The sequence below is a fragment of the Neovison vison genome, chromosome 13 (genome assembly GCF_020171115.1).
Source record: "Neovison vison isolate M4711 chromosome 13, ASM_NN_V1, whole genome shotgun sequence".
Taxonomy (NCBI): domain Eukaryota; kingdom Metazoa; phylum Chordata; class Mammalia; order Carnivora; family Mustelidae; genus Neogale; species Neogale vison.
In genome coordinates, this window is record NC_058103.1 from 9791727 (window position 1) to 9934892 (window position 143166).

The 143166-nt window shown below is 46.2% G+C and overlaps 1 protein-coding gene across 2 annotated transcripts; it reads left to right on the top strand.

Moving 5' to 3' along the window:
* The first annotated feature begins 12220 nt into the window (after positions 1 to 12220).
* DICER1 (dicer 1, ribonuclease III) lies at positions 12221 to 85024 on the top strand. Of its 2 annotated transcripts, XM_044231365.1 has the most exons (29): positions 12221 to 12435; positions 33978 to 34041; positions 35135 to 35234; positions 39009 to 39196; positions 40051 to 40213; positions 41431 to 41561; positions 42478 to 42612; positions 43057 to 43217; positions 45047 to 45215; positions 46908 to 47380; positions 53401 to 53533; positions 54994 to 55236; positions 55812 to 55966; positions 58570 to 58702; positions 59452 to 59527; positions 60350 to 60489; positions 62570 to 62749; positions 62994 to 63207; positions 63406 to 63559; positions 64473 to 64655; positions 65156 to 65261; positions 65654 to 65829; positions 66775 to 67558; positions 71244 to 71399; positions 74464 to 75352; positions 76991 to 77259; positions 79838 to 80000; positions 80087 to 80162; positions 80513 to 85024. In XM_044231365.1, the coding sequence occupies exons 4-29, from the start codon at positions 39083 to 39085 to the stop codon at positions 80676 to 80678; spliced, it is 5742 nt and encodes a 1913-aa protein (XP_044087300.1). In that variant the 5' UTR covers positions 12221 to 12435; positions 33978 to 34041; positions 35135 to 35234; positions 39009 to 39082; the 3' UTR covers positions 80679 to 85024. The 2 variants fall into 2 exon arrangements, with proteins under 2 accessions (XP_044087300.1, XP_044087301.1); XM_044231366.1 differs by lacking the exons at positions 33978 to 34041; positions 35135 to 35234.
* Positions 85025 to 143166: the final 58142 nt, after the last annotated feature.

Consider the following 143166-nt stretch of genomic DNA (forward strand, 5'->3'; position numbering starts at 1 on the left):
TGGTGGAGGCTGGGTTATGCGGGAGCTTGAGCGCATAAGCATGGATGAGGGCAACGGAAGAATCTGAGCGGTGGAATGAACCAATCTGAGAGAGTCATATCTAATAGCCTCTCTTTTTCCTTTGAATTATTAGGTAAAGGAGAAGGTCATAAGTGGACAGGAGCAAGCAAGGACGGTGGCTCCCACCAGTGTTCAGCTTGGGGTGATACTCCGGCTGTCAGTTTGAGACACCCCGAGAGCCCGGTGAGGGCAGAAGCACTGTGGAGTGTTATGGGCTGTTTTGGGTTCCCACAAAATTCACATGTTGAAGCCTTCATTGCCAACCTCAGAATGTGACTGTCTGTGGAGAAAAAGCCTTTAAAAAGGTGATTCGGGTAGAAAGAGATCATGTGGGTGGGTCCTAATCCAGCATGTCCTTATAAGAAGAGGAAAGGCAGAGGCACAGAAAGCCATCAGGGATGTGAGTGTGAAGAGGGAAGACCATGTGAAGACACAGGGCGAGGACGGGGTCTACAGACCGAGGAGGGAGGCCTCGAAAGAAACCAGCCCTGCTACCACCTTGATCTCAGGCCTCCAGCTTCCAGACTCTGAGAAAATTAATTTCTGTTGCCCTCCACCACCACCCCCACCCCGCCAGTCTGTGGAGTTTAATTCTGACAAACTAGCAGAGCTAATCCAGTCAGTGTGCCCAAGCCCTCCAGATGCTGGTTGTTGGTAGGGAGTGTCCTAGTCTGTTCAGGCTGTTATAACAAAATTCCACAAATCGGTATTAGTAGCTGCAATTTATTTCTCCAAGGTCTGCAGGCTGGAAGCCCAAAAGCAGGTGTCAGCATGGCCAGCTTCTGGGGAAAGCTGTCTTCCAGGTTGTAGACCACGGACTCTATTGCAGTGTCCTTACATGGTGGGAGGGGCGAGCAGCTCTCTGGGGTTCCTTTTACAAGGGCATGAGTCGCATGCACAGGAGCTCCACCCTCATGACCTAATCACCTCCCAGAGGCCCCACCTCCTATACCATCACCTTGGGATTTAGGGTTTCAACATCTGGATTTGGGGGCCCCAAATCCTCAGACCATAGCAGGGGGTGACTCCGTACAGTTACCTTTTTTTGACTGGCTTGGCTCATATGCCTGGGAAAGCTGAACCCCTGCTAATTTGGGTTTGTCCAGGAAAACAAACAGGTAGGTGAATGGTTGTAGGGAGAAGGAATAGACAATATACCCACCGAAAATCAATGTTGAAGTCTACAGCTCTGTTTAACTAAGCTTATCATTAAAAAAATATCTGGGTATACCTGATTTTATCATTCTAAGCTATTTTAAAAATCGCTTTTTGCAAGTACTAATGCCTTGTGAATGTGGTTAACCGAGTAATAATTCAATACAAATTAAGAGTATACTATATACTTTTCCCAAATGATGAAGACCTAATGCCAAGATATGGGAAACTTGTCCAGTGGGGGAGGGGAAGCCAGTCAAATACAGAGACGTGGATAGGGTAACCACATGGCTTTAATCTTTCTGTTGTTTTGTTTTCCCTTGTCAGAGTGACAAGATACTGGAACTCTGTAAGGGAGCTATTCGGGGCACTGGGAAAAGCAGCAAGTAGTTTTGGGTAACTTGCCCTGGTAAAATACGGAATAGTCTGACGGTTGGGGTTCTTTCCTTCTAAATTAAACAAGCCTCAGGGATTCAGTACTGAGGTGAGGGCAAAAGACCTGACTGAGCAAAAGTCATCCCGAAAAAGGAGATGCTAAGAAATACTGACTTCATTTTATGCGAGTGGAAAGAGAAGACTGATACAATGAGGATCTGGGACAGTGGAAAAGGGATATGGAGAGGCCTGACTGATGGAGTTTTTTCTTTTCATTTCTTTTTTTAACAAAAAAATTTTTTAAAAGATTTTATTTATTTATTTGACAGACAGAGATCACAAGTAGGCAGAGAGGCAGGCAGAGAGAGAGGGGGAAGCAGGCTCCCTGCTGAGCAGAGAGCCCAATATGGGGCTCGATTCCAGGACCCTAAGATCATGACCTGAGCCAAAGGCAGAGGCTTTAACCCACTGAGCCACCCAGGCGCCCCAAGACTGCTAATCTCAATCCCAGTTGATAAGCCCCTTTGTTCAGATCACAAAGCTCCAATGCCCAGCAGTGCTCTGTCCAAATGGTACCTTCTACTTTCCAGAAAATAGGCTCTTGGTGAGCTTGAAACCATAACTATAAAAGAGAGTGAAATGCACACATTTTTCCCTTTCAGATATCTCTAATTCAGGTCCATCTCTCTGCCCCAGGACGATCCTGGTCAAAACCATCACATCTTTTACCCTGTTGCAAACGAACACTCCCATTTTGTTCTTCATTTCTACACTGGCTGGAGTTAACTTTAAACGATATAGATCTTACCACTTTGGCTTAAAAACCTTTCTATGGCTTCTCCATCTTTGAGATGAAGCAGTAAATCCTTAACAAGATACCCACGTTCCTCTGTATTCTGGAGCCATTTTCTTGTCTTTCCTCGTCTCTTGCTTTATGTGTGGGTCAAAACTGGACTTCTTTCCGTTTCTGGAATGAGCCATATCTCCTTGCCTCTGGGTTCTGGCATCCTGTTCCTTCTACCTGGAAATCCCCCTACACTTTACCTGGCTGCTTGTATTTCAGGTCTCCGCTTATAAATAGATTTCTTACTTAGGAAGAATGTCCTTGACCCCCTGAACTAAGTTATGCTCCCCTATTGTCTGGTCTCCTACCCAAAGGCATGGGCCATTAAAGCGATCATTGATATTATTATTGATATTATTTGATCTTCTCCCCTGTTGGAGTGTAAGTTCCATGAGAATAGGAACCATGTCTACCTTTTTTCAATTCTGTAGCTCTTGCACTGAAATAGTGTCTCCTATAAAGGAAGTGCTCAATGAATATTTCGTGAATAAATGTTTTTAATAAAGTAAGAAAAAAATATTGCAACAGCTGATACTCAGAATTCCTCTTTGGAAAGGAACTCTCTTCCCAGAACAATAGTCTGAGGAAACTGAAGAGGGTCGATGAGCCATTGCTAGTTCTGAATGTGCACAAGCACTAAAACCTGTTTGAGGAAGAGGCTGCCTCTCACTATTTGAATTAAAGAGCTGAACTTACTGTTTGCGTGGAGACACGGAGAGCTGCATGTGGCACCAGCTTTCCGGTCAGAGCAAACTGCTGATCTTCAACAGGCCTTGGGAAGTGTGGGGTTCAGAGATGGGGGGACTTTCAGAACCCAGAGTGTCTAGGGATTGATGGATCATTAGCTCTGGAGATGTGGTTATGGGACCGAAGCTCGCTGACTTGCAGAAAGTAGGGCTGTCTCTGGCCAGTTTTCGGCAGCACATGTGCTCAGGAGGAGCAGATCTGATTTAGACGGTCTCTGGGAGTCACGTGCGGTGCTCGAGAAAACGATCGGTTATTCTGAGAGGGTGGAGGGGGAGAGGTTTTATTCTCAGACCCCAAGAGATGAACAGAAATGCCACCAAAGAGGAGACAGGGAAAGAGGTGAGCAAGGTGAAGACACTAGGGAACTCTGCAGCGAGGTTCAGAAGTCATTTTGAGGATGACTGTGTCTTCTGTTGGGCAGAAGCTGATTTCACAGAAAAGAGGCAAAGCCTCTTCCTTTGCCCCGTCCTCCTCCCTGCCAGCCTCCTCACACCTCGGCATTTTGGGTCATTATACTTGAGGAGTGTGAACGAGCCTGCGGGGGAAAAGGAGGCAAGGCTGGGTTCCATGTCGGTGGTACAAGGCAAAGGTGGTGTGTGCATTAGTTGCCCAGAGTCTCGGGTGACCACGAAGAGGTAAGTGAGATCCACCGCGGAGTCGTGGAGTAGAGTGGAGTGAAGTCGTGGAAGGGAGTCTACCCCACTGTGGAGTAGATTCTGGTTTAAAGTTAGGTTTGTTGAGGTCTAATTTGAATTCATTAAAATTAAATGAATAATTCAATGAGTTTTGTCAAGTATAAATAGTGGATTATTCCTACCACGATTAGGAGAGAGGACATTTCCCTCTCCCCCAAAAGTTCTCTAATACCTTTATACAACCAATCCCTTCCCTTCATCCTTTGCCCCTAGCAACGACCAATCTGATTTCTTTCCCTATATTGTAGTTTTGTCTTTTCCAGAATATTATGTAAATGGAATCCCCTATAGCATGTCACTTTTCCAGTCTGGCTCCTTTCACTTGGTGAAATACTTTTGAGATTCAACAGTGTTGGCGCTTATATCAATATTTCATTCCTTTTTTATTGTCGGGTAGTTTTCCATTGTATGGACGTACCACAGTTTGTTTCCCCATTCACGGAGTGATGACAATTGGGTTGTTTCCAGTTTTGGGTGATTGTGAAGAGACTTGCTATAAACATTCATATAAAGGTCTTTGTGTGGACATTTGTTTGCATTTGTAAAGGTAAATATCTAGGATTGAGATTGCTAGGGTTATAAGGAAAGTATATATTTAACTTAACAAGAAACAGCCAAAGTATTTTCCAGTGTGGTAATTTGTATTGTATCAGCAATGCATGAGAGTTCTATTATTCTATACCTGGGTTGGCATTCTATAAGCTCAATCTTTGTGGCCAGTCTAGAAGGTATGCACTGTAGTTTTAATTTGCATTTTTTAAAATAACTAATGATATCAAGGAAAATTTTTCATGTTTATTTGTGCTCTGTATATGTTCACTGGTAAGGTATCTGTTCAAATCTTTTACTCATATTTAAAAATTGGGTTGTGTTGGGGTGCCTGGGTGGCACAGTCAGTTAAATGTCCCGACTCTGGATTTCAGTTCAGGTCATGATCTCTTGAGATGGAGCCCCACATTGAACTCCACAATCAGAGTGGAGTCTGCTTGAATTGCTTGCTCCCTCTCCCTCTGCCACTACCCCCACTCTCAAATTAATAAAATCTTTTAAAAAATTGGCTTGTGTTTTTATACTGAGTTGTAAGTTCTTTATAAATTCTGGATACAGGTGATTTATCAGATATATATTTTGAAAATATTGTCTACCAGTCTGTGCTTCTAATTTTCTTAGCAGTGGTTTTTTTTTTTTTTCAAAGAGCAGAAATTTTTAATTTGGTGAAGTCAAAATTTAGTTTATCAATTAAAAAAAATTTCTGGTTCATACTCTTTGTTCCTATCAAAGACACACTTGCCTAACCCAAGCTTACAAAGATTTTCTCCTATAGTTTTTCGAGAAGTCTTACATTTGTAGGTTTTACATTTGGGCTTATGATCCATTTTGAGTTAACTGTATGAATACAGGGTATGATTTGAGGTTCTTCTCCTCCTTCTCTTTCTTCTGCACATTAGTATCTAATTGTTCCAACACCACTGTCGAAAAGACTATCCTTTCTAGATCCTTGCTATCTTTGGCAGAAAATCAATTGACCATATATGTATAAATAGATTTTTTTATATTGAATAGATTTTTTAAAATATTTTGATATTTGATTATTTTCCATTGATCTGTGTTTGTCCTTACATTGGTACCATACCATCTGGATAATTGTAACTTTATAGTAAATCTCAAAGTTAAGTACTTGTATCTTCCAACTTGTCAACTTGTAAGTTTCTACCAAAAAATTCTGCTGGGATTTTGATTGGAATTGCATAGAATCTATAGGTCAATTTGTGGAGAACTGACCTCTTTAGGATACTCAGTCATTGTTCCATGAACATAGTATATCTCTTGATTTACTCAGGTCTTCTTTACTTTCTCTCATCAGTATTTTCTAGTTTTCAATGTAAAATTCTTATCTATATTTTGTTAACTTTATTCCCAAATATTTCATGTCTTTTGATGCCATTATATTTTAAAATTCCAATCGCTAATTGTTTATTATTTATTTATAGAAGTATAAATGATTTTTAACCTGTATCCAGTGATCTTGGTAAACTCATATATTAGTTGCAGTAGGCCTTTTGCAGATTCTTTAAAATTTTCTACAGTGTTCCTTCTTTTTCTTGTTTTTAAGTTCACTTTTTATTTGAAAATAATTCCAAAATGAAAGTTACAAGAAAATATGATTGTTAATTTTATGTCTCAACTTACTGGCCTAAGGGATGCCCAGATAACTGGTAAAAGAATATTTCTGGCTATGCCTGTGAGGATGTTTCTGGAAGAGACTAATATTTGATTCAGTAGATTGAGCAAAAAATTCGCCACACTCACCCTGTGGATGGACATTATCCAGTCCACTGGGGGCCTGAGGGAACAAGAAGGCAAAGGAACTATAAATTCTCTCTCCTTTCTTGAGTTGGCATATCCACTTTCTGCCCTGGGACACCAGAGCTCTGGTTCTCAGGCCTTTGGACTCTGGGAGTTACACCAGTGGCCCCCGGTCAGGCCTTTGCACTTAAAAACTGAATTACAACCCCAGCATTCCTCGTTCTGCAGATGGAAGATAGAAGAGGGTGAGCTAATTCCTATGAAAAAATCTCCTCTTGGGGTACCTAGGTTGTCTCAGTGGGTTGAGTGTCTGGCTCTTGGTTTTGGCTCAGGTCATGATCTCAAGGTTGTGGGATCAAGCCCTGGATCAAGCTCCTCACTCACTGGGGAGTCTGCTTGGGGATTCCCCCTCCTCCCACCCCGCCAAGCACATGCACATGTGCACACACACACACTCTCTCTCCAATAAATGAGTAAATAAATAAACAGATAAATAAATCTCCTCTTACAATTCTCTCCTATACCCACTGGTTCTGTTTCCCTGGAGAACACTGACTAATACAAAAGTACAAAGACCTCCCATATGACCTTCACCCTAAAACTTCATTCACTTTTCAGCAGTTATACCAACGATATCTTTTAGGGTAAAAAGATCCAAACCATGCCAGGATTACATATTGCATTTATGTTTCTTTCATTCTGAAATTGTTCTTTAGTTCTTCTTTGACCTTCATAATCTTAAAAATTTTCCAGATTATAGGCCAGTAATTTTGTAGGCTGTCCCTCAACTCGGATTTTTCTGATGCTTTCTCATAAGGTTCAAGACACCCATTTTTGGGTGAAAGATTACAGAAGTGATGCTGTATCTCCTGATGTTAATTTATTGCCTTGCTGGCAGTAAGACCGATGAGAGACAAATTTCTATGGCTCTGGAAGCTCATTTCCTTCCCTCTTTTGGTAGCAGAGCTAAGAGCTTGTTAAGCTGGACCAAGCAGGCTAGTGGAGAGACAAGACCTTGGGCCAGGGGAGTGTTCCTGGGGAGCAAGGCCATGACCAGGGCCTTCTGAGCAAACCTTGGTCCTTGGTATGCTTGCTCCCTAGCACCCATCTGGGATTTTCCTTGATATATTTCTTACTATCTGGAGAAACTAGGAATTTTCCAGCCCCAACTAGGCTAGCATATAAGCATGTAATGCCGTGTGGGGAAGGCCCACATTCTGTCTTGGACTATGGCTCTGTTTGTTTTATCCCTGGCCGCTGGCTGAAGCAGGCTTCATCCTGTAGGAACCTTTGACATGGTACACACGTAATAGCCTTTGGCTCAGGTCATGATCCAGAGGCCCTGGGATGGAGCCCCGAATTGGGCTCCTTGCTCAGCAGGGAGCCTGCTTCTCCTTCTGCCTGCAGCTCCCTGATTGTGTGTGCACACACACACTCTCTCTCTCTCACAAATAAATAAATAAAATCGTTTTCTTTAAAAGTATGTATATGTATATATACTTTCCAGCTCTTTCCACTGAAAGAGCTTTGGAGTAGCAGCAAACATCCGGGAGAACACCTCACACCCAGATCTAAATAACATTTTCCACTGAAAGGAACCAGGGCTCCTTGAAGAAAGATCTGATTTCAGGGTCAGGACAGAGAAAGTATAAGATGAGCCTGGAACTCCTTATTAGGCCAGAAAATAGGAAAATGCCCAAAGAGTGAAGGAGGCGTTTTGAAAGGACGAAGAAGTCAGCATGAAGGGGCTCATGCTGGCCAAATCTGGGAAATTGGAACATCAAAATAAATGATGATAGTAAGAGATTATGTCCCATGGAGTAAAGTAGAATCCATGAGTCCATGCTGATGTATTTGTTGTGTTTTTTTAAATGAGTAAATAAATGAGGGGAAGAGACAGGTCATCCTTATACTAGAATGTAACTAATAAGCTTAGAAGGAATAATGGAATTAGAAAATTACCATTTAGGGAATGCAAACTGAGGAAGCTACTCTGGAAAACAGTATGGAGTTTCTTCAGAAAGGTAAAAAGAGAACTACCCTACAATCCAACAATTACACTATTAGGTATTTATCCAAAGGATACAAAAATACAAATTTAAAGGGGTATAGGTACCCCGAATGTGGATAGCAACACTATCAACAATAGCCAAACTATGGAAAGAGCCCAAATGTCCATCAACTGATAAATGGATAAAGAAGATGTGTTGTGTGCTTATATGTGTATATGTATATATACAGTGGAAAATTACTCAACCATCAAAAAAATGAAATTTTGACATTCACAATGACATGGCTAGAGCCAGAGTGTATTATGCTGAGTAAAATAAGTCAGTCAGAGAAAAACAAATACCATAGGATTTCACTCTTGGGTGGAATTTAAGAAATAAAACAGATGAACATATGGAAGGGGACAAAAAGGGAAAAATCATAATAAACTCCTTAAGAAAGAGTACAAACAGGGTTGATGGTGGGAGGTGGGCAGGGGATGGGCATTAAGGAGGGCATTGGTTGTGATGAGCATTGGGTGTTGTATGTAAGTGATGAACCACTGAATTCTACTCCTGAAACCAATATCGCATTGTAGGTTAACTAACTAGAATCTGAATAAAAATTTGGAAAAAAAATCACCATTTGCCAATCATCAGAGAAGAACAATCCGTGTTTGCCCTGATTATTTCCACAATTTGTTTTATTTTTTTTTTCTTTATAGAACAAGCCAGGATATAAATACACCAACGGAGCCACCCAGGCATCCCATATATATGCTTTTATGTATACACCAGAAACCTTATGTTCACATCAAAACCTCCAATTCCAATCTGACTACTCAAGCCTTCTCGCTTGTCCCCTTTCTATATTTGTAACCCCGTTCTCCAATAGTGAGAAATCTGGCTTCCATTATCCTTAATATAGTTTTTAATTTGTGTAGTTCCCTTGTGTATATATTCAGCCACCTGACTTTGCAGGACTGCACCCCACCTTCCCTTCTGGGCTCTGACCTCCACCCTTGGCTGACTTTCTAGATGAATAGGGGAATGACTATATTCTCCTGTGTTGCTGGAAAAGCAGAGAGAACCAGTTAGTAGAGAAAGATACACAGATAAGCAAATATAGAGAAAAAAAAAAAAACCTAGAAGAAGGACACAGAGAATACCTTTGAGTTTCTGAAAGCTTTCAGCTCCTGGGTCTAGGTCTTTGCTGTAGCTCTATTCCTGCTCCCAGCTTTGTGAGAGGTCCTACAACCAATGATAAAATTCTTCCCTTTTGGTTAGGCTATTTCAGGGTGGTTTCTGTTACTTGCAAACAGAGAGTCTTAAACAAAGGTGTATTTATATCCTGGCTTGTTCTATAAAGAAAAAAAAATAAAACAAATTGTGGAAATAATCAGGGCAAAGGGAAAATAGAAATTAGCCCACAGAAAATGCATACCACATGGTACTGTACTGTTGCTTAACATGGGCTGAAATATTAGCTCTAAGATTTCTAGTGATCCAAACAAAGTGTGAAACTCTATCCCTTGTAAGAGTTTAGGTCTCCGGATTTAAAAACAAACCAGCAACTGGAGCATGGATAGTTGGATCACCGGAACGAAATGCAGAGCGTAGAAGTGAACTCTTTAGCAAATGGCCAATAAATGGCCAACTGTGTAGCCATCTGGAAAAAAAATTTTTTGGATCCATCCCTCATCCCATATACTGAATCAGTTCCAAATGGTTCCATGTTTAATTGCAAAAGACTGGGACTCTAAATGTCCACCAATAGAGAATTGGTTAAGAAACTTAACAGCACATCCCAGCAATAAATGTTATGGGGATTGAAAAAAAAAATAGCAAGGAGCTCTGTATGTATTGCTATAAAATATTTTCTGGATATAGGATGTAAAAAAAACAAGGTATAGTAGGTACGTGTTGCATGTTACCATTTTTGTTAATGAGGAAGTCTTGGCTTATATCTGCACAAAAAAATTCTGCAGAAGAGTAAGAAACACTGGTTACCTATTGGGGGAACAGGTGTGAGAGAGAGATTCTTTGTGCTATGTACTTTTTTTTTTTTTGCTATGTACATTTTTATTCTGTTTGATGGATGAACCATATGTTTGTACCATCTTTTTTTTTTAAGATTTTATTTATTTATTTGACAGACAGAGATCACACGTAGGCAGAGAGGCAGGTAGAGAGAGAGGGGAAGCAGGCTCCCTGCTGAGCAGAGAGCCCAATGAGGGGCTCGATCCCAGGACACTGGGACCATGACCCGAGCCAAAGGCAGAGGCTTTATTCTGCTGAACCATCCAGACGCCCCTTGTGCCACCTATTTTTAAAATTAAAAAAAAAAATTGGTGAAAATCAGACAAATCTGCCTAGGTAGTCTTGACAGATTGAAAAGGCAGCAGGAGGGACTAGAAATTTGACCTGCCCACAGATTCTCACTGCTAGTGGACGGCTGCCTATCTTCACCCTGAGAAGCCATCCTTCTCACAAAGGATTATCTCCGAAAAAGCTGTAATGTGTGTTCCTGGGGGAGGTCTGTTGCCCACAGTACTGAACATATAAGAAACGCTTTTATGGAGGTCTCTGCCCAAAGCGTTCTACTTCCTAATGTTGCCCATGAACATTCTACGTTCAAGTGAAACTTCAAGCGAATTTAAGGTAGACAGATGATCAAAATTGGAGCACGGTAGTGACTCACAGCCCACCAATCCCAAGGCTAGACTACCTGGGATTCTAATCTCAGTTGTTCACTTTTTAGCTGCTTATAGGCTGGAGGCATGTCAGTTTCTTCAGCTGTTAAAACCGGGGCAGTTAGAACGCCCACCTCAGAGGGTCCGTATTAATATCACGGGCCTGTGAGCCCTAGAGCAGCCTGTCCAACCGCAGTAGAATGTGGGCCACACAAGACATTAAAATTAAAAGTCTTCCAGCACTCACATTCGAAAAAGAAAAAGAAGCAAAAGAAATTGTTTATCCCAACATATAAAAATATTACCACTTCAGTTTGCAATCCATAAATGCTCAGTGTCTTGTCTTACATTTTTTTTTTTTAAGAACGCATACATCTGGGTTCCAACCAGCACATCTCAATGGGGACTAGCCAATTTTTAAGCGCTCAACAGCGGCATGGGGCTGGTGGCTGCTGCAGGGAACCGTGTCTCGGGCACGTAGTAGGCGCTAAGGGCTACCGAAGATCCGGAGCAGGGTGTCTGTCACCGTACCTCCTCTGGAGTACACCGGTCTTTCACCGGCAGTGCTCTGCCAGGGATGCCTACATTTTGGGATAAATTCATAGGATTCTCTTTAAGCCAATCACTACTTGACCTCCACCCATACTTTAATTCACAGCCACGAGGTTTGGCAGAGGGTTGCGACCTATGCAAATGAGCAATTTACATAAGCGGGGCTGCCGTCTCCATCCCATTATCCGGTTATCCCAGTTCCGGGGCGGGGGTGGGGGTGGGGTCTGTTGTCTCCCCAAATGTGGAGGGCCGTGCACCACCACCGCGGGGGAGAAGCAGGCGAGTGGGGAGGCCCTTTAAAAAGGGGGAGGCGGTGGTAAGAGGAGCGCTGAGCCTCCGGAGAACAATTCCGGCCGTGGGGAAGAGCCACGTTTTGGGGGCGGTGGGCGCCAGAGCGGCAACAATGGAGGCGGACGAATTCTGAGAGCGGGGGGATACTGCCAAGCCGGGCGAGCGTCCGCAGTCTCGGCGCGCGGGCCCGGGAGCGCCGGGCCACCGGCAGCGGATCGCCCCGGCCCACTCCCGGCGCTGGGCCGCAAACGCCGCCTGGCTTCCGCCTCCCGCGCCCGCTGTCTCCCGGCTCCTGAATGGCTGCGGAGCCAGGATTAACCTTTCACCGCCGCACTCCGTCCAATCACAGGCTCGCTCTCATGCCGGCGCGGGGCGAGCAGTGCGAGCGGAGCGTGGGGGCGCGGAGGGGGCGGCGCGGGCGCCGGTGGGATTCTCCAAGCGGCGGTGCGCCGTTGCCGCGGGCCGTGCGCGGGCTGCGGGCGAGCCGGGCTCTGCGCAGTCTCCGCAGGCGCCGGCGGGAGGGGTCGAGGCGGAGGCGCGGCGCGGCGCAGGCGGCTCCAGGCCCAGGTGAATGGAGTAACCTGACAGCGGGGACGAGGCGACGGCGAGCGGGAGGAAATGGCGGCGGCGGCGGCGGCGCCAGGCGGCACCGGGAGGCCTGGGCTGTGACGCGCGCGCCGGAGCGGGGTCCGATGGTTCTCGAAGGCCCGCGGCGCCCCGTGCTGCAGGTGAGGCGGGCTCCCGCGGAGCCGCTTTGTGTGCGGGGCGGGGAGCGGCTCCGCCCGGCCCCCGCGCCGAGGCCCGCGTGGGCGCCCGGGCCCGGACCCGCCGGGGAGGGGAGCCGGCGCGGCCAGATGGCGCCGCCTCGCCTGGTCCCCGGTGGCGCGGCCTGCGTGCCGGGCTGCCCCCGCGCCGGGCTCCGCGCTGCCCCGACCCCGGCGCCCCTCCGGCGTCGGCGCCTCGGGGGGACTCGGTGTGGTGGCGCTGGCGGCGGCCGGGGCCGCGGGCGCGTCCGCAGCGGGCATGGAGCCGGGCCTGCCGCCCGCCGGGCTGGAGGAGAGCGGGCTTTGACAGGTCCGGTTAGGCACGCGGGAGCGGTGCGGGCCCCGCGGCGGCGTCCCGGGAGCATCCTCGGGTCCGGCGGCGGCGGTGGGGCCCCCGGCGCGAGGCCCCCTCGGAGGGCAGGAAGGCCGGCTGTCGGGGCTGGCAGGGAAGCGCGAGCCTTCGGGTCCCGCCCGGGGAGGATTGTTCGTGTTTACTGGCAGGTGACCAGCTCTGGGTCCCCCGGGGCGGGTGGCCGAGGCCATCTTTTCGCCCCTCCCCTCCGGTGTTTTTGTTGCCGGAACGCCGGAACCCTGCAGAGGAGCCTTTCTAGAGGGTTTTTAATCTTCGGGAAGTGAGTGTATGTTTTAGGTTAGCACACCAGATTTATGTGGATTGTCTAGAAAAGCCGAGCTGCCCCGAAGGCTTTTCCCGCAGCCGAGCTTAACAAAACCACGTAATGTGTCTCTAATAGCATGGAGATTTGTAAAAACAGAGATGAGTGGGGAGTCCCGTGCTTTTGTGAAGGAAGTCATTCTTTCCGCCACACGTTACCGAACCCTATGAAAAGTCTAAGCATTCTTAGAATTATCACACTTAAGAAGCACTCGTCTTATTAAAGAGTAATTACTTTGAAGTCTGTGCTGCTTGGAGGCGCTTCTGGCTTTGAATTTTCTCAATCGTTACAATGCCGATTTTCAACTGTCTTCCGTTGCTTGTTTTTCAAGTTGCAGCACGCTCAGTGAATGGAAAAGGGCAGGAGTGGGGACTTAAGTAACTTGGAAAATATATATTTTAAAATGTGCTTTCAGAAACCGGTTCGCTCCGTTGAACATGTATTGTTGTAAACGTTAAATTTCCCAAACAAGAGCACATCTTAACCAAGAGCTCCAGAACTTTATATTAGAAGGTAGATGGTGGTACAGGATTCTGAACGAGACTGCTAGGGAATAGTGATTTTAGCCCTATTAATATTTTGGGGATTATTATTAGGATCTAGGCTCTGGAATAATCAGTTTATTTGGCATAGTGTTGTCTTCAGAGCCAGCTACTGCCTGTGAAACGTTTATTCTATGGAGTGTATGACACGCGCGTGCGCGCACACACACATACATGCATATACTTGTAGAATTTTATTTTAGACCATGTCAAACTTACTCTGTTTACAGATTAGAAATACTATAAAGACTGTCTTTAAAATGGTCACTGTGTACATTTAAATAGTGACATGGGTTAATGGATGTATTCATGGCCTCAACATGCAGTTCTAAGAAAAGATGTATTAGTTTAATTTGGGGAGAAAAGATCTTCTTTTCCTGCCGCGATTTTCGGTTTATGCTGTCATCTTGTCGTTGAAGGTTAAGACCGTCTACTGTATCTTGCCTGTGGCTCTTGTATGAGTCGTACAGCGAGGTTTGGCCATTGCTAAGTTTTCTTGTCTTGGTTGTAGAAGACATTGTCTTTCGATGGGGCTCGTGATTCTTATTTGATAGCGATTTTGTGGTGTTTCATAGCTGGTAGCTCTTTTGGCGTAGTGCTGCCTTCTAGGAAGAATGACTGTTACGGCATTGAGATGATTTACTCCCTGCCACTGTCTGGCAGGTGAGAGATGCTGGCTTCATTTGAGAAAGCAGGTGTTTCACAGAGGTTTTCTCACTTGTGACCTTAACATCCTGTGGTCATTCCTTGTGGCAAAGGAAAGAAGGGACACATTCATTAATGAAAAGTGCCCCCTTATTATGTACCAAGATGTTTCAGTTGCTTTTATATACATTCTCATTTAATCCTCACTGTGATCCTGAGGTGAACTCAGTATTGTCCTTATTTTACATGGAAGGAAACGAAGACTCAGGTTATTGACCTGAGTTAGGAACCTGAAAGTGGCAATCAGGATTCGGTCATGGTTTGATTTCAGGGGACTCTGTGTGGATCCTTTGCATTGCATTGAACTGCATTGTTGTGCCAAGTGGATTTTAGGAGGAAAACCTGCATAAATGCAGGTGAGTCCTTAGTATTTGTTGAAAGAAAGAAACTCTCTAAATATTCGGGGGACCTTTGATTATCTGATTAATAATTTAGATTTTTTCCCCCTTTCTTGTGGTAAAGTATGCAGCACAAAATTTACCATTTTAACCGTTCTTAAGCGTGCAGTTCAGTGGCATTAAGTATGTGCATGTTGTTTTGTGACTGTCATCGCCATCCATCCATCTTCAAAACTTTCCCTTCATCTTCAGGGGGAGCTCTGTCCCCGTTAAACACGAACTCCCCATTCTACCCATCTCTCAGACCTGGGCACCCTCATTCTTCTGTCTCTGTGGATCTGACTGCTCTAGGAACCTCGTTATCACTGGAGTCATACAGTATTTGTCCTTTCGTGACTGGCTTATTTCACCTACCATAGTCCTCAGGGATCATTCATGTTGTAGCATACGTCAGCACTTCCTTCTTTTTTAAGCCCAAATAATATTCAACACACACACACACACACACACACACACATATTTTGTTTACCTGTTTTGATGTGGATGGACACTTGGGTTCCTTCTGCCCTTAGGCTTCGTGAATAACGCCGCTCTGAACATAAATGTACAGGTCTCTGAGCCCCCGCTTTTACTTCTTTTGGGTATAAACTCGGAAGAGGTCAGACTGTTTCTCGGTCATCAAAACACACAAAAAATTCAGAATTTATTGCACTGTGAGTTTTCTGAGGGTTGTTCCAGGCAGTGATACTATCCTGTAAGTAACTCCTCTGTGTCAATAAAAGACTTTATCTCCTTGATGCCCAGGATTTGCTCATTTTTATGATCTTGCTTCCTTCCGCTGCCCAGTGGATGTTCAAGTAACTGAGGTCGTTCTGTTGCTTCATCTGGGGCTCCTTTGCGCTCCGGTGGGTGCTAGAGGAGGAGACTGGGAAGGCACATGTTTAACTTGCTTAAATACTAAGTTGAAGCCAAGTGGTTTATCTTGTTCACCTTGTGCTCAGCTTTTTGGACACTCAGGAGTTTCCTTCATTCAGGAAACCCCAGGGGACGGATATGTATTAAACTAGTTCGTATTCACAGGTTTCCTTGTAATATTTTTTCTGTTGTTATGCACTTAGGACTTGCCAAAGTAAACCAGGATCTTAGGGGGTACCCTTGTCTCTTTGGGAGTCTACCTGCTTAGCCTGTGAGGTGGATCTTTTAGTCCTTATCTTCTGATTCTTTGATGTTCACCAAATCTTTTGCATGACCCAGGGTGGTTTTTAGTTGCAACTAATTTCTGTGAAAGTGATTCTAGTATTAGCACAGCGATGTAGAGACAACTCTGTGTTACTTTATAATTTGTCTACTTGAGAAAGGATTTGAGATTGTCTTACAATGACAGGTTTGAGAAGACTGAAGGGGACGGCGGAGGTTGAGGCGTAGAGTATGGAAGTTGCTAGAGGGAATTAGAAGAGAGGCTTACGGCAAGGATGGCTCAGCCTCTGTGTGTAACTAAAGGGTTTTTTTTTTCTTTTTAAAATTTTTGTTAGAGCAAAAGAGGAAACAAGACTAATTATAGTTGGCAGTGATTAATGAGAGGAAGTATACCAAGAGAAGCAGACTTTTCTCTTGTACGAAGAGCACTCGATTGGATTCTTGCATAAAACGATATTAACAATATATGGAGAAAATGTTTTACATTTTACAAATGATAGGGAAGCATTTTTCGCATGCCATTTTAGAGACAGTGGATACAAGCATCAGGCATAATAGAAAAGCTTTAGTAATACAGGTGTGGTAATTTGATTCCATAGAGCTAGTTAATTTATCTTTAGGCTGATGTCCTTGAAAGATCAATTGTCTCATTCAGGCTTTTGACAGTTGCTGAGTAAGAATCCATTCGCAAATGAACTCTTTTCTGCGCAGCACAGGCGGTCAGGATTCTCTGGGCCTGTCTTTAGGAATGTGTGTTGGTCGCCTTTCTTGTGGGGTGGTATAGACTCCGTGAATGAATACAGAGAGAGAAGCGGTCGAGAAGCCCAGCTGATGAAATTTAAATTTTCAGTCCTGTAAAAAGGCCTTTGTTAAAATAAGCCCGAGTACAAAGTAACTTTCCTGTTTATCTGGAATTGTCAATGAATTGTTGGTACTCTTTTAAAATACAAAGTTGCTTTACATTTTAAATAAGTGACTGAGAAGGTGTCACAAGAAAACACTGTCGGGGAGGATGTCGGCGGGACTGGTACTAGAAAGAAGACGTAAAGTAATGACACGTTGGTCCTCGTGTTTTCATTTTTGAGGTTCTTGGTGATATTCAGTGTCTTGGCTGTACAAGGGTTTATGAGAGTAAGGATGGAATAGTGCCGGGCATAGCAGAAGGTGCTCAGATTTGTGGAATGAATAGATTAGTTTATATTTAATTTTTTGAAATTTTAGAAGCTATTCAAATAATATTGCATGTATATTAAGGCTTTTAAAAATATCATCACCCTTCTGATTTTGGACCAGTCATGCTGTCTGGTTCTTGATTCTCCTCCATTTGTGAGGTCCCTATAACTAGGTGCATAGAAACATTGTGGACTGAGAGAAGCGTTAAGAATTTCATAGAAGAAGGGTGCTGGGCGCCTGGGGGGCTCAGTTGGTTAAGCGTATGCCTTCCGCTCAGGTCATGATCCCAGGGTTCTGGGTTTGAGCCCCGCATCGGGCTCCCTGCTTGGTGGAGAGTCTGTTCCCTCTCCTTCTCTCTCTATCCCTCTCCCCGCTAATGCTCGCTGTCTCTCTCAAGTAAATAAGTAAAATCTTTAAATAAAAAGAAAAGTGCTATAAAAATTGAAAGTTCTTCTGGTATAGAAAGCTTTCTCAGTGTTGAAGCAACCTCAGTCTGGTAGTTGTCGTGGTAGTTCTGTTTCAGCTGACAATTCAGTGTATACAATAAAGCAGTGATTTAAAAAACAGGTTTGGAAAGTCTTCTGGGAATTAGAAAATGTCAGCAAACCAGTTCAGAATTTTAAATATAATTTAAAATTATATTTACTACATTATTTAAAAATAATGTATTTATAGAATTCGAATAAGGAAAGCAGGATCTCAATTTAAAAATTGATCTTTTGAAATGTTAGAAAGGTTCTCTAAGAAGTTAGATCAGTAACATACTTGAAGGGGAAAGAAAGGCAGTAGACTTGTCTGATACTTTGAGATTCCAGAATTTTTGTCTTCCTACTGGTAACAGCCCAGGAAGGCAAAATTAACATGATGATCCCAACGGTTTGAAGGGCCTCGCCTTCTCTTACACAGCCTCCTGCACAGCTGTCGCTCGGGAGGAGCTCTGATCAGTGGTATTTTAAGCTTTTTCCACCTTGCAAAATTAAATATTAATATTTTATCAGAGCTTTGTAGAGCAAATGTCTGATGTGAGAGAGACCAGGGTTCAGATGCTGAGTCCCCCATGTGTAACAACCTTCCTGAGTTTCTGCTTCCTCGTTGGTAAACTGGTCACAAGACTAGCTGTTTGAGGTTGTGAGGGAAAAAAAATGAGTTTCTTAAACTCCCATCCCACTTCTGGCACATAATTACTCTTTGAAAACATTTAGCAGATATTGTTTTTCCTTTATCTGCATTGAGAAAATCTTACTTACGTTCCTAATGTGGTTATGTTATGATTCCCCCCCCCCCCCGCCAAAGTTATCGCTGTAGGGATGGATGTCCAATACATTTATAATGGAAGGTGAAAGGGAGGACGGCTGGAGAGCAGTTATTCCATAGGCAAAGTTCTATACTGAAAATGGTCTACATTGTGTCTGATGGTTCAGCTGTCTCATTGGGTCTCTGCAGTAGTGATGTCATGTGTAATAATGCCTTAATATTGCTAGCTCTCACTAAATAACCATTATTCTTCTCTTAGGCATCAATAAATACATCGTCCTTTATCTATATTTCAAACCAATATGAACTTTCTGTGTATCTGTCTCCCGTCCTTGGTGTGGGCCAGTGGTTCTTACTCTTTGCAGACTGCTGATTTGATGAAAGATGTGAATCTTATTCCCAGAAAAATATACATGCTCATAATTTTACATTAAATTATCGGAGGTGCAGGGACCTTTCCTGAATCCTATCTGTAGATGCTTGATTAGGCTACGTCTACGCATATAAAGAGAAATAATAGGCTAACTGAGCAATAGTGACACTGTTCTGGGTGACAGAGGGACAAGTTCCTCCTGAGTGCTGGGATGGAATGCATAGTGCCAAGGACTGTGTGGTTAAGAAACCTCTGCTCTAGATGGGCTTTACTTCTAAATAACTAGCTGCAGGATAAGGGCAGGCCACCTTGGCCTTTCCAGACTTAGCTTTAATTTTCTCTCTAGTAATATTGAGAATATTTACAGGTCCCTAAATATCTTGGAGTCAGTTGTCTTTGAAGCATCCATATCGTTCTCAGACCTCTCTGTTTCAAGCTGAGATTCTTTACTAAACATGAGGCATGAAATAGAGAGGCTGCATTTTTTTGCCCATTGAGGTTTGTGCACAGTGACCGTGAGAAAGGGAACCATGACCTTGTGAGCTCTTCTGAGCAGGGGGAACATAAGATGAAAACCCCTGGAAAATCGTCTTGAAAAGTAGAGAGAGCCAGTTTTGCCTTGAACAGAGGGCAGATCAGAGACTGTGGAGTCTTTTTTCATTTTCTGTCTCTTCCTAGTGCAGCTTGGTAAATGCCTGTTAGGGAAAATCCAACAAACTGTTTAAAGACTTCTGTCTGATCAGTATGGTGACAAGCAGGTAACCCATCAAGAGGCCTCTGGTCCTGTGATTGAGGGGAAAAGTGTCTAATAGACACCCTGCTAATTTAATTTTAAAGGCTTTTCTTTTGTACATAAGACTGTACTGAGATTACTTAACTTTTCTCAGTCTTGTATAGCTAAGTATTAAAGAGGAGAAATCCCTGACTTCTGAATCTTTATATGTACTTCCTGCATCTAATAAACTGTTTATTAATCTTAGACGAAACGTAATTTTGGGTGTTTTAAGGAAAAGGCAAAATTTTGTTGATAAAAATATGGGAATAAGTAATAAACCAACCTAAAATTAGGCATTTGAATGTCGTTTGTAAATTGAACAGGAATTCAGGCCAGCTGTAATTTCTTGTCTAAATGCAATTAGTAGCTTCAAAGGAATCATTCTTTTTGGCTTTTCCAATATACGGCCTTTAGTTTCCAGCCCTTCTTCAATTAATTATGTGAAATAAGGTATTGCCAAATAGCACTGTCCTTTTGGGATGTGTTTGTAGAAAATCTCCACGGACATATAATGCGGTTCTGAAGGAGGATATTGGTTTTACTCAGTTAATGTAAACACGTGGCTTTTGTATTGCTAAACATTGGGAGAATTCTGGGAAGTTGTTTGTTTTTTGTTTTTTAAACCTGAGTTCGGTCTGTACTTTGGCCGAGAATAGGGAAACAAATAATTTTCTTAAAGCCTTTTTAAAGCATGTGCACCTGTGCATGCACACATATGTGCATGCGTGCACACACAATCCCTATGTACATGTATGACATCTGTATTCACTGTGTATCTGTGGCAGATGCTCAGGTAAAATGCTTATTTGTGTCGTCTGAGTTGAGTGAAGACAAAATTACACAGTACGTTGTAGTTTCTGAAATATTATCTAGTTTATTTCACTGTGTCACTCCCTCTATGATTGTAATATCTTTGAAGGTAGTACTTTCTGTTTCACTAAAGAAGTCGGTATGTAGTATTTGTAGCCGGTAGTGCATCACGTTTAGTCATCAGCTGAATGGAATAGAGATACTAGAAAAAATGGTGAGGTGTATAGTCAGATACTGTGTATTTATTGAGCATCTATGCTTTTAGACTAGAAAGGCCAAGGGAAATGTCCGTGGGCAGGGCTGATTTGGGTTGCCACAGGCTTTAAAATTAAAGGAATATTTACTTATGTGTGTGTACAGATTGAGCTAAAATTAAAATATTAGTTTGCTTCTGTTAATGTTAAATTGCATTTACTCTTTTTCACCCCTGTCGTGAGATCAAAAGGAACATATCTATCTAGAAGGAGCTTATTTTGACAGGCAAATCAGTGTAAATAGATTTAGTGTAAATACCCTAGAGGGTAATTGTGTATTACGGAAATAAGTTTGGAGTCAGAATTTAAGTAGAATTCCATCTCTCCCATTTATTGGGGAATATGGCCCTGGGTAAGTGTTTTCAAATCCCTGTAAAATGGAAATGACCCTTGTTTCAGGGTTGTTTTTTTTTTTTTTTTTTTTAAAGATTTTATTTATTTATTTGACAGAGATCACAAGTAGGCAGAGAGGCAGGCAGAGAGAGAGAGAGGAGGAAGCAGGCCCCCTGCAGAGCAGAGAGCCCGATGCGGGACTCGATCCCAGGACCCTGAGATCATGACCTGAGCCGAAGGCAGCGGCTTAACCCACTGAGCCACCCAGGCGCCCTCAGGGTTGTTTTGAGGATGAAATGAGATTATAGAATTTGAGGGCTCAGTAAAGGTAAACCTTCTCCCTGCCGTCTCACATGTGCACCATGGCAAATGAGGAAGTTTTACATATTGTATTAAGGATTGCTTACTTATCTTTCAAAATAAACTTTAAGTGGCATCAGTTTCAACTGATAAACCGGAAAGTACATAAATCACAAGGATACACAAAGTGTTTCCAGGCAATTATGGCCCCCCCCAACCCCTGGCCAAAAACACCATACCGACTTTTCCTTATTTATTTATTTTTTTAAAGATTTTATCTATTTATTTGATAGGCAGAGATCACAAGTAGGCAGAGAGGCAGGCAGAGAGCAAGGAGGAAGCAGGCTCCCTGCTGAGCAGAGAGCCCGATGTTGGGCTCCATCCCAGGACCCTGGGATCGTGACCTGAGCCGAAGGCAGAGGCTTTAACCCACTGAGCCACCCAGGTGCTCCCGACTTTTTCTTATTTTTAACTCTGTGTAGTGGAAGTTGTATGGTTTTGTGTTGGGTTTCTTCCCTGAACATCTTAGGTGGGTCAGGTTCATTCCGTTGCATCATCTGGGGGTCCGTAGAGTTCTGTTGCATGAATATGTCAGTCTTCCCTTGTCTGCTGCATTGTGGGTGGACATACACCTTGCTTTTGGTTTGGGCTGTTATGGATATTGCAGTTCTTGTGCATGTTTTCTGGTGAATATATGTGTATTTCTGTCACGTGTGCACATAGAATGGAGTATCCGTTATCGGGTATGTGCATGTCCAGAGCATACACGTCCCCTTGACCGTTCTCCCAGCTGTGTAGGAAAGCTCTCGCAGCTCCACATTGTTCTCACACTTGTATCCTCTTAATTTTGGCCATTTTGATGGGTGTGGTAGTGACTCTTTATGGTTTAATTTGCATCTTCTAACTGCATTTGAAGAGTACTCACTGTTGGATATCCTGTGTGGTGAAGTCCTCTGTCCACTGTTCATTTACTTGTTTGTTCCATATCGATCTGTAGAAATTGTTCACGTATCTTCTACCCTGGCTTGCCTTTCCACTTTCGTAATCAGGTCATGTAACCAACAGACATTTTAAATTTTAATCTAGTCCAGTTTGTCCATTCTTTTCCCCTTTATGATGAGTGCTTTTAATGTCTCCTCTAAGAAATTTTGCTCATTTGAAGGACATGGAGGTATTATCTTGTTTCCTTTTTTTTTTTTTTCTTAAAGACTATTTATTTGAGAGAGAGAGAGAATGGGAGAGAGAGGGAGAGAGCATGCATGTGTGCGTGCACATGTGCAGGGGGAGGGGCGGTGGGAGAAGCAGGCTCCTGTCTCTGGGGGGAGCCTGAGGTGGGGATGCAGGGCTAGATCCTGGGACTCTGGGATCATGACCTGAGCCAGAGGCAGATGCTTAACCCTGAGCCACCCAGGCACACTTCTTAGTTTTAGTTTACACCTTTAGAACTGCAGTCCAACTGGCATTGTCTTTTGTGTATGACTTGAGGAATGAGTCAACACTTGCTTTTTCCATCTGGATACATAGTTAACCTTGTTACTTGAAAAGATCATCTTTTTCTGTACCACAGTGCAGTATTGTTTTTGTCACTAATTAAATAACCTTATATGTGTGGGTCTGTTTCCATAGTGTGTTCTGTTGCATTGTCTTTACTTGTGTCATTACCCACCCTGTCTTAAGTATTGATGCTTTATACTGAGTATTGGTGAAAGTCAGTTGACTTTTGCATGTTAAACCATCCTTGCATTGCAGTGATAAAGCAAAATGGGTGTTAATGCATTCTCCTTTTTACATGTTCTTGGATTATTTGCATATTTTGATTAGTACTTTTGCATTTCTAGTTTGAGAGATAGGTCTATAATTTTCCTTTACTGTAGTGTCCTTGTTGGGTTTTGGTGTTAAGTTTATGCTGGTCTCCTGGAAAGAGGTGGAAAGTATTCCCTCTCATTTCAGTCTTACTGAAGGGTTTAAGATTGTAGTTCTTCCTTTAAATGTTTAGAAGAATTCACTCTAGTGAAGCCATCTGGGCTTGGGAGTTTTTAATAATCTGTTTTCTTTAAAAGTTATAGGCCTTTTCAAATGTTCTTTTTCTTCAGATGTTAATTTTGGTAGGTTATATTTTTCAAAGAATTTGCCCACTTCTAAAATACTATCTTGAGTGGCTACTAAGAAAGAAATAATTGATACTAAAAATAGAAATAACCAGGTAAAACTTGGCTCCATTTGGAAAACTGCAACTTTTTTTTAGACATTGTTAACTGATTTAATATGAAGAATATTCTTCATTGTGGTTTGTGGGAGAATTAACAGTGGTTAATGCTGCTTGAATTAGGTTTTTTGTTCTAGTGTGATTTACATGGTCAAAGTTAGTTCCCTGAAAACAAATTATATTCAAAGGCTTTTGCTATGTGAAATCTGTAATTAGATTTGGAGCTTTTTTTTTAATTAGAGAGAAGGGGGGAGGGGCACCGGCGGGGGAGAGAGAGAATCTTAAGCAGGCTCTGTACACAGTACAGAGCCCCACATGGGGCTCAGTCTCACAACCCTGAGAAAATGACGTGAGCTAAAATCAAGAGTTGGACACTTAACTGACTGAGCCACCCAGGTGCCCCTTGGAGCCAAATTTTTAACTTTGCTCCATTTGGATTAATTTTGGATTTATTGTTTTCTAAAGACTTGCATTCATTTTGGATTAGACTAGTGAATTATAATTTAACATGTTCTTTGGTTGTGCCTTATAGGATTGTTTCTAAGGGATAATAAACATAAAAAAGTGATTAAAGTACGAAATAATAGTATCTTAATAATTCTTTCAGTGGGGGGCTATCAGTATTCAATTAATCTCTGTTTAAGTTTTGCTTATTATTGGTGAGAATTGTCAGCATGTATTCATTTATTAAAAAAATCCCGCTTGTGCCTGGCACCCCAGTTGGTTCTGGATGTACAGATTTATTGTCTTTTCACTGAAACTGTTGACTTTCTGAAAAAGTGGCTCTGAGACCTACAGGTTGAGGGGCACTTAGCTAGGGGATAGCATGTGCAAAGGCTCTGGGGTAGGAAGGCTTTGGTGGAGGTGCTGAGAGGTCCGCACGGCTGTCAGGAGGTGGCAGAGTTACACAATCCCAGTTAGAGATAGATGCAGGGCCATATGTAGTACGGATTTTGGATTCTAGCCTGAGTGCTGGGGGAGTCCAGTGAAGGTTTTGAGCCATCTTGCTGTACTGGTTTGACTCATGTTTTCCTCAAACCTAGTTGCGCACTGCTTTGAGCTCTGTTAGTATTCTTCTTCTGTTCTTAATCACTTTCTTTTTTTTTTCTGCGACTCGTGCTTGTTGGTAATCCTGGGCAAGAGCTTGGGTCTGGCAAATGACAAATATTTTCTTCTGCCTTTGGCGTTCATATTGTGTATCACATTGTCCCTTGTCATTCTGACAGTTTACTTACGATGTCGGTCCCTTACGTGTGCCAGACTTTACCCATGCAGTAAGGTGTAAGCAGATGTGGAAGATTCTGAAACCTATTGTGTGTCTTAGGCTTTGCTCGTGTTCAGACAGCGTGGGATGTTAACAGCACCCCGGCTTTGCAAGGTATGGTGGCTGCCAGTTTGGGCCTTTGGTCTACTATGGATTCTTTTTTCTTTCTCTCTCTCTTTTTTTAAAGGGCTATAAATACTCTGGGAGATATGACCCTCCAGTTGTAGTTGTTCCTGCTCCTTTCCCATCCTTTGTAATTCCCGCATGTGTCAGTGATGTCTCACACTCTTCACTGTGCTTCCAGGGCAGTGTTCTCCAGCGCGCACCCCGCCCCCCCGCCTCCAGTACACGAAGTTCTCTTCTCACAGCCGACAGCAGACCTGTCTTTTTAGTGATCTGCAGATTTGACTTAACTAATGAACTCCATGTGTATGTTGTGGGATTGTGTAGGGGAAGAAGAGGAGCCAGAGGCCACCATCTTTGCGGGTCCTATGGTAGAAATGGGGCTTACGTGGAAAGGCAGACAAGGTCATTTGCCCAAGATCTTGTACTCACCGAAGGATTCTGTCACCGCTCTGACTTTGGAGCCCACTTCTTTTTCTTCTCTCATCTGGATTCTTTCTGTAATGTGTGTGTCCGGGGTTTAATTGTGACATAATTGAGCGAAACAAGGGTGGTTACCTTAGGAGGCTGTGTTTATTCTGACGTTGCTTCTCTTTTTTGAAACCTCTTTCTAATTCCTGTAATGGATGTATTTTTGGAAATTATATTTAGCAGTAGTGAATCTTCATCTTTCTTATTAGATTAGTTTAGTTTTGGGAACAGCCCCAAGTTCCCTTGATAGCTAAGTGTGGATCTGTTTCCAAGTGGAAATATGCAATTGGCCCCCAAGGATAGAGAATTGTAGCTGGAAATGGGGTGACCAACCCTTCTGGTTCCTCCAGGGTCGGGATAAGTCAGTGGACAGTACCTGGCACAGGGGACTCTCAGTGTGCAGACGGGCAGTTCCGGCATAATTCAGGGTTATAACCGGGAAAAGGAATGTCTTCTCACGGAGAGAGGAAACTTCGGGAGCCTCTTGTCTTGTCTTGCACTGTTCCTGCCTCTGGGCCTCGTATAGAGATTTGTTCTCGGCTGAGATGAACTAGGGGAGAGCCCTTTTTGGGTGCTGAGAATAGAGAAGCAGGGACCCCAGTCTCGCTTGAATTCCCCAGGATGAGAGTCGGAGCATCGTGGAGCTGTGTGTTAAGGTCCTTTAGGATGTGGCCCTGCCTTGTCTTAACCTTTTGCACCGTTTTGCCACATTCATGTGGGAACGGTGCCTTGGCACACTGCTTGTAATTTCTGCAGCTTGACTCGCCTGTGTCCTTTTGTCCTTCTCCACATGCCCTCACCCCCGTGGTGTCCTGTTACTGTCTCCTCACCCCTGTGATGCCCTGTTACCGTCTCCTCCTTGATGGGGCTGGTACTGCTGGTTCTTCAGAACTGACCTCCAGTCCGGTCCTCACCTTCTCCAGAAGACAAGTTTGTAGTATGTATGTCTTGCTCATTAAGTATTTGTTGAATGAATGAATGATTTTAAGGGGCAGAACTTAAAGCTCTTTTAAATAGGGAAAATCACCTTAAGTGTTACTCTTTAGACTACCCAGAAATACAGTTGGACAATTTCCGTTTTTCTGTGTTCTGATAGTCAAACGTATGTTATCAGTTTGTAGTAGAGTTTTATTTTTAATATTGTTTTAAAATATTTTCAAGCTTATGAGTTGTAAGAATAGTATGAAGAATTCCTATATCGATAGCTACATTTACCAATAGTTATTATTTTCCATACTTGGGTGTGTTCTCCCCCCCCCCCACACCCTGCATATAGTTGTTATTTTTCTGAACTTTTTTAGAATAAGTAGCAGGCATTATGCTCTTCACTACTGAATATTTTCAAGGTCTGTTTTCTAAGAACAAGAGCATTCTCTTACATGATCACAATATAGTTATTGAATTCAGAGAATTTAGCATTCATTGATGATAGTTCAATTGCCCCAGTGTCCCTGTAGGGGGAGGGAAAAAGGTTTTCCTCTCTGCTCTTCGTGGGTGGAGCCTGTGAATTAAAATCAATAACGGACAGATGAACAAGAGAAAAGATTTATCTTGTGTGCACCCTGGAGATTCACCCAAAGGAGTGGAAGCCCAAGGAAGTGGCTGGACTGGAGAGCTTCTGTACCATTTTACTAAAGGGCCATGTATTGTGGACAACTGAAAAGGCAAAGAAATGGGGGAGTTTGGGCTTTTAGAGGGTGGTAGGTTGTGGGAAGGTGAATAGATGACAGAAGACAGTAGGGGTTAGTAACGAGGTTTGTGCAGGTGCAAGTCAGGGGTGTCTTTAGTGGTAATTGTCATCTCCTCCTGCTGGTACTGGAGTGGGGACGAGGGACACTCACAAAAGCAACACTTGTGTCCTGCTTTTAGGCACAAAGGGAAAGGGCAGAGAATTTTTCCTGTATCTGCTATTTCTCTGTAGCCTTCAGCTCAGAATAACCCTTACGGCAGGGCGGCGTGTTTGCAGGCGGCCTGTTCTGCTCCCCCTTCAGCCCGGTCACGGCCTTCGCAGCGGCGTTCCTTCTCCGATACAGGGTTCAGTCCAGCAATGTGCATTGTGTGTAGTGGTCCTGTGTGTTCACTCTCTTAATCTGGAATCGCTGGGCAGCTTTCAGCTTTTATGACGGCTGACATTTTTGAGGAGCGCAAGCCAGTTGTTTTGTAAAATGCATCTCAGATTTGGTTTTGATGCTATCCCATGATTAGATTCCGGGTTCTCACTTGCGGCAAGAAAACTGCATAAATGATACTTCCTTCTCAGTTCATCACACTTAGGAGGTACATGTCAGGCTGTCCCAGTACTGATGAGGTCACTTTGGTGGAGGGTGGTGTCTGTCAGGTTTCCCCAGTGTGACTAGATCCGTTTTCGTGAGGATTTGCAGGGAATCTGTGCAGAGGGACTTTGAAGTGATGTAAATGTTCTTTTGTAAACTTCACCCAGTAGCCTTAGTGCCCATTAATGACTCTTGCCTCAGTTACTAACATGATGGTTAAAAATGGTGATTTGTCTATTGGTTCTCCTACATTTCTTAGTTGACATTGAATAGAATTTTTATCTGGATTTTAAACCTAATAAAACACTGTTTCTAAAATGAGTCTTTGGGTTTTCCCAGTTATATTGTTAACTTTGGAACCGTGCATTGTTGCTGAAACGTTTTCACGGTTTGTATCAGATCAGACTGCATTAATGCGGAAGACCATGTTGCAGCCTTTGGGAGTTCTGGGAGGGATGAGACTGGATGGGTGGGTATAGCCGGGCCGCTGTCAGAATTATCCTGCATCTCCGGGCCGCTGTCAGAATTATCCTGCATCTGACGCCTCTCTAGCTTGGCTGGCTTCGGATGAGCTCTGAACTTTTCTTTGTTGGAGAAGGGGGCGGTGATGGGGGTCTTAAACTTGTTAAAATAATTTGGGTTTTTTCAAGTCCTTTAAAAGTAAGAAATACCGAAATTGAATTTTGTATTTGACCTACAAAAAGTAAACATATGACTTGAAGGGTAGATCAGTAAGGTTTATACTGAATGTAGAATTAAATATCCGTATTTTTGGGTCTTTCCAGCTCTCCTTCAATTCTGTGTAAGTCAAATATGAGAGGTTTCCTTTGAAAAATCTTACAGTTTCCGGGGAAATAGAAGTAGTAATAGTATCTAATGTGGGACAGAAGATAAAGAAGAGTCCTGATCTGGGTGGTACAGATGGCCCCTGTGTGCTGCATGAGAGGGGAACCAAATAATAGAGGTTTTTAGGTTCTCGGGGGAAGGGAGGCCCTCGAGGCGGGGGCCCAGAAACAGAGGCTCATTTGAAGGTTGGGATATAGTTGTCACAGCTCTCTAGGGAAAGCAGATAACGTGAGTGGCTGGGGGTCTTGCACATAGCTGTAGTGTGGCGCTTTACAAACCCTTGCCTGGAACTTTTAAGGTGTTTGCTTTCCAGACTCCTCGTGTTCAGCAGTCTCTCAGACTCATTTTGTCTCAGGACTAACCTCTCTTTGGTATTAAAATATACATGCATTATATTGTGTTAGAACAGCCTAATGTAGAAAATTATGGCCTCTTTTCCTTCATGGATGTTCTTACAGGGCATATAAAAGATAGGCTAGAAGGTGGTCATGAATTGAGTACATTCTAGCATAGCAGTGTTTTTATTGAGTAAAGCACAGAAACGTGGAATCAAACACTAACCTTAACTGACCTTGAAAGTCGGTCGTTTATTAAGCGTTTGCCTCTCTTGAAACAAAACTGAAGGGTAAATGCCACTGTAGGTAACTCGAGGGGGAGGGATGATTCTGGCTGCCATTTTGGTATGTTGGAATGTTGTCTTTTTAGGAAGTATTCCAAGTACGTGGGCCATTGGCTGGCAGCCTAGAGATACTTTTTATACAGGGATTTTGATGGGTGATACTTGTTAAAATGCTGTTTGACCTGTATTCAGTTTCAGTTTTGGATAAATCTAATTTTAGGCATAATGACATTGAAGTATAAACATAATATGTTTGTTACAGATTTACAGAAACCCAGAAATTTATCTGGTTTGCAGAGTAGTACAAGAAAAGAAGGCTAATGAATTTGTGGTTTAAGTCATAGAAACTGGGGTAAGTTTTAACTACATCTGATGGCTTAAGGGAGTTTAAAAAATGCTTTTTTTTTTAAATTTGTTGTTTTCTTTGTTGTTTCGTTTGTTTTTAACCTAAAGCGAAATCATTGCTCTTTAGATGGATTTATTTAAGTCATGTCTACACCCAACATGGGGCTCAGACTCACAACCCTGAGATCAAGAGTTGCATGCCCCGTTGGCGGAGCTGGCCAGGTGCCCCCAGAATCATTTCTATCTAAACTATTGTCATCCTACAAGTTATCCTCAGTATGAAAGTTTGTTTTCCAGTTCTAAATGTAATAAATTGTTCAAATTGTAGGAAATTTTAGAATGCAGAAGAGTTTTAAGAAGAAAGGAATCGCTCATGGCAGTAATCCAGTCCCATCCTGAATTTCGGGCTGAATCTTCTCTCCATTCCTCCTTTTTTTAACTTGACTTAGTCATGGTCTTCTTGTAAATAAAAATGCTCTACTTTTTTTTTTTTTCCCCATTGTATGCCATACCGTAACCATTTTTGTTCAGTATAAGCTGCCATCATTTTTAATGGCTCAGTTGAATTGTATCATGTAAAATGAACCACAGTCCACCACACCGTCCCCTCATTTGGTATTAGACATGGGGCATTTTTTGCTATTTATAGATGGTAATGATGAGGAGAGCATTTCTGTATAAAGGTTTATGTGTGTGTGTGTGTGTGTGTGTGTGTATTAATATTTCAAGATAGATTAGTATGCAAGGATTGTAAATTAATAATGACAGATATAACAGTCAGGGAGCAAGAATTCCTGTCCTCTTCAAGGTCCTTGTAACTGGGCTGAGGCTCAAACTGGCTGAAAGAGATTAACAGGAGAAAATCAAATGTAATAGTGTAAGTACAGGGAAACCATGCGGACATGGACATTCCAAAGATGGGAGGGCATAGCGAGAGGTCTGTGGGTCATCCGGAACTAAGGGGAAAGGCAGAGAGTCTGGACCGCAGAGGAAAGGAAAGCACTTCACGGGGCCATGAGGAGAAGAGCAGATGTTTGGTGATTAGATGTTTGCTCTGCCTTACAGATGGGTCACTGAAATAAAATTGATCTATGCTAATAGCTCTTATTCCGGGAAAGACCCTTGATTTAGATTCTTTTATGTGCTTAATGGAAGGGCAGAAGTTTCTTTTGAGCCCACAGGGTCTCCTTGCCTTCAGCTCAAAAGAATCTCCGTGCCAAAGTGGCCCATCTCGGGGGCGGCCTATCCTTGGCCCCTACCTAACAAATAACAGTAAAAATGGAAGTATTTCTCTTGTACTGTGTATTTCATTTTCTGAAGATGCCGGTGCTTATATTCTTGAAATTATTATCCCTTTTCTTTTCTCTCTGGTCTTTCGATCCGGTTTTTCCACCTTAGTCTTTTCATAATCTATATTTACCAAATGGTAGTAGAGAAATCCTTGAAATACTTATTTTATATACCATGGGCATTTGGGTTATTTCCTTTCTTTTGGGGTATTTTTATATTCTCAGACTTTATCCATTTGATGATGATTTCTTTCACATCATGTAGCATTTCATTGTGTGAGAAATGGCTAAGTGAAGTAATGTTTTCAGTGATGTTTGTGGAGCCAGACAGAAGTAGGTATAGTATGCTTTTTTTTTTTAAGATTTTACTTATTTATTTGACAGACAGAGATCACAAGTAGGCAGCAGAGAGGCAGGCCTAGAGAGAGGGGGATGCTGAGCAGAGAGCCCTATGTGGGGCTCTATCCCAGGACCCTGGGATCATGACCCAAGCCGAAGGCAGAGGCTTTAACCCACTGAGCCACCCAGGCGCCCCTTGGTTTTTGCTTTTAAAGAGAACTAGTGGACACAAAGCTATTTAATTTTATTTCACACTGTTTACCGAATTTTGTGACTTAAATGTTTGATTTTCATTCTACTGTAAATTCATGATGACTAGGTAGCTCGTGGTTTGTGGTTTTCGGGTTCATCTGGTTAAAAATACTGTATAAAGTTTTGTATACTTTAAATGTATATGATAATGTGTTTCCTATGCCAAATCTTAGGATTAATAAAGTCTTAGGAATTGCCTGAAAACAAAGGTTTTGGATAGAGGTGGGAGTGTAGTTTTGTAAATACTACCATATATTGAGAGTTTTCTGTGTTGGGAGAACTTCTTTCTACCAAGCTTAACATACGTGATCTTACTGAGTTCTCTTGATAGCCCGGGGTTATTTAACAGGCAAGGAGACCTCCTTAGAGGTAGCTTGATAAGCCCTTGTCTTGACATTGGACCCTTTGCCTGTTTTTAGATGATTTTTAAATGAAAGATACTTAAAAAAAAAAAAAAAAAAAGGTTTGCTTTCCAGATCCCCGGTGGTCTTGCTCTGTGCCCCTTATCCATGGCGGGCCTCTCTGAGGGGTGACTGAGAAAGTACTAAGGGATGAGGACATCACCTTGGCTTCTGAAGGTAAAAACAGCTGAGATTCCTCCTGCTCCAACTTTAATTTAGAGAAGAGGCTGGTGGGAGTGATTTTAAACAACTTGGATCCTTTCTGTGTGCAGGTTCCTTCTTAATGTAGTTAAGTGTTTGCACACTTAGCTCCATCTTCCTTTTAAAAGCTTGTCTTCCTCCTGTAGCTGGGCAGCATATTCTAAGATTTCTCCAGTATTCAAATTCCAAGAAATGGAAATTTGTTATTTGGCATGGATTTTATTTGAGGATATAGTTTATGTCCTTTTATTTTATTTTATTATTATTTTTTAAGACCAGTCTTGAGGAAATAGAATTAAAAACAGAATATCCTCCCTGCCCCAGAAAACCTATCCACAGAGGTAGAGGGTATTGCTGGTAAGCGTGAAACCAGAGTGTGATATGCATCACAAGCTGTCCCCTGAGGAGACTCGGAAGATAGACAGAAACCTACTCTTTTGTATAGCTAATTGGTTAGACACTTGACACCCATGTTTTTCAAGGCAGAATTGCTCATTTCCTTGCATCTTTATGACCGGGGTGGGGGGGAGTCAAGTGACAAATTAGGCCCCTCTCTTCCCAGGAAACTGGGAGGTCAGGCATTGTCTTTCTCTATGATTCTGTTTCAGGCATGGCTTTCAGGTCCTTAGGGAGATGTTCCTGAGATGTGACACTGGCAAGAGGCTATTTAGCCTTTAAAAAGATTCACTTACATTTGGAGAAGATTGAGAAATTGTGAACAAAAGGAAGAGGGAAGGAGGCTTTTCCCTTTATTATTGCCCGGGAGAATCAAGCCTCTTATTTTTAATTTGCCTTTATGCCAGTAATTGTATTAACCTGTTTGCATGTATCGCCGAGGATTCCCTTAGTGATTTTAGGGTTGGTTGGTTAAAATAATGCCCTAGATTTCCATAGCATATTTGTTACTAGGACCTCTAAAGGCTTTTCAAACATTTCTTTTATTTGTTAGCTTACAGAAGTACTTTAGACGCTGTTTTAATGTCACGGTGTTACTGTTGTGTGTGTGTTTGTGTGTTTTGTCTTTTGCTCATGACGCGGGACTTTATAGTAGTCCTGCTTGGGCTTCATGGGAGTAGGACGGAAATCGTGGACGGTGATACGTGTAAAGTTAACAGTATCAGCATCTGTGACACGTAGTAATAAAAAGACTAAGTTGGGAGTTTTGTTGCCAGTTTTGGAAATGTGTACCAAGAAGCTCTAGATGCTTTTAGACGTAAGATAAGCAGGGTTAAGCTGTCTGTTGTTACAAGCCTTTGTCTGAAGGGCTACAGCTGCATACCGGATTTAGATGCTAATGTGGGTGAAGTCTGCTGGTTTGTGCTAAAACTCGGCTGAGTGGGATGTGGCGCGTCTTTTTCAGTTATCTGAAAGGGGCTTATCAGACAGGAGTTTGCATGTCTGTAATCGAAGTTACGGTCATCAGTTAAAATGAAAGAACTTGGCCTATTGATTCTGTATTCATGAACACATGAAATAAGTTGTCCTTGTACTTGGTGTGTTAACTCCCTGATGTATCTCTGTACAGAGTAGTCTCGGGAAATAATTCGGATAACTCAGCAGTAATTTTGTAATAGTGGAATTGCATTGATGTTTAAAGGAATATCAGTGTTCTTATTTTAGTTAGGGTGTTTCTAGAAAAGACGGGAACATGGATTGGAACAGTGTAGAGCGGGACACATCAGGCCTTGTGTTGGTGTCTTGAGTTTGCATCTGCCTAGGTGGCAGCGTAGGGTGGAATTAAGCCTCCAAGTAGGGAGGGAGCTTCAGAAATGCAGACTGACACCGGGAGAGGGAAGGTCTCCTCGCGTGGAACATGGTACTGACTTACATAGTGTTCAGGGACTTCGAAAGCCAGATTTTACTGGGGAAAATGTCACGTACTTTCAGGGATTCTCCCGTATAGCTCACCGGATTGTGCTAACAACTTAACAAACGTTTTCATTTGTATTAGAACATAATAAATACTAATTTTAAAGGCAGCTCTTTGAGACATGTACTATTTTCTTGACGCTTTTGGTAGAAAAATGAGTTATCGGGAATCCTATTCTGATAAGTTAAATGTGAAAATTTTGTCAAATAGGAATATTCTTAAAGTTGGTTTTTAAAAATGAGTTGTGTGTTCTAAAATACTCTCTCTGATTGCTTTTAGGTTACCTAGGGTATGAATTAATACAGACTTGGAAACTGAAAGAACTTAGAATCAGCATTTTGAGGTAAATATGTACATATTAAAATAGTGCTAAGGTTTCCCCATTCTGCTTTGTTAACCTTCTAGCAAATCAAACTTGTCTCTGAAGTGAGAAAGTGTAACCAGAGCATGTCCTTGTCCTCACGCGGTCTGGACGAGACGGAGATGCGTGTGATGGCTGCTCCCCCGGAGCTGCTGGTAGCGAAGCCGTCCAGGGTGTTGAGCACAAGCCTGAGCGGGGGTCCCAGCTGACCGGATCAGCACCTGGTGACTCAGTTCAGGTTTCTGGCTCAGGGCTTCACGCTCCCCTTCTCTCTGAACTGTAGTCTCGGAGGAGAACCACACTACATTTGTATGCATTTATAACAGTAGTGTTGAGCTCTGTTCTGCATTCTTTTATTCGCGAATGCATTCTGTAAAAGAGGCCATGGTATGGGTTTAACCGTGGCATTTTTTTTTTTAAAGATTTTATTTTATTTATTTGAGAGAGAGAGAGACAGTGAGAGAGAGAATGAGCGAGGAGAAGGTCAGAGAGCGAAGCAGACTCCCCATGGAGCTGGGAGCCTGATGTGGGACTCGATCCCGGGACTCCAGGATCACGCCCTGAGCCGGAGGCAGTCGTTTAACCAACTGCGCCACCCAAGCGTCCCTAACCGTGGCATTTTTAATTCCATCTTGAGACACTGAAATCACTGACCAGTTGCGTCCGTGTATCGAGTGATTGGGATTTCTCTGCCGAGTGCCTCTCCTGGTGATCTTTATTTCTTTCGTGTGTGTAAATTTAGGAAATAACACATGCTTGTCTTCTTTTTTTCCCCCATTGTCCTGGCACTATCTTTAGATTTCCCTGTATCCATTTGGAAATCTTTTCTTGGACTTGCCTCCAGCTTTTTCTCTCCCCCCCGATCTCTGGGAGTTAGGCGTGCGCTTGTCATAGCGCGTCCTCTCGTTCTGTGTTCAGAGAGCAACAACCCAGATGTCTTTTGTGTAAAATTTAATACAAAATAGTGGTCTTTTATTTAACTCCTCATGCCAATAGGGCTTTCTTATAAGATGTGTTTGTATTCTTGTTTAAGTGCAGGAATCTTACATTTGGCTATTTTTGCATTTATTTTTAGAGCAGAAGCTTGGGCATGCTGTGATTTTCCAATATCCGCTATCACAATGTCAAAGTGCAGTTCAGACAACAGCAACACAGAGCTCGCAAACATTAACACGGTAAATCTGTGACTTATCATATGCGGAGGACGAAGAGTGTTTATTCATGTGTTTTACTCCATTATTTCTGAGTGAATAATAGATGGAAATTACAAAACAGCCTCATGGATTTCATGAATGTAGGTTGGCCAGAAAGTTAAGATCTGTGATTGAAAACCAGTTGGGAGGAGTTGTCTATTGGCTCCGTGAAAGCTGCTCACCCGATAGTGAGTTCATCTGCGAGACTGCAGACTTCTGCTGACCAGCGGGGATTCAGAACTTCTCATTAAGACCGAGTTAAGGAAAAAAAAATCTATTTAAACATGTCAGAGAAAATAAAAATTGGCAAAATTGTAGATTTTTCTGTTTCCACATTATTGGATAACCTTTTCAATTTTTTCATCATGGATTTGTGTTTTCTAGGAATAGGAATAGGAAGTGTATCTCTGGGGCCAGCCACTATATATGAAATGAATGAGGATTAACTTAGCGGTTATGACATGATGGAGAAGTTCATTGAGGGTTCAGTCGCCATCCTCCACTGCCTTGCAGGTCCTCTCCGGCCCATCTCCTCACCCCGCCTCCACCCCGCCCTCCAATTGGGGAGGGCATGGATTTCCAAAACATAGAGAACTGGCTTTTGAACTGTGACCAGTCCACAGTTGTTGGGTGACACTCATGAATCTCTCGTTGAGTTCATCAGATACTTACGTAAATGCACGCACGTCGCGTTGTAGCAGGAGATTGAGGAGCTGCAGACAATGAGACGTGCATCTTGCTCTTAGGTAGCACATGCGCTGGAGAAGGATAAAGCATGTATGTGTGTGTCTCTCTGTGCATATATGTGCAAGATGACAAAATTTGAAAGGCGGACAGAAGCTCTTGGAAGCTTTTTTTTTTCCCCCCAAGATCTTATTTATTTGAGAGAGAGAATGAGCAGGAGGAGAGGCAGAGGGAGAAGCAGGCTCCCCTGCTGAGCAGGGAGCCAGACATGGGGCTCGATCCCGGGACCCTGAGATCATGGCCTGAGCTGAAGGCGGCCGCTCAGTTGACCCAGCCCCCTGCCCTGCCCTCTGATTGGAAGGTTTTTATGACACTTTTTATCCTGCATAGTTGCCCTGCTTGTTTGCCATGTTCTGGGTTTGGTTGGATACAGTATGACCCAAGTCATCCCCATGAGACCTACAGCTCCTGTACGCAAGGAAATCCCAGTCCAGCCGGTCATTTTTGTTTATTGACTTTTTAAAAGTCTTTATTTGGAAATAACTTCAAATGTACAGGCCAAGTTACAAGAGTAAGCATAGGACAAAGAACATGTGCTCTGCCCCATTCGCTTTGCACACCTCTGTGTGTGTGTGTGTGGTTTCTTTTTCTGACCCATCTGAGAATGAGCAGCATCCATCTCATGGCTCTTTACCCCAAGATGCTTTGGGGTGTATTTCTTAGGAATAAGGATACTTTCTTAACAGCCATAGCGCAGTTACCGGCTTCGCTGACCTGAACAGTTCCGTGAGGGGCTCTGTGATGCCCTTGATGGCATTGTCCTGTAGTACAGGACCAGTCGGAGATCGCTCGCTACATTTAGCTGTTGTGCCTCTTTGTAGTCTTCTTTAATTTGGACGACTTCTGTAGTTTTTCTTTATGTTTTATTCCTTTTTGAAGTCTATAGATTCTCTTTTAAAAAATGGACTATTTTTTTAAATAGTCTTTTTTAGACTGCCTCTCTGGAGCAATTAGTTGTTATTATTACTGCCGCTACCCCTGTGAGATGAAGTGGTGACAGCGGTGACAGTGGCTGGAGGAGGGGTGCTGCGGGTTCCTGGCTGTATGTGGTGTTGGAGGTGGAGGAAGAGGGATTTGGGGATTTGCATTGCTGCCTTCTTCCTATTTTATTCTCGCCAGCTGCGGGGACGTAGCCTTATTCCTGACACCTTTTACCATGTTTTAGATGGTCTTGGATTAGCATTTGGCTTGGACGAAAAGTGAGCTGGTCAGGCTTGAGCATGAATCATTCCAGACAGTGGGCAGCCTGTCGCAACGAAGATGCCGAGAGGTATCACCGGGCTGGAGGTCAGGTGGGAAGCGCCCGCTGTGTTGGCTGTGGGCCTCCAGAATGACCTGCTGTGTCTCCGGGGGGTAGGTGTGGTGGGTCTGACTTCGGGCTCTGTGCAGCCATGTGGAGTAAAAAGCTTGACTGATGAACCTGATAAACCTCATTGCTCCTTAATACCCACTTGGGTGTGTCTGTCCTCACCAGCCGCGTAGTAATTGAGATTGGTTTGAACAACGATGAGCTGGCGGGCGCCACCAGTGGGCCTGAGGAGTTGAGCAAAGTGAACGCCAAGTGTGGGGTAAAAACATGGCTGTTGGGCTTCGGTTGAGTAGACAAAGAGCACGTTGTGTCTGCGGGAGAATGGTAGCTGTCAGCGTGGACTCCAGAATGCTTGGCTTGCCGTCTCCCTCTGAGAAGGGTGACGAGGAAGGTTGTGCTGTCTGGTCCAGTGGCACCTGCCTCACGGAGGTCCTGGGCCGCCGCAGCCCTGGGCCCCCTGCCGCTGGCTTAGCATGGCGCTGCCGTTAGCTGGATGCTGAGTTGTCAGCTGAGCTGATCCCTGGAGTCGGACGTGGTATCGTGCCTGTGCCTAAAAGAGACTACACTTGAGACTCCTTGTTGAATCAGATGGGACAGCTTCGGTCACTCTGCTTTGTCACGGTTGTGCATTTCATGTGTCAGGAGAGTCAGAGGTTCATGTCAAGGAACAGAGTGGGCTTCTTTCCTTCCGGTTTCGCAGAGTGGTAGCAATGAGCGCTCCGAAGCAGGATGAGGGTGAAAACTTCCTTGAGGGGCAAGTAAATTCTGCTGGCAGTCAGAAGCTGATAGACTTTCATGGTGAGGTTTGAGACCTTAACCCTCTATCTGCAGGTTAGGAGAGACCCCTATTTAGTCTGTCATTTTACAGAATCAAATTTCTCGTTGGGAAAGCGTGCGTCAAACACAGAAAAGTGCTTACGTACCATGAAAAACTTACAGAATGGTGCATTGGCTTTAATTTATCTAGGACGTGTGTAATTTTAAAGGTACGTATTTAAATATTTGGTCAGTTGTGCCATTGTGATAGGCTGTCAATCGAGAAAAAGACCTTGTATGTTTATGGGCTATTGATAAAATGATAAAACATTGGCAGGCTTTTGAATCTTTCTTATGTGCAGGCACAGTGCGCAGTGATAAGCGCCCTCCATCCATTATCTCATAAGTTTATCAATAATGGCATCAAAGAATTGACAACGTTTGAAATGTATTTAAGCGCCTATCAACTGTGCTTCGTATGTACGTATATGTTTAAAAAGGCATCATGTTCATATTGTGTTTAAAGCTGTATGAGAAAAGGCATAGTTCTCTATCACTAAATATAGACACGGATTTTCTTCGTGGGCTCAAAGGATTCCGCTGTGTAACTGTACCACAATTTACATAGCTTGTGTTTTTGTTCATACATTCAAAGGTGTTTCTTGCTTTCAAGGAATAATGCAGCAATATATACCTGTGTACTTGTGTCTGTGTAGTCGCCTGGTTCTTTCAGATAAGTTTCTAGATGTAGAATTGCCGGGTTGGAGAGTGTGGAACACTTGACTTTTTAAAATGATCCTCTTAGATCAAGAAAAAACGAAAACAATTATAGGAAAAGTGTGAAAGGGTCCATAGGAATGATATGCTGATGTTTCTCTTGTTTCTGTGCTTTCTTTTGTCCTTACCCCTGCATGGTGGTGTAATGGTCTTCTTTTTCCCTTTTGTAGTAAGCTGTGCTAGAGCAGAAGGCAATGAAAGAAGCACTGGATGAGTGAAAAGCCTTGCTTTGCAGCCCCTCAGCATGGCAGGCCTGCAGCTCATGACCCCTGCCTCCTCACCAATGGGTCCTTTCTTTGGACTGCCATGGCAACAAGAAGCAATTCATGATAACATTTACACGCCAAGAAAATATCAGGTACTAATGAGAACACTAATACTGGAGCATTTTCACTAAAATGGAATAAATTAGCATATCGTTGACACGACTTATATAAAACCCTTTTACCTTTTCAAGCTCTCCTCCTCTGATTAATTTTCTCATTCCAGATAATTTTGTTTTTAATAGCCCTTTTCTTTTCTAACAGCTGCCGGGTAATTGATTTGATAGTTTTATTTGTGAACATCCTTATTTTTTTTTTCCCCTCTGAAAACCTCCCCGCTCCTTAATACCCACTTGGGTGTGTCCCCGCTCCTTAATACCCACTTGGGTGTGTCTGTCCTCACGAGCTGCGCAGGAATTGACATTGGTTTGAACAACCATGAGCTGGCGGGACCCCGGTTACTGTAAACTCAGTCATTCAGATTCTTGGGAAGTTTTCTGTCCCCCTGAAAAAATTGTTAAAGAAATTGTGGATGTCCTTCCTTGCATGTTTACACAACACAGCTGCACAGTCACAGACATTTTTTTAAAAAAAGATTTTATTTATTTATTTGACAGAGAAATCACAAGTAGAGAGGCAGGCAGAGAGAGAGGAGGAGGCAGGCTCCCTGCTGAGCAGAGAGCCCGATGTGGGACTCGATTCCAGGACCCTGAGATCATGACCTGAGCCGAAGGCAGAGGCTTTAGCCCACTGAGCCACGCAGGCGCCCCACAGTCACAGGCCCGTGATGACTCTTATGTACAGATACAGAAGGTCTGTTTCTTGGCAGATTCATCAGAGGGAGATTGTAGAAAACAGTGACGTTTCCTGGATTAAAAGAAAATCCGATTTTCCCAACCTCGTACTTCGGTAAGAAGTGTATAATCTTTTCCCCCCGCTGTATTTCTAGGTTGAACTGCTTGAAGCAGCTCTGGATCATAACACCATCGTCTGTTTAAACACTGGCTCAGGGAAGACGTTTATCGCAGTACTACTCACTAAAGAGCTGGCCTATCAGATCAGGGGAGACTTCAACAGAAATGGAAAAAGGACGGTGTTCTTGGTCAACTCTGGTAATAAAAAAATTATTTTATGAAATTGCGTGGAGGAAATTGCATGAGAGTTTATGGTGAAGCCCATTTTCTCTGTGGGCATTCAGTTAGATTATTCAAAGTATAGAGAGTTCGGAAATAATGTCTTTGTTGAAATTGTGGTAGCAGAGACATCCTTTTGACTTTTTTCTTAACTTTGTAGCAGGCCTCTTTTAAGTGTTAGCATTTTATTCTACGGGGGTTAGACTTCAGCTTTTTCCTCAAATGAATTGCATTATTTTTTTATAAAGATTTTTTTTAAATTTTTATTTATGTGACAGAAATCACAAGTAGGCAGAGAGGCAGGCAGAGAGAGAGGGGGAAGGCAGACTCCCTGCTGAGCACAGAGCCTGATGCCAGGCTCAATCCCAGGACCCTGAGATCATGACCTGAGCTGAAGGCAGAGGCTTTAACCCACTGAGCCACCCAGGCGCCGCATTAAATGTAATTGCATTTAATTCTGATTCTGCATTCTTTGCTTGAGTGACTTTTTGGAGCATCATCGAATCTAAGCCTTGGCAGTTATTTTTGCTCTTGATGTTTTAGCTTTGCAAAGTATGTCAAAGGGTGCTGGATTATGCGATCAGTAACTTTTTGATTTATGACTTTGCTATGCCAGTTACAGAAGGGAAGTTGGATGCTTCTTAAGAGTTAGATATTCAATAAGACTTTATGATACTGGTTTGTATGGGTTTGGCATTATGTATTAAGAGTAGCAGCTGCTCGTCGGGCGGGAGTATTACCCTGCTGCTGCTCTCCTTTTTTTTTTTTTAAAGATTGTTTCGGTGTGTGATGTTCTCATGTACTTTAAACATATATTTCTTAGTGAAATACATTTCTATTTCTTAGTGAAATGACCTGATTTTACTGAAGAAAACAGGAGGGTAGATCTGGAGTAGTTACCATTCTAACCTAGAAATTACATTCCTGGTTTGGGGAAAATCAGCCATAAATAAGGAAGTTGGTGAAAGGTTCTCTGAAGGGAATGACAGAGGGTGGGGTCTTGAATCTAGATCTAGTGAGTGCATTCTGGAGGATGAACTTGGAAACAGGATTTTAAATTGGCTACCTGAAAAATTGAGGGTTAGCTGTGACATATAGCAATAAAGATTTCCTTAGCTGTCTTAATCATTGGTAGCCTGGAGAGCCTCTTAGATACAATTTTTCATATTTATATGAAATATTATATTTGTCGTCAGCAAACCAGGTTGCTCAACAAGTGTCAGCTGTCAGAACGCATTCAGATCTCAAGGTTGGGGAATACTCAAACCTAGAAGTAAACGCATCTTGGACAAAAGAGAAATGGAACCAAGAGTTTGCTAAGCACCAGGTGAGACTCCTAGAGAAATTTCATTTTTCAGATCCCTGCAGATCCTTGGCTTCATTCGTGAGATCATCTGTAACCTCAAAAACTGTACTTTCCTGTACTGCCCTGTACTTTGTCAGCCTAAAATCTAGCCCTTACATCCTCTTTGTCTTACTTTATAGAAGAGAATCAGCTCTATACTGTGATTTACTTGTTTGAAAAAATGCAATTTCTGGTGACCTATTTCCTACTTGTAGATAACCTGCTTTTCAGAAAATTTATGCTTGAGTTGAAGGTCTTGAAACTGGAGGCATTTCTTGGTTGAGATCTCTGGGTCTTTGAGAGACTTCCTCTCAGTGACCCGTTTCTGTGGAGGCGGCACGAGTTGAGCTACTCTTGGGTGTCGGTGGGTGACGGGGTTAGGAGGGGCTTCCTCACCAGTCGGGAGCTGTCCACAAGGACGAGTGTGTCTCACCTGTGGGGCTGAGCCCTCATCCATAAAACAGTTAAATGTCTGCATGGTGATGAGTGACGACACTATAAAAGAATATTGAGTCCGCACCTTCATCCAGAAAATCTCCATTTAATGGGAAAAAAGAGGAAAACATGGTGAATTGTTTTGTGAGTTGATTAAACTGATAGGTCTTATCAGTCAAAGTATGGCTGTGGGACCCTAAAAACCTGAAGTAGACTTAGTAGAGTTATCGTTAACAACATGGTCTCTGTTATCAAGGATTTTTTTTCTCATAATCTCTTCCTGTATATTTTCAAAATTCTGCTTCTTGACTCCGAAGTGTAAGCCTCCATACATTTTGATTTTGTTTTGACTAATGAATTTCTGAATTCTCACCCAAATATAATGTTTCCGTAATCTGATTTAGTCTAAGTGTATCCAGGCTGGTGAAGGGCACATTTTTATGCTGATGCCATTTTCTTTTAGGTTCTCGTTATGACTTGCTCTGTCGCCTTGAATGTTTTGAAAAATGGTTACTTATCACTGTCAGACATTAACCTTTTGGTGTTTGATGAGTGTCATCTTGCAATCCTAGACCACCCCTACCGAGAAATTATGAAGGTAAAATTTTAGATTTTATCAGTCTTAATTCAAGTCAAATTACTGAGCTTAAGGAGTGTTTTTATATATCAAAAGCTGTAATATTAGTTACCAGATTGGGGAACTTCGTTCCCTATATATGAATGAATGAATATTAAATTAATTTTTACTTAAGTCTATGATAATGAAATATCATAAGTAACCTACAATAAATCTAAATCTAGAATAAAATTTTTGAAATGATACAAATAAAGTACATGATCTGTGATAAATTAATGATCTAATCTCTCATAGCATGTTTAAATGAGCCTTTTTGACAAGCAGGTCTTTTAAATAAGCTAAAGTAACTCCGTAAGTCATATTTTTAGTATCCGTCCATCTTCTCGACGTGTGTTAACACAGCAGTTCTCTTGTTCCAGCCTTGCAGAATGAATTACTGACTGTCAGTATCTTTTGTTGTGTTAGCTCTGTGAAAATTGTCCGTCGTGTCCTCGTATTTTGGGCCTGACTGCTTCCATTTTAAATGGGAAATGCGATCCTGAGGAATTGGAAGAAAAGATTCAGAAACTGGAGAAAATTCTGAAGAGTAATGCCGAAACCGCAACTGACCTGGTGGTCTTGGACAGGTAGGCACTGGGGCTCGCCGGCCTGCCCGTGGCCAGCACCCAGCTCTGCCCTTGTCCCTCTGTAGGCTCTCCTGGCCGGCGCCCGTTCAGGTGAACAGAGCAAGTGAGTTGGAGAATTCTGTCAGGACGGTTGCCCAAGAGGGCAAGGACCTAACCTTGTGTTCACAGAGACCAGTGGATGGAGGGGTTTCTTCACTCCAAGAGAAGGTTGTAGAAGCGTGGGCCCCAACTGTTTGTGGACATTGACGAGGACCTGGAACTCAGACAGGAAATTGGTGTTCTTTTCTGTCCATGTGTGCTTGGTTGTTCCCACCTAAGTGTCCCATGGGATCCTGTGAAAGAGCACTCCTTTACTGGCAGAATTCAGTATTTTACAATATGTTTTAAAATGATTGGAAACACCCTGTAGTGTGGAAAATGGGTGTGAGTGTCTGAGAAAGCTATGTGTGCTTTCCAGGTTCGTGTCTTGTTTCGAGTTGCAGTAGAATGCGCACACATGCACACATTGACTTGAGTTGGTGGAAAGGAGCCTAAAGAAGTTCGGTTTTTAAATCAATATAATTCAGTTCATAGTCAAGTATCCTTATTAGACATGGCCTTCAGCAGGGCTAAAGATGATCAGGTGGTGGCTCTTAGAACACTCACAACTAGAGGAGCTGATTTCTGAGGATGTGGACTTCAGTCAGTCCGGGCTTTGAAGCTTTGAAGCCGCTAACTGGAGGCCACTAACCAAAGCCACTGAGGGGGCATCTTATGGTCTCCCAGACCCTAGAACATGGCGTGGACAGTGGTTTCAGGGGATCCTTTGATGATCAGTCTCATTAAAAATGGCGATGTGCCTGCCACATCGCCATTTAGAAGAGATCTCTTCTATTAAAAAATAGAAGCTTGGGGAAAGTTCTCTTTGTAGAATGAGATGAAAAGGAAGGTTTCAGATTCATGGAACTTCAGGATTCCAATGCCGTAGGATGAACAAATCTCAGCACCTTTTGGACATATTGTTTTTGACTTCTGGAGCCTAAATGATCTGAGGTGGAGGTAAAAGGCTTTACTTCTGCTTTTATCTGCCCCGATTTAGATTGGTGGGCTTGGACACTTGAAGTTTTCAGAAGTAGGTGTGTTAGAGCATTTAAGTAAAACTGTTAAGTGATCTGTTAAATCTGATACTTCCTAGTTTTCTAAGCGTGACTCTCTGGTTAAGTATAAATGCTGACTGAAAATAATGTGAACTGTAGTAGTTAAGTATGTCTTTATTAATCATTATTAGTGCTTTTAAGACTACTATGTGCTGTTCTGGTTGTCATATTTTATGAAAGGCATAAGCAATCCAAGGATGATACCATAACTGGTTGAAAATTAGGTGACCTTTCCTTACGAGGATACCTTAAAAACACAGTAAAACAGAACTGACATTTGCAAATGCCAAAAATTTCAAATAGTATGGAAGTGGATAGATTAAATGATAACAGCCTTACCTCTAGGATCTGCCCCCTCATCCCTGTTTCTGCTTCCAAGAAGTAATCATTGTGTTGTTTGAGTTTCTTGATGCCCAAGAAGGCAGAAGTCGAAAGTCTAAACTTAAAAACTAAAACAGAAACCTTGAGAGAATAAGGTAATGACAAGATCCACAGAAGTCTCTGAATGTCAGGCTTAGGCAGTCGTACCTTGAGCCCTTCCAAGTGAGCACAGGTGCAGATAAAAGTGAGGACCCCATTAGGAAGACTTCTGCTAGCCTGCCCATGATCGCAAGGCGTAGGCATGTCATAATGGATCATCGTGCTATAGTGAGTTTCCGGTGCCAGTGACAATTTCTGTTTCCCCTGTTAAAGATACACTTCTCAACCGTGTGAGATCGTGGTAGACTGTGGGCCATTTACGGACAGAAGTGGCCTCTATGGCAGACTGCTGGTGGAGCTAGAGGAAGCACTTAACTTTATCAATGACTGTAACGTATCTGTGCATTCGAAGGAAAGAGATTCTACTTTAATTTCTAAACAGGTAAGCATGTACAAGTAAGTAGAGAAAACAAAATAAAAGGCTTTTGTTTATTTTATTTTATTTTTGAAGTTTATTTATTTGACAGAGACACAGCAAGAGAGGGAACACAAGCAGGGGGACTGGGAGAGGGGGAAGCAGTCTCCCCGCTGAGCAGGGAGCTCGATGCGGGGCTCGATCCCAGGACCCTGGGATCACGATCCGAACTGAAGGCAGACACTTAACGACAGAGCCACCCAGGCACCCCTGTTTCTTTTTAATATCGAAACGAAACCATGTTTCTAATGAGGCTATTAAGTATGTTTTAATTTAAGGCCTTATCTTCTTATCTCTTTGAATATTTCTCATTGAACAAAGCATATTGGGTTGAGTTTATGGTTAGCTAACAGATTATTAAATATAGACCTCCCTGACTTACGGGATGGATTGGGGTTCATATCCTGAGTCGGTCCCTGCTGAGCACTCGGACTGAGCGAATATGCCGTGTGTAACTGGGGAGGAGTCTGTCCTTCCTGAGTGGCCCGGCTTCGGGAGGAGGTGCCTTAGATCAGTGGTCCTCAAAGTGTGGCCTCCAATGCAGCCGTGTCCCTGTTCCCCCTGTTTGAACTTGTTTGAAAAGCAGATTGGAGTCCCATCCTTCACCTGCTAGAGCCCTGGTGGAGGGGTGCGGCTTTCTGAGAGTTGACAAGTACGCCAGTTATCCCAATGCGTTAAAATTTGAGACCCACCGTCCGAGGACTTTGCAGCCATTTGTGAATAAGACTGAATCTGGGGCACCAGGGTGGCTCAATTGGTTAAGTGACTGCCTTTGGCTCAGGTCATGATCCTGCAATCCCAGGATCGAGTCCCACATTGGGCTCCCTGCTCAGCAGGGAGTCTGCTGCTCCCTCTGACCTCTCTCCTCTCTCACTCTCTCTCTTTCTCCCCCGCCCCATAAATAAATAAATAAATCTTAAAAAAAAAAAGACTGTTGAATCTGAGTCTCCGTTTCTTTCTTGATGATTTGCTCTGGAGGAGCAATGCCTAGACTCTCTCGATCCTTGATTTCTCATTAAGTCTGTGTTGCACCCGGTTTGTCTTTTACTTGCCTGTGGAGCTGACAGTTCCTCGGTTACAGCCTGGCTGTGGATTTACGTTCTGCTCGGAGCTAGACTTGTAAGATGTAGCACGCCACGTGCAAGGTGCAAGGACGCCTACAGTAAGATACAGTGAGACCTAAATGAAGTCACTTCTTTGATACCTAAAATAAAATTGCTCTGCTACATAATTCCTTGCGTATTTACTTGGAAGTAAATGACTCATTTCTACTTGTAACTATTGATAGACCTTAAATTAAATTTTATTAACCCTATACAGTTGCATCTTTTATTTTCTATTATTATTTTTTCCTGGGGAAAACAAAAGGATGGTTCCGGGCATACACACACACACACCACACACACACACACACACACACACATACATATACATATATATACACGTATGCATGCATATATATGTATGAAAAAGTAGAGATTGAAAAGACCACTGGCTCTTACCCGCCCCCGAACTTGAGGAATTGACCTCAGTATTTATGCTAGCGGGGAACATTTATTTTGAAGGTGCGGATGGAAGACAGCTTAAATGCCAGTTACACATCGTATGAAAATGCTGCCTGATTACTGTTCAGCATTTGGCTCTTTACTTTTTTTGTAGATCCTCTCAGACTGCCGCGCAGTGTTGGTGGTTCTGGGCCCCTGGTGTGCAGATAAAGTCGCTGGAATGATGGTAAGAGAATTGCAGAAATACATCAAGCACGAGCAGGAGGAGCTGCACAGGAAATTTCTCTTGTTTACAGACACCTTCCTGAGGAAAATACACGCTCTGTGTGAGGAGCACTTCTCTCCTGCCTCACTCGACCTGAAATTTGTGACTCCTAAAGTAATAAAACTCCTTGAAATCTTACGCAAATACAAACCGTACGAGCGGCAGCAGTTTGAGAGTGTTGAGTGGTACAATAATCGGAATCAGGATAATTACGTGTCTTGGAGTGATTCTGAGGATGATGATGAGGATGAAGAAATTGAAGAAAAGGAAAAGCCGGAGACAAATTTTCCTTCTCCGTTTACCAATATTTTATGCGGAATCATTTTTGTGGAAAGAAGATACACAGCTGTTGTCTTAAACAGGTAAATCTCTTAAGATTAACGGACATCCTTTCCCCTAGGAGAATAGGGCAGCGTTTGGTTCTGTGAAGTACTGTGCTGTAATAATAGCTTTGAACCTGGCAGAAGGCTTAGGTGAGCGTCCTCTGTTCGGCACCACTGTAATTCGCCGTCACGCTGTGCGGGAGGGAATCTTCAGGGAGGACATTTGTGGGACTGGAGCTTTCCCGAAAGGCTAGATTTGACGGGACCTGGGATATTTTTTTTTTTTTTTTCCTTAAAGGTGGATAATCTATTCTAATACATTTAAAATAGAGAGTAAGTGTAGAAAGATGAAGTTATATTAAGGGAAAGCAGTTGTTGTTTTGTTTTGCTTTTTTTTTGGATTCAGTTCATATGCGGTTCATCTGTGACTGTGTGTTAGGCATTGTGTTGAGCCATTTCACACCAAGCTTTCTCCTTCAGGTAATCTTAGGATAAATTTTACGTAGGAATTATTGTGGCTGTCTTTGTTGTTGTTGTTAACTTTTTTTTATCTTAACCAATATTGATTCAGGTTTTGCAAGTCCAAAGTGGAAAAAGTTGGGAACAGTTGGGTTTGTGTTTTGGGTTGGTTCATAGACTATATATTAAAATTTTCTGAATCAGAAGAAAATAAGAAGGTTAGGGAAGAATTCAGAGAATCCTGGCAAAAGAGGACAGTTCCTCCAAGCTAGGCTGTGGATTTCCATGTCCACCTGCTTCTTTAGTAGAAGTTGATTTTTCCAGAGCACAGACCCGGCCAAAGAGCTGTACTCCCAGATTTGTGTCACATGGTCAGGGGATGCATGGTTCTTCTGGTGTGTGTACAGATGCTGTGGTATATAAGGCCACAGAGGGTCCTCAGTTTGTCCTTTAGACAATGATCTGTTTCTCTGTGAGATCCATTAATTGGCCAGAGTTGATCTCTATGCGCCAGTTGTGCACAGAGTGATCTCTGAGGAGAAATTCAGCTTTGGTTCCTGTGGTAATTTGGGATTTTTTTTTTTTTTTTCTTTTCCTAAACTGCTTCTGACTGTTTGGGGGCTTTGAAAACTTACTGGAGTTATGAGAAATTGGACTCTGGGGTAGTCATCTGGCAGTTTTTAGTCTGGTAATTTTCATAGTCATTGGGCCTGATCCCTATGATGAATACAAAGTAAAATGACTTTAGGTAGTGAATTACATTGGAATCAGAAGTTTAAGGTTGGAAAGGGACTCATTGACTATCTAATCCAGCCCACTTATTTTTATGAAAAAAAGAGAAAGGGCCTCAGGAGGAAAAGTGATTTGCTCTGAGTTAAATTGCTAGGCAGTGGCAGAGACAATTCTAGAATCCTGATATCCTACATCCTAGTTTCCAGGTCCTTCTGCAGTCATAGTGCCCCTGCGCGTCAGAGAACACAAAAAACCTGTGCGGAAGACAGCCAGGAGACAGACCAGGGAGAGCCTGACCGTCAGGATTATTTCTTAGAATGAGGGAAAAGGCATTTCAGGGGTCAGAGAAGTTTAATATCAGCACAGTTCCCAGCCTCGTTATAGACATGCTCCCTGCCCCCATACAGAATGGTTTAAGAATCAAATACATCTTATGGTGCTTAGAAAGAAGAAATGGTGTATTAACTTCTTTTTCCTCTTCTCTACATGCATTCTTAAATGTAGAGATGTGCCAGTTTTCATGGCACGAATATTAGCCTGAAAATCTTTATCAAAAACCAATCAGTTATTTCCTGTTGACTTTGAGGATCAGATTAATTGTGATCAACTTTCATAAAATGGGGCTGGAATTTAGTGTTGGATGATGAATCAAGAGCGGTTTGAGGGTTGACTTTATGGGCAGCTAATTAAATATACAATAGAAGTCTTGTTCCAGTAGGCTTTTTAATAAGCTTAGAAAAACTTCCTGAAATCCAGAGTCTTTCCTTCCATCAGTTTAATAGGAGGAAAACCCCTCAGTGAACAGTTTCATGGGAATCTGAGCTATTGTGATACATGGGCAGTTTTGTCCTCTCCTAATTAAAAAAAATAAATCATAGCTACTTCTGTAAATAATGTAGCTATGTGTACAGTCTTATATTTATAGTGTTCCCTTTTGCCCTATGTATGTAGGGCTTTATGGTTTATAACTTACCTTTAGATACCTTTTTAAGTCTTAAACAACACTCCATGAGGGAGGAAGGCACATGTTTTCACTCTTTTCCAGACGTGGAAGCCAAGACTCAGTTTGTGACCCACCCCAAATCACACAGATATCCAGAGGCAGAAAAGGGTTTTTGGTCTCCCGAGTCTGGTGCTCTTTTTTCACTGTGTGTGTGCGACAAGCCTGGGTTCAGCACCTCTGTGTACCCGTCCCCCTCTATTCGCCTCCTGACTTTGTTTACAGCAAAGTTGCAGAGAGAGTAGAGCGCTCCACTGTCTACCTCTACCTTGTGGGGCTTCCTCCGCCTGTTAACATCGTGTGTCCCTCCGTTACAACCAGGAGACTGACTTCAGTGTGTCCCTGTTACCCAGGCTTCAGGCTGTATTTGCATGTGTCCCTTTTCCCCTTACTGTCGTCCTCTTAGTCCCGGGTGTCCTGTTTTGTCTCGTGGTTGCGTGTCTTTGATCTCCTCTGGGCTTCTGTGTTTTCTGGTTTTCCTTGGGTTTGATGCCCTCCACGGTTTAGAGGCATACTGGTCAGGTATTCTGTAGAATGGCTCTCAGTTTGGACTGATGTTTTTCTCAGGATTAAAACAGGGTTTTAGGATGGAAGAACACCGCAGGGAGGAAGTGCCTTTCTCGTCACATTCCGTCCGGGGGCCTCGTGGTCTGGATGTGAGACATCACTGCTTGTGGGATACTTGATCACATGGCGTTTGCCAGCCTTCTCCGCTGGGATGTTGTTACTGTGGCCTTCCTCACTTTCTTCTCTGGAAGCAGATCACCAAGTGCAGCGCGTCCCGGGAGGGAGGGCTTGAGCACCATTCCTGGAGGGAGGGGTATTTACGTTATCATTGGAGTTCTCCTGCAAGGACAGCTGCCTCTTTGATCTCATTTATTGATATTTATTGACTTACATTTGCTTATTTTACACTTGGGTTATAATCTGGTAGTAGGTGATTTATTCTGTTCACATTGTTCCACTCTGGGCCATGGGGCTGGCGGGGGGCGGAGGGGAGGTGCTCTTTGAGGTTAGCTCTGTGTCCCTTGGCCCCTCATTCTGGATTTTTTTTTTTTTTTAAATCTTTTGGAGCATTTCCTGACTTTCTAGCCCTAGTAGATGCTCCAGGCTCTCGTATTTTTGTTGCTCCAGCTGTAGAATCAGCCATTTCTCTAAGGAGCCCTTGTTCCTTTCATGTCAACCCTCTTTTGTAAATGTCTATTTTGTGAAAGGTTTTTTTTTTTAACTTCTCAGGGTCTTCATTTGTAAAGTAGTGATAGTCTCTGTCTCTTCACAACAAAATGGCTGTTTTATCACCGGATTCAGTAGGTGCTATTTTCTTACGGGCTTTATGCACACATTTGGGGCATACGGGATCCGTGTACTGTAACTATCAGTGATAGTTTTTCTGGTGAGATCACAGAGGAATTACATTTGATTTTCTCACGTTGATAAGGATGTACAAGGAGTAAGGATACTATTAAAAGCTGTTGTTGATAATGTGTTTAGTACCTGGCAGACATTTCAAATGATGTGTTTGTTTCTTTGAATTTGTTTCCCCTTATGACTGTCTGTGTAAACTATTACATTTAGTCAAATTCCGGTTCCCTGTGGTACATCTCCTAGTTCGGCGTCCGTATCTGCTGTGTCCGGCGTAGCTGGGGAGGCCATGCGCGCGCACCCCACGATCTGGGCCCTGCCGCCAGCTGAGCAAGCGAGCTACAGAGATCGAGGGTGAACATCCAGACGCTCTTACTTTGGACAGCGGGCTCTGTCTCCTGAATATAATATGATTGAATCTTGAATTTGAATGCTTTTTGGTTTCATTTTCTTTGTAGATTTTCGTGGAATTTTTCTAAAATTTCTAAAAATGCTGGTCTCTGATGGATTTAAAATTAGAAAAAAAAAGGAAAAAGTGGTTCTAGCTGCTGATACTTTCAGAGCCCTGTGCACAGGAGATCAGCCGGGTTTGTCAAATCGCTTGCTGGTGGAGTTGTTCACATAAACTCAGTGTAAAAGTCAAAAGAAACAAGTAAGACTTTGTCCTGTCAGTTCAGGGTACCGGGAAATCTAGAAGCAGTTTCTGTTACTCGCTTGTAAGCCCCAGGACCACTGTAGACGTTGTTGTTTCTCTGGAAGCCTATGGCTTTGTCTGAGGACTGTGGTTAGACATCCCTTAATTTATCAGAAAAAGGCATTTTTTTTCTCTAAACATCACCAGCATGGGTATATAGCATTTAATTACTGCTTACAAGACATTTGGTTTGTTAATGTGCATATTGTCTCTTCTCTGCAGTATTGATGTGAGTTTCATTAAGGGGAAATGCATTTACTCTTAGTGCTTCTGCTTCTTACTTAATTGAAATCTGCTAGATTGATCATTTTGGCAAAGTAAAACACATTCTTTGCCTAATTGAACTAATTAATTTGCCTAATGCTTGCCATGAAATGCATTTTTTTAAGCCTCTGTTATATTCACATTGATGCTTATTTTCAAAAACTCACATTTGGAAGTACATACTTCTAAGATAATTTCATAATTTAGACTTTGGGGCATGTGGTGGTTTTTTTTTTTTTTTGCATGTAACATTGCTTTCTGCTACTGACGTCATGTTTTATTTTAATAACTAAACAAACTTGGAACATATTAAGAAAGTTCCTGATTCTGAACATTTTAAGTATTTGAATGTAGAACAGACTCTTAAACTAATCTAGACATGCAAGTGTTTGGGTGATTTGGAGGCAGGAAGATATTCTAGATGGCCATTCAAGGTTTCTTCCAACTCTTTGATATTAGTCTGTTTCATGTATTTAAAAAAAAAAAAAAAAAAGAACGGTTTGACTTAAAAATGCAATTTTCTATTAGGAATTTATACTATGCGTATGACTTCAGAAGAACCATCTGGAATCACTTATGTCAGGTGTGGAACCATTTATCCTGTGTGCTGAGTTTTTGAATGTGGATATTTCCAAAATAGCTGTAATGGCAACGCTAACTGTTAACCTTCTGTCCCCGTGTAATGTGATCCCATCCTGTAGCTCTTTTCCATTTCTTAGCTAGAAGGCTAGCTTTAGGTTACTCACGTTCTGGATTAATACAGAAGAACAGGCAGGAAGAGGGATGAGCTGGGAAGCTTCTCTTTCATGACAGAATGGGATGGGGACTCTGGCATTGCCCTGGTCGGCGGCCTGGGGGCAGGAAAGCCTTGGAAATGGAGGTGCTTCCCAGTAGACAGGCATTTCTTGCCCTGAGCTCTGCGTCTCTTGACAAAAAGGGCATCGGAGCAAGACTAAAAGAAATAACGGTGCTATTTTCCCCACACGGCAGGAGCTCTCTTCGTCCATGTAGCAGGGGAATGAGTTTCCCTTGCTGTAGAGTCGCCCCTTGGCATTGGGTGTTGGTACTCACACTGTATAAACTTGGCTGTGGAGACAAGGACGGCAACGGCCGCCCCAAGTTGTGTGTGTGTGGAGAGAAGTGCAGTGAGCTGCAGAGAAGTGTGTGGCTTTTTCATGATAGATCCTGGCTTGAAACCAAGGTATATGAGGAGTCCGTGTTTCTCGCTGCCTTGCTCTGTCCCCTACAGGGCCACGTTTCTAATAAGAAACGGCCAAATTAGACAGTTTGCAGTACTGTGACCATTTTGTTTGTCAGTATAAATCAGCCCTCTATCTGGGGTTGTGAGTGTTTGGTCCACAGATCCACATAGGGAAGAGTGGCAGTGATTTCTGTTTCAGCTAGTTGGAAAAAAGCACCAAGACCGTTTTGTTAGGTATGTTGGCGAAACATACTTGTATTTCTATTTTCAGGGAGACCTTACAAACAAAAGTTTAAATTTTTTTCCCTCAGCAGTGCTTAACTTCCAAATGTATATAATTTTCTTAGATTGATAAAGGAAGCTGGCAAACAAGATCCAGAGCTGGCTTACATCAGCAGCAATTTTATAACTGGACATGGCATTGGAAAGAATCAGCCTCGTAACAAACAGATGGAAGCCGAATTCAGAAAACAGGAAGAGGTAACTTAAGTTGAAATAATTGTACAATAACAGTTTTCAGAGTATAATAAACTCTGCTCATTGGAACTCCCTTTCTTCATGGTTGCTTGGTATTTTTTTGTAATATAGAGTATTTCTTATAGATAGACTGGCTGTCTCCTAGGCAGTAGCTATGTAGTGATTCACATGTTCAGAATTAGAAGAGCCGTCTGGTAAATCAATTTTCTCTTAATTGCCATCAGCCATTTCATTCTCCTTTATTGGACTGTTGGCATTTCACAGAAAAGCAAAGCACGTGTAACCTTAACTCCGGTCGACTCCATGTGAGTGAGCAACAAAATGATGTTTTTTCCCCTAGAAAGTGTTTTGTTTTCTACTTAAAGTCCTGCCTTGGTTGAATACGTTTAAGATTCTGGCTTAATTTTTTTCATGCATTTTAAGATTTTAATATAGGAGACAGCATAGTAAAGATGTGAAACCTAATACAGTGTTCTGGCTGGCAAACAAAAACTTTTTATTTGAAGTTTGTTATTTAACTTAGAGGTAGAATAATTCACATTGAAGCTCATTTTGTGTGTCCTAGCTTTTTGATAATATTCCAAGTTTGGGGAGTCCAATAGCCCACCAGTGTGATAGATCTGTTTTAGAAGCCAACTTACTTTACTTATCCTGGATTGAGAAATGATGTTATTTTAGATTTAATATGAAAAAAATTTCCACTTTACTGTCTAATCAGTAGTTCTGATTCTTTAAGTTGAAAAATGTCCCAAGATGCCAGAAAATAGGTAATGCCTTACTTGTAATTTTCAAGTTACAAGCATTTTAGGGATTTTAGTGAAAGGGTTCTGACCTCTTTGGAGGGCCCTTGGCACAGTCTCACAGACGTAAGACACTACCACGGAGGGTCACAGTGTCAACAGGACTCCAGAAATGGATTCATTTGGTCACTTTGTTGGTTAGATTTCCTGTGGCCCTTGAAGAAGCCAACCTCTTCAACCCGAAGTCTTGCTGTGATTTGTACGTACTTCTGTATGGTAGAAAGTCACTTTGATTTTTCAAGTCCTATTCACTTGAAAACCGTCATTAAATCAGAGAAGAGTCTCTTTGCCCATGTGTTCATGCATCTTGAGTTTTGTGTGGTGTCGTCATCTTCCTTAGCCTGGACTGAAAGATTTAGTGTACCCAGAGTATGTGTCAGAAATGACAGTCGTGGGGCACCTGGGTGGCTCAGTCGGTTAGGCGTCTGCCTTCGGCTCAGGTCATGATTCCAGGGGCCTGGGATCAAGTCCGCCATTAGGCTCCCTGCTCAGCGGGGAGTCTGCTTCTCCCTCCGCCTGCAGCTCTCCCTGTTCATACTCTCTATTTCTGACAGGCAAGTAAATAAAACCTTTAAAACAACAAAAAAATGACAGTTGTCACTTCTACCACAGTGTTGCTTTGGAAATTTCTTAGAATTGCTTTTCTTGGTGGACTTTTTTCAGGTCCTTAGGAAATTTCGAGCACATGAGACCAACCTCCTCATTGCAACAAGTATTGTGGAAGAGGGTGTTGATATACCGAAGTGCAACTTGGTGGTTCGATTTGATTTGCCCACAGAGTATCGATCCTATGTTCAGTCTAAGGGAAGAGCAAGGGCACCGATCTCTAATTATATAATGTTAGCGGATACAGACAAAATAAAAAGTTTTGAAGAAGACCTGAAAACATACAAAGCTATTGAAAAGGTAAGATCCAAAAGTCAATAGGATATCTCTGAGTCATTTTTTATGTGCCGGGAAATAGATAAAAACAGCTTTATCTACAGAGAGTAGTCTCAGCAGGGGTGTGTAGTGTGTACATTATGAGAACATCAGGTAGTTCTAGAAAGTGTTTGAAAGCTCGCAGTGAAAATGGTCAGATGGATTATGGGGGGAGAGGCCTGAGAGTGTCCTCTGCGTGTGGACGGTGTAGTCAGTCGAGTGATGAAGTTGTGGAGTGACTGGAGCATGATGATATAGCCCCTGTGTGTGTGTGTGTGTGTGTGTGTGTGCGCGTGCACGCAGGTGTGCGTGTAGGTACAGTACTATGCAGACCCTGTGCGCATACAGCAAGTGTCTCCACGTGATTGAACCTGGGGGGACTACTTAGGGAGGGAGTTTCTGCATCGGGTGACTTCTGCATCGGGTGGCTTATTGAAGTGTTTTAGGAGAGAGAGCTGTTGGGTCGGGGGAGCTTTTTCTGTAGGTACAGAGGCAGACTCCTGACATACGGCAAAGAGAATACTCGTTCTCCTCATAATACCTGTTTCTTCGATACTCAGATCTTGAGAAACAAGTGTTCCAAGTCAGTTGACACTGGAGAGACTGACATTGAACCTGTTGTAGATGATGATGATGTGTTCCCACCGTACGTGTTGAGGCCTGATGATGGTGGTCCACGAGTCACAATCAACACGGCTATTGGACACATCAATAGGTAGGATTTGAAACCATTTGCATGGAAAACCTAGGAGTATTACAGGATTTAAGTCTAAATCTGTGAGTATTACAGTGTTTACCTTTTGGGAATATTCACCAGTCTTTCTGTTTATGGCTTGTACTGTTTTGTTGAGAGAAAGAAAAGAAGTTGCTTTTTTCCATTCATTCTACTTTTTGATCAGAAGGCAAAAACAGTATTGTGCAGTGATAAATGTTTAGTTTTTGTGGACAAGGCTGACTTAACGAAGGCATGCTTAATTTCGATTAGATTTTACTTAATTTTCTAGTGCTTGCTAATTTTTTTATTCTGAAATCTGTTGTTTTGTGCCGTGAGTGTTAAGGGATGTTGAGTTTTCCATTGGCTAGGATATAAGATTATGACAAATTAACTCGCATTTTTAATTATGTTCTAATTTACTTTGTCCTGAATTGGTAATAAACATTTCCAAGAACTGAGAGAAGCAGATACATACCTAGATTATGTATCAGGATAAGTGTTGTGCGGAGGCGAAATAAAGGAGCAACTGACATGAGATTTTTCTGTTTAACTTTTTACTTTGAAACAATTGCAAGCTTTAAAGTGCTGCAGGAATACTGCAGCGAGCTCCCATTTACCCTTGAACCTGACGTTTCACGAGAATGCCTTTTTGTGGTGAAAGGATCCAAGCCAGGATCAAAGGCTATAGGAGTTTTTCTCATCTCTCTAGTCTCCTTCAACCTGGAACCATTCTTGTCTTTCCCTGACCTGAATGACCTTGCAACTTTTAAAGATTATAGGTCAGTCATTTTGTAGTCTGTCTCTTGGTTTGGCTTTATCTGATATGCTCTGATAATTAGCCCCAGGGTGTGCCCTGGGACCCGCACGTCACAGAACTGATGCTTTGTTCTCATCCCGTCCTCCCAGGGGCACTGGATGTCACTTGGAGCTCTTACTCTGGGGGTGGCTCTGATCACTTAGGAGAGGCCTGCCAGCTTTCTCCGCTGTAAAGTTGCCTTTGCTCCATTCATGACCAGTGCATATTTCTTGGGGAGATAGTTTGAGACAGTATAAAATCTGTTCCTCTTCCAGGTTTCACCCATTAGCTTAAGTATCCATTGATAATTCTCCCCTGAGGTGATTATTGCTGTGGCGTCTGCAGAGAGGTGATCTTCTAATTCTGTTATTCTTTCTGTTCATTGGCATTCTTCTGGAACGAACAGCTTTCTCTTTTCTCCACTTAGTTATTCCCTTTGTTTTTTTAATCTAATAGGAGCTGATGGAGTTCTGTTTTATTCAATGGGTTATAGTTTGGTTACTGTCTTTTATTATTTATTTTGATGTTAAAAATGATCTCACATTTGGCCAATGGGAGTCCCTTCAAACGAGTCTTTTTACGTCACCATTGTTCTTTATTACTTCCCTGTTTTATGGTGTGCTAAGATTCTTAGCCTCAACTTCTATTTTCCGTGCCCACCTCAATATTGGCTCTTTCTTCAAAAGGTTCTTATTTCTTTCAGTGGCAGCCAGCTGGTGTTTAGAGACCAGAATCTGGGCGCTCAGCGCTGGGCGTGCTTATTGCCCCTGGAGTGTTGCTGCTGCCTGGCTCCTTAGAGCCAGAAGTGACATTTGTGTGATTTTGTGTGTGTGTGTGTGTGTGTGTGTGCGCACGCATGCGTGTGTATTCATGTGCGCAGTTATTCTCTGTCTGACTACCTATGTGTTGTTCCCTTCACTTTTCCTGTCACACCACAGGGTTCACTCTAGCTTTCCTCTCTTCCATCTTTATTTCTGACTTCTTTAGTAGTAAGGGATTGGACTCCCATTGTCCTCAGAATTGCTACTTTTATGTCCAATCTCCCTGAATCCAGCCAGTGTCCTACTCTGCAGGGCTGCTACTGTGTTTGGGTGCCCTTACTGCACAGGCTGTGACTTTACGGGCCGGCTGCTCATTCCAGTGCCTTCCATGTACGCGTCCTGCCCCCATCGATTACCTTCCTGTCCCAGCACCTTCCTTGCTCAGTCTCCGCACCCTTGAAGCTCCCTGCCCTGTAACACTCGCCTGCTGCTGCTGTGGGGGAGCGGTGGGCAGTGGGGGTGGTCTTCTTGCTCTCCTGCCTTCCGTTGTGTCAATACTGGGCTGTCCTTCCAGCCTCTTCTGACGCCTTCCTTGCCCAGGCCCTGAGAGTTTGTGGTGCGTATCCGATATTAAGGAACAAAGACTAGCAGCCTGTTCTCTTTCAATGGATTCTGAACCGTATTTTCTGCACTCTGTGGTTTCATTGGACATATATCTATTGAAATTCAAGTTGTAATTTTAATTAAAATTAAGTAAAATTTAAAAATTAGTTTCCTAGCTGCCTCACCACATGTCAGGTGCTCAGTGGCTGGCCCGTTGGACAGTGTAGACACAGAACACCACTGCCGAGGATTCTGTTGGACAGCACTGTTCCATCTTATTCCAAGTTCAGAGCGGTGGAGCCCAAGCTTCATGTATAAATGCCAGTCCAGTAGTGGGGAAGAGGGACGTGCGAAATCAAACTTGAGGCTGTGAATGTCGATACAGAGTTTTTCCTCCATTTCCCAGGTGTAGATTTAGCATCAGCATTTCTTTTTCTTCACAGATACTGTGCTAGATTACCAAGTGACCCGTTCACTCATCTAGCTCCTAAATGTAGAACCCGAGAGTTGCCTGATGGTACATTTTATTCAACTCTTTATCTGCCAATTAACTCACCTCTCCGAGCCTCCATTGTTGTAAGTTTAGAAAAAGAAATGATTGTGCTTTTCAAGTATGTCATTAATGGATTGTTTTTCAGCTTCTCTACGCCAGCGCAAGTTACAGGGAAATTTAGCTTTAAATCTGTTCTTAAGCATAGGTTTGTAAGTCTCTTGTGGTCAGCGACATGTCCAGACCTTCAGTAGACTGTCCGAGTAGACAAATAGAAGTCCCCTCTAGGATCTTACCAATACCAACATTCAGCGGTGGCTTAGACACTTGAGGGACAGAATGTATTAAATATATTTGGGCTTCTCTAGCCGTTTTGTTGTTCACTCAAAAATCTGCCTTTGCGTGACTGCCGTCCTTGGTCCCAGTACTGATTTCCAGATATCCTGAGGTGACTAATTTCTGTTGCACATGAAAATTTGTCAGTGCTGTTAACGTGTATGGTACAGCCATGTTTTAATATCTCTTTGTTTTTTTTTTTTCTTATTTGTAGGTTAGTGAAAATAAGCTACATTAAAATCTTACTGAAACGTAAATACATTAAAATCGTCAAATCTTCGTTATAATTTATCTAGGTTTTACTGGGCAGGACTTTTAAAAATGGCTGTTTCAACTCTGGAGATTAGGATTTTGACAAACTTGCTGGCATTTTTCAAAATAAACCACTTTGCTCTCATAAAAAGTTTGGCTTTAAAGATTCTGGTTTCATAGAAGTTTTTTGTGTTAATGATAGATGGCTACGCGCATGTACAGTGGAAATGTTTTTTGTTACTTTCAGGGTCCACCAATGAGCTGTATCCGATTGGCCGAAAGAGTTGTAGCTCTCATCTGCTGTGAAAAACTGCACAAAATTGGTAAGAGCATTTGAAAAGCACATGCACATAAGAATAAAGTTGAAAACATTGTCAGACAAAAGCATGTCAAGGACTTGATCATTCTCTGAGGATTTTGTAGCATTCTGACCTTGTTGCTCTCACTGGGTGGTGGTGAAGCTGGGTGGAGATCTGATGTCACCTGAAGGTCCTCTGATGGGCCAGCTTCCTGATGGCCGCAGCTCGCTGCAGGCGGCTGTGCTGTATTTGCTCCCCTTCCTGACTCCTTGTCAATACAGAGAAGTCTTCTTGTCACTGCTGAATCATGGACATTTGTGTTTCAATGGGTCAGTCTCTCAAATTAGTTTACAGATTCCTCTTTTTTTTTTTTTAATGGGAAGCCTCGTTTTCCGTAGACTTTGTGAAACAGTGGCTATGTGCTATTTTTGGTTCAGTATTATTGAACTAGAGTTGACACACAATGTGCATTGGCTCCAGGTGTCCCACTCAGTGATTGCACTGAGTCTCCGTGGGCTGCTCTGCTCACCAGATGTGCAGCTCCCCCCACCCCGCCCCGCCTCCGTTGGCACAGAGTGCTGGCCCTGTACCCTACACTCCGCTCCCTGTGCTGTGCCGTGTGTAGATGCCATGTTTGCCTCTTAGAACTCGAGGCCTTGCTCGCTGAATATATGAACGCCTGAGTCGACGTGTGACATGTCACGTCCGATCGGTTTGTGTCACAAAAAGTATAGATGCTTTAGATTTCGTTACCTTTCCCGTTGCTTTCTAATACGACTGCTCTGGATTCTTTCGTAGAGAGGCAACATCTGGATTGTTTGTGTTCATTGTCTTTACATTTCTTAGGTGAACTGGATGACCATTTGATGCCGGTTGGGAAAGAAACTGTTAAATATGAGGAAGAGCTTGATTTACATGATGAAGAAGAGACCAGTGTTCCAGGAAGACCGGGTTCTACGAAACGAAGACAGTGCTACCCAAAAGCAGTTAGTATTGGTTAGAACCGAATACAAATCTAGCCTTTCTGACTTTTTATTTCTTGCCACGTCAAATCGACATTCCTCTGCTTGCCTTCCCTGACCCTGTAATTTGGCCCACTTGGGACTCTGCTCACTTCCTCCCCTGACAGCTTCTCTCAGACCAGTCAGCCCCTCCTTCCCACCTGCACTGTGGGCACTTGCCCACTTAGGACACTGCTTTCGTTTTTCTTCTCAAAAGGAGTGTGGACTCCTTTGTCAGATTCGATCCAGAATGAGTCTGTTTAAGGAGATAGTTTTTGTTTCGTTCACTTCAGTGATAAGGTTTTTGCTTTACTCATGTTTGGGGCTGAGAAAGAAGGGGATTCGCAGGATAAAATAGGCGCTTGAAAGGGTGCCTGCTGCATGTGTGGGGAGCCTGGCTAGGATGAGCGTGGGGACAGCGACGCTTTGTCAGGAGCTGGGCTGTGGCCCGCCCTCACGGTGTCTGCCTGCATCTGTGGCTTCCTGGCGGGGTTCGTACACTGTGACGTCCCAGAGTCCAACTTCTAGTTAGAGCCATGCTGGATAGAAGGACTTACTTTAAAAATATCTGCTAATATTTGTTCCCCATAAGAATTGCAAACAAAAGCAAAAATCTTAGCAGCCTAAAAGTGTGGTTCTTTTGTTTTATTTTTGCAATTGCATTGAATTGCTACTTCTAAAAGAGTTTTCACTTGAGCATTTTCAAGATTCAGAATCACGTCATTCTTTTAAAAATTAAGAATGTGGCCCGTTCCCTGAAATGCTTGTTTCCCAGCCTTCCTACTCTAACATTTACTCCAGAGACCACTGGACTTGTTTCATGTGGTGCACATCGTCATTAATATTAAAGTGTTTTAATTACAAATACAGTCTGGATTCTCTGATATCCTGTCACTGTAACTGTCTCCTCGGTGGTGTTTCTGTGCCTTCTAACTACACATGCAACCCCTAATGTCCCTGAGCCTCCGAAACCACACGACTCCCCTGCATGGGGTTGTACGAGTATTAAAAGTTAAGAATTTCAGATTCATTAAATTATAGTTTACTCATTTAATTAGATAGCCATTAAAAATGATACAGAGAGGAAAGATATTCTCTTTGTAGTGACTGGAGAGAAAGGTCGGGTGAGGACAGTCTTTTTTTTTTTTTTTAAAGATTTTACTTATTTATTTGACAGAGAGAGATCACAAGTAGGCAGAGAGAGAGAGAGAGAGAGAGAGAGAGGAGGAAGCAGGCTCCCTGCCAAGCAGAGAGCCTGATGCGGGACTCGATCCCAAGACTCTGGGATCATGACCTGAGCCGAAGGCAGAGGCTTAACCCACTGAGCCACCCAGGTGCCCAAGGGTGATGACAGTCTTTATTGTGCCATTCCGTAGGTAACAGAAAAAACACTAGTGTATCTGTTTATCTGCATTTACACATAGGAAAAAGTCAGGAGGACACTCAGTATATCAGAAGTTAATCAAGGTTATCTTTGTATAATCATGTAGGACTTTAAATTTTTTTTTTTAAGATTTTATTTATTCATTTGACAGAGAGAGAGATCACAAGTAGGCAGAGAGGCAGGCAGAGAGAGAGGGAAGCAGGCTCCCCGCTGAGCAGACAGCCCGATGCGGGGCTCGATCCCAGTACCCTGAGACCATGACCCGAGCCGGAGGCAGAGGCCCTAACCCACTGAGCCACCCAGGTGCCCCTAGAACTTTTAAATTTTGCATTTGTTTCTGATACTCTACAGTGTTAAGAGTCTAAAAATCCCAAGGAAGAAAAAGAATTCTCTAATCAAAAGAAAGAACTCAAATGAATACTGTTTCTAAGACGAGACCTTGTGGGATTTGATTGTTTTATATAATTTGGTATTCGTTATCTAGTCAACAGTGCATAATGAGGTGGGTGACCCCGGGCCACCTTGCTGCCCAAGGTGAGAAGGGCTTCCTCCCTGTGTATTTTCTTACCTTTTTCTCATCAGCTTTTAGTGAAGCTAGGAGGAAATTTGTTTTCTTGCCAGTATCTGGAAAAGAGGCTGTTACCCGTGATCTTGATGCTTAGGTTTTCTTTCCAATTCTAGATTCCAGAATGTCTGAGGGATAGCTATCCCAAGCCCGATCAGCCCTGTTACCTGTATGTGATAGGAATGGTTCTGACGACACCCTTGCCTGATGAACTCAACTTCAGAAGGCGGAAGCTCTATCCCCCTGAAGATACCACCAGATGCTTTGGAATACTGACAGCCAAACCCATACCTCAGGTAGTCAGCTCCTTATGACTCCCATAAAAATACCTTTTTTGATTTTGTAGTTTTAAAAGAAGGGAACAGCTATTTACGAGTAACTAACTACCTTTTGTTACCTCAGAATGCTTAGTATTTTAAAGTCAAGGTGTCTCTTCTGTTTCCTAGATTGAAAGTGTCATTCCTCCTCTGAGGTTAAATATTTATAACGGGGCAAAATACCTGTTAACTTTTGGGGATGCTCTGTTTTGTTTTTGCTAAGATCCCGCACTTTCCTGTGTACACACGCTCTGGAGAGGTGACCATATCCATTGAGCTGAAGAAGTCTGGCTTCACGTTGTCTCTACAAATGCTTGAGTTGATTACAAGACTTCACCAGTATATATTCTCACATATTCTTCGGCTTGAAAAACCTGCACTAGAATTTAAACCCACAGACGCTGATTCGGCATACTGTGTTCTACCTCTTAATGTTGGTAAGCAGGGCCCGGACTCTGAAGTGTTCGCTGAGACTAGCTCAGAAAGGGGAGTCTGCTTACCATTAGTTCATTGTGGATGCCAGAGAATTCTCTTACAAGAGACAGCTCTGCCTTAGGCACATCCATGAACAGAGGGCGTAAGTAAGAATCTTCTCTGTAGTACATTTTAACAAGCTAGTCTTTTCCTTCCCTAAGTGAATGACTCCAGCACTTTGGACATTGACTTTAAATTCATGGAAGATATTGAGAAGTCTGAAGCTCGCATAGGCATTCCCAGTACAAAGTATTCAAAAGAAACACCCTTTGTTTTTAAATTAGAAGATTACCAGGATGCAGTTATCATTCCAAGGTGGGTGTTTAAGAGGAAAGCAAAGGGGTGGTGGTTATTTCATTTCAGGAGATTCACTTGTTCGCGTGGAAACATCACTGGGCTCTAGCATTGAGGTCACTAGTAGGAAGTTTAGGTGTCTCTTCCTGGTGGGCCTGTCCTCCCTGGTTGACCTCCTCTTGTACGAAACAACACCTGGAAGGAGCACCGTTGGCAGACGGGTTTCACCTGGGGAAGCTCGGATCATCTAAGTGATGTTGAAAGACTTTCTGAACATCTTCATCCTCTTAATCCCCAAAGTCTTAAAGGATTTCATTGTAAATAATAGCTTCCTAAACTTTTTATAAAGAAAAATGGATGGTATTAAGTGCAATGAAGTAGTAAGTCAGAATAGTTTTTTTCTTATTCCGTAAAAATTAAGGGAATAGACTTTTTGAGCAATAAATTTAAATACAGGAACTTTTCATAATTAGAGTGCTGGCTGTAATTTAGTCTTTCCTTGATGTTTTTTCTTCTTTGTTAAAACCGTATTTTAAATGTTAGCTATCATCAAACTATGAACACCGGAAGTGGGGTCTCAGTGTGTGTGTGCAGCTGGTGCCTTTCACATGTAGCATATTAGTAATGCAGGGTACCTGCTCAGTTGGTGGGGTATTGACAGTTTGCCACCCTGTGCGTAGTGGTGAAATGAGGAGAGATTTAAAGGTGCTGTTTAGCATTAATGTGTTGGCGAAGCACAGATATTTAGAACGTGGTTAATAGTAGAGAATCTGTATTCACTTACTATAAATGTCTTACACCCACTTGAAATATTTAGAATTGAAATTTTCAGTTATTTATTTTTAGCCTTCGAATTTACTCATAATTTGCATTTTCATAAGAAAAACATTTGTTGAGAATAGTTGTCTCTAAGTGTGTTGTTTTTCTTTTGTAGATACCGTAATTTTGATCAGCCTCATCGATTTTATGTAGCTGATGTGTACACTGATCTTACCCCACTGAGTAAATTTCCTTCCCCTGAGTATGAAACTTTCGCAGAATATTATAAAACAAAGTACAACCTTGACCTGACCAATCTCAACCAGCCACTGCTGGATGTGGACCACACATCTTCAAGGTAGGGGGTTTCAGAAAGGACATTTGAAATCTCGTGCGAGGCATTATTTGCAGAGGTCAGTAGACAGATGTACAGGTTCGCTGTCCCCACAACCCCACCTACAGACTCTCTCAAATCGGGAGACTGACCCTTCACATGCAAGGCTCCCCAGCGTGGGGTCCGGAGTCCGCACACTGAAGGGGTGGAACCACTGTGAAGCAGGGACTTGCTTGTATTTTATTGATTGATTGATTATTATTATTTTTTAAGATTTTATTTATTTATTTATTTATTTTTAAATTTATTTGCAGAGAGAGAGAGAGAGAGACAGTGATTGAGGGAACACAAGCAGGGGGAGTTGGGAGAAGAAGCAGGCTTCCTGCCAAGCAGGGAGCCCGATATGGTGCTCGATCCCAGGACCCTGGGATCATGACCTGAGCCGAAGGCAGACGCTTAACCGACTCAGCCACCCACGCACCCCTTTTATTTTTGTTTGATAAAATATTTTGAAATTCTTACAGACTTAATCTTTTGACACCACGTCATTTGAATCAGAAGGGGAAAGCTCTTCCTCTGAGCAGTGCTGAAAAGAGAAAAGCCAAGTGGGAAAGTCTGCAGAATAAACAGGTAATGTGCTCATTGTTACTCGATAATTTAATATGTTGGAAGGATAAGTTTGGCTTTTATATTATCAAGTGAACTGAGTGACATATGAATTTTTTGGAAGTTTCCCAGCCCTTGCGTGGTATTGTGTTTTAGGTAATACTGTGTGTTAACTTGTATTTGAATGTCTTTCTGGTAGAAGTGTGAGAGGTTTGCTTTTATACTTGGTTCATTGATCCATTTCGTCCTTGTAAATCCTAGGATAAATCCCATTTGGTCTTAAAGGATTATTTTTAAAAATTAAATTTTTACTAGTGCTTATGATTTTTGTCTGTTAGTGAAAATGGCCTTAAGTTTAATCTTTTATTCTTTTGTGTGTTTGCTTTATATTTACCCACATTTTTCCTTATTCAAAGATATTGGTTCCAGAGCTCTGTGCTATCCATCCGATTCCAGCGTCACTGTGGAGAAAAGCAGTCTGTCTCCCTAGTATACTCTATCGCCTTCACTGCCTTTTGACCGCAGAGGAGCTTAGAGCCCAGACGGCCAGCGATGCTGGTGTGGGAGTCCGATCACTTCCCGTGGATTTTAGGTATGCCTGAGCTGGCAGCTGGCAAGAACGTGGGTCATGAAATCCTATTTGCAAAAGAACTGGATTCAGTTCAAGTTTTAATTTTATATAAAATAATTCTTAAAAGGTTAAGAAGAAAAGCACAGATGTCTCATATGTGCAATAAACATATCCTTTGACTCCTGTGTCCTTGTAAAGTCCCAGAAGGGGAGGGGGTCTCTCCTCCTCCAGTCATGCCAGTCAGAGTGAAAACGGAAGCAGTTCTTCGTAACCATGCTGATCTTTTAGGGCTGCTTCCTCTTTTATAAACATACATTAAATGGCACTTGCCTCAATATGTTCTTTGTCTTTTTCACTTTCTTCCCGCTAGGAAAGTGGCTGCATCATCAGGAAAGTACTGGCTTACCCACTCTGATTAATTTGGGTTATCCAGTAGTCAAGACCAAGATGGTTCTAGGGATTAAGGAACGTGAAAATAGACTAGTACAAGTCACAACTGCGTTTGTCGAATACTTAGTACAGTGTCCTACCCTGGTTTAAATGCGGGAGCCTTTATGAGGTCACTTAATCACTTAGGACAACCTAGGAGGTAGGGGTTGTTAGCCCCTCTTCCAAGTGCGGGAAGCCAGGGCACAGAGAGGTGTTCTGGAAATGAGCATCTGGTTAGCTGGAGGGCCTGGGATTCCAGCCCTCACAGGGGCTCCAGGCCCGAGCCCAAGCGCTGCACCGCACCGTGCTTGCCGAAGGGCAGCGGATGGAAGCAGCCCGGTGAGCCCCGTGCCCCTCCCTGATGGGCACCGCAGAAGTCCAGGACTTCTGGTGTCTGCCTTGGAGACTTGGTTCTCTTTTGAAGTGGAGCTGATTTCTAGCGATCTTTACTTGATATATTTGTCATCTTCACATTGTTCTCGCTCTAAGCCTAGCCCTTCTGAAGGATCTGATGGAGTCGTAAAAATGTCTTTGCAGATACCCTAACCTAGACTTCGGGTGGAAAAAATCTATTGACAGCAAATCTTTCATCTCAATTGCTAACTCCTCTTCAGCTGAAAGTGATAATTACTGTAAGCACAGCACAATTGTAGTCCCTGAAAATGCTGCACGTCAAGGTGCTAATAGAACCTCCTCTCTAGAAAATCATGACCAAATGTCTGTGAACTGCAGGACGGTATTCAGTGAGTCACCTGGTAAGCTCCAAATTGAAGTTTCAACAGATCTTACAGCAATTAATGGTCTTTCTTACAATAAAAATCTTGCCAACGGCAGTTATGATTTAGCTAACAGAGACTTTTGCCAAGGAAATCAGCTGAATTACTATAAGCAGGAAATACCTGTACAACCAACTACCTCATATCCCATTCAGAATTTATACAATTACGAGAACCAGCCCAAGCCCAGCGTTGAATGTACTCTACTGAGTAATAAATACCTTGACGGAAATGCTCACAAATCTACCTCAGATGGAAGTCCCACGACGGCCGCGACGCCTGGTACTACCGAAGCTGGTCGAGCGCTCAAGGACAGGACGGGCTCCGAGCAGAGCCCGTGTCCTGGGTACTCCTCGAGGACTCTTGGCCCCAATCCTGGACTTATTCTGCAGGCTTTGACCCTTTCCAATGCTAGTGATGGATTTAACCTGGAGCGGCTTGAAATGCTCGGCGACTCCTTTTTAAAGCACGCCATTACCACGTATCTCTTTTGCACTTACCCTGACGCTCATGAGGGCCGCCTTTCATACATGAGAAGCAAAAAGGTAAGAGGCTGTTTTTATCTGGGGCAGTTCGAGCAACGGGTCAGCTGCCTACGAGTGGCTTCCGGTGTCCAGTGGTTCTAGAGGGTGAGGGATTGTGCGGGCTTTTGGTGCGCCCGCCCAGGGCTTGACTGCGATCTGGTTCTCACCGCTGCAGCACTTGGGTTTTGGGTGGGCATTAGCTGATCTGCGTGTGGCTTACTTACTGGTAGGAATCCAGGTCCACCAGGAGGGTTTGGGAGAATGTGTGTGCTGCCTGGGTCCTGAGCGGGGCGTCAGGAGGTGCACGGCATGGCCACTCCGGCAGCTGGCGCTTAATTTCATCCAGTTCACCATTGACGCGGGGCGGTGCCGTCTCGGCTCATGGGGCGTACAGGCGTGGACGAAACACGGGTCTTGCGTGGAGGAGCCCACCTTCAAGGGTCTGGAGCATGAGGAAGGGAAAGAGTCGTCCTCTCCTAGCTTGGTGACTCTGCACGGTCAAGGCCGTGCGGCTGGAGCTGCGAGCAGGTGGTTGAGAGCCCGGAGGAAGGGTGTGTTCCGAAACCAGCGCGGGTTCAGGTTTAAGGAGGTCGCGCCACAAAGTTAGAGTGCTCACCCGATGCGGAGAGAGGTGGCACAGGTTCCCGTGTACCTGCTTGACAAATAGCTTCTAAAGCTGTTAATTGCCCTAAACTCTCAGAAGGAAGGACTGCCGCTTGTGATCCGAAGGCGTTCATGGAAGGGGTGCGCTCGTGGTGTGTGAGCGCAGTGAAGGACGGGCAGAGCGTGTCAGCCCGCAGGGAGTAGACTGGAAGCGCCCGAGACGAGACTAAGAAGGCAGGCAGGCAGGCAACACTCTGCTGGGAACGGTCTTCAGTGCTGGGCGAAGGAGTTTGCACTCATGTTGAATGTTGCACCAGGGACTTTTTTCTTTTATTAGAGAGAGAGGGGGGTGGGGGGAGGGTGGGAGAGAATGCCCAGCAGGCTCCCTGCCCAGTGCCAAGCCCAGCTCTCACGACCCTGAGATCACAACCTGAGCCGAAATCAGGAGCCTGGTGCTCAGCTGCCTGAGCCAGCCAGGCGCCCCCTAAGGGACTCTTCGTGCCCACGAGCTGGTAGCTGTAGAGGATGGCTCTGGGAGCGGCGTGCAGCCTGAGTGGAAAAGCAAAACCAAACCGAGCTGAGCAATCCATTGGGCCTTCGAAGACGTCTAAGCCAGTGGAGAATGGGATAGTTCCAGAACTGTGGCAGAGAGGAGAGGGCCGAGGTGAGCAGGAGGTCGGGGGAGGAGGAGTTGTAGCTCAGCTAAGTGCTTCCTTTAGGCAGACAGCGCTCTCGCCCCCTCACGTACGTTAATCGCCTAATTTAGTTCTGTACACTCTCATTTAGTTTGTAATCTTACTTACAGTCGCGTATACTTGCAGTAGTCCTGGCTCACGGAGGAGGGTACTGGCGCAGGAGATGTCAGCTTGCCCGAGGTCACCTGGCACGACGTGTCGGAGCCCGGACGGTCTGGCTTTAGAGACCTCACTCCACCCCGTCACTCTCCCCTGCGTCCCACGTCAGTCTCCCCCACCTCTGAAGTCCCTCTGCAACGCCAGACACTAGCCTGAGCATTTACAGCCCTTGCTTCTCAGCGAACCCCCACGGGGTAGATAATGTGTCCCCATTTCGCAGAGGGGAAGGTTTATTAGTTTAGAGAGTTAAATTATTTGTATAAGGTCGCCTGCCTAACCAGAGCGTCGGGGAGGTGTTGGAGGCGAGAGCCGGTACCCTTCGCCTCCCTTCTCGCTTCCTGTCGGTGTGATTAGGGGCCGAGAGACCTGCCGGGGTGGCCGTGTGTAAGCTGGGGAGCTGGGGGTGACGGTGGCGTTCGTGGTGACAGAGGCACACGTGTGCGAATAAGGGTCAGGTGTGGGGTTTTTCAGACCTCATGGAACATGAAGTGGAATATTCAGTGAGATGTTCGGATAACTTGGAATTTAGGACCGAGGTCCGGTTTGGGGGAACAGTCTAAGTAAGAGTGATCATCCAAGCTGTCAGAGCGAGTGAGAGTCACCAGGTGGTTGCAGGAAGGGAAGGTCAGAGACCGAGGATGAGTAGGAAGCAGCAGTGCTCTCTAGTTCGTAAAAGAAATTCGCGTACATTTCAGAAGTTTCATCTGTTCATCTGCCGGGAAAGCCTTGACTCCTTACGTCCTATAGGAGTCATTGCTGTTCCCTGAGCCTGGTCTTGGAGGACAGCCTTCTCCGCGTGCTCACGCCCTAGACACGGTCCTGCGTCCTGACCAGGCCTGAGCCCCTCTCTGGTCCGCATACAGGCTGCAGGCACGCACAGCCCCACTTCGTTCCTCTCTCAGGGCTCTTCCCGCTGCCGCTTGTCCGGTTCTGCCCATGAGGCATTGCAGCTCAGGAGCGCTGAGCTCTTCCCGTCCCGTCCCGCCGCAACCCCCCCGCCACCCGTCTGACTTTGACTGTGATGGCCATCTTCATCCTCTCCCGCCATCCGTGATGCCGTCTCCTCGTAGGCACAGGGATGCTGGTGTTGATCTGAGCTGTTCCATTTCCGACGGCATGCTGCACGCGGTGACGTGTGCAGACACCTGTCCCTTCCCAGCTGTGTCGTCCGCAGGGCCTGCTCCTTGGTCTTGCTGACGCCATTCTCCCAGGCATGGCCGGCCCTGTGCCCCTCCCGGGGTGGGTGCCTGTTCGGTGGTATCAAGTTCCCCGGAAATGGGGCTCATGAAGTACTTCCATAAAAAGGAACCGAGTCGGAGTGCCTGGGTGGCTCAGTCCTTAAGCCGCTGCCTTTGGCTCAGGTCATGATCCCAGAGTCCTGGGATCGAGCCCCACACCAGCTCCCTGCTCAGCAGGAGGCCTGCTTCTCCCTCTCCCACTCCCCCTGCTGTGTTCCCTTTCTCAGCGTGTCTCTCTCTATCAAATAAATAAATAAAATACTAAAAAAAAAAAAAAAAAAGGAACCGAGTTTATAGAAAACGCAAATGAGATTGACAGTTCTAGATCCTGGCTCCCAGGTTTTTACTAGATAGTTCTGGATAGAGAAGGTACGATTTGACTGAGCTACAGAGGACATGGAGTCCTTAGGAAAAACAGACCAGAGGGTAAGCAATGAAGCTATACCTTTTGCTATTTTAAAATGGTTGAACAAAAACGTCTTGGAAGTGCCATCCAAAACAAAGGAATGATATTTGAGAAAACATTACAATTAAAATGATATTTGTGGCTTAGAGTCTAGGAGTGTAAAATTCTCTTGGCTGTCTTCAGTGCCAGTTTCCACTTTATAGTTAGAGTTTGTGGCATCCCCCCACTTTATTTTACTGAGAATGTTGTGACATCTAGACTTGTTATGTGGATTATTTTCTGTTCTCACAGTCCCAGGCGGCACTTTGCGTTTGCTGTCATCACGTTGTGTTTGCAGAAGTTTTAAATTGTATGCACCCTTTGTTCTGACTTTATGAGGAATTTGCATATCAGTGTTTTCTGATCTGCTTCTAAAATCAGATTCTCATCTGACTACACTGAAGGATATAGAAAATATGGGAATATAATATATGCCATCGAGAATAATTGATGACCAGTTGTAGTAATATGAAGAACGTTTAGCTAAAAGTATGTTTATTTGCCTGGTATAAATTTTAGCTGTGGTCATTTGCAGATAAGTATCTTATAAATTTTTTCTGCTAAAGGTCAGCAACTGTAATCTGTATCGTCTTGGAAAAAAGAAGGGACTGCCCAGCCGCATGGTGGTATCAATATTTGATCCCCCTGTGAATTGGCTTCCTCCTGGTTATGTAGTCAACCAAGACAAAAGTAACACAGATAAATGGGAAAAAGATGAAATGGTAAGTTTTTGGTAACTGGAAGCATTTATCTTTTGGTGAACGGGAGAATTTTGTGCTATTAATCTTTGTGTTCTCTTTCCGTAGTATATTTATAATGGAGTAGGTATTTGATATATTGAAGCAATTCCTTTAAATAAACGGTCTCTTCATTGAATTTAGAAACAGTGTTGCAATTTTGATGGGGGTCAGTTATATCATCATTTTCAGAGGCAGAAGTATATATGGTGTCACGACTCAAAAACGGGAAAAAAAAAGCAAAACTCTGTAACATTTCATTTTATTATTACATAAAACAATTCATCCTCCCTCAATCCTTAGCTCTGTTCAATGACTTTTCAATGAACCATGATCTCCAGTCTGTGAAATAATTAATTTCAGTAAAGCCTTGCTTTACAGGTCAGGGCTTTTTTTCGGTGAGGACTTGATCCTCTCCGGTGACTTTAAAACAAAAGAAAAGAAAAGAAAGTAAATCATAAAGGTTGTAGTTTTCTGGAAATAGTTTAAATCTTACCAGTGGCTTAAGGCCAGATTGTAGGTGCAGCGTCTTCATTTTGTCTTGTCTGGAAGGCCAGCAGAGGGCACCTCGGAGGCCCTTGGAGCTGGAAAAGCGTCTGTCCGGAGCTGGGCGGCTGGGAAGCACTAGCGCCACTCCCAGAGCTAAAGGCGATCTCTAGGCCACTTTCATTTTGTGGACATTTATTTTGCATCAGTGAGAGACTGGATCACTGTTACTTAATTTTTCCTTCAGGCCAACAGTGAGAACACGGTTTCTTTTCACAGGTCACGCTTTCTAAATACACAGGCTTTCGTGTCCTCTTCCTGACATGCCTGTGCTGGTTCTCCGTCTCAAGTTTCCCCGGGTCTGCTGCTCTGCACCCCGATTTTGATTTTTATCCCCTTATGGAGTACATTTTTAACTCATGCAGTGTTCGATGTTTTACAGAAATTGAACTGCTCCAGAAAACCATTAAGAGAATATATTAATGCAGGCTGGGTTAGAAAAATTATATTTGCTATTAACTTAGAAATAGGTAGAAGCTTAGAGGGAAGTGTATAGATTTTGAGGACTTTAGAGAAGATATTGCATATTTATGAAAAGCATTCCAGTAGTAATTATTCTGCCTTGTAGTTTCATAATGTAATTGGCTTTTTAAAAAAATTAGCATAAAAGTGACATTGACAAGTCCTTTGGATTAAAAAAGAACTTAAAAAAATATAATAGAAATCTCTTATTTTCCTTTTCAGATGGCCTGGCACTTTGGTTTTAGGAATACATTAAACATACCATTCATATTTTCACTTGGTAGTTTATACTTACTGAAGTAGGCCCTTACATGATATCGGAAGGAGCGGGCTTGCATTCCTGTTCTGCTTGACTCACTCCTCAGCAGATAGGTTTAAGAGAAACTGTGCATACGAATAATTCAGGTTGAAAGTGGGCTTGAACAGGAGGAAAGAATTTTATGCCAGTATTTTTTTTCCTTTTTTTTTTTTTTAGGTGTTTAAAGTGTACTCTGAGACCATTTAGTGAGGTAGAATCCTGCTATTTTGCAGATAGAGAAACTGAAACCCAGAGGCATTAAAGAACTTTGTCCAAGATCACATAGCTTATTTGTGATAAAACCCATTTTTTTGTGCATGTGTGTGTCTGTACTGCCAATTTTACACTGTGGTAGCATCTTACTAAAGACATATAAGGATATTTTTATTATTAAAAAATTATTCACTCTGATTTTTTTTTTTTTTAAATTCCAGTTGCCTTTTTAAATGTTAAGGACCAAACGGTAGTCCAAAACATCTCATGTTACCCTGGAAAGGTATAGGATTCTTAACAGGAAATAGTTCCTAGGGATCTGCCACTGCAGTCTCTTTTCATGTTATTGGAAAAGTTTTCTAAACATTTTTTCATTAAAAAAAAAAAAAAAAAAAAAGCCAACCCGTAAAGGTACATAGTTACAGAGATGTGGCTTGGTTCACTGCTCTTCTTTACAAATACACTATGCCTTTGGGGCTGGCTTAAAATGAAATGTTGCAGTGTTTTAAAAATACTTGACAAAGCTGGAAAACTTTTTTGTCAGGAAATCTCTGGAAAGTTGTCCCTATCAGAATTGAAGCACACCCTCCTGCCTTTTTCTCCCCAAAGTATAGTTTTTTTTTTCTTTTATTTCTTGCGCAACAGAAATTTGGCATCTTTTTGCATTGCAAAAAAGTTACATCATTACTGAATCCTAGCCCATTATTAAGGTTGTCATTCACAAATAAGCTTTTGCCAAAAAAATTGGAATTAGCAAAGATCTTCTGACAGAAATTGGATTGTTGTGTTTCATGTTAGTCTAAATTTTCTTCTTTTTTTGTCAGTTATGCTATAATCTGTTCCTCTGATTACTGTAGCACAGTGGAGGGGAAAGCATAATTTCCCAGATTTGTAACTTAGTTTAGTGATCACTAGTTTTCAAGTAGAGCAATCTAGTTTTACATTGTAGCAAATATACTTTGATTTGAAGTGGAAATGGGGACAAACCTTCAGCTTGAATCCCTATTGTCTATTTTTAATATTCGACAGGTTTTTAAGGTAATTTGTCTTTTTTGTATTTATACTCTTATTGCCCAGATAATGCTTTTCTGCATCTGGAATTTAATTTTATTAATTTGAAAATCTTTTTAAAACTTTGTTAGCAAAATCGAAGACCTCTGTGATCAGCATGTGAGTGCTCTTACTGTGTGTCTGCTGGAGTAAGACTTCTTAGCTGAAGTTTTGCTTCGTGGACATTAATTTTAACTTTATATCCATATTCAAAAATCCTTAACTTAAAGCTTCACACGGGAGAAAGGTCATTTTATAACTTAGAAAATGAACATTCAAAGAACATGTTTTACTTTGTTTATATGATTAAATAACTTATTTTATGTTAATTGAAAACAAATGGCCATGATTTTAAAGTTGCCTTTTAGTATTTGTGGTTGTCATTTGAAATTATCCATAACCCTCGCTTTTATTGAGTTTCAAACCCTTTTAAAAACAGCAGCTATGTCTCCGCTCCTTCCCCATTCCTCCTCGTTTCAGACAAAAGACTGCGTGCTGGCTAATGGCAAGCCGGACGAGGACTTGGAGGAGGAGGACGAGGAGGAGGAAGATCTGATGTGGAGGGCTCCAAAGGAGGCCGCCGAGGACGAAGATGATTTCCTGGAGTATGACCAGGAACATATCAAATTTATAGATAACATGCTAATGGGATCAGGAGCTTTTGTAAAGAAAATCTCTCTCTCTCCTTTTTCAACCACTGATTCTGCATACGAGTGGAAAATGCCCAAAAAGGCCTCCTTGGGTAGCATGCCCTTCTCATCCGATTTCGAGGATTTTGACTATAGCTCTTGGGATGCAATGTGCTATCTGGATCCTAGCAAAGCTGTGGAAGAGGACGACTTTGTGGTGGGGTTCTGGAATCCATCGGAAGAAAACTGCGGGGTTGACACGGGGAAGCAGTCCATTTCGTACGACTTGCACACCGAGCAGTGCATCGCGGACAAGAGCATAGCGGACTGCGTGGAGGCCCTGCTGGGCTGCTACTTAACCAGCTGCGGCGAGCGCGCTGCTCAGCTTTTCCTCTGCTCGCTGGGGCTCAAGGTGCTCCCGGTGATTAGAAGGACTGGTCGGGAGAAGGCCGTGGGCCCGCCTCGGGAGAATTCCAGCAGCCAACAAAAGAACCTTTCAGGGAGCCGCGCTCCTGCCCCTGCGGCCGGCTCCCGCTCCTCGGTGTTGAGAGACCTGGAGTATGGGTGTTTGAAGATCCCCCCGAGATGCATGTTTGATCACCCCGATGCAGATAAAACACTGAATCACCTTATATCCGGTTTCGAAAATTTCGAAAAGAAAATCAACTACAGATTCAAGAATAAGGCTTACCTTCTACAGGCTTTTACCCACGCCTCCTACCACTACAACACCATCACGGGTAAGGAGCCCCCGGCCGAACTCCGCTGCTCGGGAGCTGCGAGCTTGTGTTAACTGCACTCTTTCTGCCCTGTGTGTGTGTGTGTGCGTGGGGAAGAGCGCCGGCCCGTGCGTGTGCAGACTTGGTGCTTTGGATGGCCAGTGGCGCGGGGAGCAAGAGAACAACGAGGGCAGCTTTATTTCCCTCTTCCTCTGGGAGCACGCCCCGCTCCTCGCCGCCGATCGCTGCCGTTGCGGCCCCCGGACCTGCTCGCAGGGAGGTTATCTCACGTGCTACACGCTTAGAGAAATTGGGGCCTTCCTACTTTGCTGTGCTTTTTCCATTTTTGTCCTTCCCCGGAGACTTTCTGATGCCTGTTTAGTGCTGTTTATGGTTCTTGATTTTGTATATTCTGGATGTATTTCCACATTTTTTGGTCACATCTTTGGTCATTTTAAATCTAAACGTGCGTGGGCTCAAAGAAGCTTCGAGGGAAGGTTTGGGTGCCCTGGCTTGAGCTCTGCTGCCGCCTTCCACTAGGCGCTGTCCTGCAGGGTCTCTCCTGCTTTACGTAGCAGCAGCCGGTCCGGCAGATGTGAGGGGAGACGAGGGGCCGGGAACTGCAGTCAGCTTCGGCTTACGAAAAGCCTGGTTATTTTTTTCTCTACCAGAGTAGTAAGTGCTCAAGTCTAGAATAGCAAAGCAGAGTATAGAGTATGTAAGGAAAATAAGAAAGGTTAAGATGATCAGAAAAGCGTAAAAACTGAAACGTGAAAACCGGTCTGGCTCTGGGCTAGAAGGGCTGGTAGCCCGGCGCTGCTTCCCTTTGTTTCTCCTTCCTGCCATCTGCTGAGTGATGCCCCTGCCTTGGCGCTCTGGGTGTCCCGGACGCCCCACTTTGGCTGTCCCTGCCCCAGCCTCCTGGCCCGAACTGGCTCTGCTTGGCTGGGTGAGGAGCTGGGGTGCTGGCGGCTTGGGGCACCTTCCGCCCAGCTGACCCACGCTGGCCCAGGTCTGCGCACGGCCACAGCTCTCCTTTCCCAGGTGGTGGTTGGTGTCCAGTCAGCATGTCTCGCTCACGTGGGCAGGGGGGTTTTCTGGTACTTAATGGGCGGGTGGCTGCTGTGACCCAGGAGTGGCGAGGCATGGCGGCCCCAGTGCACTCTCCCTGGTGGCCTGGTGGCGGGGGCGGGTGCGAGGGCAGAGTGCGGGGTGCACGGGGTGTATTGGGGGCAGAGTGTGGGGTGCGCGTGCAGCGGAAGGCCCCTGACGGCCGGCACGTGAGCGAGGCTGTGGCTTCGGCAGTACCCAGCACCCCCTTGGCCAGCACCGTGTCTGCGGGAAGGGCCTGACCTGATGAGGCCCCCTGGCCAGTGTCTTGTCTGCAGGAGCAGCAGCCTCTGGGCCATGGAAGGCTTTTATGACCCCAATTCATAGATAAGAAAAAGGCTTAATTTGCCATTCAAATTGAATTTCCAGAGGCTCCAGGAAGTGTGACATGTCACATGGATTGTCATTGAGGAATACAGGTGAAAACGAAACCTGGTGGCATTCTAGGGATGGGGTGGGGGCGTTCTGGGGCCAGACCTCACGGTGGGTTACCACGTGCGTAGAGTGGGGTTGGCGCGCGCTGATGCCCGCGCCCTGGGCTGCCCGCAGATTGTTACCAGCGCCTGGAGTTCCTGGGAGATGCGATTCTGGACTACCTCATTACCAAGCACCTTTACGAAGACCCGCGGCAGCACTCCCCGGGCGTCCTGACCGACCTGCGGTCCGCGCTGGTCAACAACACCATCTTCGCGTCGCTGGCGGTCAAGTACGACTACCACAAGTACTTCAAAGCTGTCTCCCCCGAGCTCTTCCACGTCATCGACGACTTCGTGCAGTTCCAGCTGGAGAAGAACGAGATGCAGGGCATGGACTCCGAGGTGTGTGCTGCCGGGGACACGGCCCGCAGTCGCTTTCCTCTGCTTTGGGGCGGGCGGTGGGACGCAGGCCGCCTCTCCAGGTGGGCCCTTTAAGAACTCGACTGCCCCCGCGGTGGTGCCTGCGGTCCTTCCAGGGGAGAGAGGGGGCCCGGGGCTGTGGGCTCTTTTCTGTTCCTGATGCCTGGTCATTCCCCGGAAAAGTCCTGCCCGCCCCTGCCCGCCCCTCGCCCGCTCCGTGGCACTTGAACCTCAGGGAGGGCTCCGTGGGGTTTATTCTGCCTTTCTTTCTGTTGAAATGGGTCAGAAAACAGTCGCTGGTACCATCTCAGGTAAGTCTCACGAATGTATTTTCTGTTCTACTTGAAAATAGGAAAATCTCATTTAAAAACCAACCTTCTAAAAGTTTAACCATTGGAATTTGAGAGGCTTCTGTGGTAAGTTCAGCCAAAGGTTCTTTGGTGATGGAGCTAATTTTAATGTGTTTGTGAGCTATTTTGAAGTTTTGTAGTGAAGAATTTCCCTTAGATCTCTCCCCTCTCCTCTGACCCTTCGCTGCCATCCCTCTGCATACCTGTGTACCCAGGAGAGCCCTCTCCCTCCCGTTCTCCCCGTTCTGATGGACTTGTCCTCCCTGTGTAGATGTCTCATAAGGAGTCAGAGAATTTATTAATTCTGGTGACTGTTTTAATTCCTCTTTGTTTAATTTATACTTTGCTTTATTTAGTTATTTATTTATTTGTTTATTTATTTTAATTGCATCTAACAGTGGCTGGGAACTAATGCCTTTCCTTGACTTGCTGTGAGAGAAATTTGAGGCAGAGGTGCAAGGGAAGATGTCCTTTCCTGTAAGCAGGACAGAGCACGCGCCAAAGGGGGATCCACTTCCTCCCCTGGCGTCCTCCTCCAAGGTTAACGGTCTGAGTCGGAGGACAGCTAGCCGGGGGACCAGGAGTTAGAGCCGTCTCATATGTACGCCCTCTATTTCTCTCTTACTCTTCCTAAATGTTTAAGCTTCGAATTTGAGGAATTAGCTGAAATTAGATTTACGTTCTCTTTTGATGACAGCGGGACATGCTGGTTCTGTTAATTTTTGTTCATTCTTTTCCTTTCTTTTGTTTATATAAACATATGTATTAGAAGTTACAGAAACTGATTGGAAATGGCAGTGGTCTGGCTTTTCTAACATACTGTTGAATCTTACGCAAGTCTCTCCACCTCTCTGGGTCTCAGTTTCTTCATCCGTGAAAGGAAAGAATTCGTTAAGTTTTAAAATTCCTTTCTACCTCAAAACTGTGATATATGAACAAGAAGGATCTTTTTTTCCCTTGTAGCCAGCATCACAAGTGTTCTATATAGAGCTCTGTGCGGCTAAACAATCCATTTAGAATTTTTTTTTAAAACTCCCAATGCCCTTTTCTCTTTTTTTTCTCTTCCACAAGTACTTTGTGTTTATTTTAGAAAATACAAATAAGCAAAAAAAAAAAAAAAATTAAAGTTATGCAAATATACTACCTTGGATAAAACCAAAATGAACATTCCGTAGTGTTTTATTGCTAATGTATATAAAAAATAAGTATCCATAAAACAGAATTATATTATGCGTAGTATACCATAATGTGTTTTTTTTCACTTAATATTCTGAGGACAACTTTGTATTCTCTGGCGTTTTGACTTTCAGTGGCTGCACTTTCATCAATAATATAGGGCTATGATGGAAAGTATTTAGATAGTCCTTTGTGGCTAGGTATTTACATTGTTTAATAAACATGGGCATGGTAAATATATTCAGTACATGCTTAAGATAAATTCCCAAAGGTGGGATTGTTGCTTCAAAGAATTGGGAACTTTTAAAAGGCATTTGATACATATCTAAGTTTTGTATTACATTACATTATTTATTATTACATTATATATAGCATTTTATATATTATATATTTACATTATATATATGTACAATATATGTTATATATTACATTATTACTGTATTTTGAATACCTGCTGTGTGTCAGGTACTCTCCTACAGTCAGTGTGTATTAACGGGTTTCATAAAAAGGGAACTCGTAGGAACCTGTTGTCCGGCAGAATTTTCCTGGGAAAATGCGGCAATTTATACTTGCCAAAGCTGTGTGCACACCCTTGTCAGTGCCGTACGTGTTAGTATTCAGCCTAATCTTTGCCAAGCCGCTAGGGGGTAGAACTGTTTTAAGATGCAGTTCTTTGATTACGAGTGCATTTGAAATTTTTTTCATACATTTATTAACTATTTCTAATTTCGTGTGGTTTTTGTTTTCGTTTGGAAGGACTCTTTTTTCCCCCTTTGCTGAGCATAGAGTAATAATACTAACGGGGAAGGCATTTTTTTAATCCCTTGAGAAATTGGGGGGAAAATTTTTTTTTTTTTGGATAAGATGTTTGTGAAGAACCTATTACAGTGTAGTAGGTGATGGCCATAAGGTATTATTACCCTTGTTAAAGGGTGTAATAAACATCCCAGCCAAGGAAAAAAAAAACCCAGCACCGTGGAATGCCTTTAAAGGTGGTCTTGTTGCTTACAAATCACTTTTCTCTATGTCAATAGCTTAGGAGGTCTGAGGAGGACGAAGAGAAGGAGGAGGACATCGAAGTTCCAAAGGCCATGGGAGACATTTTTGAGTCACTTGCTGGTGCCATTTACATGGATAGCGGGATGTCCCTGGAGATGGTGTGGCAGGTGTACTACCCAATGATGCGGCCGCTGATAGGTACTGTTTGCTCCTTTCGAAAGAAGCAGTCATAATTAAAAACAACTCTAAGGATATTATTTACATTACTTTTCTTTTGATTACAGAAAAATTTTCTGCAAACGTGCCCCGTTCCCCTGTGCGAGAATTGCTTGAAATGGAGCCAGAAACTGCCAAATTTAGGTAAGCAAAACTGCGCATGGAAAAAATTAAATTCCTTAAAAACAAGAGGGGGAAGAGTTGTCAAAGATGCCATAAACTAATGATTCTGAGAAATATTTACACTGGGGCATGCACTCTGCACTCTCCGTTTGTAGTCGGATTGGCTTTCCCTTCTGCTTTGATAGAGTAAGGCCGAGTTAGAGAAGAGGCTCGGCCGGTCTGCCGCGGCCACGCCGCTGTGTAATGCGCGTTTCCTTTGTGTGCCGGCAGCTTGTAGCCGGCCCTCTGCCTCGGAGCGCGTGCTCAGTCCTGATTGACAATAATAATAAATACTTTTGACTTCGGATTCAAGCTGTTTGGCTTTTTTACAGCCCGGCTGAGAGGACGTATGACGGCAAGGTCAGAGTCACGGTGGAAGTGGTGGGGAAGGGGAAGTTTAAAGGCGTCGGCCGGAGCTACAGGATCGCCAAGTCTGCAGCAGCAAGAAGAGCCCTACGCAGCCTCAAAGCCAATCAACCTCAGGTTCCCAACAGCTGAAGCCCCTTTTTACAACGAAAAAACAAAAACAAACAAAAAATACAAAAAGCAGAATTAAGGGGAAAACTATTTAAATTGAGAAGGATGGTTTCAAGTCTATAGTGAGGGGAATGAATCGAAGGCAGAATTTAAAGTTTGTTTGATAACAAGATAGATTACAGAATAAAACGTTTAACATATGTATAAAAATTTTGGAACTAATTGTAGTTTTAGTTTTTTGCGCAAACACAATCTTGTCTTCTTTCCTCACTTCTGCTTTGTTTAAATCACGAGAGTGCTTTAACGATGACATTTAGCAAGTGTTCAAGAGAACTATTGACAGTTATTTAGCTTTGCTTTGTTTTGGGGTTTTGTTTTAGTTTTTTAGTTTCATTTCTGTCTGCTCTGCTTAGCGTTAGGAGGCCAAGGAGGTCACCGCTAAGACAGCCCCTAGATTCCGGGGAGCGCCTCCCTTGGTCAGCGTGGGCGCCGGCGCCGGTCCCGCCGTGGCCGCTGCGCGCAGGAGACTGGCGTGGCTTGCGAGAGGAGAAGCGTGCCCACACCGTCTTTTCTTTCCAGTTCTGTTGCATAAGAGGATGTCTCCCGGTCGCCATTGCACTTGATAGAGTAAGGGACAGGTTTTTAATGAACTCTGGCTGGCATGTTGGTGAATCAGGTCTTCGTTTTCTCATGCCACATAGTCTTGCATACGAAAGGTTCTTGCCTTAAAAGTAAAACCCTCATGGATCTTCTTTAATTTCTGATCTTTTTGGAACAAACTATTTTACATTCCCTTCCTTTTATTATGCATTTAGATGTTGAGCTAGAGCGGTATTTGCAACTCACTAGTGTAGTCGTGACGTAACTTATTACAGGATTATGTTAGAGTTCCTGTCATATGTGTCCTGAAGGCATTTTGAAAACCAGAATATTATATATGTAGTCTATGGATTTTTTAAAGCACCGTAATAAAAGTCTTTGGCTAAATACCCAATTTTGCTAAAAACCTCCTGCCAGGTCGTTCCACTGACAGAGATTGTTCGTGGCAGTTCTGCCCGGTAGGCTGTTGCTCTAACAAGATAAACTCTAGACATATCACACCTAAAATATGCTGCAGATTTTATAACTGATTGGTTCCTTATTTAAAGAAGCAAAACAGAGCACCTTTACCCTTAGTCTTGTCACTTAAGTGTCTCACTGTACTTGTCACACCGTTGCGTGCGTTCTTCACCTACCAAAGCCGCGCCGCCAATGCCGCGGGAGTGTAACGTTTGCGACAGACTGCCATCATCACGACACGCCTGTGATTGAGCTCATTAATGGAGGGAAACAAGCTCATGATTTCCATCTTAGGAAAAGAGATAAAAAAGACATTTGTAGGCATTTGCCGAAGTTTCTTTCGTTAGACTTGTAGGCACTCTTCACCTAAATACCTCAGTTCTTCTTTTCTTTTGCATGCGTTTTCCCCCTGTTTGGTGCTATGTTTATGTATTATGCTTGAAATTTTAATTTTTTTTTTTTTTTTTTGCACTGTAACTATAATACCTCTTAATTTACCTTTTTCAAAGCCGTGGGTCGGTCTTGCACTCCCACCAACATACCAGTAGAGGTTTGCTGCAATTTGCCCCATTAATTATGCTTGAAGTTTAAGCAAGCCGAGCAGAGGTGGCTAGTGTTTTCCAGCACATCGTTCTGAACTCTACGCTTCATGTAATGCTGCATTTTTCATTTTCGGTTACAGTCGAATACTGTACTTCTTGCTTTATCTGCACTCCCCACCCCCAGAGAAACACCTCTGCACGTGTGCACAGAGAAAACCGTCAGCTCCACTTTCTAAGGAGACCTGAGTGAAGGGGATGTTAAGCTTCTCCAACATTATTTGTTGTCTCCAAACAATTGCGATCTAAATTATTAAATGAGTTTTTGAGCAAATTAATTTGGGTAGACTCATTTTAAAAATATTTCTGATTGGGAACCGTCGATTTCTTTCTTTCTTTCTTTTTTTTAAAAAAAAAAAACAAAAAAAACAAAAAACAACAACCTCAGCGTAAGATCTCCTAGCAAGTTAACCAAGCAATTCTTGAATTATATTAACTGTAAACATGTACAATTAACAAGTAAGGCTGGATGTGAATTTTACTTACGAGGGTGATTTGTGATCAAGTTAGATCGCAAATCTCTTCTTAATTTATAAACTACCTGATGCCAGGAGCTTAGGGCTTTGCATTGCGTCTAATGCACCAATCCCAGTGTTAAGGGATTCTCTCGCCTCCTGGCACCAAAACCAGATTGTTTCACAGTTACAATTCCCGTTGGGAGAAAAATGCCTCAATATATTTTGTAATCTTAAGAAGAGTATTTTTTGTTAATACGAAAAAGTTGAGACTTGGATAAGATTAGGTCATACATTCTCAGGGGTTCAAATTTCCTGCTACCATTCAAAATGTTTTATCAACGGCAAACTTTAGCTATTTCATTTTTTTTGTTGTTGTTGGAGAAAGATAGCTAATTTTAATTTGTGACTCGCACTTGGACGCATTCTGTGATCCCCTGGTTGCTAAGTTAAAAAATAAAAACTCTGAGACATACGAGATGGTTATGAACGCTTTCGTGCTGCTGATTTTTAATGCTGTAGAGTTCCCCCAGTCTAGCTTGTTGAAATGTTTTGCATCCATTCACTAAGGAAGAAAATCACTCTGTGTGGCCCCCCTTTCTGCCCCTGTGTCATCCTTTTGTTCCTGTGACTGCAGCGTGAGACCGAATGTAATACGGAGGCCCCGCTGGTGGGAGGTGTGGTGCCGCGGGCACGTGTGTGCAGGACTGGGGAAGTGTGTCTTGAAGAAGCAACTCCGGAGTTCCTTATGACGATTGTGTGGAGGTTAATCGGCATGAACCTTCATTGTAAAGATTTTTTATTTCTTTTATAATATACTTTCAATAGTCCTAACTATGCTGCGTTGTGTAATAGCTTTGTCCCCCTTTGTTCTGTTCGTGTAGCACAGATAAGCATTGCACTTGGTACCATGCTTTACCTCATTTCAAGGAAAATATGCTTAACGGAGAGGAAAAAAATGTGGTTTGGCCTCGCTGCTGTTTTGATTTACCGGATTTGAAAAAGATAATTATAATGCCTGCAATGTGTCATATCCTTGCACAACTTAAATAGGTCATTTTTGTCTGTGGCATTTTTTACTGTTGGTGAAAGTATGACAAAGATTTGTTAACCGAACTCTTAATTATGTTTTTTTTTAATGTTTTGTTACTTATTTTTTCTTTCTTTTATGTCATGTGAAGTGATTAAATTTAGAATAATCTCTAACACTCCTGTAATGATCTCTTAACTACTAGTAGTTGAACGTTCTTTGTAATAGCTTGTCCTCAGAATGATCAGACTTCCCTCCCTAACTAGCGAGGTCCGAGGCTGCTCAGCGGCTCATAAAGATGGCCCTTCGCCCAGCACCGTGCCCTTCTAGGTCGTTCCCAGTATGATGGAGACTGGGGTGCCCAGAGTGCCCCATACCCAGCCCTCCCATGGTGCTGTCTGGGGGCCCAGCCGATGGCGATCTCTCCGTCTTCCTCTCATAGAGTATTTAATCCACACGGGACCTAAGCCACCAACCTGAGTCCTGGGTATCTCTCTTGAAACCGCATCTGAGAGTCCGTCCAAGCCCTCGCCCGGCTCATGTTCCCAGCAGTCCACCTAGAAGGTCGGTTTAATGGCATTGCAGTAGATCTATTTTTCCAACCACTGATGACTTTTCAGGAATTTAATTATTTCTTTATTTTATATTGTACATGAAAAGCTTTTAAGATATGTTTAAGACCAAGCGTATTAACGCAAATTTACCAGTTGTCGGAGCTGCCAGGAGTTACCTCGCGGGAACTTGCATTGAGACGAGTGTTGTGGTTTCCACTGGCAGGAAAATGGTCTCTCAGAACTAACTTGTAAATATATTGCAATCATTAAGTGGTTTTTGTTTTTGTTTTTGTTTTTTCCTGGTCTGTTTTTCTTTGGACAACCACCACAGAGAATTTGAATTTTCTAGATGCACTCAGAATTCAGTGCATCAGCCGGTTACCCAGCAGAAACACCGAGATGAAAAGCGAGTAAACTTTCTGGCTTTTCTGCTGTAAATAGAGTGAAGGAAAATGACTAAAATCAAGGAAAACTAACATAATTTGATTGACAGTAGCCTATTTCCCATCACATGCTGCAGCTGTTCTAAGGAACGTACTGTAACCCATCCCTCCAGTAACTGTGCTGCGGGACCGTGGAGCCTGCACCTTACGGGCCCTGATTACCTTTAGTTGTTTGTTTTGTAATAATTGTAGCAGAGTCAAGCTCCAATAAAGTTATGGTCTGTTCATTCCGTGTCCTTCTATCTTTTTCTTTTCCCATTTTGGTTCTTCTCAAGAGGGTGATAACACCGAAGTGGTTGTAGCAGACAGGATCTTGCACATGTTCTAGCTCCATGGTCGTGTGAAAATGCCCATTTTAATACGATAAAAATTTTGCTGACCGAGTATTCCTTCACGTTTACTGGTAGGGTTGTATAGTAGTGGTTGCCTTTTTCTTTTTGAGATTTAAATAATAAGTGTGTTTTTCTGAAATTTTGCCACATTGACTGATGCGTTCCAGGTCCTGGATTATACACGAGACATTTGACACATTCTTTAAGTGAATTTGGTTATTCTAAAGTCGAGTGGACAGAATGTTCAGCTTCTAGGTTTTTAGGATGTATTCCTGATATTATTGGTTAAGCAAGAATTCTGTCTCCCAAGATTTGACCCAGTCTTTTTGTGACTTAGTAAACTGAGGACTACTAGAAAGGACTTGGCTGTAGGAACAAGATTGGTTAGTAATAAGTCTCTTAGAAGGAGAAAAAAATTTTTAGTTTTCTTCTGTTCCAAGTCCCGATTAATCCCTTCCTTTTCCTCCCTTCTAGCTTCTCTAAACTAAAGGAGAAAAAGTCTGTGTATTTGAATCCTGAGGAATTTGGTGCAGCACCACAGGCTTGAGCGTGCTGGCGTTACGACCCAGAAGTCACTGGATCGCGTGGGCCGCGTGTCGGTGCCACAGTGCTTTCCTGCCACCGTGCCCCTGCCCTCCTCTGGCCGGTGACAGAGAATGCAGCCGGGCTGGGTAGATCAGCTTGCCAGTCATGATGGGCGTGAAAAGAATCCAGATGGAAGCAAAGTGTTTTCTTTTTACGGATCCTTAAGCAGAACACAGTGCATGCTCTTAGATGGGATGGAAGATGCCGGGTCACGGCCGGCCAGGTTGAGAACAGACTTGGGGTCCTTGCGAAGACGCTGGGAGCAAGGGCGTGCACTCGGGGTAGCCGGGCAAGCCACAAGCTCGCTTTTTAAGCTGCTCATAAGGCAACGTGGGGAGAACGCTTCGATCTTTTTCTTCCTCTTTTTTTGTTTTGTGGTCAGTTAGACACGAGACTTAACATTTCGGCCATTTTTCAGCGTACAGTTTAGTAGCGTTAAACACGTCCAGGTTACGCAGGCAGCCATCCCCGCCGTCCATCCCCAGAACTTTTTCTTCATCCCAGACGGCAACTTTGCATCTGCAAAACACTTCCCTCGCCTTCCTCCCCGAGCTCCTGCCTGCCACTGTTCTGCTTTCGGTCTCTGTGAATGCCACGACTCGAGGTGCTTGATAGAAGTAAAAGCACGTAGTATTTGTCCTTTGGCATCTGACTGACTGATTTCACTCCAGGTCCATCCATGCTGAAGCAGCTGTCGGAATTTCCTTCCTTCCTTAGGCTGAGTCGTACTCCGACATACACGTACCCCGCGTTTTGTTTGCCCGTCTAGCCGCCGGTGGAGGCCGGGGTTGCTTCCCCCTTCTGGCTTTGTGACAAGCGTTGCTTTGCATGTTACTATACACATACCTGCTCGAATGCCTGCTCTCAGGCCGGCTGCAGCGTCCGTAGCCAGAAGCGGACTTGTGGGATCGTACAGGAATGCTGTCTGTGGCTTTTGGAGGAGCTGCGACCTGCTTTCTAGCCTTCTGCACCGTTGGACGTGCTGCTTGGCGGTGGAGTGGGTTCCGGTTTCTCCACAGCCTCACTGACACTTGTTTCAGTGTCTTGGTTTTCTGTCATTTCTACGCTAAGGGGTAAGAGGTGGCATCTCGTAGTTTTGATTTGCCTTTTCCTAGTTATCAGTGACCCGGAACATCTTTTCATGTGCTTCTTGGCCATTGTATGCCTTCTTTGGAGAAACGTCCCTTCAGGTCCCTTGTCAATTTTTGAGCGGGTTTTTTTGTTTTTGTTTTTTTTTTTGGTGGTGGCGGTGAGTTGTGAGAGTTCCCTGTGTATATTGGATATTAAGCCCTTTTACCAGATTTGTGATTTACAAGTATATTCTTCCTTTCTTTGAGTTGCCTTTCACTCTGTTGAAACATTCTGAGCTGCAAAACATCTTGACCTCAAGGTCAGGGCTTGTGGGCTCCTGATACTCAGCCAAGGGTTACTGAACATGAACTCGGTGCCTGGTTGTTGCCGAATGTCGTACACATTTTATGCCACTTCATCCTCACCACAAGTATGGAAATGGACTCCTTGTGGAGGTTCATACTGAGAACCGGAGTCAGCCTGCCTGATTTCCAGCATTGTGTGACTTTGGGTAAGTTGTTAGCCACTCTTAGCCTCGTGTCCCTGCCTCTGCATCCTTTGGATTCAGTGACAGTTCATGTACAGTGCCCCGCATGTCACGGGCCCATAACAAATGCTCATTGTTACTGCTGCGATCCCCCTTTTCAGATGAGGAAAATGAGACACAGAGTAGTGAAATTCACCTCCCTCGGAGGGGTGTACCTTGCCCATTTCAGGTTGATAGACATGGTCTTGCCTATAAGCCCAAGTCTGCAGCTTTTGGAGAGGCCTTTCTAGGTGGTGGTGCCTAAAAACTATCCTGGCGCTCCCTGCCTCCTCCTCTACTCACGTAACACGACTCCTCCTTGCAGACACAGCCGGGCACCTAGCCCGCGGGCGCCTTCTTCCCACCCCCTTGCAGCCTGTGTCCATGCTTCGGTTCCCACCACTTCTCCCGGTGTCTGTGAGCCACCGGAATGCAGCCACCACCCTGTGGCTCGAGTCCCCAAAGCTTCTGGGCTACAGTGGATACTGATCTCAGTTCAGGGCGGCACTATTCTGGGTTTGCCGTCATAGACGATTCTCTGGGAGACAGATGAGGTGTGGGATCAGGAGGCAAGTGGGCATAGGGGAGTGGAGCCAGCGCCATCCGGGGTCGGGGGGGGGGGAACATCCCTGCTTTTTTTTTTTTTTTTAGATTTTTTTTTTTTATGTATTTATTTGACAGAGAGAAATCACAACTAGATGGAGAGGCAGGCAGAGAGAGAGGGAAGTAGGCTTCCCGCTGAGCAGAGAGCCCGATGTGGGACTCGATCCCAGGACCCTGAGATCATGACCTGAGCCCAAGGCAGCGGCTTAACCCACTGAGCCACCCAGGCGCCCCACATCCCTGCTTTTTACCATGTTTTCTCCAAGGAGAATAGGACCTGGGTCTCTCTGTCTCCCTCCCTCTCTCTCTTTAAGATTTTATTCGTTTTAGAGTGAGCATGTGTGCCAGTGAGCATGAGTGGGGGAAGGGACAGAAGGAGAGGGAGAGAGAATCTCAAGGAGATTCAGGGAGCCTGACACAGGTCTTGATCTCACGACTCTGAGATCATGACCCAAGCCAAAATCAAGAGTCAGCCATTTAACCAACTGAGCCACCCAGGCGCCCCAGACCTGGGTCTCCTAAATATTATGTCCTAGTCTTGGGTGAGGGCTGGGCTTCTTGGTTCTTTGGACACATTTGGTTCACTTAGAGTTAAAGACCTAGCAGAGCCTTGCTTTTCTGGGAGATTCGGTTCAAACAGACACTGATGTTGTAGCAGCTCTGTTCCCTTCTTGCTCAGACTGCTACACCGCTCCGAGCCGGATTTCTGGTAGACCTCCAGTTCTTCTGTTCACTCACTCATTTATCCAGCACCTTCTGTGTGCAGGCATTCTTCTGCTGGGAGCAGGGCAAGGAAGCATATGAAGATTTTGCCCTTGTTACCGGAAGTTACATTCTAGTGGATCCTCGTGGGGAAGACCGGCCATGGCCAAATCCACCAGAGTTGTGTGGGGACAGATCCCAATGGGCACAGCTTCTCCACCTCCCTGGTGCCTCCACCCTGGCCTGTAGTGGCATCTGTGCCGTCACTCTGGGGAACGAGACCGGCTGTAGTGAGCACATTGGCTCTCCTTGGTCTGGGATATATTTATTAAGCAGCTACTAAGTTTTTGATGTGGGGCCAACCTAGATGAGTAAGTGGTGCTTGAGGAGGCAGGTACCACTTGAGTCACATCCTTGAACTTGGCACGGGCTTTTGTGGCTGAGGCCAGTGGGCCAGCATGACAATGATAAATGGGTAGGGCTACACTTCGCAGGGCCGGCAGGGGGGTGGGGGGTGGAGGGGGTGGGGCATGGCACTCTTTGTTTTCTCCTATTGAGAGCCCGGGGCTCCAATGTGGGCAGACACAGTGGGACAGAAGTTTCTTTTATGGGAAAGCGTGTTTGAGCTTTAAGTTCTCCTAAGAGCCATAAGGCCACTTTGGGTTTTGTTTGGTGGTTAGTTATTTTTACTTATATTTACCTATTTGGGAATAAAGGGCTGAATCAGTCGTCTTAACAAGCTAGAATTCCAACTTGAGGTTATGTTTATAAATAGAAAATCTAGGCTTTCCAGAAGTAAGGCTCCCTAAAACCAATTTTGTTGACAAAAGGGAGGTACTGTCAGCTAGTGGTCTGAGCATTTCGAGGCATCTGGCATTCCTGAGTCCCAGACACACCCCTGGGGCAAGCCAACTTTAACCCTCCTGTACCAGGGGTGCCCAGAGGAGCCAGGCGGCCAGTGTCCAGGAGCTAGCACCACAGCATCGCTGCCCTGGATCTGTCACTCCCCAGCCAAGCCATCAGTCTCCTGCGGCCACTGTCTCCTCCTCTACAGTGAAGGAATTGGTCCACGGGATCTGCTAACTGTTGATACTCAAAGCCACAAACATTTAATTTGCAGAGCAGAAGCAACAGAGATTTGAATCATGGCTGGTTAAGACTAGATTCCTAGAAGCCGAGCTCATGTTCTCGCTCTTTTGCTCGACCCATCATTTGTGCTTCCATCCGTGAACATTGATCGGTTCAGCACCGTCTGTGGCCCGGGCCCTCTGGGCACCGGGAAGTGAGTGTCCCTCACGTTCATGGTCACAGACACTTACATCCCAGGAGGGTGGGAATGTGGAGGGGGAGACAGATCTCAATCAAAGAAAGCTGATCATTTCGGAGAATGGCATTTGCTTGGAAGATAATAAAACGGTAATATTTGAGTGCAAGGCAGAGTGGCGTGGCCAAGTTTAAGTAATAGTGATGGATAACATTTACTAAGTGCTTCCTGTCCCTGAGCACCTTCCCTGTGTCTCAGGGAAAAGGAGGTGCTACTGCTGCTCTCCCAGATGAACAGAGAAAAGTGGAGATGCTGAAGACATCCCTGAAAATGAACAAAACACAGGGCCTGTGTTCAGGGCTCAAGTTATGGTGGTGACAGGTGTGTATAACCAAATCCAATCCAGTGCCCTCTCCAATGAAGAGCTGACCAGGCACAGTAGAAAAAGGCTGGAGGATTAAAGGATGGTTTATTGGTCCGGGGGTGGGGAGGGAGGATGATTTGCTAGGAGGGTAGTGCTCGAACTGGGTGTTGAGGGATGCGTAGAAGTTCTTACAGGATGTCTCTATAGAACCAACAGTAGTTGGTCCACAATGCCATGGACATGTGCGGTCTTTTCAGTAGACCATGGTATTCTTTGCCATTCATGTTCTTTGCCTTCATCACAAAGCTCTGCATCTTTCTGAGAAATTATTTAAGGTAAATGGGCACTATAAATCTTCAAAATTAACTCATATTTTAACCCAAATTTACAGTTTCAACGCGGAGGATGACATCCCTGCACACATTCTGCGAGCAGGCTATATTTTTCTGGGCTGTAGTTTTAAATCTTGACTTCCTTAAGCACATCTCTTCTGCTCGGGGTCTCTCAGGTTCCTCAGACATAAGGCCAGACCAGCATATCTGAGCTAGAATCATAACAAAGCCAGAATCTCTGGGGTGAGGCCAGGTGGATCCTGACTTGTAGCCGGTGTGGGGAATCGTGGGAGTGGAAACGGTCTCCCATCGTGTGCTGCAGGAGGCTGCGGGGGCTGAGGTCTCCTCCTTCCCACCTCGGCTAGACCCAGTGCAGGTTTATCTGTTTTATTTATTGGCCTCTTACAACATCGTGTTGGAAGGAAGGGTTCTACTGCCAAAAACGAATGTTTGAAATCCCCTGGGGCTGCCTGTTGGGACCCTCCCACTCTACATCTGTGGTTCCCTGGGCTGTCCCCCCGCCCACCCCCCGGTCTGGATCTCGGTACCGTTTCTGCACTCCCATAAAGCAGCCGCTGCCTTCCAACCCAGATCTGGCTACCCTTCTCTGATAGGTGAGCTAATCCCCAAATGTGGCAGCGGCGGCCTTACAGTGAGGGTTTCTGTTACCTCGTTATGAATTACAGTGGAGTGCCCTGGTGAAGGGTTGAAGGTATTTGAGATCCTTTGGGATCAAATGCAAGATATTACTAAAACGAGACTCCATTTAATAGGTGATAAATCTTGATATTGTAAGTTTAATATAGTTTGATGGTTGTAAATCCAGTGAATCTACTGTAGGAATTTGCTGTGTGTTGCATTTATGAAATATTTAGTCAGGTGTTTGTTTTTAAAGGTACGACTTTTCTCATAAGGTACTAATTTTTATGGGCTCACCAAGAAAAATTCATATTGGTGTCAAGTACGCTGCTGTGTGTGGGTCTTTGAAATGAAAAAGGAAACGGTACTATAGGCTCTCTTTTTGTATTATAAGACAGCCCTTAGACAATTTCATAGTAATGGCCAAATCAAGAAGCAGATTTTAGTATATTTAAGAATATATTGTAGGATTAGAAAATGGGAGGGTACAAGCGACTTAAAAGTAAGCTTATATTCCATGTCTGGACTGCAGGTATTAGAAAGGACATACACGTGGGGTAGAAATATGGCCGCGGTGTGGATGTTGGAGTGCGTCTCCTAGGTTGGTGGCCAGGAGGCCCCGAGTGCATTAGGAGCCATTTGGACTCGTTTCCCATGGCTGGGTAACAGGTTGATATATTTGATGGCCCCAGAACAGTATGCATTTGTTACCCCAGGTTTCTTTAGGCTCAGCTTAGCTGGGATCCCTGCTCAGGGCCTCAAGGCCATGATCAAGGTGTCATCTGGGCCTGGGATCCTTCCAAGCTCACATGGTTGTTGGCAGAATTCATTTCTTTCAGGTGCAGAACTTCTGGGAGCTTGCTTCTGCAAGGCGGATAGGACAGCTTCTTTCCCACTTCAGTCTCTTTTCAGGGAAGACTTGGATCCATTTTTTGTTTTGGGTTATTATTGTTTAAAAGCTTACCTGATTAGGTCAGGCCCACCTAGAATAATGTGCCCTTTGATTCTTTTAGGGTCAACTGATTAGGGACCTTAATTACATCTGCACAGTCATTTCGCCTTTGTCATATAACATAACCTAAGTATGACAGTGACATCCCATCGTGCTGCCCACAGCATGTACGCTGAGGGGTGGGGCTTCTCAGGGCCATCTTGGAATTCTGCCTGCAACACCACAAGTGTGACCTTAGACACTCTTTGTACTTCTGAGCTTTCCCTTCTATGGCTATCAGATGGGAAGGGTAATTCCCACCTGTCTCGGAAGGATCTTGTTGGCCTCAACGAGATAATGTGTGGGAAGTCTGGGGCTCGCCCAGAAGCCTCAGGCAGGCAGGAAGGACCCAGGTGAAGAGTACTCCCACAGATGTGCCGAGAACTCCAAGTCTGCTGTTGTACTTCGGTCTGAAGATCTTACCAAGCCCCCGAGCGCCTGCAAACGTGAAGACACCACAGGCAAATCTGCCGTCCCCTCTGATTTGATCCGCGACCCGAGCAGGCACTGAAACTGCTTACAGTTCACTTTTCAAAACAGTTGCCTTTCCAAATCCCCGCACTCCTATTAATGGCCACAACATCTTTTTTGGATTAGGAATGGATGCAGGGTCCAGGCGTTGACTTTGATTCTGATCTCCTCCCAAAGACACTGTGATCAACAACTCTGATTTCCCACACGAGATCCATTCGGGGCCACGACCCCCTCCTTCCCGCCTACCCTGTGGCTTCCCGGTACCCTACCCACCCCCCCACCCCCCCCGCGAAGTCCCTGTTGATCACTTTCCATTTCACAACTAACAGAGAACCCAACAGGAGGCAGATGGGGAAGGACACAGAGTGGGTCACTGGTAAGCTATTGGTCGAATAGTATTCGGAGTACAGATAGCTGCTTTTGCCATTGTAACCGAAAGCGTACTCCGCGCAGCCGTAATTACAAATGCAGGGAAATGGAGGGAAAAATCCATCTTATTTAAAAGTGTTTTAGTGTCAGCAAACACATTGCGGTGCCATTAAGAAAGTTTTTGTTAAGGACACGTTCGACTTGAGGTTTTTAATTTGTTTGAAGTATTTTGCTAAAACAGAATTATGTTGGAGTTTACATAAAAGTAGAGAATGACATGAAAAGTTTTAACTTAAGCAGCAAAATATAAAGGCTAATCTTATTTAAAAGTAATATGTATGTCTTGATGGAGTGCCCAGATACGCTCAACTGGGACTTTTTAGTGGGTCGGGTCTAAGCTGTTACACTGAGTTATACCGAGAAGGCTTTCCTCAGCTTATATTGCCAGACCTGAAATACTCTTGTGGCTGCATTTAATAAAGAAACGAAAGTCTTGAGTAAGGGGATATGATTTTTTATGACAGAAGGAATGCAAATAACTTTTAGTCTCATTGCCTTGACCGGGTTTGGTTTGATTTGATGGAGTTTAATAGTGACTTATAACCTGTGCTGACAATAAGCAGGCCCGCACAACGTCATTTAACTCATTTATTCTGCTTGCTGTAAAAACAAAGAGATGGCAAATAAATATATGGAACGTTCATTGTTTGTCAGAGGGCCCAAGCCAAGAGTTTTCAGTGACCTTTTAAAATATGGTCCCAGGCTAGTACTAAAATGTCTGTCACTCAGCAGACACACTTGCATGCTTTGCCCTTTTAACCCGTGCATCTTGTGTTTTTCTCTTTCAAATGGGTGTATGAATTTCCAATCAGCTGCAGCGGTTTAGGCTTTTGCATTGGAGGATTACTGTAAATTGCAGCCTGACAATTACAATCCGCAGGGCACCGGCGAGTTATTAATGGGCTCGCCTACTGATGGCCTTTCAGCGCAGCCTCGGACCTGCTGAGCCTCAGCCTAATTAGATCCAGGGGTAGCGGCCCCTGCAGAGGAGGCCAGTGGGGAGGGGGCTCCCCGAGACCCCGCCTCCAGCAGAGGAAGATATCAATTGATTATGGATGGCTCCTGTCCGCCACGTCGGATCTCTAATTCACCTCCTCCTTAATGACTTGTATTGGCTTAAGGAGCTCTGCGTGATTTGACAGCGTCAAGCTCAGCTGACGAAGACCAGCAGGTGACTTTAATTGAGGACTTCTATTGCGAGAGATTTTATGCAAGACAGAGCAACAGTTCAACAGACACAAAAGAGGCCCGTTAAAAAAAAAAAAAAGTCTGCAGCGGTTCTGGGAGGAGACTGGGAACAGACCTGGAGTTAGCTACTTTACTTTCGTTTCGTTTACACTTTTTTCACCTCTCCAGCGGTGGGATCAGGAAGGGAGACCCCCTTTCCTACCCGCCTGCCCCTGGAAATTCTGCAGCCGTCTCTCCTCTCTTGGGTTTCAATATTTATCTTTAGGGATGAATTATGTCCAGGCATAAATTATGTTTGACACATCTCGATGCTGGGGGAAAAAATTAAATTTTTCACCGCTCTGAAAAACATTCCCCAGAACATATCACGCGTCCTGAAAGAAACGAGCGCGCTGTTTAGTTTTATGAAATTAAACGGACGGCCTGTCTGAAGCGCCGGAAGGGCGGAGGATAATGATCAGCTAGTGAATGAATGAATGAAAAAAAGAAACCGATGGCTGATAGGATGGCAGCCTTAGAGCCCCGGGAAAGGAGGGGAGAGGGAAGGCTAAGCTGGGTCCGGCCGGGAGGCTCCTCACGGTGGGGTCTGTTAGAAAACCCTTTCGCCGATGCTTCGGTGTTTCTGGAGGGTTGCGTCCCCTAAAGGTGTGTGTTGTCCAGGCAAGTGAGCAGCCACCATCTGCCGATGGCCTCCCATGTGCGCTGCGTTCCCGGGGCTGGGAGGGACGGTATTTACCTTCTTGGCCACTGCACTGGTGGTCTGTCTGATCCAGCCCTAGGAATTCCGTGTTCTCGGCAGCCACCCCCCCACCGCACCCCCACCATGGTCCGAACTTCCCACCTTGATCCGAACATGCCTCCAGCCTTGTGCCACTTTCTGCCTGACTTTCCCTTGCTCGTCCCTCCCTTGTCTCACTAACTCCTAGTTAGCCTTCCGAGAGTGTGGCCGCCTCCTCCAGCAAACTGCCCAGCTCCTCTGGCCCCTCTGCGTCCAGAGCCTGCACTGGCACAGTGCACTCTGCGTCCAGAGCCTGCACGTCTGGCCATTCTGCTGTCCTCTCCTACAGCGGGGTGAGGAAGCATTTGAATATCAGACTGATGGGCCAGAACGGTATTTCCACCCCAAGGAAGGGACCCAGGGAGTCACAGAATCAGAGAGAAGGCAATGATGGGTTCTGGGGGAGGTGAGTAGAGGTGGAATCAGGAGGGGAGGGGGCTTGGAAGGCGGGGCAGGACTATGGGACAGCGGCGGCAGCAAGGTTTCCCCAGCAGAGCTCGGACTTTGGAAGTCTGTTGGGCGCCAGTGCTGGATGGTTTAAGGGCTGGGAGTGCTGCCCACAAAGACTCCTGATTTGAAATGACGGTGTGATCCGGAAACTCCAGGATCTCTTTGACCTAACAGCCCAGTTTGGTCCATGAATTATGAATGGGTTGGTAGTTGCCCCCACCAGACCTCAAACAAGCAAACCTATATGCTCCAGCCTCCCGACACACTCCCGCTGTCATGGCCTCAATCTCCCCGCCCCTGCTCTGCTGAATCACCTTCTCTCTCCATGTGGCCCACTTTTCCTGGCATTCAAGGCAATCCCTTCTCTAGGAAGCCTTCCTGGATTCCTCATCTTGGTGGAACTGTCTCCTGGGTCTGTGTACCATGTACATCTGCACATGTTATCAGTCTTACTCTGCATTCCTGAAGCCCTACTGTGAGCCACTCCGGGCCGAGCTCTGGATCATCTCTGATTGACCTGGGGTGGCCACAGTCTGTCGAACGACTGAGAAGGTAGAATGAAGCAGCAGATCCCAAAGCTCCATCCACAAGTTTCGAAAGTTTGCTTGATTTTTATGTTTAATTGGAACTTGGAATGATTTAATGATTATTTGACGATGAGTATCTTTATTAAATAACCGGTAAGTATAATATTCAACCTTATCTTATTTGGTTGCTGAACATCTGTACAATGGATCCTGCTGGGGTTGGTGGCTCCTGCCACGGAGGTGATGTCAGTCCAGCTGTGGGGGGTGGTGCACAGAGGCAAACAGCACACCTGGACCAAAGAGATGGAGGTGATGGTGGTAAAGTTAATGATGATGTTGACGGCAGCCATGACGGTGCTGGTCGTGGTGGTGGTGGTGGTGATAATGATTATATTGATGGCAGTGGTCGTGATGGTGATGATGGTGATGGTGGTGATTGTGGTGGTGGTGATAATGGTGGTGGGGAAGGTACCCCGGCTGCCTGTGTTGTCAGAGTCACTCTGCCAGGCATGAGGGCCCTTGGGATGACTTGAAGTCACCTGTGTCCCTTCGCTCGTCACTCAAGCGAAGGCAGCCTTCTTCCTTGCTGGGAGGTTCTTGGAGGAGGATTTGCGAATTTCATTCCCCTTCTAAAGGTGCAGCTGTGACGGGTGGATATTTTCTGGTCGAAGCCAGCTGAAGTTGGACCTGCATTTCAAAGTGTCAGGCTGCAAATGGCAAACCAGTAGGGTTGGGGGGCGCGGGGGGTGAGGAAGAGGATATGGCAAGGGGCCCGTGGACTGAAAGAGGGGAGGCTGGGGAATTACATACTCAGCAGCTTGCCTAGGAGAGCACATCCTGAAGGGAACACTGCCAGTGCGGCTGTCCTCGTGGAGATTAGGGCACTGGGACCTCACATGCTCGAGCCTGCATGCCGGACTCCACCTAAGGGGCTCCAGAGAGAGGCATCTGGAAGAAGGAGTGGCCTGTCAGCAGAGTTGGCAGCTAAAACCCTAATCCCCCAGCGGAATGTGGAGATGCAGCCCAGACTCCCAGATTGGTCAGATTTTAGGGGCTGCGGCTGTGATGAGTGTTTCCTCTGCCCTCTTCAGGGAATGCCCAGACTAGACCTTCCTCCCTCCTCCCTAATCCTCATGCTCTTGGAACCATGCAGGGTGACAGCCATAGAGAGCATTCAGACCTTCCGAATAATCTTTCCTTCCCTCCCTTCCTTCCTTCCTTCCTTCCTTCCTTCCTTCCTTCCTTCCGAGAGGACGCGAGCATGTGCACAAGGTGGGGAGGGGCATCCTGGATCTTATCAGAGGAAGAAGGTGAGGAACCACTTCGCCATCATCCCTGGTGCTCGGGATGGCATCAGTCTGCACTCCCGCGTTGCCAGGACCATTATGAACCATCTTTGCCTCCCTGAGTGTGTGGTCCAGAGCCCGAAACCGGAGGTTTTCAGTACGAATTAATTCAATGAATGAATAATGCTGAATGTGCAGAGCGGATCCTGAGTCGACGCTCCAGCTCTGACTAAGACCGCACTGATTTTCCCGACGCTGCCTGGCTTTTCCCAAGCCCAGCCTGGGCGCAATGGACTCGTTCCCTCTGCTTTTCTTTGCTGGGCTGCTGCACCTGTTTTTCTCCTCTAGAAATGTCAGGCCCCCTTCCTCCTCCTCCCTTTTGCTCGCCTCTCCCTTAGAATTTTCTCTCCTGGCCATCTCTGCGTGTCCAGCTTCTGCCTCTCCTCCTGGCCTGCCTGGACCTTTCTCATGCCCCCTAGGTGGCAGCCCCATCTTCAGCCTTCCTGTCCTGCCAGTCCTGTCCTGTGCCGCTGTGGGACAAAAAGAGCTCAGACCACGCCCAGGCCTCAGGTGGCTTGGTCCTCCCGTCTTTCTCTACTCCCTGCTTTGCACCGTCTTCACTTGGCTCCTCCGTGGGCCCGTCACAGCCATCACCTGGCTCCCGCTTCTTCCTTCCCCCATCTCCCACCTCCCTCCAGCTCAAAGACTTAAGAGATGCAGGGAAGGTATTTCCTGTCACATCCCCATTTATTTCATTGACTTTCGCAGCCGTGGGTTAAGTCTTGGAGAGTCCGGCAGGACTGGGTTTGAACCCGGATCGTGCCACTTAGCAACTGTATGACCTTCTCGCACCAAAGTCACCATGGCCACACCACTGTCCGGTTCTTCTGTTTCTTAGCACAGGGCCAGACACACGCCCTGGAGGGGCAGAGGGAGAGAGAGAATCTCCAGCACACTCCATGCCCAGCACGGGGGCCTTCCAGGAAGCAGTTACAAGGAGGCGAGGCCATGACAATGATGACATCCAGGGGACATCCAGTGGCCTTGCCATGCCTCGCCATGCCGTGAACCAGCAATCAATCCCCAGTCTGGCCTGGTGATTCCTAACTACTCTGGTGTTCATGCCTCCAAGGTCTGAATTTCCTTTCAGGGAAAAGAATAATGGGGCTGAAGCTAAGAGCAGCACCACTTCCTCTCACTTTAGGTGGGGCCTGATGGGCAGCTGATGTGTAATCGTCTTCAGGACACTGATGGGACTCAGGAAGAGGCCAGTTTGGTGGTGGTGGTAATGGTGGTAATGGTGGTATTGGGAATGATGGTGATGGCAGTGGTGGTGGTGGTGGTGGTCATGGTGGTGATGGTGGTTGTGATCATGGTGGTGATAATGGTAATGATAGCGATTATGCTGATGGCAGTGGTGGTGGTGGTGGTGGTGGTGATGTTGGTAATGATGGAGATGAGGGTGATGTACTGATGGTGGTGGTGATGATGGTGGTGGTGGTGGTGGAGATGATCGTGGTGGCCATAATGGTAATGATAGTGATTATGCTGATGGCAGTGATGGCAATGATGGTGATGGTGCTTGTGTTAGTGGTGATGATGGTGGTGATGGTGATGATGGTGGTGGTGGTGGTGGAGATGACAAGGACAATGGTGAGGATGATAATGATATCATTGACTCACTGTGTGACCTGACATGAGACTTGTATCTGCACTGGATCTCAGTTTCTCCATTTATAAAACAAAGAGGTGGAACTACATTGGGACCAAACAGGGACAGACGGGAATATTTGTTGGGTCACCAGACAGATGAGCGACCTCTCCTGAAGTCTCTCTCCCCGCTGGCCTGGGAAAGCTGTCCCTCCGCTTCTGGGGGACCCAGAGTTGCTCCTGCTGGAACGGAGATAGGTGCGTGACACAACCCACTGTGCGCGGACTGTACCTTATTTCCCAGCCCAGCGAGTCCTCACCTGCTAATTACATCTCCCAGGCCTGCCTCCACCGAATTTGGCCTCATGGAATCTCTGCCCCACCCCCAAAGGGTCTGGAGCAAATCATTAAAATATCAGGTTTCCAGCCCCTGGGGGATGAGTAGGTGCTAAAAAGAGGCCAAGCTGGATTTGTCAAAAACCAATCAACTCTCACGCACCAAATATCCCTGCTTGGTGCAGGCAACCAGCCTGGTGTTTAGGGCTTTGAGAGGCAGTGGGAGGGGTACAGAGGGGGCTCTGGGAAAGCGCTTAACCCCAGGGCACCAATTAGTTGCCCTGAGGGCCAGACAGAGCCATGGGGAGCCAGGGGAGAGAAATTACCCCATGAAGAACCTACAAGTTCAGTTCTCCGCCCACTGCCAAAGTTTTTGACGGCTCAGACTTTCGACCTGTAGCATGGGGTCAGCCTCGCTCACCTCTTACAAGGGTCACGAGGTGGTGGAACTTTGCAAGCTGCAAGGAGCTAAGGAAGTGCCATTCATTCGTGTGCGCCTTCAATCAGGAAAGTCTTCTTAGAGCGCCCCCTGTGAGCCCGCCCCAGGGAGGCAGCAGGATCCTACCAGATCCTATCAGATGTTCTCCCTTGGCCTCTGTGACCGCAGCTCGGTCTCCTGCACTGGCTCTTCTTCTGATGCGAGAGTTCTCTGAGCTCTGCCCTGGGAGCTGCTCTCCCTCCTCCCCTCTCCTCATTCTCTCTGGGTGACACCTTCTAGTCCCATGGCCTTGATCGCTGTAGGTGCAGATGGCTCCTCAGATCTAAATCTCCAGTCCGGACTGGTCGTGCTCACTTCTGCTCTCGCATATCCGTCCATCCCCTGACTCCGCCTCGGATGGCCCTTAATATCATCTCATTGAGAACAGATCATCTTCTCGGGCTCTCTGAAGTCACTTCTTCCCCTTTGCGTCCTGTCTTAGTAAAGGGTACCACCTTCCACCCAGTCGTCCAAATCAGAAACCTGGCAGTCATGCTCGTCACCTCCCTCCCTATCCCCTCACCTGCCTCCCAGTGAGCCCTGACCCGGCCAGTTCTTCTCTTAGAGCCTCTGCTCAGCCCCACCAGGGCCCATCTCAGCAGCCTCACCGCTGCTCTCCTGCCCTCGCTTCCTCCTTTCCAGACTCCTCGGCACGTTGCCACAGTGATCTTGCCGAAATGCAAGTCTGAGTCTACCCCACCTCCTCACTTCCAGGAGACCTCTGGTCCTCTAGGCTATGTCCCTGCGTAGAGTGCATAGGGAGCCCCTCTGAAGCTTGTGCTCCATGGGGTCTCACTGCTGAAGGGCCACCTTCCAGTGCTTCTCATCTACTTATCAGTCTAGGTCCAAGCCAGTCACTCGTCACCCTGGGCCTTGATTTCCTCATCTGTAAAATGGGGATAATATGTGTTTCATGCACAGGATTATTGTGAGGTTTGAGTGAAGTCACGAAGGTTTGATTTCACCAATGGGGTCCTGGCCATCTCAACATCTAAGTGTGTGTGTGTGTGTGTGTGTGTGTGTTCACGTGCTAGGGAGTACAAAGAATTGCAGTGTAAACATGAAGCACATTCTTATAATATTACTTTTAGTCAATTCTTAAGGTCCAATGTCTGTCTATTTATCTATCATCTTATTTTTCCAATATATTTCTATCTTAAAACAGACATGGACATATCATGGAATCAAATGCAGATTTTTCATCCATGTAAGAGAAACATGAGCTCTGGCTGACTCCCTTGGTGGCCTGCCCACATCTCCTCACCCAGAAGACCTCAGGTCTCACCACTTATCTCCCAAATGCTGACACCAGCATTTCTGTGGCTGCTGGAGCTCACTCCTCCTACCCGGTGCTGGCCTGGGGGCCAGGAGGTGACCAGCCTCTGCCGACAGCCCTTAGCCAATGAGCGACTATAGCTGGTGTACCAGGGCTGCAGCTTCCATGTTCATAGGGGTAGGGGGCAGGGTAGATGGATAGCTCTGAGGTGTGTGGGCTCTGAGTTGTGAGCGCTCTGAGGTGTGTGGTCTCTGAGGTGTGTGAGCTCTGAGGTGTGTGGGCTCTGAGGTGTGTGAGCTCTGCAGTGTGTGGACTCTGAGGTATATAAACTCTGAGGTGTGTGGGCTCTCTGGTGTGTGGACTCTGATGTGCGTGGACTGAGGTATATACTCTCTGAGAATGCATAGGCTCTGAGGTGTGTAAGATCTGATGTATATCAGCTCTGAGGTGTGTAGGCTCTGAGGTGTGTGGGCTTTGTGGTACATAAGCTCTGAGGTGTACAGGCTCAGAGGTGTGTAAGCTCTGAGGTGTACGGGCTCTGAGGTGTACGGGCTCTGAGGTGTATGGGCTCTGAGGTGTACAGGCTCTGAGGTGTGTAAGCTCTGAGGTGTACGGGCTCTGAGGTGTATGGGCTCTGAGGTGTACAGGCTCTGAGGTGTGTAAGCTCTGAGGTGTACGGGCTCTGAGGTGTATGGGCTCTGAGGTGTACAGGCTCTGAGGTGTGTAAGCTCTGAGGTGTACAGGCTCTGAGGTGTATGGGCTCTGAGGTATACAGGCTGAGGTGTGTAAGCTCTGAGGTGTACGGGCTCTGAGGTGTGTAAGCTCGAGGCAGGTCAGCTCTGAGGTATGTGGGCTGCATTGGCTCCAGAGCCCCCAGCAGGACTGGGGGCCATTGCCCACAGTGGTGATAAGCTCGTCCACATACGCTTGCTCGGCTACCTTCCCTTCCTTGTCCCATATTCCCAGCTCCCTGCTGGTGTGTCCTGGGGTCCTTCCTCTCCCACAAACAAACCTCTGCACCTCCTCCTGGCCTCAGAGTCTGTTTCTGGGAGAATGAAACTGAGACACAAGACACCCACCAACAGCAGCAGCAGGAGAAACAACCATGACGACAATAAACCTAGATTCCAATTAGCACACTAATCATTTTTCACGCATCATCCTCCCTTAACCTTTCGTTTCCCAGCAGGAGCTCTATTTCCACATGAGGGTCCTGAGGCTGAGGGAGGCTACAGGGCTTCCCCAGGCTTCACAGCTCAGGAGCACCATGCTGGGATTCCAGCTCTGGAAGAGTCTGGCGCTCGTGCTCTAACCTCTAGGCATGTAGTCATGTTAGTTGGTGCCCTTTGGTGGAACCTTCCAGAAGTTTTCTCTGAGGAAAGCACTGGTGGACTATAATCCAGGAGGTCTGGGTGGGCCAGGCGGATGCTAAGGAGTACAACGACACATCTCTAGGCCTCATGTCTCACTGCTCTTTTTTTTTTTTTTCCCCTTTTTTCAGTGTTATTGAGCTTTATTTTCTTGGAGTCAGTTATTTTTATAATGCAAACTCTAAAATCTCTTCAGGCAAAGCAAATAATTATATTCAACAAATATCCATAGATTAGAGGACTGTGAGTGTTCTGAAAGAAAGCAGAAATATCAACCTTTCCATGCACTAACACATCTGATACTTGTGTGTTTGTGTGTGTATGTATGTCTGTATTACTGGTTTCAGAAGTAGAATTTAGTGATTCATCGGTTGCATGCGACACCGCAGGGCTCATGCCATCATGTCCCCTCCCTAGCGCTTGTCACCCAGTTACCGTGTCACCCGCCCCCTTCCCCCCAGCAGCCCTCAGTGTGTTGCCTAGTTAACAGTCTCTTCTGGTTTGCCGCCCTCTCAATTTTCATCTTATTTTATTTTTCTTTCCCGTCCCCTATGTTCATCTGTTTTGTTTCTTAAATTCCGCATAAGTCTCACTGCTCTTTTTTAAACACTTGGCCTTTTTAACTCTGATTTTCCCGCTGGCTAAATATCAGGCACAAGGGCCAGCTCACCACCTTGGAGCTTGCTAGAAGGAGACAGCAGCCCCGGAGTGAGTGCCAGCGGCCTCCCTTCCCGAAGGCAGTGTGGGCTGCACGCTGCCACGTGGGCTTTCCAAGGAGCAGCTAGAAATCCAGATCCCTCTGTGAAATCTCCCCACCTTGAAATACGGGCCGCTGCTCTCACTCATTGAAAATCCACCCTTTGGGGGCCCGGTTAACCCCCCGCCGAGGCTGCCTTTTGCCCGCTGCCCAGGCCGTGAAGCGATGGCCACTGGAGGCCACGACGATGAACAGGCCATCTGTCTGTCTTTTCCACGGGGGAACCAAGGTCCCCCCGACTTCCACTGTGGTAAAGGGAGGGACCCGCTCCTGGGCCCCAGCCTGCCTCAGGGGGTGAAGTCTTTCCACTGAAGTATCCCGGCCTGAAGCTGAGCCGCACCTCCCTGTACCCCACCCCTCCGCCGGGGAAACTGAGGCGGACGGGGAGAGAGTGTGCCGAGTTCCCACCCTGCAGACAGCATGTGAGCCAGAGACGAGCCCACCCCTCCTGGGCCTCCAGGGCCGCAGGGCCCCCGCGGGGCGGTGGGAGGTGTCCTGGTGTGGCCTGTGGCCGCGGGAGCCTCCTTGCTGGCCGCTGTGGGTGGCTCTGCCCATCGGTTTGCTTGCAGAGTCTGGGGCCGCGGAGTTTGCCGACGGCTGCCAAAGCCCGGGCTGCGCGGTAAGCCACCAGACTTCAGAAGGACCGGGGCTGTTTATTTAAAACCTTACAAACAGTTTACAGCCAATGGAGCCCGGTTTACAGGCAGAGACCTCAGTGCCGAGCGGCCCACGGAGGCCGCCGAGGCGGCGACATCTCATCCCTCCTCACATGCGGGGAGCCAGCGGGGGGTGTGCGGGCCCAGGGGGCCACCGCACTGGGCAGCGCTGGGAGGCCGCTGGCTCCGGCCTCGCTGTACACACTCTCTTGGGATCCCCCGTTGTTTTGCGTTGAACTGTGTCCCCTCGAAAGGTGCATTCAAGTCCTGAACCAGGTACCTGGGAACAGGAGGCTTCCTTGGAAATCGGGTCTTTGCGGTTGGAGGCAAGGTCAGGAAGATGGACCCTAGTCAGTTACGCCTGATGTCCCAGTAAGGTGGCCATCTGAAGACCCAGACACACCGCAGTGGAGAGGCCCACATGACGGGGGGCACAGAGCTGGGGTCGCGCCGTCACAAGCCGAGGACGGTCATGACCCCCGGGACCCCCAGGAACCAGAAGAGGCGAGGAAGTGTTCTATCCTAGAGCCGTCAGAGCATGGTCCGGCTGACACCCTGACTTTGGACTTCTAGCGTCCGGCACTGTGGCAGATTACATTTCTGTTGGGTCGAGCTGCCCGGTTTGTGGTTTTCATGGTGGCCTCCCTCGGAAACGATCGTGCCGGTCCCTCCCCAGGGCCTCTGCTAAGGTCCCTTCTTCATGCACTCCCACCCGCGGCTCTCTGGGCTCCAGACCCACACAAAGCTGAATGCCACGTGGGTGTCCCCTGGGCCGCCCCTTGGGCCCTTCCAGCTTAGCTTCCCTGCAGCAGGGCCAGGCCGTGCCCTTGAGGTGGCCCGGCGGAAACCACTGGATCCTGGAGCCGGTGAGCCGGAAAATGGCAGATGCCATCGGGGGTCCGAGAGAACGTGGTCCTGAGCAAGTCAATGACACCAGGATTCCTCGGGGGAGCCGAGGACGGCAGGGAGGGAGAGATGCCGGGATCCTGCCTTCGAGGGGGGACAGGCGAGAGGTCCTCCCCCAGGCACAGGGCCATCAAGTGTCTGACCCGGAGCCCAGGCAGAGTCTCCATAACCCCTTGCTCCTGGGTTAGTTGTGGACCTGCAGCCGCGGACTGTGAGCCTATGGATTCTGGGATCTTCCCCAGACCTGCAGAGTGAGAACGTGCATTTGACCAGGATGTCTGGTGACCGGCACGGTGCGGGGAGAGGCGCAGGGCTACCGCGGGGGGCGCCGCACTGGGGGTGGCTGCACTGGCTCCCCCTCCCTCTGGGCTCCGCCAGGCTTCCCACAGGAGCTGGCCAAGCGTGCCCAACCTGGTGACTGCAGGTGCCATTGTCAAGAAGAGAACGTTCTGGACTTCAGGGACCCCCCGACATGTCTTCCTCCACTGCTGACAGGGGCTCCAGGAAGAAACCTGGCATCCCCCGGGATCCTTGTTTCCAGCCCAAGAAGGCAGGAGGCCTGTCGTCACTGCACCCCAACGACTCGTCTCTTCTGCCTCTTGCCTGGGCAACTCTAAGGTGCCCTAAAGCTCTCCTGTCCCCTCCCAGACCTGCCTCCTCTAAGCCTCTCTCCACTCTGTTGCCAGAATGACAGCAAATACCCTTAATTCCCACCAAGTCAGGCTCTGGCTTAACCCTCAGAGCCCCTACCCTCTGACCCCATCTTCACAGAAGGCCCCAAGTCTTTTCTGAGGCCTGGAGGCCTGTCTGAGTCGGCCCACCCGACCAGTTCCCACTCACTGCTGGGTGGGCCCTAGCCTCCCCCGGTCCATGCCCTTCCCTCCCGGCATGCTTGTCCATGCAGTTCCTCCCCAGGAACTTTCCCACCTGCTTCTTTCTCCTGCTCAGTAGCAACTGATGCAGGAGAGCAACTGAGATGCCGCCTCCCCCGGGAGGCCTCCAGGAGCCCCAGATCAGACCAGGCTTTCTCTGATGTTTGCGCCCACGTGCCCCATGCTTTTCCTTCTTGGCACCTGTCACAGCAGTGATCGTGGGCACCAGAGGGCAGGGCCACGTCGCTCAGTCAACAGGAAGGAAATCTGGCGCAGAAGGAACACTCCGTCTAGTCTCCATTCTGGGGCCTAGGCTTTCCTCGCACATGACAGTGGCTGCTCAAATGTGGCAGGCTCAGGAGAGAGGCCTCTGCCCGGGAAAACGTGAGGACAGCGGTTTCCACGGGTGCCTCTGCCCTGAGCTGACCTTGCTGAACATCTTAGGTTGGCGAAATTTGGGGCAGGGCAGCTTCTGGAGACCTCTGGGGTGCACTGGCTGCCACTGCGTCCGAGTCCAGCCAGAGTTCTCTGACTGGGGGCTGGTGGGTCTGGGCGAGCGGACAGAGGGCAGGCCGCCTCCTCCTTCCCACCGGCGCTGCCCCTGCCCCTCCAACAATCCCCTCCCCGGGTGCCAAGATGGTTTTGCTGGAATGTAACCCGAGCAGGCCTCTGCCGGAATGGACTCCCCTCGTGGGTCCCCAAGCAGGCCGAGGGGTGAAGGCACGGCTGAGTGTCAATGCCCCTTTGCGGCTTTTCCTTGTATAAGTGAGGGGAGAGAAGGGTGCGCTCTCACACCAACCCAGGCCAGAAGTCTGGGTTCTCTTGGCCTCACCCCGTCTGCGAACTGGATAGAACCCCTCCGGGAGACGGGCGTGTTCTGGGATCCCCCATTTGGACAACACCGTGCTTGTCCCTCAACCGCCCGCTGCCTTTCCAGATCTAGGACCTTGCCTGGAGAGCGGTCATCCAGGACTCGGCAAAGACTTTCCCAAGAGCCTTTTGTCTCTAATTAAGGAATATGGAGCCCGGGCACCTGATGACCTTGGTCCTGTCCCTGAGCCTCATATCTGGATGGAACGGCTTCCTTAAAGAATTGGGGTGCATTCAAGGAGTGATGGCAAATATCTAAGCCAACTAACAGGGGGGCAAACACACCCTTGCTGTGAGATCTTGGGCAGGTCCCCTTGCCGCCGCAGGAGGTCATCTGCTCTGAGCCGTGAGGAGTGGGCGGGCACCCTGGGGTCCCAGCTGCCCCCTGCCCCCCACCAGGCTGCCGGACTCCGGACTCTGGGCTCAGTGGCCTCCCGGACAAGGAACAAGCCGGTCGGTGACTTGGGCTGAGATTCTGCTGCTCTGCCGGGCAGGGTGGGGGGCACGCTGGGGGCAGGGGGTGCCGTGACTGCTTGCTGGGAGTCCATCCCCTTGTGTCCGCAAATTCACTTTTGTTTATTTTCCTGAAAAGCTAAGTAAGCCGTGAGACTGAGCAGCCCCATACCAGACGTGCGTTTTCATTGTAAAAATATTTTTGCGGGTCAGAAAATTGCACCAAAATGTTTTCACAGGCAAAACGCTGCTGTGCGCTGCCCAACCCCGCGGCTTGCTGACATCGAGGATGGGGCTGTGTAGGTCCACCTCGGCCACACAGTCCAGTAATAATAGTAATAAACATGTGGCGAGCGCTTCCTATGTGGCATTTTTCCAGTCGGTTCCGTGCGATGTTTTCACCCGACCCCTCCCTGTGGGGTCAGAGTGATTATCATCAGTTCCATTTTGTAGATGAAGGAAGGAAGAAGTCTAGAGAGGCTGAGCGACTTTCCCAAGGTCACACAGCCTGCCAGGAGGAGAGCCAGGAGCAGAACCCGGGTCTGTCGGGCTTCAGAGTCTGGGATCTTGCCCACCCCGGTGCACGTCGGAGGCCCTAATTCAAGTGTGCCACACGCCCTGGGCTCTCCCCTCAAATTCTTTGTGTCACCGTGTTTTCCAGCAGTTTCCTAGGACGAAGTTATCTGTTTCACAGCTACAGCTTGTTGCCCATCTAGAGAGAGCCCAGAACATTCCTTGTGTGGAGGACTGCTGGAGCCAGAGAGGCTTTGAAGCTTACCTCCCGGGACCTGCTCCTGGGTCAGTGCAGACAAGGTGAGGGGCACGGCGGCCCCGGCACAGTGAGCAGCGGCGGTGCTGGGCTGAGGCGCTCATACTCCCAGGCTCCCGGGCTCTGTGCTGTCCTTGCTGCCCAGCTCTATGAGGTCAGATATTTTACATAAAGTGGCCTACGTGGCTTTGCTGTGCAGCCGAAATCCCTGACGCACACATTCATACACAAAAACATGGCAGGATACGTCACAGACCCGCACAAGCTGCGTCCCTGGTCGTAGAACACCTTCCTCTGAACCGCGATCTGGGGACTCTTCCTGTGTCCATGCTCAACTCTATGCAGCCAGTGAAGAAACTGGAGTAAACAAGTTAAATAATTCAGGTCTCCCTCCCCGACAACCACGGATAGTGCCTGTGGCCCAGCCGGGGTGGCCACGAGCCCTGCCCCAGCCCCGGCTCCTGGGAGCCCACGGAGGCGTGGCATCTTTTTCCTCCAAGGTGGCTCCAGACACCAGCCAGCTCAGTGGCCTTGTGCTCAGGGAGGGGGGACAGTGTGAGTCACTGGGGCGCAGGTAGAGCAAGGGCCGGGCTTGCTAGGAGGTAGCGGTGAGTCTCCGAGGCAGGGGCACCCCGAGGAGGTGGGAGGGAGGAGGGGCTGTATATGTGGGTTCTCGCGACTCTTGTCATCTATGCTGTTGTAGCCTCTAACCCCAGGAGGACGAGATCCACTGTGCGAGTTCACCAATGTCCTCCTTGAGGACAGGGCCGTGGTGATGCCCCTTGGTGTCCCCAGGCCTGGTACGGATCTGCCGCTCATAGGTACTGGGGGACAGATGGCATGGAGCTAGGGTCCTGCTGTCTTCTGAGTGATGGAGCCCTGCCTCTGGCCTGTGAAGTATTCTGGGGGTCACAGACCTCGCCTGCAGCTAGAGCTCCCAGCGACTGTGGGGACAGGAGAGGCTGTCCGGGGCCCAAATCCCAGCTGGGACAATGACATCCTCAGATGGAAGCTATCAGAGGGGTCAGTCAAGCCCTCAGCACACCTGGGGGTCTCTGTAACTGTGGAATGAAGGAAAGCGCTCAGCTGTCAGTCCCTTGTCCCCGCAGGCATCCACCCGGCCCTCAGCCGCTCACGCCTGCAATTAACATCACGACGCCTGGAAGAAGACGTCACACATTCCCACTATGGTCTCTGCTTCCCCCGAACTCGGCCCCGTGCTGGACACCGAGGGGTCTCTGTGAACAGCGTTTGAACAGAAATGCCCAGTATTTAGAACCGTTTCATCCAGGATGACGTCCCTCCAGAGGGCTGGAGGCGGCTGGCTCTCATGTCAGCATAGAGACAAAGGGGATCTGATAGACCAAACAGTTTCTTTTGCAAATCAGGGGAGCTGCGCGATCCTGGAGTGCATACGTGTGCGTATGTTAGGGGTGTGTGTGTGCGTGTGTGTGTTAGGTGTATGTGTGTATGCAGTGGGGCACAAGTGTATGTGTTGGGGGTGTGTGTGAGTGTGTGCGTGTGTCCGTGTACATTCACGCGCGTCAGGGGGAGACAGAGATCAGTGCTTGGGGATGCTGCACTGGCAGCCACAGGCACAGGTGCTCAGGAGTGGTCCAAGGGCCTGGCTGAGTCAGAAGCTGGCGGTCGGAGCGGACGGCCGTGAGTGGAGAGAGCAGGCGGCGGCCGGCCTGCTTCCAAAGAGGAGTTCAGGCGAGTGATGGCAGGGGAGGGACAGGGGTGCAGGGGAAGAGTAAGCCTCACGGACCCGGGTGCATGCAGTCCAAGCCCCAGCCTCCAGGGGCTGGACTCTGACTCCCATGGTCAGCAGAGGGCATGACCCCAGACACATGAGGGGACTTGCCCAGGGGCTGTGCTATCTGAGGACCCGAGGGGCTCCATGTGGTATGGACGTCTTCACCTCTGAGACGATGAATTTCCATCTCAACTTGGTTGGGCTACAATGTCCAGACACGTGGTCCAACGTTATTCCGGGTGTTTCTGTGACAGTGTGTTTGCATGAGATTAACATTTAAACCGGTAGACTTTGAGGAAAGCAAATGACCCTCCCTCAGGCGGATGGGCCTCTTCCAATCAGTTGATGGCCCGAAGAGAACAGAAGACTGACTTCTGCTAAGCGAGACGGAATTCGGCCAGTGGACGGACTTGAACCAGCTTGCCCTGCAGACTGTGCACTTGCCAGTTTCCCCCCAACCGTGGGAGCCAATTCTTTAAAACAAATCTCTTCACAGTTCTGTTTCAGTCGAGAACCTTGACTACTATACTATACTCTCTCAGGAGTAGATGTCTGTAGCAGAGCCTAGGATTGGACAACCGGAAATTAATGTGAGTGGAAGCTTCTGGGCACCCCATCTGGCTGAGGCAGGGAGTCACACCAGTGAGCTGTGAGGGTTGAGGTGGGTTCCAGAGCAGAGCAGGGAAACGGGTGGTGGTGAGGGGCCAGGACGCCCGATCCCAGCTCCCCCCACATTCTTGCTCTGTGACCACGGCCAAGCCTTCCCCTGCCAAACTGCTTGCCGCCAACCCAGGCTGCCTGCAGAGCAGAGCCCCTCACGCCCCACTGCCGGGTTCCAGCCGCACGCCCCGGACTCCCACGACATCGTGCGTCGTCGTCCCCTTGGCGGTGGCCTCCGTGTAATCGAACACCCCCGAGTCAGATGTTGCAGCATTAACAATCCCCCACATGGTATAAACAGAGTCTAAATCAAATGCCAGTGAAAGGATATTGCCTTTTAAATAGGCCCTGACAGCTGTGGAAAATATTATGCCCAAATAGAATCCTTACATACGACAGACATTAATTCTTCGAGAACCCCTAAACGGGTCCTCTGGATCGTTTGTAAGATTTTATTTTATTATGGATTGGACGTATTGAAGTAAGACTATAATCTTATTGTGCTCTGACCTCTGTTTTTATAGCTCTGTATAAACAGCAGTTACCGTGTTAGAAGGAGAGATGTTTACAGATGGAAGACTAGAAACACGCCGCTTTACCGTGTTGTAGAAACCTGAAACCAGCCCGAGGCCGGGCCTGGGTTTTGTACGTCTGAGGCCCCTGCCTGATGGGAGCGGACAGCTCTGATGGGCAGGAGCACGGAGCAGGGCATGGTGGATCTCAGCCCCCAGAGTCCTGGGTGTGTGTCTTTCATGTCTGTGACCTCCCAGACAGGGAGGCTGGGCAGAGAGGTCACAGGCTTTGCAGCAGGGCCGACCTGGGGTTGGTTCTGGCTCGGTGCTTCTTCTTACTGATTCTGTGACCTTGACTTAGACCCCCCCCCTTGACCCTCAGCTTTTACCTGTGGAACATGGGAGTGGAAACACCTGTCCCCTAGGGGAGGCACAAATGACAAAGCAGAAGGTTCTGGGCACTCCAGAAAGTTCCTTTCCCTCACCCCGCCCCTTTCCTTGAACAATCCCGTTATAGTTGTGTGATGGTGGACCGGAGGGCTCTCAGGGAGTGGTCTTCCAAGGGTGGCCACAGGCCATGTTATGGAGCCCAGTTAGGAGCCCCACCCTCGGATCCTTGCCCCGTAACTCATGATGCGCAGAATGCCAGCTAGGGACAGGTGCCGGGAGAAAACAAGGCAGAAGAGGGAAATGGGCTGCCAGAAGCAAGGACAGGACAGTTTTAGGAAAGGGTGGCCGAGGAGAGTTTAACTGCGAAATTAGCCTTTGAGTAAAGACCTGAAGTAGTTTTCCATGTAAACTTTATGGAAGTGCTTGGCAGAACAGGGCTCCAGGCAGGGGGTCTGGCACAGCCAGGGCTGCAGGGAGGGGATGGCGGTGGGGACAAGGTCAGAGACATGGTGAGGTCAGACGGGGTCCGGTGTCCAACTGGGTGTGTGGCTGGGTCCCATCCACCTGCGGGGAGCCGCGAAGGGCTGGCCCCCAGTGTCCCAGGGGCTCTCAATGGGCAGGCCGCTAGAAGCATTTAGAGGTGCTACGGACTGAGTGTGTCCTCCCCAAATCCGGAAGTTGAAGTTCTAGCCCCAGGTGTGATGTGTCAGGAGGTGGGGGCTGTGAGAGGTAACAGGTTTAGACGAGGGGATGGGGTGGAGCCCCCATGATGGGGTTAGTGCCCTTCCACGAAGAGGAAGAGACAGCAGAGCCCTCTCTGTGCTTACACACAAAGAGGTCATGTGAGGACACAGAGAAAGTTGCCGCCTACAAGCCAGGAGGAGGCCTCACCAGGAACCACATCTGTTGGCACCTTGATCTTGGACTTCCAGCCTTTAGAACTGTGAGGAATTCAAAACAACTGTGTGGAGCCCTCAGTCTGTGGTGTTCCATTACAGCAGCCTGAGCGGACTAAGACCGGGGATTCCCTAGATCAAATCATGGCTAGTGATGGCTACATCAAAGGATGGCCCAGCAGTTGCTAAAAGCCAACCACCTGTTAGGGAATTGTGAGAAGCGCAGGATGGTTGAGCAAGTTCTACTATAATTCATGTCATCTGGTTTGTATACCCATGAGCACATTGGAATGAATGAAATATTTCTCAAAGTTGTCTTTACGTGTTGATTAACGTATTTGTTTATATGATAAACATAGGAGTTGATGAATCTATCACCACGTCCACATAGGGTGGCTTATGTGACGTCTAAGTCTGCTGCCAACCCAAGCGTTTACTCGTTTCTCCTGCCCTGGTATCTCCTGCCTTCCATGGAGATGTTTCTGGAGAAAAAAAGGGAAATCATGGTTCTCAACAAATAGCCAATGACCTGTAACACAGGGGAAGGTGCAGCCCAGTTCTAGATGGTTCCAAACAGTGACAGACCCTGTAGCTCAAGCCAAAGAGAACTTTCTAATGAGGAGTGCTGTCCTAGAGGGAAGGACCCTGCTCCAGAGCTCCCAATGCAGGAGGCATCAGAGCAGAGATGGGGACAGTCTGGTGGAGAAGGGGTACACGGGCTTCTTCCATCAGGTGAGAGTCTGGACCACTCCCTGGTCCACATGCTGTGAGTGTAGGGCAGCGGTTTTCCATGGGGGTGGGGGAGGGTGATCTTACCCCCCAGGGACAGACATTTTTCATGGCTACATGATGTGTTAGGAAGCTAGACAGGCATGTGATCATTGCCCTAAATGCCTCTTCTAAGATGTAGAGGCAGGATGCTGGGCCTTGGGTGTGAACCACAACTGATCAGAACAACATCCTTTCCCCTTCTTTCCGGGAGGCCCAGGCAGGGAAAGGGTCTCATATGGTGAATCAGAGCAGAATCAGAATGAGGACCCCATCGACTCCTCATCCAGGGCTCCTATCCCAGGCCCATTCAGGCACCTGGTTCACCTCAGAGACCCCAGGTCCCTGCCAGCCCTTTCCCTGTGTAGACAGTGCTCAGGACTAGCCAAGGGTTAAGACAACACTGTGTCCACAGCCTTGTTTTAGTGTAGACACAGTTGCTGCTCACTGTGTGGCCACAAGAAGGAAACTCTCTTTCTCTCTCTCTCTCTCTCTTTTTTTTTTGCTTTCTCCCACCAGAATCTGGATGGCACTCAAAGTAGACTTGCCATCTCATCCCTGGGCCACAAACCCACGTGGGCCTCCCGATGCATCTATCTTAGGGTCTAACCCTGGCAAGTTACCCCCTGCCCCCACTTAACGAAAACCAGCGGGGCTTCTGCCTGCGGCCTGTGGCCTGAACGACAGATAGAATTGTCCTTTTTAGGACAGAATGGTGCAATGAAAGATCCTTCGGCTCCAACTGGCGGGGGATGGGCCCACAAGGAAGGGCTCCAGCCTGGGGTCTCCAGATGCCATCTCCCCGCTGCTTTCTTGGGAGGCTGTGCATGTGAGAAACCATGGATCTGGGTAGAATTTTCTTTTATCATGTCTCAGATCACCCTGGAAAAATGTAGGGTCTTCGCTCAGAATCTGGTGCAGAATTGAGACAAGGGGGAGGGTGCCTGATGCTTGCGCTTGCACGTGGGCCCGTGTGTGTGTGTGTGTGTGTGTGTGTGTGTGTTACCTACACCGGAGAGGTGGACCTTGTGGGTTTCCAGCCCCTTCCAGGCACGGGAGTGTGAGTGACTGGTCTATGGCACTGGGCCGCCTGCCGGTTTCCCAGAAGAGGCAGCCACCCAGCACCGATGTCACCTGGTGTCCAAAGGATGGAGAGAGGAGGGTGGGGAGGGAGGGTCTGAGCTTGGGGTGGTACAGAAATTTTACCTTTCTTTTGAATAATTACAGTCTCATCAGAAGTTGCAAAAACAGTACCAAGAGGTCCTGTGTGAGCTTTCCCCCAAGGTGACAATGTGAGTGACCGTCGCCCATGATCAAAATCAGGACATCGTTTGGCATAATACAGCAAACTGGACTATAGGCATTGCTGATTCCACTAGTGTTTACGGATGCTTGCGTTTTGGGTTTTTTTTTTTTTTTTTGACACCTTATCGCTGGTGCAGATTCGTGTGATTGTCACCATGGTGGTGATCTGGACTGTTCTCCTCCAGGAACTCCCTCCTATTTCCCCTGCATGGTCAGGCCCGCCCTCCCTGGGGCCCAGCGCCTGGCCCCTCCCTCCTCTCCCGTGTCTCTGCCGTTTGCTCACACGGAGAATGTCATGTAAATGGAGCCACGCGGCCCGGAGACTCCTGAGACTGGCCTTCGTTCACTCGGTGTCATCCCCTCGAGATCCAGCCGAGTATGTTCCTTCTTATTACTGAGTTGTCCAGGGTGTGGATGTACCATGGGTTTCCCCCAAATTCCATCCGCGGGGTCGGGTCTGCCCAGCTGGTGCTGGCTGCCCGAGACGCGGGGACAAGCAATGACTCTGTATGTTCCCGGTCAACGGAGGGCACTCGGCCGTGGTCAGCAATCCTGTCCCTGTTCAGCAACCCATGCAGTCACGGGTACTGGGCACCAACTCTGCCACACGAGCAGCGGAAAGGATGAAAGAAAGAGCTCCAGTTCTGGATGCCAGTGAGCGTAGGGCTCCGGAGAGGGGACCGACAGGTGCTAAGTCAACAGGTGAATTCAGAGTTATAATTTGCGATGGGGGCTTGGAGGAGAAGAGCCGTCGCGTCTGGGCAAGAAGAAGAGGCATGGGTTCGTGGAGAGGAATGGCATTCCAGGCCTGGCAACAGCATGTGCGTGGCCTCTGAGCCTGGGAAGGGGCACCCACCGAAGAACGGAAGGAAGGCAGAAGGGCTGGAGCATGATCCAGGGTCTGGGCTAAGGTAGGGCTGGACCAGGCAGGTCCTTGGAGATGCAGCATTTGATCTCTGGACAAGGGGAAGCCTTTAGAGTCTTTTAACCAGGGGAGAGGCATTGTATGGCTGGCGTTTTTACCAAGATCGCACTGTGTGTGGTACGGATATTGGACCATAGTGGGGGAGGATGGAAGCCAGGAGACTCAGTGGGATGTCATGGTGACCTCCTATGACCGCGACTGTGGCGGCCTGGTGTAAGCCTTTGGCAGGGGGCGCTAAGAGAAGTGGACAGGTGAGAGATGGACCCAGTGTGGTCCCTGGGTGAAAGGGATGGAGACACAAGGTGCTCCTGTGTCTTGGGCCTGTGGACGCTGCTCTGGGCTTCAGGACAAGGCTGAAGGGCTACGTGAGGGGGCTGAGCGAGCACAGAGGGGCTCCGGGCAGAGTGACTGAGTTGAAAATCTGCCTCTACCTTGTGTCAGCGGCCTGTGCTCCTGCGGACTTAGCTTCGCTCAACCTCTCCTTCCTCCTCCCCCGTGGAGCGCTTACAAGGGCCAAACGGGGGGCATGCGCCTGGGCCCCAGCCGGGGCCGAAGCAACAGGCCCTCAGTAAGTGACAACCATCGTCTCACCTCGTCTCATGGAGGACACGAATTTTGTTTAGCCTGGTCCCGCCAGCCGCTAGCAAGCGCCTGACACGGGCAGCTGCTCCGTAAAGCCTCGTGAATTTCTCCCCTCTCCGTGCGTTTCCTCTCGAGTCTGCTTGGCCAGGGACACATGGACCGTGCAGGGTGGCTGTGGGGCCTGGAGGTGGCGGTGCAGATGGTGCAGGGGACAGATGGCACTGCCTGGGGCCCTTTGATGTGTAGGGCCTGGGGGTTCTTTGTTTTCGAGAGTGCGTGATTCAGACTACACGTTGGCCGTTGGAGCTTTAAAAAACAGGACCCCAGGGAAAGCGGTTGGAAATGAAGGCTCTGCCGGTCCAAAGGGGCCACAACCTTCCATATTGCCTTCATCTGAAATAGATGTTCTTTCTCTTTCTCCCTACCGTTTCGGGTTTTTGAAGTCGGGATAGATCTTGCATCTGCGCGTGCACTTGGCGTTGGGCGGTGGCGGGGGAGGGGAGCTGGCCCCCGCCAGGCCCGTCGTTAAATCTTCCAGTCGAGGCAATTTTACATCAACTCCGGCTGTGCTCGGCTTCCTGGTCCCGCCGCTCCTTCCCGCTGATGGATGAAGTCACTGTGAGTTAGGCAGGACGAGACAGACAGATCCTGCCTGACGGTTCTCACAGTCCCCGGGGGTCTGTCTTTGCTGCCCAGAGCTTCTGAGAGTACAGGGGAATGTTTTATTATTTGGTAGCTTATAACTTCCTCAGCGTGTGGTCTCCTGGGGGTTGTTACTGGTGAACTCAGAGACATTTGCTACACATCAGAGTTTACCCTTGGACAGCGCGAACCATGACGTGAGAAGAATTCCCATCTATAGTGTGCAGACCATAGGAAGCACCGACAAGCGAGATGTCCTGGGCAAGGCCAGCGGTCAGCGAAAGACAATGCCCTCCCACCCTGGGCCCTGGTCCTGAGCAGTCTTGCTTCAATGAACCGTTCGGGGATCTGGACATCAGAGAGCGGCTGGTGGTTGTCCAAACACAACTCGGTACCCAGTACCTAGTGCGGCCAGCACACAAGCTCCCGCAAGGGGGTTACCGTGTGCGGAGTGGAGGAGTGGACGGAGGGAGGCGGAGGGAGGCGGAGGGAGGAACCCTTTGAACGCTGAGTGTGGAGGGGTCAGGGTGAGTGGGAGTCCCTGACCCCACGACCTCAGGTCCCTTGGGCTGCTTCTGGTCAGGGGTCCGGCTCATCCAGTGATAAGGGGTCCCACATGTGTATGAGCCGTTCTGGTTGCAGACACGGCAGTCTGCAAAGCTGGCCCTCCTGCTGTCAGCTCTGTGGTTTGGGAACACACTGGACCAGCCCCTCCCTTGCCCTAACCCAGCCCTTTAGAGAGGCGTGGGTTTGAGCCCTGAGCTGTCACTCCATATGCTCCCCGGTGACGTGGGGAGCCCATCTCCTGGGTGGACAGGTGCTTGGTGCTGTGTGGGGCTTGTGGGCATCAGGACACCGTGGGGCCTGGCAGTATGTCCCATGAGGACCCAAGCAGGCCACGTCCTCTTGCCTCGGTCCCGGCAGAGTTTGGGTGGCAGCCGGGCTCGCCGTGAATGTATAAGAGACACAGGGGACCAGCTTGGGGGTGTCCTGATGTGGGAGCCCAGAGCCTGGGAGTCTGAGGGTGACTCAGGGCAGCTGTGGGGTGCGAGGGACGGAGCGGGGGAGCCTCCCTCCCCTGCCCAGAGCAGCCCCTCGCCGTCTGTTTTCGATATGGTTTCTCCTGGTGAAATGACTTGTGAGAAAGGTTGGCTCCTTGGAAGGAATGAGTCTAACGTGCAATCCTCCGGGGCCAGGGGCCGGGGGTCCTCACCCGTCACCGTGGATCTGACTCTGGACCTCCCCTTGTTTTTCCTGCCCTGTTCCCCTCTGGTTGGTTTCTTTACATCATTTTTATTTACACGGTATGTGTCTTTTCCTGCTGCCCCAAATCCTTTTCGGTTGTGCCCCAGGCGTGATAATCAGTCGGCCGAAGAGCACAGTGCTGGCTCTGTCCTCTCTGTACCTCTGTCCTGTGCCGGGTCCGGGACTGAGAGGGGCTGGTCAGGGTGCGGGTAGCTGGGGAATGGGCCCGCGTGCCCCCTGTCCCCTCCACTTCCCGGGGCATACCTCCTCATGTGCACAGCTCCCCCAGACCTGTGCCCACTCCTTGTGCCTAAACTCTCTGGGAGGCCAAAGGCTCCTGGATCTCGGCCCCAGCCTAGGCTAAATTCCTTTCCTAGATTGTTTGTTTGATTTTTCTTCTGTCCTGTAAATGCTGGAGGAGTCTGGGGGCAGGATAAGAGCTGTTTAAAGAGAAGCAAAGCCTAATTCTTTGGCTCTGGGGTGGGGTCAGACTGGAGCCGGCCCTCCCCACAGAGGCTGAAACCCTCGGTGGAGAAAGTGAGGCCTGTGGGCACAGGGAAGTGGTGGTGCTGACAGACCACAGGGCCCAAGAGTGGGGCCCGGCCCAGAGCCTGAGATCCAGTGCTGCGTGGGGTCTCTCTTCAGGGATGGGGAGCATGATGGCCTGTTTCCTCTCCCAGGGGCATCGTCCTGGGGGTGCGTCCTGAACAGGGCCACAGCTCTGTTCTCCAGCCCCTAGGCCGGCATGGCTCAGGTCCTCCCCTCTGTGGTTTAGCTATTGGGGGGCATTCGGGTGGCATGTTGGACTCCACACCGTTTCCACTTGCTGCTTCCCATCCCTGGGCCTTCTGGAGCTCTCAGGAAAAGGCAGCAGCAGGACCCCCTTATGCCTGTCGTCCTGGCTGGGCCGCCTCCCATCCTGGCCCTGCAACCTGGCTCAGACCCCACCCCCTCTGCAGTCCCCACCCACCTCACTCCCATAGGCCCACCTCCCCCCAGACGCTCCGCCCACTGCCAGCTGCTCACTCACAGGCCCTATGCACTTCCCCACACGTGCCCTCCTGTGCCCAGTCCCACAAGCTCCAGTTGTTCATACGCACGCACGTGTGCTCTCCCACGCAGCTCTTCACAAGCTTGCCTCTCACTCCTTTCCTCCCCAGGGAAGAGCAAGGATGTTCACGCTCTCCCGAGAGCACCATTTTGCCTGTGGGGCTGCCGGTCCCCTTTCTGTCCCAGCACACAGTGGTGCTCCTCTGACTTCAATAGCCCGAGTTCCTCCTGGAAACCTGCCCCTCTCTGGTCTCCGCCAACAGGGTCCAGCTGGGGCTGACCCCACTCTGGATCCCCGGGAGTGAGTCAGGCACAGAGGCCAGCCTCCTGGCCACAGCCACCAGGCAGGATGGGTAGGAGACACAATCTGGCCAGTGGGAGCCCTTGGATAGAACTTTCCAGAAGGAAGCTGTCCCCTTGGGGGCACTGCTTAGACTGAGAGTCTAGAGCTGTATGGTGAGGCGTGGTGGGAGGAAGCGGGGTCACCTGGCTGCTTACCATGGTGAAGCCAGGACCGGAAGTCCAGGCTTGCTGCCCCAAGCCCCATCTCTTCCTCAGTCCGTTCCCTTTGGGGACCTCCTGCCAACCTGTCAGGCTGTGTGGGGTCCCTCAGAATCCCTGAGTTCAGAATTGTCCGGACTTGGGTGTGGCAGGCCCTCAGTGACCCTCACCTCAGATGGCCCCAGACTGACACTGGCCTGATGCTGGGAGGCTGCGGGCACCTCAGAAGGGCACACATGATGCAGGACGCACTTACTTCTGCTTATAGATATTTCTAATTCTTCTTTAACAAACGAAGACAAAAATCCACCCCCCAAGCAGATGTTGGCTCTTCTGGGAGCTTTTCCTGCCCCCACAGGCAGGGTTAGGAGCCCCCTCCCCGCCATGGTACTTCCCGGCTGACTTTCATCACTCGGGACTAGGGGTGTGCTTGCTAACATCCTGCAGGACGTCCTTAGGCACAGCCCTGGGAACTGTGTCTTAATCGTATCTGTTGCCTGGCCTTCAGACCACATCAGACACATCATAGGTGGTGAGTAAATATCTTGCTGAGGTTTGGGGGCATTCCTAGTTGGACACACTTGCACAAGATCTCACTACATCTTTGAGCCTCAGTTTTATCCATGGCAGGTGGGGTTCGTGAAAACCCTTATCCTAGGGGTGTCGCATGGAGTCTGTTCATGCCGGGGCCCGTACCTCCTGTGCCCATCTTAAAATTCACTGGCAGCTGTGGTGGACCATTTCCAGCAGACGACGGTTCCCCTTCTCCAGGGCCTGAGTCTTTTTGGCCTCTCTGCCTGAGGACATTCTCTGGCTCCTGGTCACAGTGAGGACTTTTTCCCAGCTGGACACTGCAACTCAGAGTGCCAGGGGAATTACCACCCAGGGGGAAACCCTCAACCAACGGAGACAGGGTGAGAAAACCGTCGACCAATGGAGACAGCAGGTGAATGCACCAGCCTTCACGTCCTCCGATGGGACAGTTCCAAGGGACATTCAACAATTTGTGAAGCCCAATGCCCGCAGAGGTGACTAACTCATTAAACGCCCTCTGCTCCTCAGTCCCTCACTTGTTTTTCATGGCACAACCTCCAAAGAAACAATTGTACCCAAGTCCTACCTCAGGGTCTGCTTGTAGAACAAGCCAACTGAAGCTGTTCTTTGCTGATACAATGAGGCAGTGGGTCTGAAGACAGACACCAACACTAGTAAATGCTAATACACTTGGGCCATTGCAGTTCTATGACTACTCTTGTTAACATCATCCACATTATCACCATCACTGTGATCACCAAGGTCATGCCCTTTCTTGAGACCAGTGCTGCCTAACCAAATGAGGACAGATTTCAGGCATATTCCCACCCCCCACTTGCCATCCTTCTGCATGGGAGAGTGCAGCAGCGTTCTCTATGTTCACCTTCCGGGTTGGTTGCCAATCCGATGTCCTGCGACCTTGTTCCTGGTCCTGGCACCTGTCAGGGTCCCCACTGTAGCTTCCTTTTCTGCTTTTCTGCCTTTGAACTGTAAGGTGGAGGCTCAAGTGTCCCTCTTGGAGCAAGGCCAGGAGAGCCCTCCCTGTGGGCCTGGCAATCCCCTCCAGCCAGTTCCAGCAGGAAGATTCCATGATTTACAGAAGGCAGTCATTTCCCGGGCCCAGATGGCTGCACCCCCAGCCCCTCCCCAAACAAGATGCATGGCCCTCCTGCTCCATGGTCCAGTGATTAAAGCAAACATATTCAAAGCAACGAGTTGTGCCGAATCAAAGGAAAGACGAAGAATGCATAAAACCCCAAAAGTTTAAGTTTCATATTGGAATATCAAAGGAATATTGAAATATAGGAATATCAAGTACCAATTCGTTATTTTTTTAATGTTTTGCATTTACAGACTCAATTTCAATGGGATAAAGCCTGCCCTCTTTAAGAGGCTCCCATATAATAGAAACTTCGTTGGTTTTAAAGGAAACAGATTGGAAACCTGGGGCACAGATAGGTTTTCTTTTTCTCTTTCTTGCACAGCTGTGAAGGGTCTAAACGCAAGGAGACCCAGAGCTGTTTGCTGATTTATTAGTGAAGTCCCCAAGGCCTCAGGGAGGAGCTCTTGTATGCTCAGTGTCCCACTGGGTGCTGGGGAGAGGTGGAGAAGTAGAACATCATGTTATTGTTCTTGCCTTCAAGGAATACAATTAGCACTTCTCCTAAAGTAAGACTGACTTTTCATGGGTTAGTCAGGGTTCTCTAGAGAAACAGACCAATAAAATATGATGTGTGTATATGTGTGTGTATCTATCAATCATCTATCTATCTATATCTTCTGACATTTAAGAAATTGGTTCATGTTGGGGGATGCCTGGGTGGCTCAGTCAGTTGAGCCTCTGACTCTTGACTTTGGCTCAGGTCATGATCTCAGGGTTGTGAGCTCTGGCCCCACCTAGGGTTCCATGCTAGATGTAGAACCTGCTTAGGATTCTCTCTCTCCCTCTGCCCCTACCCCCCACCCGGCTCTGGCATGTGTACGTGTATGCGGGAATGCATGCTCTTGTTTTCTTTCCCCAAAAAAGAAAAAAAGAACAAGAAAAAAAAATTGGCTCATGTAAATGTGGGAGCTGGTGAAGTCTGAAATCTACATGCTGGGCTCACAAGTTGGAGATCCCAGCAGGAGTTGAGTCCAAAGGCTGTGTAGGGGCAGAATTCCTCTTTACCAGGAAACCCAATCTTTGTGCTGAGGGTCTTCAACTGATTGAATGAGTCTCACTCACATTATGGAGGAAAATCTACTGTCCTCAAAGTTTACTTATTTAAGTATTAACCACCTAAAAAAAATCCCTTCACAGCAACATCAAGACTGGTGTTCCACTAAGCACCAGGCACCATAGCCAAGCCACCCTGACATGTAAGATTAGCCATCAAATTTATCAAACAAACTGAAAGGAGTAGAGTCCAGGACTGAATTTGTTGCCAAGCCCCTCCAATGTGCCCAGCATCGTTCTAAGTACCGGAGAATAAGAAGGAGACTAGATGGCAAGGCTTCCAACATTCTCCTGGTGGAAGCCTGATAATAAGAAAGTGAACAGACACATGATCAAGGCAAGTCTGGGGAGTGAGAGGAGCTGTGGGGAGAGTGAAACAGGATGATCTGGTAGAGAGAAGTGACATGAAGCTCTGGGCAGAGGGAGAGCAACTTTGGTAGAATGGACGCTCACCTCTTCAGGGAGGTGACACCTCAGCTGAGGTCTGAACCCCAGGAAGGAGCCACAGATGCCACAAATGGAGGAAAAGTGTGTTTATGGCAGAGGGTATAGCAGGTGCAAGCCATGAGGTGGAAGACAGCCTGGTATTCCAAGATCAAAAAGAAACTTGGGGGTTGCCTGGGTGGCTCAGTCATTAAACATCTGCCTCCTGCTCAGGTTATTGAGCCCCATGTCGTGCTCCCAGCTCTGCAGGAGGCCTGCTTCTCCCTCTCCCTCTTCCCCTGCCTGTGTTCCCTCTTTCGCTTTGTCTCCCTCTGTCAAATAAATGAATGAAATCTTTAAAAGAAGGAAAGAAAGAAAGAAAGCAAACAAACAGGCTGGCATTGTGGAGAGAAATGAGGTGTCATGCATGAAGTCAAAAGGGTAGGTAGTGGCTGGAACATTCTGGAGTCACTAGGCCATTTATATTTCTTCATCATCTTTTTAATAAAATCAAAATAAAACAATAATAGTAACATCAAAAAAGAATAAAATAAATAGGGGTAAGTTTAACAAAAGAAGTGTGAACTTTATACTCTGAAAACTTTGAAAAAACATTGTTGAAAAAAATTAAAGAAGACCTACAGAAATGGAAAGGCATCCCATGTTCATGGATTGGAAGACTTAATACTGTTAAGATGACGATACTGCCAAAACCGATCTACAGACTCCCTGCAATCCCTATCAAAATCCCAGCTGGTGTTCTTGCAGAAATTGGCAAGCTGATCCAAAATTCATATGAAAATTCAAGGGATCCAGAATAGCCAAAACAGTCTTAAAAAAAGAAGTACAAAATTTGAAAAGCTCACAGTTCTCAATTTCAAACTCACTGCAAAGCTACAATAATCAAGATAGTGTGGCATTGGGCTAACAATTGATCTATGGATCACATAGATAGAATAGAATTGATGGTTGAAGAAGAAACTCACAAATATACAGTAACCTGGTTTTTAACAAGGAAACCAAGACAATTCAATGGGGTAAGAATAGTCTTTTTAACGAACAATGCTGGTACAACCCAATATCCACATGCAAAAGAATGAAGTTAGATCCCTACCTCATGCTATATACAAAACTTAGATTAAGATCAATCAAAGGCTTAAATGCAAGAGCTAAAACTATAAAACTCTTGGAAGAAACTATAAAAATAAATTGTTGTGAATTTGAATTCACAAAGCCTTCTTAGATACCAAAAGTACAAATGACTTAAGAAAAAACAGGTAACTTGGATTTCATCAAAATAAAAAAAACTTTGTGCTTCAAAGAATGCCATCAAGAAAATAAAAACCCAACCCCCAGAATGGAAGACAATATTTTGAGTTTATAGATTTGACAAAGATCTTGTATCTAGAATTTACAAAGAACTTTCATAGTTCAATAATAAAAAAGACAAAGAGCCCAATTAAAAAATGGGCCAAAGACTTATATAGGTAGTTCTTTAAAGAAGATCTATGAATGGCAAGTAAGCATATGAAAAGACAGCTCAGCATAATTAACCTGCAGGGAGATGAAAATCAAAACCACAATGAGAATACTCTTCCACACCTGCTAGAAGGGAACCCTTGGACATTGCTGGGCTATTACAAAATGGTGCAGCCACTTTGGAAGACAATCTGGGTGTTCCTCAAATGGTTAAACAGTTCACATATGACCTAGCAATTCTACTCCTAGCACGATAGGAGCATAAGTCCATACAAAACTTGTGTGTGCATGTTCATAGCAGCATTAGTCCTAATGGTCAAAAAGCAGAAACAACCACAACTGATGAAAGCAGAAAACCCACAACTGATAAATGAATAAAACAATATGTGGTAGGTCTATACAATGAAATATTGCCAGGCATTACGAAGGTGTGAAGTGCTGACATGGGCTACAACGTGGATGAAGCTTGGAAACACTCTGTGGAGAGAAAGAGGCCAGATACAAAGGATTGTAGGGTTCCCTTTATATGAAATGTCTGGAATAGGCAAATCTGTAGATACAGAAAGCAGATTAATGGCTTCCTGGAGCTGCTGCTGGTGGTGGAGGTGGTGGAAGGGGAGCCATTGCTAAAGGGTAGGGGGTTTCTTTTTGGGTGATGAAAACATTCTAAAGTTAGATTGTTTGCGGGCACCTGGGTGGCTTAGTCAGTTAAGCGTGCAACTCTTGATTTCTCCTCAGGTCATGATCTCAGGGTGATGAGATCGAGCCCTGCCTCAGGCTCCGTGCTCAGCATGGAATCTGCTTGAGATTCTCTCTCCCTCTGCCCCTCCACCTTCTTGCTCTCTCTCTCAAATAAATAAATAAAATCTTTAAAAATAAAATAAAATTAGGTTGTAGCCTCTCTCAGTACACTAAAAGCCACTCTGTGACTACAATAAATGTATACTTTAAGTCGATGAAATGTAGGTGAAATGGGAATTATAGCTCAATAAAATTGCTGACAGAAGTTTCAGGGTAGGGACAAGGACAGTTTGGAGCACAATGAGGAAGAGGTGTGGGAAGCAGACAGTTCAGACAGATATATTTCTGAGGGTTTGCTGATGGGTTGGATGCAGATGGTGAGGGGAAGGTGGGGGCATCCTAGGATATCTTTGAGGTCTTGGTATCTGAAAAATTCATGATATGTACCGAGGTGGGAGAAAACAGGGAAGCACCAGTTTTGAGGTGGGGAGCTGGGCATTCTGCATGGACATGTCTGAGCAGCTTGAGAGACATCCTCGTGGAGCCCCGGGGGTACTGTGCAGGAGACTGTATACACTGCCTGCATTCTGTTCCCCTTCACCACAACCCAGAGGGACATATGCACTGCTGCTCTTTCCTGCATCTTATACAAGAGACAACCAAAGCTTGGAAAGGGTGAGGTGCCTAAGGGAAGCTTTTGTATTTATTTATTTTTTTCTTAGGAGGCTCCATGCCCAGCGTGGAGCCCAACATGGGGCTTGAACTCATGACATGCTCCTGATCCCTGAGACAAAACTCTGCCTGGGGAAGAGATGGCTTCAGGCATGGCTGGATCCAAAGCCCCTGATCATGTTGCTGGGACATACCTCATGGCTTCAGGAACCCGACAAAAAGGGAACTTTTTCACACATAGAACTAGCCTAAAACTTTTTCTCAGCTAGATCCCAAATTACCTGTTTGTTTTGTGATGAAGATGGTGGGAGAGGTTCAGATTCAGCCCTTCTGAATCACTATGGAACCAAGAAGCATGTGTTACTGGAATAAGAGGGAAGGGGTGCCAGGCATGCAAACTCAGCAAATGCCCACTGTACCTGCCACAAAAGGGCTTTGTGGTCCTTAGTTTGAGAAATGCTGCATACTAGATCTCTCAGAAATCACAAGGCACCTTGGCATAATAAAGGCTCTGAGAAGTCCTGAAGAAGATAACAACTCTTTAAAAAATGTAACCCAGCTTTTAATAAGCATCTTATTTATATTTATTTATTTTTTGGAAGCCCACTAAATAACATCCTATGAATTCCAGTTAGGAATAGGATGGGGAGATATTGAGCAACATGATGCTGCTCCTCAGCCCCATACTCTCACATTTGTGAATCCTTTAAAGCTGTGAAGCTGGAAGAAAGAGAGATCCTGGGGTAGAGGGGAACACTGTGGACGTGACAAATCAGCTCATGGGTCACCATGTAGTATAGTTGTGCCATGGATTGGAGAAGGAGAACTCCCTCACTGATGCCCGCCATCCCCCAATATGTGTGACTGGAGTACAGGCGAAAAAAACCCCACAACCCCTCACAGACATTGTGGTGAAATTGCCAGAACACTGAAACAACTACCCTTCAAACTCAGATGGTCTGAGATGCATGACCTGGGTTCACATAACAGTTAGACGTTTAGACTAGTTCTCCTCGAGTCGCTGGGCTTTGTCCATGTTCACAAGTTTAAGACAAAATGCTCATGTATGTGTATGTTTCAGATTTGCCTTATGTAAATGGAAAAAGCATTGTGCTGGTTGTAACTTCATAAGGCTGGGAGATCAGCCTCCAGATCTGCATCGTGAGATAAAACAGGGCAATTACTGAGGCAGGCCATCTCCTGGAAGGGCTTCAGACAAAACCCCAGCAGCTATAATTGAGGACTCCAGTGGAACAGAGATGTTCCAAGAATGTTCCCAACCACCCTGATTGCATCAGCCCTCTCTCGGGGAGCCTGGACCGAGGCTTCTGACCACGGGGTAGCTGCCTCCCCTATAGACAGCGGGATGGGATTCCCAGAGCTTATCTTCTGATGCCTAGCTTGAGGGGTTTCTGTCCCCCTGCTGGCTGCCAACCAAGTCCACCGTTGTCGCTGGGGCAAGAGCCACAGGGAAGCCATCAAGATGTCCATGAAATCACCTCATCATCTGGGACTCAGGCTCTAGATCCACAAAGCCTTGCTCAAGTTCTCCTCCCATGTTCCTTGCTCCTTCAAGGCTTCTGGGAGCACCAAGGCGAGGCTCCCACATTGCCCTCAGTCTCAGAGCTGTTGCCTCTACTGAGCTGACCCAGGTTAGAAATCATTCATCTGCATGTGCACTTTGGCTCCATTGTGGATGTCAGCAGCGTTCCTTGGTTTATGTACATATGTGTGTGTGTGTGTATGTGTGCACACACACACACATACTCAAACTCTCACACACACAGTCCTAAGAACTTTGAACACGTGTCAGGTTTTATTGAGTTAGATTTGCTTATGTATTAAAGAGCTTAAAATTAAATAGTAGTTATTCTTGTTTATAAGACAGCTCATCTTTCTCTCCTCTGCTTCTCAGGGACGAAACCCCCAACCCATTTTTTTTTCTTTTTTTAAATTAAGAATAATCCCATTATCCCTCTGTTCTGTCTTTTCTTTTTGGGCCTGATCTGAGGCTGAGCTGTCGCATTCCAGTTCTTCTTCAAAAGACCAAAGTACTTCCCATTCAGAGAAGAGTAAGTTTAAGTGATTTTCCCAAGCCACACAGCTGTGAGTGCTGCGGGGGTACTAAAACCCAGGTCCTGGCCATGTGGCTGAGGGCAGTGGAGGGAGAAGAGTGGGGGACCTCAATTTTGGTGAGCTCCTTCAGTGGAGGGAAGGAATAACAGCTGACCATGGTCATTCCTTCCCTATGCTAAGGAGCTTCCAAAATGGCCCCCAACAGTCCCTGCCCAGTGACATTCAGGCTCTTGTGTAATCCTTCTTTGAGAGGGGGCTGCCTTTAGTGACTCCTTCTAACAAATGGTGCATGGCAGAAATAGTGGGGTGTCACCTCCAAGATTAAGTTGTAAAAAAGATGGTGGCTTCCCTCATGGGTATGTGCTCCCTCCTTCAGATGGCTTACTGTGGGGGAACTGGCTGCCATATGTTGAGGCCACTCTGTGCAGAGATTCAGATTGGAGAATCTGAGGGACAGCTTTGGCCCACAGTCAGTGAGGAGCTGAGGTCCATGAGAGTGAGTTTGGAAGCAGATCCTCCCTCAGTTGAGCCTTCGGATAGGACCACAGCCATGGTCATGTTCTGATTCCTGACCCACAGGATCTATGAGGTAATAAATGCTTATTGTTTTAAGTTGCTAAGTTTTGGAAAGTTACAAGTTAATATCATTCATAAACAGAAAGGCAAATATCCTAAACAAAGATTAGTGAACTGAATTCAGAAATATGAAGAAGAAAATAAGCCATGATTAATTTAGATGTAGTCTAGGTATGTTGGACTGAATCAACCTCAGAAGATATATCTGGAAAATTGACCATTTAAAGGAGACAAACCATATGAGTATCTCAATATTTGTGTAAAAAAAAAAAAGCAAAAAGCAAAAAAAAAAAACAAAAACATTTATCTTAATTCAGTTTATGGTAGAAGCTCTCAGCAGCTGTGAAGAGAATTTCCTTAAGTTGATAGAGAGCATTTGTCCCAAACCTATAGCAAACACCCTACTCAATGGTGAAATGTGAAAATCTTTCCCTTTAAAATCAAGAACAAGATTTTATTTATCTTTTTAATTTTTTAAAGAATTTATTTAACAGACAGCGATCACAAGAAGGCAGAGAGGCAGGCAGAGAGAGAGGAGGAAGCAGGCTCCCCGCTGAGCAGAGAGCCCATGCCGGACTCCATTCCAGGACCTGAGCCAAAGGCAGAGGCTTTAACCCACTGAGCCACCCAGACACCCCAAGAATAAGATTTTATTTATTTATTTAAAGATTTTATTTATTTATTTGAGAGAGAGAGACAGTGAGAGAGAGCATGAGCGAGGAGAAGGTCAGAGAGCGAAGCAGACTCCCCATGGAGCTGGGAGCCCGATGTGGGACTCGATCCCGGGACTCCAGGATCACGGCCTGAGCCGAAGGCAGTCGTCCAACCAACTGCGCCACCCAGGCGTCCCAAGAATAAGATTTTAATGATTGATTTTATTTAACATATTTCTGGATTTCTTTGTCAATACAGAAAGTTAAGAAAAATAAATAAGGGAAGTAAATATTGGGAAGGAAGTATTCTTATTCACGGATGATATTCCTGTCCATACAAAAGATCCAAGAGACACTATGGACGATTTTATCAGAATGAACAAAGGGAGTTCAGCAAGTTTGCTGGATGTTATGAACTGAACTGTGTGTCTCCCACCCAGTGGCTGCCAATCTCCCCCTCACTGGCCGCCAATGCGTCTGTTGAAGCCCTAACCCCCCATGTGACTGTATTTTGGAGAAAGGACCTTTAAGGAGGTAAAGTTCAATGAGGTTATAGGGGTGGGTCCTGATCTGGTGTTTTTATAAGAGAAGGAAGAGACACCAGAGATCTCTCCCCTCATGTGCACAGAAGAAAGGCAACTTGAGAAGGCAGCTGTGTGCCATGCAAAGAGCATCCCCACCAGCACCACGATCTTGAACTTCAGTCTCCAAAGCTGTGAGGATATGAATTCCCCTTGTTTCAGCTCCCAGTGCTCCAACAAGCCTGAGCAGACCCATACACTAGGTATACGAGCAATATACGCATATGTTGACTGCATTTCTTTATGTTGGCAAGGAGCAGTTAGAAAATGCCACCTGAGGGCGCCTGGGTGGCTCAGTGGGTTAGAGCCTCTGCCTTCAGCTCCGGTTGTGATCCCAGGGTCCTGGGATCGAGCCCCGCATCTGGCTCTCTGCTCTGTGGGGAGCCTGCTTCCTCCTCTCTCTCTCTCTCTCTGCCTATCTGCAATCTCTCTCTGTCAAATAAATAAATAAAAAATCTTAAAAAAAAAAGAAAAAAAAAAAAGAAAATGCCACCTGAAGTTACCATCTGTAGCCCCAACAAAAATTAAGGTATCTTGAAATAAAACAAGTAAAATAGAACAAGACTAAGTAGAAAAACTATACAAGTGTGTAGAAAGGCATTATAAATATCTAACTAAATGGGGATACATAACATTTGCATGGGTAGGAAGATTTAATAGTCAATAGACGTTGATTCTTTCCAAATTGATTTCTTCAATGCCATTTCTATCAAACTTCCAGAGGTTTTATTTTTCCCTATTTTTTGGGAGGCATTTTGATGCTAGTTAAAAAACGTATACAATAACCCAAAGGCCAAGAATAGCAGAGATCTTCCTGAAGAAGAAATAGTAATCAGGGTAACTCACCCTGGCAGAGGTTGAAAATTTAAAATGACTGTGATTGAGCACCTGGGTGGCTCCATGGGTTAAGGTCTCTGCCTTCGGCTTGGGTCATGGTCCTGGGGTCCTGGGATCGAGCCCCACATCAGGCTCTCTGCTCAGCAGGGAGCCTGCTTCCTCCTCTCTGGCTGTCTGCCTCTCTGCCTACTTGTGATCTCTACCTGTCAAGTTAATAAATAAAATCTTAAAAAAATATAAAATGATTGTGATTAAGACAACACAGCATATGTACAAGGATAGATGAACGGACCAAAGGAAAAGGGCCAGGTATTTGACACTCTTGGGCAGGTCTGGGCTGGGACCAGTTGGCAGACAGACTGAGGGAAGGAAAGGTTGGGTTGATCAAGAAGTGAAGCTGGAACAACTGGTCATTTATATTGGACCAGAGAAATGATTCCTACCTCACCCCATGAAAACAAGAAGTGTCAGCTGGATCAAAGATTTGAAGGAGACAGGAAAAATTCTGAAGTCTGGAGTAAAACATAAAATATTAATGAAGTCTCTAAGTTGCCAATCTTCCCTTTTAAGGCTTGTGACTTTGGGGGGGTCACCTTTAAAAATCTGTCCCTACTTGGGGTGCCTGGGTGGCTCAGTCAGTTGAGCGTCCAACTCAGGTAGTGATCTTGGGGTCCCAGGATGGAGCCCCACATTGGGCTCTGCACTCAACAGGGTGTCTGCTTGAGATTCTCTCTCTCCCTCTCCCTCTGCCCCTTCCCCTGCCACATGCTCTAAGTAAATAAATAAATAAGTGAAATATTTTATTTTTTATTTTTTTAAGTGAAATATTTTAAAAAAAGATATCTGTCCCTACTTAAAAGCCATAAAGATAATAGAAGTTCTGATAATTGAAAGATTCCATGAAAAGTGGAAAGACAAGCCCCAAACCAGAAAAGATTTTTGTAAAACATGATTGACAAAAAATTAACATTTATAACACCAGTGTACAGAGAAATATAATAGAAGATACATAGGTAGTTCTAATTTTTTGGTAATTATAATAAAAAAGGACAAAGAAACACATACAATTAGTTTTAATTAATGTTAATAATATGCAATGTCTATGAGAAAGTGATTCACAGAAAACATTTTATGCCGTACCCATCCTTACGTTTAATTACAATGGAATAAAATTAGAAATTCATTTCTTTAGTAGGCACTCGTCACATTTTCCACGTGGTGGTGGCTGAGCCTTTGCTCTCAATTATCGAAATGTCCAGCTTTTGGACCAAAGATTACATTTTTAAATGATTCAGACACATACCCTTTCTCAGTTTCCTGTGCTTAGAGAAGAACAGAATGATTTTATCCTGGAAGCTTAACATTTTATTTTTAAAGCAACATGACAACTTTCAGAAAAATTTGAACAGAGGAAAAAAAAAATCACCCACAATCCCACCTTGTCCGTTCCCACGTAGCCCTCGTACACAGCCTCTGACCGCCGCATCACGTGTCACTCGTCGGGCACGCGTGGGCACACACACCCCCACAGCCCCACTGCTGCACATCAGGCAGGAGGTTAAATTCAGCCCTTCTCCCCCATCCACCTTCCCAGAGCCCCATGCATATCCCCAGGACCTCTGTCACCTTCCCAGAGCCCCATGCATATCCCCAGGACCTCGTATACCAGAGGTGCTCAATCAGTGTTGAATAAGAGACGTGTGCAGCCCTGTCCATTCTGCTCTTTAACATCTATTGTTGTAGCAAGACACATTTCCAGTCTGTGGCATTGTCTTCATGCCTGAAGGCTGAAGAGGCCTGGATGGAGCATCTCCCACCCTCTCCTAAGACAGCGGCCTTCTGCGTGTTGCTGTTGTAGATAACACTGCGAGGAACATCCTTCTGCATCTAGTTTTGCCTTCTACTGAGTGAAGCCATCAGCATACTGTCTCCAGGGTGGTCATACCAGCCCAAACCTGGAATCCCATTTGCAGTGCTCGGGATACATTGCCAAATTGCTTTCCAGAAAGGTCATGCCAATTCTCCCTGCCAGCGAGCCCCGGGGTGACACCATAGCCTTGCCGGCTGTCTTGCCAGCGGTGCGTGTACTGTTAAAACGATTTCTTTGGCTAAATAAAGTACATTGGCGAAAGATTGCATTGGGCCGAACGTTGATATTTTATTTCATGAGACTTGCCTGTCTTTTCCTTTGCAATTTTCTCTTTGGCTTCCACGACTTAGAGAATAACTACGCCTCCAGGAGCCTGACACGAGTTTAATTGTAGTTCCTGCTCGGCTTTTCGGATCATTTAATTTTTCATGCATAACTCTTTTTTTTGGAAAACAACAATCTCGCAACATTGCAGAAGATTTTGAAATAAAGACAAAAAATGTTCATACGCAATGCTGCCACCCCCCATCAGAGCCACCACCATATTTTGCAGCCCCTTTTAGTATTTTTCCATACGCAGACATATTTTGCATAGTGTTAGTCATGAGCAGAGGCGATCTGCTTTTCCACTTAACAGCAGAGCGGGAGCACTTTCTGTGCTGCCCTCCCGGTCTTCTTCAGAGTAATTTTAGTGGCTGTGTAGTATTTTCTCCCGTGAAGGTAGCGAATACCTCCAAGAACCGATCTCTCCTTTTTGGAGACCGCTGTCGCTTTCAATGTTTTGCTACTAAACATAGTTCAGCAATAGACGCTTTTAGACATAAAACCTTTCTGGACTGTTTCTTTAGAACAGAGATCAGAGCCACAGCCCTGGTCAAGGCTATCAGCCCCCAGTGGAAGGACGCAGCCCCCTGTTCCTGCCCTCGACTCTTCTTGCCCTGGAGACAGAACCTAGGCTTCTGTTCAGGGTTAGTGGAGTCCCCGTCGCTTAAAACGACTTTCCTAGATTCTCCTGCAGCGGGTGTAGCAGCTTCGACTCCATGAGGAGGGAACGGCAGCTTGCAACTTCAGGTCGCTGGGAAACTATTGCTTTCTGATTTTAAAAAGGAGCAATCCTGGGGCGCCTGGGTGGCTCAGTGGGTTAAAGCCTCTGCTTTCGGCTCAGGTCGTGATCCCAGGGTCCTGGGATCGAGCCCCGCATCGGGCTCTCTGCTCGGCAGGGAGCCTGCTTCCTCCTTTCTCTCTGTCTGCCTCTCTGCCTACTTGTGATCTCTGTCTGTCAAATAAATAAATAAAATCTTTAAAAAAAAATAAAAAAAATAAAAAGGAGCAATCCTGAGAGCAATAGGAAGGAAGCCATTCCCTAAGCCAGTAGAGCAGACAGAGAGAAGGATCCTGGCCATGAAGGACAACGTAGTTACGGTGCATCAATCCTGAACCCCATCTCTGGACTCCTGGAATAGTTCTCATTTAGTCTACCAGTGTGAGGCTACATTAGAATGCCCACTCAGAATTCCTGGTGTTCCCCAGGCTGGGTGGGGGATGGGAGTATTTAAGAAAGAATGAGATGTGTTGGACATCTCATGGATATGGACCAGCCGCCCCCCCCATGCCGGGTATCCCTTCCTCGTCATGGGCAGCTAACGAGGTAGGGCTGTTCTCCCCATGTTACAGATCAAGAAGGAGAGGCCCAGACGGCGTCAACAACTTATCCTGATCTCCTGACTCTTCTGTGGCAAAGCTAGGACCCCAATCCAGACCCACTTACCTAAAGGTTCCATGATCTGTTTGGAAGAAAAACTTCGCTGGGGGTGTGGGAGGAAAAGAAAAGCCCTTTCATGTAGAAAGCAAACGCCGGTGGGATCAGAAGGAAACAGAGACAAGCAGAGTTTGCCTTTGAGCCGGGGGACTGTGCATGTCAGTTCACTGTCCCATACAGGAGGGTCTCACGCCCACAGCTGTGTTCCAGTTCTGATCTGAACAACTCTCTTCCGTTTACCTTCCCCTCTGCTGGAATTCAAGAGCAATAAATGTCTGTGGCAGAAAATTGGGACAATATACCGAAAAAATAAAAAGCATCCAGAATCCCATTCCTAGGGTTCATCACCATGAACATTTTAGTGCATTTTTCTTCCAGTCTTTTCTTCCCCATTGGTATTATTTACCTATTTACATGCAATTTGGCTTCCTAATGCCTATCATATTTCCTGGGTAGCGAGATTTCAACAAACACACAGTCCGCGAATGGCTAAGAAAATGGAAGATTTTGTATCTGAAATCTCAGCAGCGTGCCAACATACCGGCTATCAATAGCCCTTCGTGGATGAATGCAGAAGGAGAAAAATGAATACTTTGAATCTCAGCTCCTAGTCTGGAACATAGTAGCTTCTCATTAAAATTGAAGAAGTAAAAGGGCGCCTGGGTGGCTCCGTTGGTTAAGCATCCGACTCTTGATTTTGGCTCAGGTCATGATCTCAGGGTTGTGAGATCGAGCCCTGAGTGAGGCTCTGTGCTGGGTGTGGAGCCTGCTTAAGATCTTCCCTCTCTCTCTGCCCCTCCCCCGCTCTCTTCCTCTCTAAGAAAAAATTTCTTAAAAAATAAAATTGAAGAAATAGCTACATACTGTTATTTTCTAACATTTTATCAAAGACCTGTTCTCATTTTGTTACAAACTACTAATTGCTGTTACTGTTAAAGGTGGCATAATATTCCACCAGTGTTGGGGAATGTCATTCAGAAGTCGTGACTACTGGTTGACTCCTGAGCTCGACACCCCCACTTTGCCAGCTGGAGGTTCCTCACTCTCTCCCCTGTCCTTGGAATGTGCTTGCTGATGGCCCTCTCCACTCCTAGAAGCTGCCCCGAGGATACAGCCTTGAGATAGAAATGCGGTATTAAGACCATCTGGACAGTAAATATGAGATTGAACCCAGTTAAGGCCTCTCCCTAAGCTTCTAAGATCTGAGGGGCAGGTACAGAGATATACTTGGCTTGTGGCTTCTCAAGACAAGCCTCATAGGGAAGTTTCCTTGCTTATTAAAACTTCTACCTCCCAATCCTGGGTGGCTTGCCTCTTTCTTCAGTCTTTCGCTGCCCTCCATGTACAGGGAACAGTTTCTGATAACACCCAGGAAGCTCCAGGAGAGGTTTCAAACCAACAACTACTTTGTCTTTACGGGTTCCCTAGTAGGGCTGGATGTTTAAAGAGTTTAAAGTTTTTCATTATTACATAAAACACCATGGTTAACATCCATGTGTGTGATTTTTGGTACACATTTTTAAGAAGGTTCCTCAATATGGAATTAGTGGGTCAAGGGTTTCTGGTATATTAATACGGGTATGACTCTCTTCAGAGATCTTGTTCTGATCCATGTCCACAAGTAAGGTATGTGCACGTCTGCTTCGTTTCATGCTCAAGAGCCCTGAACACCATCAGTGCTGGTGTCCTCACATTTGCATTTTGCTGACAGCTCAGCATTCCAAGAAGCTCCAGGATGAGCAAGATGGGAAAAGTCCAAAGTGATTATTTCAACAGTGGGGTCAATTTAATCCTCTTAAGTACCGGATGGTATTTATAGTTCAAGCAGGGGCGTTCAGTATCCTCTGCACAATGAGAATCAGGAGGGAGAGAGCCTTTGTAGTTCTTTTCAGTTCCAGTGGGCTATAGTTCTAGAACTTTCTCAGGCATCCATAGGAATGCGGATTCCTTTCCTGGTCTGCCCCGGTTCTTTTCGTCAAGCACAAAGTCATTTGAGAGTTAATTACTTGGTGTCGTTTGGCTTAACCCTCCTCTGACTTAGCTCTGACAAGTAACCTCTGGGAAACAGTGAAAATAAATAGTGTTCGTAGGCGTCATTATAATTTTCAAATCAACTTCAGATGCGTCAGTTCCTTTGAACCTCAAAATATTCCCGAGAGAAGGAAAGTATTTCTATTACACCCATTTATGAGGGAAATATGAGGTCCGAGGTGCTTGGGATCCCGGACTCACACGCTGGTAAGACCAGAGCTTGACACAGGTTTTCTGTCACCGGGTCTCAAGGTTTTTCTACTGTCCTAAGAACTGAGGAAAACCCCACAGCTGTCAGTCAGAATGAGCACTGCCTATGCCAGTCTCTGGTTCTTTTTTCTTTCTGGGCATATGGACATCAGGGAAGTAGGGTCACAGGACTAGCATAGGACCATGAAGTGTGAGCAGAAGTGATGCGTGTCATTGCCAGGCTGAGGCAAGGAAGGCCTGCCCTCTCTGGACTGTGGTGATTATGGAGGGACCAATGCCGAGATGACAGGCCCACTCCAAAGAAGCATCTGGAGTCCTGAGTCACCTCGTGTTGAACGGCTGTCCCGGAGAATCATCCAGAGCCGCACTGTATGAGGGAGTGAGCGAGCCGGCTTTGTGGTAAGCTGCTGAGCGGTGGGGGACTGTTTGTTTCTGCAGCCTCTTCTATCCTATCCTGCCGACTACGAGGAATTCATACTCACACGGACCTACTCAGTGAGGACCCTCTGCTGAGTGCTGGAAACTGGCTTCTAGGTGGAGGTCTGTCCCTTTCTTGCTTTGTGACTGTGGTCAAGTCACTCCCACCTTCTGAATCCCAGTTTTCTTCTCTCCAACAGTAAGTGATCGGATAGCGGCAGTGGGCAAGTCCGGTTTATTTATTTATTTGTTTGTTTGTTTATTAAGCAAAGAGACCATTTTGGTTGACTATCTACCTTGCATAATCTAATGAATAACCTAAAGTTACAGCTTCCCTGTTTGGCTGGTGGAGGGCCCTGAGTGGGGCTTCCTGAGCCGGGCCTGCTTGCTTTCCCTCCGCTTGACCTCCCCTGTGCCTGCTCCTCTCCCCGTGGCCACCTGAAGTCCCTCTGGGATGTCCTGGGGCTCTTCGCAGCCCAGTTTGGAAAGTCCAGACCAGAGGGGAGTCTGGGTTATTTTCTGTTCTCCAACTAGCTTTGGAGAATCTGGGCATATATTCCGGATTGTGGGCCTGCTGATTTATTCCCATCAAGGCAAGGTTTCCCTTCAGAAGGCTAGTCATGGTCTTCACAAAATCCATGCTCATTTTTTTTTTTTCCTGCTTTTGGCCAATGTCTCCCGAGCATCTACTTTTTGGAGCACTGGGGCTCCAAAAAATCACAGTTTCCATTCTGAGGAGTTACCTCATGTTGAGAAGTAGGGGAAAGATCGGAGGTCAAAGCCAGCACGTTTTTATTTGCGATGACCGTATCTACTGTTACTATTTTTCTAGTTCTGTTATGTTCTGAGCACTTAGGATAAATTATTTTGAATCTTCATACTCACCCATTATGTCCCAAATATTAGACTCCTGGGTGTTCCTTAATATTGCTTTCGTGGTTGCCTTCTTTTTTTCTTTTTTATTAAAGATTTATTTACTTATTTTAGAGAGAGAAAGAAAGAGGGAGAGAGCACAAGCAGGGGGAGAGGCAGAGGGAGAGAGAGAATCCACAAGCAGATTCCATGCTCAGCGCAGAGCCACACATGGGGTTCGATTCTGGGACCCGAGATCATACCGGAGCTGAAATCAAGAGTCGGGTGACTCAACCAACTGAGCGGCCCAGGTGCCCCAGGTGTTGCCTTCCCTTTCAATGGTTCAAGGAGAAAGCCTTGAACTGCCATGTGTTGCCTCCATCTCTCCTCCTGTGTTCTGGCCCATTCTCCATAGCCCACCCCTTGATCTGGATTTGCCCAGACACTCCCGGAAATGTAGGTGTGGGACCTTGAGCCCCTAGAGGGGGCGGCTCTGGCCATGCGTTGAGAGAATGGCGGAGAAAACATGCCTTCACCCGAAGCCCTGCCATGGCTGGTTGGCCTCTGCCCGCCTGCTCCTTGCTGAGCTCAGTGAGTCCTCCAGAAGCCCTGGATTATCTTTGGTTCAATTTCAATCTTTTTCTAGAACTTCCCCCACCCCCACTTTTTGGACAAGGCCTTTGGCCCATCAGTGTATTTTGGTAAACAAAATGCTATACACTGATATCTCCAAATTCATTTTCCCAGCAATCTGGTCAAACTCTCTGTCACACCTTCTGTCCCGCCCGTCTCTGTAGGTGACAGGGAGCAGTACCAAAATTTATTTCCCTGATTCAAATTAGACTGTGCCCTCAGTCATTTCCACTCCCTTCCCTGAAACCTCTGTCTGGAAGGCCAAGTAGCTACCTTCAGTTTCGTTTCGTTTTATTTTTTTAAAAGATTTTATTTATTTATTTGACAGAGACAGAGACAATAAGAGAGGGAACACAAGCAGGGGGAGGAAGAGGGAGAAGCATACTTCCCACTGAGCAGGGAGCCCGATATGGGACTCGATCCCAGGACCCCAGGATCATGACTTGAGCCAAAAGCCGATGCCTAAACCCTGAGCCACCCAGGCATTCCAGTTTTGTTTTGTTTTAAAAACACCCTTTTTGTGCCTGTAAAATAGAATTGACTCTCGTTGTTTGTAGATTCCATGTTTGTGAATTCCCCTCCTTGCTAAAATGTATTTGTAACCTCACTAAAATTTACCAGCACTCCCCAATTCTTTATGGTTTTGTTTTTGCTCTGTGTGTGTGTGTGTGTGTGTGTGTTTTGTTATTTTTTTGCTTGTTTGGTTGGTTTTTTCAGACATGCACGCACATATGTAGAACAAGAAGCTTTTGGGGTCTCTGGATGCTCACATTCCCACCTGGGCTGGAGCAAGGGCATGGGCTGCCTTCCAGTTTTCGGGTTTCCACCTGCGCGCTGCAAACAAACAAGTGTGGTCTGTTTCGTGCCACGTTTTTGCATTTTTTTTGCACTTTTTGCTGGAGATTTCCCCATTCTCCTGCCCCCGCGCTGCGTGCTGCCTAGCGCAATGGCTGTCATGCATCTTACTGTGTCCTTTCCAGCAAGAGTTCTAACCCTGTCGCCCATGAGTTCACGGTGAGTGAATCAATGATGCCTATTAAACTAGATGTCTTTAAGCAGAAATACACACACAGAGTCCGCTGACCTAGCCATTGGCTGAGGAACATGTGATCAGAGGCCCACAGGGTGCCTTCCCTGAGGGTTCCTTTAGGAGCAGAGGTTCAGCATTCGCTAACTCGGTGTTCTTGCCAACTTTATAGAACATAAGCACCCCAAATTCTGAGCATCCACGTTGTCTCCTCCCCCTTCTCCTTTTATACACAAGGGAAGTGAGCTCAGAGAAGCTGGCTGCCAAGTTCATGCCCAGTTTGACTGGCTCTGAGCCCTCTGCTCTTTCCACCCACTCCCTCCTCTTCTGTCTAAAACCTTTGAAATGTGAGGTTTATTTTCTATCCCTTAAGAGGTCATGGAAAAATGGCCCATCCCCGCTTGTCCCCTGCGTTTTAATTGTCCCGGAAGGGTCTGGGGGCTGGGAGCGGTAACCTGTCCCCCCACTGGCCGGGCTGGGGACAACTTTCTCACTGCAAGTTTCCCCCCACCCCCAACTTTGAAGCTTAATAGCTTTAAAATCTTACAAGTTGTAAAAACAATTAGAGCAATAATCTTAAAAAGAAGCAGAATGCTGCCTTCAAAGGAATGCGAGCCATTCACACTTCGTGGTTCCATGCGGCTGGCAGCCCGGCCAGGGCCTGAGAAAACGCAGAGTCGCCTTGTGAATTTGTTGATGCCAGTTTGGACAGACTGTTTATTTTCATGATTTCATGGAAGAATTTTAATTTAATGAGTGTTTTATACTCTAATGTAAAGCATCGTTCGAGCCCTGTAATTACTGTGTCAAAATAAAGCTTCCTTAAGCGGCAGCAGCCCGAACCCCAGGGCTGGGTCTTGTATCCGAATCAGGCCTGGGCCAGGCGGGGAGGGGGCCGCTGGAGCTGATGGGCTTCTTAATGGAATCGGAAACAAATGCCCCCGAGGGTGAGGGGTGCCTCCCTGAGCTAATGCCCCCCAACCTGGGGCTTCGGTTTCTGAGCCAATGGCCCTGGAGACAAGTGTCTCCTTGTCCTTGGTCAGTCTGCTGCTTCTCCTAACCAAGAAATGTTTTCGTAAAACCCGTCCATCCTACAGGTCCTGGTAGCAGGTAATTTCTGACACCATAGCTCATTTCAGCTGCCCCCCCCCTTTTTTTTCCAAAAGGAGGATATTTTGCTTTGGGCTTTATGCGCAATCTACAAAAATGATTCTTCCTCTCACTTATTTATTTTACAGCATGGAGGAGAATTTTGGACAGCCTGCCAGAGGACAGGCCAGGGCTACACTGGTCCTCTAGGTCAGAGCTGAAGGTCAAGTGGAAACCTCTGGTTTTCGCAAATTCCTTGTCCCAGTCGCCTACCTGTAATTTCTCTCTCCTCGTCCACTCTCGCCGGGGCTGACATTCCTGGGCACCTCAGGCTTTTTTTCTCTAACGAAGCACAAAATGGTCTTTCCAGATGTAGACTGAGGACCTCATCTTTCATCACACACCCCCCTCCTTCCTGGACGGGGGATCCCCCAAACAAGCCACTGAAACGCCTTCTCGGGGGTATTTTTTTTCACGTGAAGCGGCCCAGATTTGTGCTCATTGCTTCAGGTCCAAGAATCCAACCCAGCAATTCGAGAACTTGCTGTTTCCATCCCTGCTAAGAAGTACGTATGCAGTCGAGATGTCGGGTGCTTTTCTTACTTAGCAAGAAAGGGAGGGACTTGTCACTCTGGTCATGAATCAGTCTCTGGCCCCTTTGCATTCTGATGCACTTGCCAGTTATGAAATGAGAGCAGCAGGGAACATTCAAGCATTTTGTAGCATTCCAAGCCTCGCTGGGACTCACTATCTCCTTCCCTCCCCTATGTCTCAGGGCTGATGCTATCATGTTGGGGGTGACCCGAGGCCCCAGGGAGGGTGAAATGCATCACAAAGGTAAAGCGGAACTTCACCGTGAATCTTTTTGATTCTTAGTTTTAGGCTCTCTCTAGTGAGAATTGCCAGATTTAGCAGAAGGAGAAAAAAAAAAAAAAAAAGATACCCAGCTAAGTTCACATTCAGGTAACTATTGAAGACTTTTAAAAATACGCCCATATGATAATTAAGACATTCATCTACTAAAAAATTATTGATCCGTCTGAATTTCAAAGCTTTCCTGTATTCTATCTGAAAGCTCCATTTCGAATCCACCAGCAGCCTTCCCTGAATTGTACGAAAACATGAGTCCTCTAGGTGCAAACTGCTGGCCGCTGGCTGAACGCACCGGCCGCTGAGTTTCTTTTGGCTGGTGTATCTGACGTTTGAATTTGGGAGATTTTCAGATGGACCAGATGCTCTTTGGCCACCGTGGGCCACCGTGATGCCCACCGCCACCCACGTGGCACCAAGGGCTTCCTCTGGGTGTGGCTGCCTGGTCTTCCCAGCTTCTGAGCTGGGCACCCCGTTCCAGCCTTCCCGGGCCCTGCTCCTCGATGCCTTGCGGTTGGAGTACGCAGGGCAGCCTCCCGAAACCCTGGTGTGGGTAAGCTTCTGAAGGAACGACAGACAGGGAGCACAGTGGACTAACCAGCTTTCTGGACCGTGGTGTTGGTGAATTCTCCAGCACGGGGGCCTGGGGACCCCTGTGTGTGTACCCGCGAGGATATGGGAGCTCAGAAAAGAGGAATAATTGGGCAGGGCACACGTCCGGGAGCAGGAAGGAGACTCAAGCCAGGCTGCCTGACTTATTCCACCAACCCATCTTTCTACCCACGCCATCTCTCTGACGATTCACTCATTTGTTTCTGCGACCACATCTGCTGGGTGACAGCCACGCTCCCGGCACTGCGCGTCACTTGTCTAGCGGGCGATTCTTTCTTCTCTCGTTTGGGACGGACACCGTCTGAAGCTGGGACTGGGGCCGTCCTCTCCGGCCGTTCTAATCCTGTGATTCAGGGTCTGGATTTTTATTTCTGAAGAACACTGCTTCTTGGTGGAAAACACTCTTCTCATTTTGTGCCTGTGATGCCGCTAAATTGTCCCCTGGATTTATTTCAAAGAGAAAAGAAGCAGCAAAGATTGCAATTCTTATGCTGTAGTTGCTTTTTTTAACTCAATTACGTTTTGACAATTCGGAATGAAACTTGGGGGCATGTCTTTGTTTAAGCCGTGGGCCTTTGCATTGGAACAGTCAGCTCAAGGTACATGGCTAGTGTCAGGACTAACGATCTCTGACAAGGGCATTTAGCGGTTGTAATTCAAATCTAATTCAGAACATCTTAGCACCGGACCTGTCAGGCCCTTAAAATGCGCTGTAACTACAAAACCAAGGGCGATAGTCCCAAAGCCAGCTCTGTGCGGCCTCAAGTTGATATGTCAACAAGAACAGTTACAATTAGGGGTTCTTTCAAGCATACTAAACTAATTTACAGTACTCGGGAAAAGTGGGAAAAGGACCCGAGGCTTAAAATCCCAGGACTTCTAGATTTCAAATCCACAGCACATAAAAATACAATTAGGGTTCAGCACCCCATAGCATAGGCTTGAGCCTGCCCCATGTGTACTTTTTGCCCTTAAAAATAGATACACTTTAAAAATGTATGCATGTATGTATGTAGTTAAACAAAAATAATAATAATAGTTGACTCTCGCCTACCAAAAAAAAAAAAAAAAAAAAAGAGGAAAGAAAGAAAGAAAAAAAGAAACAACCCTTGTCAGGTCTTATTAGGATCATGTTGTGGGTTTGTTGGACCCTAAATTGGCAATGCATCTATTTATTATTTGTGGATGCTGCTTGTAATTGAATCTGGCTTAATTGGGGAGTGTTTCTTCTTGATGGGGTTCCATGTTTGGCCACAACACACCCGAAGTCGGTGTGGCCTGGATAGCTTGAACGAGGATAAGAAATCGGGCTGGAAAAGAGATTCGGAGCATGGCCGGTCCATTGGACACAGACCGGATTATGGTGACCAACATGTAATTTTACCATCAAGATAAAATGGGGCCCGATCTTAAAGCCCTCTGGTGATTCTAGGCAGCTGTGCGCTTTTAAGAGGCCCTGCCTTCATGCAAGGACAAAGGCTAATGGGAATGTTTGCAGATTCTGCTTTTATGATTTATCTACTTTTTATGCACGACAATATAGACCCTCCACTCGAGGGACTCGTAAATGTGATTTTACTTCCCAAATTACAAAGCTAGTCAATTATTCGGGAATGAGTCATTCATTCAAAAGTGTCAGTAATGTGATGTGTTAACCATCAGGAAATTTTACACCAATTGGAATTATAAACACCAGATTTAAAAAAAGAAGAAAAAGAGAAAGAAATCTTAGCCAGCAGTTAACTCTATTTATGAATGGTACCTCCTGTTAGGTACGACTATGTTTGGAGGAAGGCAGAGCAGAGGGATGTAGGGGTGGAATTTTTCTCCCTCCTGTCTTTTCATCCCTACCCTAAAGCACAAGTTCTTTTAATATCTTTGTGTGCGAGACAGAGATGGGTGGTGGGGCGCCTTGTCCTGGGACAGAGCGGTTGCTCATCTCAGTGGCTGAGCTGACATAGGTGCTCTCCATAAGCCTTGTTGGCTGTGGGATGGGCTGGGACCCTGCCAGGGAGGGATAAGAGTGTTGGCTGAGCTGCTTCCATT

What these genes read in the sequence shown, in the direction of transcription:
- DICER1 (XM_044231365.1), top strand. Translation starts at nt 39,083, where the DNA reads ATGGCAGGCCTGCAGCTCATGACCCCTGCCTCCTCACCAATGGGTCCT. An exon ending in AATTCAGAAAACAGGAAGAG is followed by an intron (nt 53,534 to 54,993) that starts GTAACTTAAGTT and finishes GACTTTTTTCAG; the next exon opens with GTCCTTAGGAAATTTCGAGC. An exon ending in CCAGAAACTGCCAAATTTAG is followed by an intron (nt 80,163 to 80,512) that starts GTAAGCAAAACT and finishes GCTTTTTTACAG; the next exon opens with CCCGGCTGAGAGGACGTATG.